This window comes from Leucoraja erinacea, chromosome 14 (assembly GCF_028641065.1).
Source record: "Leucoraja erinacea ecotype New England chromosome 14, Leri_hhj_1, whole genome shotgun sequence".
NCBI lineage: Eukaryota > Metazoa > Chordata > Chondrichthyes > Rajiformes > Rajidae > Leucoraja > Leucoraja erinaceus.
Genome location: NC_073390.1, coordinates 52,787,572 through 52,931,750, shown reverse-complemented (window position 1 = coordinate 52,931,750; position 144,179 = coordinate 52,787,572). Strand labels below are relative to the sequence as shown.

Here is a 144,179-nt window from a genome sequence, read left to right as displayed (position 1 = left end):
CTGTTCGTGTTGGCCTTTGTCCCTATTATTTCCAATGGGGGAAACATAGACATAGAAACATAGAAAATAGGTGCAGGAGTAGGCCATTCAGCCCTCCGAGCCTGCACCGTCATTCAATATGATCATGGCTGATCATCCAACTCAGTATCCTGTACCTGCCTTCTCTCCATACCCCCTGATCCCTTTAGCCACAAGGGCCACATCTAACTTCCTCTTAAATATAGCCAATGAACTGTGGCCTCAACTAGATGGGAGTTAGATGTGGCCCTTGTGGCTAAGGGGATCAGAGGGTATGGAGAGAAGGCAGGTACGGGATACTGAGTTGGATGATCAGCCATGATCATAATGAATGGCGGTGCAGGCTCGAAGGGCCGAATGGCCTCTACTCCTGCACCTATGTTTCTATGTTTCTCTGTTTCTAACAGTAGAGTTACTGCCTTACAGCATCAGAGACCCGGGTTCGATCCTGTCTACGGATGCTGTCTGTTCAAAGTGTATACGTCCTCCCTGTGACCGCGTGGGTTTTCTCCGGGATCGCCCGTTTCCTCCCACACTCCAAAGACATTGTAGGTTTGTAGGTTAGTAGGTTAATTGGCTTGGTAAAAATGGCAAATTGTCCCTGGTGTGTGTAGGATAGCGTTAGTGTGTGGGAATCGCTGGTCGGCGTGGGCCAAATGGCCTGTTATCTCTAAACTAAACTGAACTAATCGCACCAGGGCACACCTTGGCATGAGAGCCACCCAATTTCAAAACAAATGTTGGAGACTTTGTTATTATGTTGTCCCGCGGCAATGTTCTTAGTCCCGATGCCAAGAATTATATGTCTTACAGAAATTAGCTGCCATCTTGTACCTTAGACGCAAATCATACTCAAATGAAAAACATGCTACCGTAGATCATTCTTGTTTGCAAGTACTCCAGTGCCTCGTAAGTAATAAATGCTAGGCAAAGAAAAGCATATCAGCTGGAGCTACCACACCCATTTAATTTGTTTTGCTGTTAATTGTCAAAGTTTTGTTCTGGTCTATTTCATACATACGCATAGTTACTGGAGCATGGGGCCCACCAGGTAGAATAATGGCAACGTGCATCTGGATGCTGAGACCACTGTTCAGGGACTAAAGAGGAGGTAATTGTGACACAGGATCTAACAAGGATTGGAGGTATGACAAATGCTGGCTAAACCTGGAATGATTTTCTGACCAGCTGATGAAGAAATTGGATTAATTAAAGCAAGGCACCATAGATTTGTTGACCAATTATCTTTTACTCAAGATCCCAGCATCTGCAATTACTTGTGTCTCCAAATATTTGCAACCAACTTTAGTTTGGTCTAGATAGACACAAAATACTGGAGTAACTCAGTGGGTCAGGCAGCATCTCTGGAGAAGATGTTTTTATTGTTTATTATTGTCACATGTACTGAGGTACAATGAAAAGCTTGTGTTTGCATGCTATCCACAATACACACAATACACAATACAATTTATTTGTCACTTGAACCTCATAGAGGCTCAAATGAAATGTTGTTTCTGCAGTCATACACACAAGAAAAAGACCCAAGACACAACACAATTTACACAGACATCCATCACAGCGCATCTCCTCCTCGCTGTGATGGAAGGCAAAGACTTATCTCTCCCCTGCACTCCCCATTCCCCTCCCGATGTCGGAGTCAAAGCCCCCGGCGGGCGATGGCAATTGTCCCGCGGCCATTAACGCCGCGCCGGGTGATGCAAGGCCGGGTTCCGGGTCTTGTTGTTGGAGCTCCCGGCGGGCGCTAGCAAAGTCCCGCAGCCGTTGAAGCCGTGCCGGACGATGATGCCAGGCCCCGCTCCAGTTATTCTTCCACCCCGCGACTCGGGCGGGAGAAGTCGTCGTTGCGGAAGCCCCGAAAAGCGGTCTCCCAGCAGGGACGCGCGGGCTCCCGGTGTCACCGTCCACCAGACCTGCGGTTGGAGCCTCCGAATCCCCGGGGTCGGGTCGCAGCAGCTCGCCACCACAGTTCCACCCGCTCCGAACTCGGCCAGCTCTACGATGGTGAGTAAAGTCCACAGCTCCGCGACTGGAGACCCAGGTCGTTCCTGCTGGAGGCCGCTCCACGTTGCAGCCCCAACGACAACGGAGACCCGACAGGGAAAAGGTCGGGGTCTCCGTGCAGGGGAAAGATTTTAAAAGTTTCCCCCCCTCCCCCCCCCCACACACACACACACATACACACGCATCAAAAAAAAAAAAAACGAATTAAAACGGGACAAAAAAAGAACAAAAAGACAGACGGACTGCAGAGGCTGCTGCGACGTGAGTCGCGCCGCCCACTGGTCTATCCAGTCAAATAAAAGTGTATACATTAATACAATCAAGCCGTCCACAGTGCTCAGATAAAGTATAGAGGGTAAAACATTTGTTTTAAACCAGCATCTGCAGTTCCTTCCTACGTAAAACATTAAGTTCCAGATATAACATTGAAGTCCAAAAAAGTCATGAAAAATCTCCTTATTTCCTTTCTTTTCTTAAGGCCCTTTTATTTTTGGGGCTTTTTTTTCTACACTTCTAAGGATGCAGTCTATTTATCTAAATATCAATCATTAACTGTCAATTATTGTGCCCTACACATTACTACTATCCTCTAGCTTCTCGTTTTTCATTCTTTCTTTTCTATATATTAAAAAAAAGTTGTACATGAAATGTATTAAGTTATATACCATGATTATTATGTATGTACATTGCTTCTAATAAAAATTAAAAAAACATTTTTTTTTTAAAGTCCAGAAAAGTCCAGTGAAAAATAGTTTGAATGTCTCCAGTGAGATAGATGGGATTGGTCACGATTGCATTCTAGCTGAGGAGATGACCATTCGGTTGCTCGATAACAGGGAAGAAACTGGAGGTGTACATTATCACACTTCAGTAATGCTTGCCTGATGGGAGAGGGGAGAAGAGGGAGTGACCAGGGTGAGAGTGGTTCTTGATTATATGGTAGCCTTGCCGAGGCAGCGTGAAGTGTAGATGGAAGGGACTGGTTTGTGCAGTGGTCTACGCCCATAACTCTCTGCAAGTTCTTGCAGTCTTGGATGGAACTGCTCCCAAACCAGGCTGTGATGCATCACAATAAGATGCTTTCCATGGTGTACCTGTAGAATTTGGTGAGGGTTGTTGGGGACATGCCAAACGTCCTAAGCCTTCTAAGGATGAAAAACCATTTAAACATAGATAATAGGTGCAGGAGTAGGCCATTCAGCCCCTTGAGCCAACACCACCATTAAATATGATCATGGCTGATCATGCAAGATCAGTACCCAGTTCCTGCTTTCTCCCCATATCCCTTGATTCCATTAGCCGTATGAGCTATATCTAACTCGCTCTTGAATGCATCCAGTGAATTGGCCTCCACTGCCTTCTGTGTCAGAGAATTCCACATATTCACAACTCTCTCTTAAACTGTGACCCCCTGGTTCTGGACTCCACCAACATTGGGAATAATTTTCCTGCACCTGGCCTCTCCAACCCCTTAAGAATTGTATATGTTTCAAACCCTTCTAAATCCCAGTGAATATAAGCCCAGTCGATCAAGGTGTGCTTTCTTGGTCATGGCTTTGACATGCTAAAACTCTATGATTGGGAAACATATAGAGATGATCAGGGTGAAGCAGTCAATATCGTGGACGTAGAGTTCCAGATGGCTTTTGTGTCACATTACAGGTTTATGAGCGATGTTTCAGGGCACACAATAGAGGGGGCATGGATAGCACGGATGTGAAATTGACTAATAACCGAGACTCATTGTGAAATGGTTGTTTTAATCAAACTGAGGGGGAAGGCGAATAGAGGCATTCCTCTGGGTTCAATGTAAGGCCTTAGGCTTTGTTTTTTTTTCATCTATTTTGATGATGTAACTTTGGGGTGCAAGTTGCAATTCTAAAAGTTACGTATATCACAAGATTTGGCAGTATCAAAAATGTAAAGAAAATAGTGATAGATAGAAATGGGATCTATACAAGCTGGTGAAATGGACCAAGGCATTACGGATGAAGTATAATGCAGAAAAATTGTGGTCATGTGTTTCGTTAGAAAGAATGAAACAGGTCTGTATAGAATGAAAAAATATTGTCCAAAAGGAATGGTGGAGCAAAGGACTTGGGCGTTAAACGCACAAATCACTAAAAAGTGCAGATAGACACAAAACGCTGGAGTAACTCAGCGGAACAGGCAGCATCTCTGGAGAGAAGGAATGGGTGGCGTTTCAGCTCGAGACTGAAGAGGGATCTCGACCCGAAACGTCACCCATTCCTTCTCTCCAGAGATGCTGCCTGTCCCGCTGAGTTACTCCAGCTTTTTGTGTCTATTTTCGGTTTAAACCAGCATCTGCAGTTCCTTCTTACACATTAAAAGGTGCAGGACAGGTTAAAAAAAATAAGGCTTACATAATTGAGTATGTAAAGCACTGAGTATAAAAACAAAGAATTTACATTGAACCTTTGTGAAAGCAATGGTTCAACTTAAAATCTATTATGTGTTCATTTCTGGTCACCACATTAGGAGGAGGATGTGATGATATTCGAGAGGGTACAGAAAAGACTTAAGAGAATGGTCCCAGGTATGAGGAACAGCTAGTACAAGGATAGATGAGAGAGGCTGGGACTGTTTTCTTTGCAGAAGGCTGAGGGGGAAATTTGATAAAGTATATAAAACGATGAGGGATTTGAACAGAACATATAGTGGGAGACTGATCCTTTTGGTGGAGAGGTCAGGAAGTAGAGGTCACAAGTAAAACATGAAGACAAGGAGTATTATGAGTGACATGAGGAAAAACGTTGATACGCAGCATGTGGTTAGAATCTGGAATGTATTGCCTGCAGATGTGGTGGAACCAGGTTATGTTGTGGCCTTCAAGAAGGGATCGGATAAATATACAGTGGAGAAACAATTGCAAGGCTACTGTGAAAGGGCTGGTGGATGGAACAAAATGGTACTCTGTTGTTGTTTCATGTGTTTTGTGTTTATATGACCATTGGCAGATCAATTTCCCTCCTGAGATAAATAGTTCAATTGTATTGTATTGTATTGTATCATATCATGAAGATCTAGCATGGACATGACGGGCCAAATGGTCTCCCCTGTGCTGTAACCATTCTGTAAAATTCAACAAGATATTTATCTTTTGCTAAAACTACCAAGCAAATGTAAACATGAAAGCAAATTAAAATGTATTGTTCAATAGTTGTCATCATTGCATTTTCTGTGTACGATGAAGACATTTACAATAGCCTTTTTACAGATTTTTTTTCTTCAGGTTTTTCAAATGACTGTATTTTCAGTTATTTATTGAACCAAAGTTGCAATCGCATATCTATGTGTGTGTGTGTGTGTGTACGCATCATTCAGCTTGATCAAGGATAGCTACATAAGTTAGTTTATTCACTGGATTAATTTAAAATAGAGTTAGATAGAGTTCTTGGGGCCAGCGGAATCAAGCAATATGGGGAGAAGGCAGGCACAAGTTACTGATTGTGGATGATCAGCCATGATGACAATGAATGGCGGTGCTGGCTCGAAGGGCCAAAATGCCTCCTCCTGCACCTATTTTCTATGTTTCCATGTTTCTGTGTTTCTATGATAATTGGTAATGTGACTGAATGAACGTTAACCAAGTTGATTTTAGAAGTAAGAGTTGTTCACTTACAGTGTAGGAAGGAACTGCAGATGCTGGTTTAAACCGAAGATAGATACAAAAAGCTGGAGTAACTCAGCGGGTCAGACAGCATCTCTGGAGAAAAGGAATAGGTGACGTTTCGGGTATGAAGAAAGGTCTCGACCCGAAACGTCAACTATTCCTTTCCTCCAGAGATACTGTCTGACCTGCTGAGTTATTCCAGCATTTTGGATGTTCATATTCAAGCATGTTTTTGGCCCGGCGATAAAGTTGTGCTTTTTTTCCATTATTTTGTGCACAGCATTGCAATAAGCATCATGAGGACTTCAATTTAATTCTTAGTAAAAACAAAATCAATGAAGTCCTAAACAAAAACCACGACAGCATTCATTATTCTGGAAAATATAGATGATTAACAGACAGAGGCACAAGAGACAAACGTGATTAGCAAGTGGATTATGAGATGAGGAATATCTGAACCCTTCAATTTAAAGCATATCAATATCAAGCAAGTTTTATCATCTATTCGTTAAGATGCTTGAATTAATCCAGGTTGAGACCAGAAAATTAGTGGACAACTTTGTTCTATATTAAATGTACAGAGAAGTGAACAAAGTGCTTCTCCCAAGGCTGGCCATTTATCGAAGGCATATATATATATATACTTGCTATTTAGACTGGATTTAATTCCATGGCTTGATAATGCAATTATCCGTACTGGAAGATGTGGCAGTGCAGGGTTATAAAAACACTGAAAATATAAAACATTACTTTGAACTTCAGCTCAGCAAATGAAAGGTTAAAAATAGTATGAAATTTAAGATGACACAAACCTATGACATGAAAGGTTTATGGTAAAGAATGCAAAAGGTATTGCTGCGAGCTGAATTTATTTGAGCCATTGAATTCTAGCCATATTGAGTTGAGAATATCAAGCAACGGGCTGATTTTTAACTTGCCGATGCATTGGGTGAGTAGTTCCGTTACTCAGCAGTGGGTGGGTGATATAATTATTTACGTGTTTCACTTAGAACGCCTTTGGCTCAGCTGCTCCACTTACCTGTCGGTTTTGGGTTTCACATGTTCATAAAGGGCCTGTCCCACGAGCATGCGACCTGCATGCGGCGAGCGCGACCAAACCGGAAGCGGGGGCCGCGCGGAGGTCGAGTGATCTCCGTCCAGGGCCGGTCCCACGAGCATGCGACCTGCATGCGGCGAGCGTGAAATTCGAGTGAGTGGCGTGAAGTTCGAGTGAAGTCTGTGGGAAGTTCGCGCGTGACGTACGGCGTCAAGACGCTGCGTACAGCATCGAGACGCTGCGCACGCCTGTCGAGGCGTCAAGGCGGCTGCGAGCTGGCAGGCCGTGGCGCGCGGAATTTTTGAACACAGTCACTTTTTCGGAGCCCCGCGCGATGTCGGAACCAGCTCCGCACAACTCCATACGGCTCCGGCGATCGAAGTGGGACCGGCCCCGCGAGGCCGTACGGCTTAAGCGACCACGTTAGGTCATGCTTGCCGCATGGAGTCGCATGCTGGTGGGACAGGCCCTTAAGTCATAGGAGTAGTATTAGGCCAATCGGCCCATCCATTCTACTCTGGCATTCAATCATGACTGATATATCTTTCCCTCCCAACCACATTATTCTGCTATCTCCCTATTACCATTGACACCTTTACTAATCAAGAACCAGTCAATATCCGCTTTATCAATGATGGTCTCCACCGCTGTCTGTGGCATTGAATTCTGCAGATTCACCACAAACCGACTATAGAAATTCCTTCTCAACTTCTTTCTAAAGTTACGTTCTTTTATTCTGAGGCTATGGCCTCGGGTCCCAGGCTCTCCCACGAAATGAACCATCCTCTCCGCATCCATTTTAGCCAGGCTTTTCACTGTTCTATCAGTTTCAATTAGGTCAATTTACAGTTTACCGTTTAGTTTATAGTCATGTGTAATGAGGTGCAGTGAAAAGCTTTTGTTGCATGCCATCCAGTCAGCAGAAAGACAATACATGATTACAATCGAGCCGTTTACAATGTACAGATACATGATAAGGGAATAACGTTTAGTGCAGGCTAAAGCCAGCAAAGTCCGATCAAGGATAGTCCGATGCACCAAAGAGGTAGATAGTAGTTCAGCACTGCTCTCTGGTCATTAGTAGGATGATTCAGTTGCCTGATAACAGCTGGGAAGAAAACTGTCGCTGAATCTGGTGGTGTGTGTTTTCACACTTCTATACCTTTCGCCTGATGGGGGAGGGGAGAGGGGTTCCCCCTCATCCTTCTAAACTCTAGTGAGTACAGGATCAGTGCCGTCAAAAAATGGGCGAGAGATCAAACTCATCGCGCCAGTCCTAGACTTCAGTGACAGAGAGAGCTCCATGGGCATGAGGTGGTTCCGAATATTCACTGGCCAGGGTGTGCTTTACCCATCTGAACTATCTACTCAACTCCTCTCCCTTCCGTGTGATCATCCTCCATCAATGATGCCTGAAACACATAAATGGGAACAAAAAAGCAACGATATCTGAATTTGTTCCCAGGCTGACATGCGAAAATAGTCAGATTATTGGTTTCAACTATTGCTTGGGATCCTGAGGTCAACGTTGATTTCTTGGAAACATTTTATGAATTTATTGTATTGTATTGTATTGTATTCAAATTTATTGTCATTGTCTCAATTTGAGACAACGAAAATGAATTTCCCTTACAGGCAGTATCATAAAAAAAAAAACAAAAAAAATAAAATAATAATAAATAAATAATAAAACATATTAAAAATAAAATTGAAATTGAATTTAAAAAAAGCACAAACACAGAAAGTCAAAAATCAAGAATTTAATCAAAAATGTTGAATGGGCACGCAACATTTTTTCTGATTTTGATCAGATGAGGGGAATAATTTTGTGGCTGCTTGCAGTGAAGCATTTAGTCGTAGTTTAGTTTAGAAATACATTGTGATAACAGCCCCTTCGGCCCAACGAGTCTGCGCCGACCAATGTACCAACCGTAAGTTAGTTCTATCCTAGACGCTAAGGACCATTTACAGAAGCAGATTAACCTACAAACTTGCACGTCTTTGGAATGTAGGAGGGAACCGGAACGCCCGCGCAGGAAACCCAAGGGAGAACGTATAATCTCTGTACAGACAGCACCCGTAGTCAGGATTGTACCTGGGTCTCTGGCGCTGTAATAGAATAGTTTCTTTATTAGAATAGTTTCTTTATTGTCATTGTAACATGAACCATGTACAACAAAATTTAAAATGTCAGCCAGTCAGTGCAGCATTTAAACATTTCTAAAAGCTAACGATACATACAAGGTAAAATATTAAAGATAAACAACTAAATAAATATCACGGACAAAGCACGCATACACACCCAACCCTCCATCCTTCTGTCGATTCCACAGTGTACCAGTCCCTTAGTCTGTATCGCCCCTGCGTTCCTTGGCGGCTACATTTAGTGCTTTTATAGCAGTGGGGTAAAAACTGTTTTTTAGTCTATTTGTCCTTGTCCTTGTAGACCTTGTAGAAGGCAGCAGTTGTATCATTGTGCTACCCTGAATGAATGGTAAGATCTCAGATATTAATGATACGGGGAAAACAGCAAATGGAGAAACTTACAGTATAAGAAACTGTTTAAACCGGTAAGTGGAAAATAAAATCATTGGCAAAGTGTTGAGACTTGTAAACTTGATCTTTCTTTGTTCTCCTTTCAAATGTTGATTGATTTGGATATTCCTAGCATTCCTGGCTTGATCCATATTCACACTTCCAATGTAAATTGGTTAATAATATTTTACAATGGATAAATGATTTTGATTGGGGATATGTATAAATACTGCAATGTAGACAAAAATGCTGGAGAAACTCAGTGGGTGCAGCAGCATCTATGGAGTGAAGGAAATAGGCAACGTTCCGTCCCGAAATGTTGCCTATTTCCTTCACTCCATAGATGCTGCTCCACCCATATATAACCATATAACAATTACAGCACGGAAATCCCTCAGATTTTAATTGTCATTGTCAGTGTACAGTACAGAGACAACGAAATGCAACAAAACAGGCCATCTCGACCCTTCTAGTCCGTGCCGAACACGTATTCTCCCCTAGTCCCATATACCTGCATTCAGACCATAACCCTCCATTCCTTTCCCGTCCATATAACTATCCAATTTATTTTTAAATGATAAAAATGAACCTGCCTCCACCACCTTCACTGGAAGCTCATTCCACACCGCCACCACTCTCTGAGTAAAGAAGTTCCCCCTCATGTTACCCCTAAACGTCTGTCCTTTAATTCTCAAGTCATGTCCCCTTGTTTGAATCTTCCCTACTCTCAGAGGGAAAAGCTTATCCACGTCAACTCTGTCTATCCCTCTCATCATTTTAAAGACCTCTATCAAGTCCCCCCTTAACCTTCTGCGCTCCAAAGAATAAAGCCCTAACTTGTTCAACCTTTCTCTGTAACTTAGTTGCTGAAACCCAGGCAACATTCTAGTAAACCCGCTGAGTTTCTCCAGCATTTTTGCCTACCTTCGATTTTCCAGCATCTGCTGTTCCTTCTTAAACAATACTGCAATGTGGTTGCTTCACTGATGATCAATAGTTACATATTCAAGGAGTTAACACAGCTTAAAGCAATTCAGCATTAAAAACACAAGATTCTCTACCAGCAACTGAGAGATCAATTGTGAGTTTTTAGAAGTTATCTGATTTTTTATGGTTGATCTCATTATTGATAAAACAATATTTTTTCGCAATATGAGGAGCAATGATGGATCCTGCAAAAATCGTTGACAATTTTGACAGCACATGTTTGGCCAAAGGAATTGTATTTTTTTCTGTTTGAAGAACATGGCTCCCAAAAATCTCACAAGAGACAAAACTAATTATTTTAGGTCAATTCCAAAATTTTCTGCAGAGATATAAACTATGTTAGACATAATTTGTTTAAGATTTAATTAAATATTAAGTTGGACAAATCATTTCCACATCTTAAAGTTTTCTCTATCTAAATCTCTTTCAGCTGAACCCCAAGTGTTAGGTTCATGTCCATCCCCAAGGAGCACTAAATCTATTACATTCTTTGGCTAGCTTGCAACTTGAATAACAACATTTGATTTGTTTCATTTCCAGCATGTATAATTTTCAGAATAACGTAACTATCACTGACTCTTGAGATGTTTCACAACTGAACTCAGTCTACGGTCTAACATGGTTTCCCTGGTGTACTTGTGTTGTAATGCCCCTGTCCCACTTAGGTAACCTGAACAGAAACCTCTGGAGACTTTGCGCCCCACCCAAGGTTTCCGTGTGGTTCCCGGAGGTTTTTGTCAGTCTCCCTACCTGCTTCCACTACCTACAACCTCCAGCAACCACCTGCAACCTCCGGGAACCTCCGGGAACTGCACGGAAACCTTGGGTGGGGGGCAAAGTCACCAATGGTCATCCGTAGAAAATTAGGTTCCTAAGTAGGACATTCGGGAGCCTGCACCGCCATTCAATGTGTCATGGCTTCAGTGAGCTGTTACCTGCTTCTCTCCACACCCTCTGATCCCCTTAGCCACAAGGGCCACATCTAACTCCCTCTCTTAAATATAGCCAATGAACTGGCCTCGACTACCCTCTGCGGCAGAGAGTTCCAGAGATTCACCACTCTCTGTGTGAAAAAAGTTCTTCTCATCTCGGTTTTAAAGGATTTCCCCCTTATCCTTAAGCTGTGACCCCTTGTCCTGGACTTCCCCACCATCGGGAGCAGAGTTCCTGAGTCTAGCCTGTCGAGAGGTCCTTTCTATAAGATCCCCTCTCAATCTCCTAAATTCTAGAGAGTATAACCATGTCTATCCACCATATAACATAAGACAGTCCTGACAGCCCGGAAACAGGCCACATCTCTGCACTATGGCAATAATGTCCTTCCTCATTTGCCGACCAAAAATTTTTCTCCCTTAGACCCACCAACTGCAGTGCCTGCACCTATACTCAAATCCTTTGCTATGAAAGCCCATACCAATGTCATTTGGTGAGGCTGTCTCATCCACACTGAATACCCAGCAGAGGTAAGCATTGTTGGTAGATCGTGATATCAAGCAGCAGAAGTTCATAAGACATAGAAACAGAATTGGCCTATTTGGCCTATCTAGTTGACTCCACCATCAGTCAGAGTGTTGAGTGTAGAAGTCGAGAGGTCCTGTTGATTCTGGGCACCATGTTCTTGGAAAGATGTTGCCAAGCTGGAAAGGGTGCAGAGAAGATTTACCAGGATGCTGCCAAGACTAGAGGCCCTGAGCTTATAGGGAGAGGTTGAGCTGGCTTGGACTCTATTACTTGTAGTGCAAGGAGGATGAGGGGTGATCTTATAGAGGTGTACAAAATCATGAGAGGAATAGATCGGGTAGATGCACAGTCTCTTGCCCAGAGTAGGGGAATCGAGGACCAGGCAGGGGTTGAAGGTGAGAGTGGCAAGAATAAATAGGAACCTGAGTGGTAACTTTTTGCACACAAAGGGTGGTGGGTGTTTGGACCGAGCTGCCGGAGGAGGTAGTTGAGGCAGCATTCTTGATTTACAATTTTGAATTTTGAGTTACAAATTTCTTAAGGGGTTGGACAGGCTAGATGCAGGAAGATTATTCCCGATGTTGGGGAAGTCCAGAACAAGGTGTCACAGCTTAAGGATAAGGGGGAAGTCTTTTAGGACCGAGATGAGACAATCATTTTTTACACAGAGAGTGGTGAATCTGTGGAATTCTCTGCCACAGAAGGTAGTTGAGGCCACAGTTCATTGGCTATATTTAAGAGGGAGCTAGATGTGGCCCTTGTGGCTAAAGGGATCAGGGGGTATGGAGAGAAGGCAGGTACAGGATACTGAGTTGGATGATCAGCCATGATCATAGTGAATGGCGGTGCGGGCTCGAAGGGCCTAATGGCCTACTCCTGCAACCATTTTCTAAGTTTCTAGGTTTCTATGTACTATTGCAACGTTTAAGAACTATTTGGACAGGTACATGGATAGGACAGGTTAAGAGGGATATGGGCTAAACGCGGGCAGTTGGGACCAGTGTAGATGGGACATGTTGGTTGGTGTGGGAAAGTTGGGCTGAAGTGCCTATTTCCATATTGCACAACTTTAGGACTCTCTGACTCCATGAGCAGAAGTCCCAGTGTTTTGTGTGGTGCATTTTATGATGATTGGAAATGGCAAGCTGGGCTTAACTGCTTGAATAGAACAGGTACCGTATTAACTGGGTAGCTTAGTTGATACATGTAATAGAGACTTACATTGGAGATTGAATTAGATAATGATCTTTTTAATTACATTTATTTTCTTTGTTTTGTTTTCAAATCAGTGTCCTTGAACATCTGTGTTTTTCAATGTTAATGAGATTTTTCTCCATTTTCAATTCTGTTCCTTCCATTTCATTAATTTCCGCTCTCAGTATGTTTTAAAACGTATGAATATATCTGATGTTCCAAATGATAAGATCATCTGTTATAATTCTGTCATAACTTGAGTATGTGTAGAAAGTAATCAGGGCAACTATAGATCCCAGATCAGGTACAACGAAAAACACAGCAGATAATTAGCTTGTGTCAAATATCAACTATATTTTCATCTTCATCACTTGTCCTAAATGCATAATGTTCCTGTTACCTGCTGCTGGCCTCTCAACAGAAATTAAAGTTTCATCATTTCAAAATGATCACTTTATTTATTCCCTTCTGTTATATCCCAAGTATTATATCCCAATTATAAAGAAAGCACATCAGCACCTCTACTTCCTGAGATGATTATGGAGAGTCAGTATGAGGACTCTCTCTAACGTCTACAGGTGCACAGTAGAGAGCATGCTGACCGGTTGCAGCGTGGCTTGGTTCGGCAACTTGAGCGCCCTGGGGAGGAAAAGACTACAAAAAGTAGTAAACACTGCCCAGTCCATCATCGGCTCTGACCTTCCTTCCATCGAGGGGATCTATCGCAGTCGCTGCCTCAAAAAGGCTGGCAGCATCATCAAGGACCCACACCATCCTGGCTACACACTCATCTCCCTGCTACCTTCAGGTAGAAGGTACAGGAGCCTGAAGACTGCAATGACCAGGTTCAGGAATAGCTACTTCCCCACAGCCATCAGGCTATTAAACCTGGCTCGGACAAAAATCTGAACATTAATAGCCCATTATCTGTTATTTGCACTTCATCAGTTTATTTATTCATGTGTGTATATATTTATATCATGCTATATGGACACACTGATCTGTTCTGTAGTCAATGCCTACTATGTTCTGTTGTGCTGAAGCAAAGCAAGAATTTCATTGTCTTATCAGGGACACATGACAATAAACTCTCTTGAATCTTGAATCTTGAATCTTGAAGTGGTAGCTTCTTTATGAGCCAACAATTAAGTTGGACAAGTTTAAAAAATCTTATTACTCAAGGAATGATTAGGCAAGTACGAAGTTCTAATTCCTCTTGTCACCATCTTTGGCCATAGTTAATGGTCAATTTGCTTTGCCGTTCACAGTTCAGTGTCATTTCCATACCATCTCTACTGTCCTTTACAGGTGAAAAAACAAATTCGCAATTCAGTGTAGTTTAGCTTTGTTTATTATTGTTATATTACTGTCCAGTAAAAAGCTTTTGACTGTGTGCTATCCAGTCAAATAAATGACTACGGTCATAAGGTCATAGATAATAGGAGCAGAATTAGGCCATTTGGCCCATCAAGTCGACTCTGCCATTCAATCATGGGTGATCTATCTTTCCCTCCTAACCCCATTCTCCTGCCTTCTCCCCATTAGCCCAGGCATCCAGCACTAATTAAGAAACTATCTCTCTCTGCTTTAACTACACATGAATACAATCAGGCCAGATTAAAAATGCACAGATAGTAAAAGATAAAAGCAACGACATTTAATACAAGTTATAACGTTGTAGTCCAATAAAGTCCGATTAAAGATTGTTTAAAGGTCTCCAATGAGGTAGATGGGAGATCAGGACCGCACATTCGCTGATAAGAAAACCGTTCAGTTGCCTGATAACAGCTGGGAAGAAGCAATTATCCAAATAGCCAGGCAAAAGCATAATAATTCACATATCGCTTTTATCTGAAACAGATTGTTATCCATTCTGCTGTTACCTTTAAAGGGCAAAGGTGAACTGCTACTTCCTGTATTTATTGCGAACCACTCTGTCATTAAAATGTCTTCCTTAACTTCAGCCTCACAACCCACATGGAAACCTTTCAGCACCCTCACACCGTTTCCTGGAATGTTATACATTGTTCACCTTCCCTGTCAAAAACCTCTGGAGGAATTGATAAGATCAATTGAAATTCCACTTGCTTTCAATTAGTGGCATCGTTACAAATATCTTATCGCAGTGTGAAGGTCAATTTTATTTTACAACTTATCGAATATTGTAGGCAAACCAAACATTTTAAAACTACCTAATTAAGAAATTGACCAGAGCATTAAATACTCCACAAATGGATTAAATGGACAAATGCACAGAAATATAACAGAGTTGGATTATAAGGCACACACATAAGAGTTCAACACAAGAATGATCAGTTTAGACCAGTGGTTCCCAACGTGGGGCGTACGCCCCACAGGGGGGCAATTTGATTTTTAAGGGGGGCAATTAAGCGCGACTGAGTAGGTCTGGGTCCAAATTTTCGATTTTTATTTTTTTGGATTTTCCATCAGGTAAACATATGTAGTTTATGTTTCAGATGTTATTTTGAGTAAATAATTTTTTTTGCGTAAAAAAGGTATTTTTTGTGTAATTATTACATAATCACCGCGCCATCGCTCTTCATGCACGTCGCACGAAGCGCGCGGGGTCATGGGAGAACCTTATTTATTGAATTGGATTTAGAAATGCGATTCAAAGAGCTTTTGCTAAGTTACCCTTATAATATCTATTTCCTCCGTTTTCTCTCAAGGGAAAGCAATCCATTTTCTGAGAATTATTTCTTTGTAGCTCGTGTTAAAATGAGTAGTGCAAGCAAGGAGAAAGTTTGTCAGTATTCAGGGGGGGGGGGGGGGGGGGGCATCAGGATTTTAGAGGTGATTGGGTGGGGCATGGCCAAAAAAAGGTTGGGGACCACTGGTTTAGACAGAAAGTGCTGAAATGGTGGATCAGTGGCTCCATCTAACCCCCCCCCCCCCCCCCCCCCCCACCCCCCCCCCCCCCCCCCCCACCCCCACCCCCCCCCCCCCCCCCCCACCTTCACACTCATCTGCACCCACCTATCACTTGCCGTGCCCCCATCTCTCTTCCAGCTTTCCGTCCCCGTATACAATCAGTCTGAAGAAGGGTCCTGACCCAAAACGTCACCTATCAATTATCTCCAAAGATGCTGCCCATTCTGCGGAGTTACCCCAGTACGTTGTGTAGTTTTTGGGGAACACTATATTACTGAATTTTTTTAATAAAGTATAAACTGAAGAAATTCAGTGAAGGAGATGATTTTTTTAAACAAGACACCGCCATATGTTACAAATCACTCAACATTAAGACTGAAATATCAATTTCTGATTCGATACCCAGCATTACTGATATACATAGTACTACTGACTTCATAAAATGAGTCTTAGCTTATGATAATTCCACCCGGCACTCCAATACACCTGGACCATTTCCGACATTTCCCTCCCATTCCTTGACCTCACCATCTCCATCGCAGGGGACAGACTCCTGACCGACATACATTACAAGCCCACTGACTCACATGGCTAACTGCACACCCTTAGCTTATGATATAACTGTTTATGAAATTGAACTGGCTCAGCTTTTCTTTAACTTTCTGTATAAATAAAAATAATCCAAGAATGTACATTTTGTCCTGCAGGTTTATGTTTGTGGAATTCCCTGCCACAGAGGGCAGTGGAGGCTAAATCACTGGATGGATTTAAGAGAGAGTTAGATAGAGCTCTAGGGGCTAGTGGAGTCAAGGAATATGGGGAGAAGGCAGGCATGGGTTATTGATAGGGGACGATCAGCCATGATCACAATGAATGGTGGTGCTGGCACGAAGGGCCGAATGGCCTCCCACTGCACCTATTTTCTATGTTTCTACATTTAGTGGCTTCATTCTTCCATTAAGGTGAAAAGGGACAGAAAATATAGAGTTACCCAGCGGGTCAGGCCAGTGGTGAAAATGACTAAATATCAGACTGAAGAAGGGCCCTCACCCGAAACGTTACCCATCCATTTTTTCCCACAGATGCTGCCTGACCCATTGAGTTACTCCAGTATTTTGTGTCTATCTTTGGTATTAACCAACATACCAGCAGTTACTTTTCATTACAATGTTAAAAGGGACTAATGTTCTTCACCAAACACAATACTGCACAGACCTATTGGTGACCACTCCACTTTCTGCAGCAGCACCACTGCCCACAGCCCCTTAACTATACATGCAACATCCTCCCACAGGTTTAAGACCCGAGCCATCAATAACCCGTGCCTGCCTTCTCCCCATATCCCTTGATTCCACAGGTTTGGGTGAGGGTAATAACAGGATTAACAATATATTTCTGAAAAAAAATTCTAACCTTTTGTGCTTTTTCTGCAGATATTCTGCAGGCCTCAGTTTCACTTTTGATGCCTTTAAGGATAGCATTCTTTACAGTTTTCTTAAGAATATTTGGCAAATGTGACCAGTTGATGTTGGCATGGTCAAATGTTTTTTCACAACATTTGCTTATCAAGACAGGTCTCCGGTATACAATTTCATCCCTGCCTGTATGTTGGATTGTGCCAATTAACACAGAGCTGAGATGCTTCCATTTGTTATGAGTTCAGCCTCCCCCATGTGCTGTTGAATTCACAGTTCTTTCAAAAATAATAAAAACGATGGAATTTGGTACATCATACTCCGCTTGGCAGCTTACAACCCAATGGTATGAATATTGAATTCTCCAAATTTTAGGTAACAACCCAACCCCTTACCCCATCTCCACTTTATCAAGTATCAAATATCCTTTATTCTAATTCAGATTTTTCAGTCTGAACGAAATTTCGTGCCTTGCAGTCATAACATCGAATAAAATAACAAAACACACAATAAACACAAATCTAACATCCACCACAGTGAGTGCACCAGGCACCTCCTCACTGTGATTGGAGGCAAAAGTCTTAAAGTCCTTGTTTCTTTCCTCCTTGTTCTCCCTCTGCGCTGAGGCGATCCGGGCCTCCGATGTTGTGACCCCGCCGGGTGATGGTAAGTCAGTCCCGCGGCTGAATCCGAGCTCCGCGAACGGGCCGGTTCAAACTCCGCGGCCCGGGGCGGTCGAAGCTGCCGCCCTCCAGTCCAGCAGACGAAGCTGTTGTTGCGGGAGCTCCGGAAAAAACAGGTCACCAACCTGGGACCTGCGAGCTCCCGACGATGTCGTCCACTGGGCCCGCGGCCGAGCCTCCGAAGTCAGGTCGCCGCTGCCACAACGTCGCCTCTTCCCTTTATCCCCCTCCACTTCTTTGTGCCCCAGCTAAATGCACTACTATTTCTCCCACCATCCCGTCCCCTATCTCCTCCCCCCCCCCCCCCCTATCCTTATCCAACTAGATCCCTTCCTCTGGCTTCACGTTTCACTCACCTTCTCTCCTTACCTTACAGACTTCTGTCTTCTTTACATCTCCGGACTTTGTCCACCCGTCTGCCAATCAAAGCCATCACTTACCTCCGGTAGGCGGCGCGACTCTGGTCAGCAGCGGCCTCTGCAGCCTGTCCGCGTTTTTATTATTTTTTTGTCTGTGTTTTTATGTAGTTTTTGTTATTTTATGTTGGGGTGTGTGTGGGGGGTGGGGGTGGGGTGGGAGGGACAACTTTTAAATCTCTCCCTGCGCTGGAGACCCGACCTTTTCTCGTCGGGTCTCAGCTGTCGTTGGGGCCGCAACGAGGAAGAAGCCGGCGACTCAGGTGCCGACTCATCTCACCGTCGCGGAGCTGGCCGAGACCGGAGCGGGTGGAGCGGTGGAGGAGCGTTGCCGCTGCCGCTGCTGCTGCTGCTGCTGCTGCCGCCGCTGCTGCTGCTGCTGAGTCGGAGGCTGCTGCTGCGGGTCTGCGGACGGTGGCACCGGGAGCCCGCGGATCCCTGGAGGGAGATCGCTTTTCGGGGCTCCTGCAACGGCGACTTCTCCCGCCCGAGTTGCGGGGTTGAAGAGCTCCTGGAGCGGGGCCTACATCACCGCCCCGCGTGGCTTGGAATGCGGGACTTTGCGAGCGCACGCCGGGGGCTCCAACATCAAGACCCGGTGTGCGACCTCGCACCACCCGGCGTGGCTTTAATGGCCGCGGGACAATCGCCATCGCCAGCCGGGGGCTTTGACTTTGACTCTGACATCGGGGGGGAGAGAGTGCAGTGGAGAGATAAGCTTATTTGGCCTTCCATCACAGCTATGTGATGGATGTTTATGTAAAATGTAATTATGTTGTGTCTGGGGTCTATTTGTGTGTAATGTATGGCTGCAGAAACGGCATTTCATTTGGACCTACACGGGTCCAAATGACAATTAAATATACTCTTGATACTCTTGATACTCTTGAAAAGACAGCCATCTCTTTTCCAGTTTTCTCCCCCCTTACCACAATTAGTCTGAAGAAACGTCCCGACCTGAAACATCAGCTATCCATGTCTTCCAGAGATGCTGAATTACTCCAGCACATTGTGAAATATTTTTGTAAACCAGCATCTGCAGTTCCCTGTGTCCACATTGAACGACAGAGCAGGTTGTCCGATGAATTTGTTGAAAAAGATATAATGGGAGAAAACTCAGAATTTCTTATCTAACTGATTTTGCCCCTTAGAGTGGCTCAGGAGGAGATTAACCTCCTTAAGTTTAAGAAAGAACTGCAGATGCTGGACAAATCAGAAAAATCGGAAAAATCTAAAAAATTGAAAATGTTTTGTCAGCCTCCTTAAGTTCATAAGTTACAGTATAAAATTATCCTTAATTTCATGTTATAAAATGAGGCCATACAGTCCATCAAGTCTACTCCGTCATTCAATCATGGCTGATCCATCCTTTCCACTCCTCCAGTGTTCTGCTTTCTCCCCATAACCCCTGACACCCATCTCGAAGTGTCGCAATGCCAATCTGGCTGGGACCTGTTCAATGTTTGTGCATGATTTAAATTGACTTGATTATTGATGATTTCAACACTGGCCCTTTAGGGAGGAAGGAATTCAGGTTGTTCTGTGAATGACCACAGATCACTAGTTGTTCCTCTTTCATGAGGAGCATGGAGCACAATTCATGTATCGAGGGGCTCAAACCTGAAACAATTAACACATTAAGAATACTTCTTCCAGACAGCCCAATCCCTTGTCTTAGATGTAGCCTTTTACTCTCTGGTATGTCATAGAGCCATACAACATGGAAACAGGCCCTTCGGCCCAACTAGTGTGGTCTGCCAGATCTAGACACAATCGGAAATTGCATCAGGTACGACAGAGACAAGGAGTTAATAATAATAATAATAATAATACATTTATTTTATGGGCGGCTTTCAAGAGTCTCAAGGACACCTTACAAAAATTTAGCAAGTAGAGGAAAAACATGTAAGGGGAATGAAATAAATAGTAGAGACATGACTAGTACACAAAGTAAAGACAGAATTCAATTCAAAACACAATATGAAGCAATTCATGCACAGATGAAAAGGGAGGGGGACGTGGGGCTAAGTTAACAGCAAACACTTGGATTATTTTTAAGGTCAAATATTATCCCCAATTATTATTGTAGAAAACTAAGATTGTGAAAACAAAACAGGACTGGAGAAAGTAACTGTGTGTGGATTGAAGAAGGATATCCAGCGGTATGTGGAAAAGACTGGATAGACTCGGTTTGTACTCGCTAGAATTTAGAAGATTGAGGGGGGATCTTATAGAAACTTACAAAATTCTTAAGGGGTTGGACAGGCTAGATGCAGGAAGATTGTTCCCGATGTTGGGGAAGTCCAGAACAAGGGGTCACAGTTTAAGGATAAGGGGGAAATCTTTTGGGACCGAGATGAGGAAAACCTTTTTCACACAGAGAGTGGTGAATCTCTGGAATTCTCTGCCGCAGGAGGTAGTTGAGGCCAGCTCATTGGCTATATTTAAAAGGGAGTTAGATGTGGCCCTTGTGGCTAAAGGGATCAGGGGGTATGGAGAGAAGGCAGGTACAGGATACTGAGTTGGATGATCAGCCATGATCATATTGAATGGCGGTGCAGGCTCGAAGGGTCGAATGGCCTACTCCTGCACCTATTTTCTATGTTTCTATGTTTGTATGTGGTAGAAAATAGATGAGAAGGCATGCAAAAGCTGTGAGTGCTTAAGGATGAATACATAAAAGGAAAAAACACACTCAAAGAGCATCAGTATATTTGATTGTATTGTTTTAAATAAAATATTGGAGGTTCTACTTAGTCCAGTGTAATTGTGAGATTAAATGGAAGGAATAGAGTGAAAGTTGGATTTCACCATCACTAAAGCATTTATAATCTCAATTAAATATCTTGGTTAATGCTAAATTTTCCATCTCAGAAAGACACATCACATGCCTTTAAAGGTGCATTTAAAAGATTGATATTGTTGCAAACAGAAACATAGAAAAATAGGTGCAGGTCAATAGATAATTTTGTGCAGGGGTAGGCCATACTGTCCTTCAAGCCAGCACTGTCATTCAATGTGATCATGGTTGATCATCCACAATCAGTACCCCGTTCCTGCCTTCTCCCCATATCCCCTGACACCGCTATCTTCAAGAGCTCTATCTAACTCTCTCTTAGAAAGTTTCCAGAGAACCGGCCTCTGAGGCGGAGAATTTCGCAGACTCACAACTCTCTTTGTGGAGTAGGCCATTCAGCCCTTCGAGCCAGCACCACCATTCAATATGATCATGGCTGATCATCCACAATCAGTACCCCGTTCTTGCTTTTTCCCCCATATCCCTTGATTCCTTTAGTCCTTAGAGCTAAATCGAACTGGCTCTTGAAAACATCCAGTGAACTGGCCTCCACTACCTTCTGTGGCAGATAATTCCACAGATTCACAACTCTCTGGGTGAAGAAGTTTCTTCTCATCTCAATCCTAAATGGCCTACCCCATATTCTTAAACTGTGACTCCTGGTTCTGGACTGCCCCAACATTGGGAACATGTTTCCTGCATCTGTTCAATCCTTTAAGAATTATATATATTTCTATAAGATCCTCTCTCATCCTTCTTCTTCTTCTTGCGTATGGCGTGCACAGCCTAAAGTTGTAGGACAACTTGTTCTGTTTGATCTTCTGTTTCTGCACACCAGGTTGATTGCATTAGTTGAAACAGGGTGGACCACGTGAAGATTGCAATCTCCCACCCCTCATTCTTCTAAATTCCAGTGAGTACAAGCCCAGTCGACCCATTCTTTCATCATATGTCAGTCCCACCATCCCGGGAATTAACCTGGTGAACCTCAATAGCAAAAGTGGGCTAACGACCAATATTGGGGAATAAATGAGAGAGATTATATTTGAATGTGATCTGTATGTGTCTAGCAGCGTTTTAGACCACCAAGACCTGACTACTATTCTGTGTCTGAAAAAATTCCACATACAAATGAGCACTAGCAAATTCATCACAAATTTGAATCTTTAAAAGAATTGTCAGCTATGGGTCTTTGTCTGGTCAGCTTCCAGTTCCCTCATAACATGAACTGGGTTAAAAGCGTTATATGGATTTCCTGTTTTAGTTGCAGGACCGCCCTTCAAGCCAGCACCGCCATTCAATGTGATCATGGCTGATCATCCCCAATCAGTACCCCGTTCCTGTCTTCTCCCCATATCCCCTGACTCCGCTATCTTTAAGAGCCCTTTCTAGCTCTCTCTTGAAAGTAACCAGAGAACCGGCCTCCACCGCCCTCTGAGGCAGAGAATTCCACAGACTCACAACTCTCTGTGAGAAAAAGTGTTTCCTCGTCTCTGTTCTAAATGGCTTACTCCTTAGTCTTAAACTGTGGCCCTGTTAGCCAGTCAGTGAAAAGACTATACGCGATTACAATGAAGCCGACCACAGTGTACAGCTACAGAATAAAGAGTTTAATGATTAGTGCAAGTTAAAGTAAGATTAAAGATATTTTGAAGATCTCCAATGAGCTAGATGGGAGGTGAGGACCGCTCACTAACTGGTGAGAGGACGGTTCAGTTGCCTGTTATCGGTTGGGAAGGAACTGTCCCTGAATCTGATGGAATGGGTTTACAAACTTCTGTATCTCTTGCCTGATGAGAGATGGGAGAAGAGACCAGTGTCTGGGTCTTTGATTACGCTGTTGGCCTTGCCAAGTCAGCGTGAAGTGTAGATGGAGTCAAAGGAAGGGAGGCTGAGTTGCGTGATGGTCTAGGCCACAAAATCTAGTTGATGAAAATGAATAATATTGATTGAGATTGCCAGTCAGAAGAAGGGTTTCGACCCGAAACGTTGCCTATCTCCTTCGCTCCATAGATGCTGCTGCACCCGCTGAGTTTCTCGAGCATTTTTGTACACCTCTGATTGTGATTATGTGATTATAGGACCGAGATGAGAAAATAATTTTTTACACAGAGAGTGGTGAATCTGTGGAATTCTCTGCCACAGAAGGTAGTTGAGGCCAGTTCATTGGCTATATTTAAGAGGGAGTTAGATGTGGCCCTTGTGGCTAAAGGGATCAGGGGGTATGGAGAGAAACATAGAAACAGGAAATTAGGTGCAGGATGAGGCCATTCGGCCCTTCGATATGCATCGCCATTCAATATGATGATGGCTGATCACTCCAACCTCAGTACTGTACCCCCCTTCTTCCACCAACATGTATCCTTCCCCCCTGATACTAGAGTAGACAAGACTCCCTCTTACAAAGTATACACCAACACTGGCCTCAACTACCCTCAAAGCAGAGAGTTCCCCCTCCCCCACCTCTGTGTGTCAAAAGTCTCTTCTCATCTCTCATTTTTCCTGCTTATCCTTAAGCTGTGACCCCTTGTCCTGGACTTCCCCTAACCAACTCGAGGACACAATCTCCTGCATCTAGCCTGTTCACACTTCAGCAGTGTTTTGGAAGTTTGACTATAAGATCCCCTCTCAATCCACCCTTGACTCTCTTGAGAGTATAAACCAAGTCTATCCTGTCTTTCTTCATAAGATAGTCCTGACATCCCAGGACCTCAGTCAAACAGGTGACCGTCTCTGCAATCAGAAGCTATGGCAACAATGTCCTTCTCAGAAAGCACGGGACACCGCTTTCAGGTACGCGATGCTCGAGCCTACAGTTCATCCAGGGCTAACCTGTAGAGGGCATCAGGAAGGCCAAGCACTGCCATAAGCTCAGGATTGAGGAGCACTTCAACAACAACTCTGACCCCCGACGCATGTGGCAAGGCATCCAGGCCATCACGGACTACAGACTGCTGCAACTGCATGCCTACCTTCAATGACTGGTGTACCATGACACCCAGGTTCACTGCATCTCCCGCTTTCCCAATCGGCCACCAGACAGCCATAATAGTCTGCTTTACTGTTTTTTGCACCAAAATGGATAACCTCACCCCTTATCCACATTATACGTGGCATCTGCCAGGACTAATGCACCACTCACCCAGCTGGCCCTGTCACCTTGCAGTCTCCTAGCATCCTGCTGCACAGCTAACACTGCCCCCCAGCTTAGTGTCATCCGCAAACCTGGAGATATTGCCTTCAATTCCCTCATCCAGATCATTAATATATATTGTAAATAGCTGGGGTCCCAGTACTGAGCCTTGGGGTACCCCACTAGTCACTGCCTGCCATTGTGCAAAGGACCCGTTTATCACCAAGTGCTTCCTGTTTGCCAGGCTGTTCCTGGCACACCTCAAAACTGCCTACCCCCCACACTGGATCCTTATCAGTTTGTATACCGCAATTTCAGGATGTGGGGACCTTGTCAAAAGGCACTTCTGGAAGTCCAGATACCCACACATCCACTGGTTCTCCCCTACCTCCACGTAAGAATGCTGTTCACGATTACTCGCTCAGCATTCTATAAGATTCCATCAAAACTGATTTACCTTTCGTAAATCCATGGGCTGACCCCTGTCCAACTGATTTACTGGACTTTCCAAATGTGCTGCTACCCCATCTTTAAGGTTGACTCTAGCAGTTTCCCTACTACCGATGTCACCCTAACACCGGTCTGTAATTCGCCATTTTGTCTCTGAGCCCCCTTAAAAACTGGGGTTACCTATGACTACCCGCCAATCTTCATGGAACTACTCCAGAATCATCAAGTAGTTTTGATACAACGGTTATTAATGCATCAGCAACAACGATGAGCTGGCCTACAGGGAGGAGGTCCAGCACTTAGCAGCATGGTGCGCTGGGGAAAACAACCTGGCCCTTAATCCATAGAATTTACCAAGGAGCCATTGTAGACTTCAGGAAGTTCACAGAGGCGGCACGCACACTCCTTTGACCCGCGGGACCCCTGCTATTTCGTGTTTCAGCTTTTATGTTCCTGGGAGTGAAGACAGAACCGAAAGTAGTCTCTTGGACCGCCATACCTTGTTCCCTCTGATCAACTCACAGCGTCTCTGACTGCAAGGGAACTGAATTTGTTTCCAACTAATCTCCTTCTTTCCTGGTGATATCTTAAAAACTTGCACAGTCGAGAGCATATGTTACCCTGCAGTTTTCTTTCATGGCAACTTTTTCTTTCCTAATTAAGCCCTTTGTCATCCTCTGAGGGTCTTTGAATTGCCCAGTCCTCATCACCTGCTTTTTCTGGCTAATTCCATTGCATCTGTCCAAAGCGCTTTGTCTGCGGAGGGCGCTCAGGATCGCCAAGGACTGCTCTCACCCCAACCATGGACTGATTACCCTTTTGCCAATCCGGGAGGCGCACAGGTTTGTAGTTCAACCAGCAGTCTTTAAAGTTCGTTCCATTGGCATATCCAAGATATCAACATCTTGTACCTTGTATGACTGCCAATCACTCAGTATCCCATCCCGTTTGGCAGGGTACTGTATACTGACAATGATGATCAAAATTGATCTGAATCTGATTGAATGGCGGTGCAGGCTCGAAGGGCCGAATGGCCTACTCCTGCACCTATTTTCAATGTTTCTATGTTTACCTTTGGGTGATATTCGTAATGTTGGAAGTTTTATCCGAGGTTGTTCTGAGGCTTTTTGGAAGCAACTTTCCGATAGATATAGATAGTTTATTCTCCTAAGCTTACTGGTTTTAAGGGGCCATTCTGTTAAGCCACCTGTTAAAAAGACATTTAGAGTCCCATCCTGCATGTCTGCTTCTTTTACTTCCTGCACCATTACGCTTGTTGCCTTTGTAAGGTGAGGCTACTCTGTGGTAAGCCACCCCACCCTGTCGCCCTTCTTCCTTCTGCCTAATGTCATTTTTTAAATGAACACACTGCATAAAGTCAAGTTATTGATCAGCCCCAAGTTCTCAATTAGTTGCTTCATGAGGTAATGTTCATTCCCACGGCACAAAATAGTCCTTTTTTTAGTTGAGTTTGGAGATACAGCACGGAAACAGGCCCTTCGGCCCACTGAGTCCGTGCCAACCAGAGATCCCCACACACTAACACTATCCTACACTACTAGGGATAATTTACAATTTTACCTACACATCTGCATGTCCTTGTAGTGTGAGAGGAAACTGGAAATACCCAGAGAAAACCCACACAGGTCATGGGGAGAACGTACAAACTCCGTACAGAGAAGCACCTGTAGTCAGATTCGAACCCGGGTCTCTGGTGCTGTAAGGCTGCAACTCTACCGCTGTGCCACCATGCTGGAGAGACATAACTATGTTGCCAATGGTTCAATGCGGTTTATTTGTCACTTGTGCAACTGCATAGTGAAATTCTTTTTGCATATTTACACATGCAGGCGTTGCCATGTTTTGGCGTCATTTCCAAAGTCCAAAAGTACGAGAAGCAGGAAAACCAGATGCTACTCTGTTTCTGAACAGTTTTCGTTCTGAAGGTCATGTCTCTGAACATCACAAAGCCTCCACATATTATTATAATAACTAGTTGCCAGCTATTTGGTCATTGTTTTCCAAAGAGTTACAAAAAATACAACTTCTGGAAGGGGAAACCCTAGCCATTGATGGATTCCTTGATTGTCAAGTTCAAGACAAGAATGTTCAAGCCTCTGACCTCATGGCAAAGACTCATTGTAAGGATCTGTAAGGCAAATGAAAACATGATAAAGTGCTATGTAAACAGACATCAGCATTTAATTCTGCACTTGTAGCTACTGTATCAGTGGAATTCCCCATTTATCAAAACAAAAGCTTTTGGCATCATTGAATCCTTGAACACAGCAGGCAACCTTAGATTTAAATCATAGTCATCAAAATTGCTGGGTACTATTTTATGAGCACTGAATACATTACTGTCAAAAGCTTTAAGCACAGTGATATCAGAAGTATTTTCTGTTGCGAATTGATTTCATCATTCAAATATAGAGACACTTATGGGTTGGAAACTCTGATTTTAATATAATTGACAATCAAATTATTTTAATGTAATTATATGACTTCCAGGTATATGACATAGAAAAGCATAGAAACCAAAATCCAACAGAGGTTACTTTATTGTGTACAGAATGTTACGTTAACCTAGTTGATCTGCAAGCTATTAATATTTGGGTGCACATGGTGTAGCTAGTATAGCTACCGTCTCACACTGCCAGAGACCTAAGTACGTTACGGACCCCGGGTGCTGTCTATGCAGAGTTTGCAGGATCTCCTTGTGGCGGCATGGGCTTCCTCCAGGTGCTCCAGTTTCCAGGTTTGTATGTAAATTGGCAACTGCAAGTTGCCCCTAGTGTGTAGGGAGTGGTTGTGAATGTGGGATAACTTAGAACAAGTGTGAATGGGTGATCGATGGTCAGCATGAGGGGCTGAAGGGCCTATTTCCATGCAGCATCTTCCAGTAAATACATCAATCAGTCAATCAATCAATATGGCATAGCTTTGTGTTCAAGAAGGAACTGCAGATGCTGGAAAATCGAAGGTACACAAAATTACTGGAGAAACTCAGTGGGTGCAGCAGCATCTATGGAGCGAAGGAAATAGGCGACGTTTCGGGCCGAAACCCTTCTTCAGATACTAAGCTGTTAAGCATACATTAAAATCATAGGCAAGTATATTTGAACATCAATTATAGATATTTTGATGAGCTATAACTAAGTTGCTAATGCTTCAACATTATCTTGGAGCAAAGAGGCACATAAAGAAAATATGTTTTGGCTTAAATGCTGTCACTATGAAACTATCAACGAGGAGTTGTGATGTTGGGAATCTCTTCAATTTACTTTAAGTATTTGTCTGTTCATGTTCTCTCACTTTTCCATTGTTAGCAAGTTTCCAGTTCTGGTGAAAGATTGTCAATCTGCTTTTCTCTCCACAAATGCTGCCTGGCCTGCTGAAATTGTAACCCTGTTCTTAGCATGCTGTGTTTTTATTTCTTATTTGTAGCAGATCCAGGAACTGTTTTTAATTTTGGCAATAATTGCTATATTTGTTTTCCCATTGGAATATATTATGGATGGATTGGTCTTTTTGAACTTTGGATTACAGATGTTGACCAGCTGACTATTCAAGTGGTAAAGAGGCCTGTGCAACACTCAGGCTTCAACTTCAGTTAACTTTGGCAAAGGACATGGGGAATTTCAAACAAGTGCCCTGGCACAGATCTAAATCCTTGGCCTCAACATTGAGTAGATATGGTCCCAAACAAAACTAATTGTGAAGGGAGTTTGGGTGTTGTAATTAATTAGAAGAGCCACGCCAAATTGTTTTTGACCTCATTGGAAGAATTCATTGTTTTTCTTTGGCCAAACATTTTGTCTCCAATGCCAGTTTTGAATCGTCCGTGAACAGATCAATCCTAACTTGGTAATCGGGCTGATATTTATATCATGAAACCGTGAGCTGAAACAGTGGATACTCAGTGGTAGACCCATTCAAAATGAAGCCTGCAGTGATGCCACTGTAAGTTATTGATCAGACAACTGACAAATAAGTGGAGTGATCAGACATTTGGCCAGGCACATCGCTAGGAAAGGTTTAGTGGAACTAGTGTTGATGGGGCATCTTCATCAGCAGAGGAAAGTTGGGCCAAAGGGCCCGTTTCTGTGTGACTCTGTTCAGTTAATTAATTAAATTTTTCTTTCAATTTGGGATAATGACAGAGTTGAACCTGCATTGGTTCTGTACATCATGAATATCACCGTGATAATTAATATGGAAATATAGTAGGAACTAATTTGCTTTTGTAAATGCTGAAACACTGAAATAAAACTGGAAATTTAAACCTAGATCAGGAAGTTCATATCATTCATCATTCACAAGATTATATATATATACACATATTATAATATATGCACATATTATAATACACTATATATATATATATATATATATATATATATATATATATACATCAAATATATAAATATACTATTAAATATATATTATATAATACACTATATATATATTATATAATAACACACTATATATATATATATATACACTATATATATATATATACACTAATATATACATATATATATATATATATATATATATATTAAAAAGATTATATATATATATTAGGTGGACACAAAATGATGGAATAACTCAGCGGGACAGGCAGCATCTCTGGAGGGAATGAATGTATGACGTTTCGGGTCGAGACCCTTCTTCACACTGATCTATATATATGCATGTGTGTGTGTGATATATTAAATATGAGGAACGAGAAATAATGCCAATAAAAATGGGAATATGAATGTTAAAATATCTCAAGTTGAATATGCCAATTTGTTAATGCCAAGACCAAATAATATAAGGAACTGCAGCCAATAGGGAAATGAAATAATGATTTTGGAGGTGGTGTTGGCTTAGCACAGTAGAGATGCAGGCAGATGGGTTTAAAACATCTCTTCTAAATGCTGTTGTTCCTCTGTTGTAGTAGGATGGTGGGTTGTGTTGTTCTGGGGGTTGGTAGATAGGAGGTCATTCACTCAAAAAGTCTTGTGGAAGGAGCACTGATGCATCAGGGACGTGCCTGTATTCCTCCTCATGTCCATTCCGTACACATGCCACAATCGCTGTATCATCTGAGTATTTCTGTACGTGGCATGTGTCAGACTTATATTTAAAGTCTGCAATATACAGGGTGAAGAGGAACGGGGCCAAAACCATTCCCTGTGGGATCCAACATTGCACACCACTGTCCCCCAGCTTAACAAACTGTGGTTGACCCATTGGGTAGTTGTGTATCCAGGAGGTAAAGGTGGAATCCACCCCCATCTTCTCAAGAACAGCTTGTCTTTCAAAGTCAGGGGTTGGATGGTGTTGAACGCACTTGAAAAGTTGAAGAACATAATCGTCACGTAGCCACCTGGTTCGTCCAAAAAGGAGTAAGTCTGGTCCAGCATGTAGAGGACTGTGTCATCCACACCAACGTTCTCCTGGTACGCAGACTGTAGTGTGTCGAGTGCGTGCTGGACTTGTGGTCTCAGGAGATGAATGAGTAGCCACTCCATTGTCTTCATGATATGGGATGTAAGGGCCACTGGTCTGTAGTCGCTGATCTCGGTCGGCCGCCCTGCTTTGGGAACCGGCACGAGACATGATGTTTTCCACAGACCTGGTACCCTCCCTGACTGAAAACTCAGGTTGAAAATGGTCTGGAGAGGCTCCGCCAGCTGAACTGCACAGTCTTTCAGTAGCCTGGGACATACACCATCAGAGCCAGCTGCTTAACCAGGGCACACACCTCCTCAGCACCGCCATTCAATGTGATCAATATACTTGTAATTTATTTACTCCTTTGTAACTCTTCCTCGACATTGAAATGGTGTCACTGAACCTGTACCAGGTGCATTCAATAAGCAATCAATTAAAATCCCAAAATGGATTATCTAAGGATTATCTCACAAAGATAAGAGTTCCAAACTTTCAGATAGATATGTGTTTAAGAAGGAACTGCAGATGCTGGAGAATCGAAGGTACACAAAAAAGCTGGAGAAACTTAGAAACTTTTGTTAGTCCTTGCTGTCTCCTCCCCTTCCTCAGTCCCCCTGCTGTCTCCTCCCATCCCCCAGCCTTCGGGCTCCTCCTCCTTTGTCCTTTCTTGTCCCCGCCCACCCCCGCCCCCGATCAGTCTGAAGAAGGGTTTCGGCCCGAAACGTTGCCTATTTCCTTCGCTCCATAGATGCTGCTGCACCCGCTGAATTTCTCCAGCTTTTTTGTGTACTTTCAGATAGATATGTTAGGGTGATGCTAATTTTGGTTTACAATACATAAAACTGGAAGCTGCAATAGGAATTCACCACCTTGAGATTAGCCTGCCATTTATTTAGATTATACCTGACCTTTTTCTTTAGTCCAACTTTGTATGATTCCCTTAATGAGGATTGTGCTTGCCCACAATGTCTATATTCCACAGAGCTCTACATTCAATAAAGTACCTTATAGTCAATAAGTACCGCCCGAGAACAAAAAGGGTCATCGAGAACAAAGAAGAACCTGGTGGGTGCGGGGCGGGTGGATAGAATGACTCTAATGAGTAATTTTGTAATTTTGTAACGTAACTTTCTGAAACGGAGGGAAAGGAACAAAGGAGGACCCAGCAGGGGGGGAAGGGCATGAGGATGGGGTAGGGAGGGGGAAGAGAACAAAGGTGGGTGGAAGGCGCAGGGGTAAGGGGGGGGGGGGGGGGGGGGGGGGGGGGGGGGGGGGTTGTAACTTTGTAAGCACCCTTTATGGGCAACTATTTGCATACCTTGGCTATGCAAGCAATGAATTTCAAGACAAGACAAGACAAGATAATTTATTGTCATGTGTCACTGACAGGACAATGAAATTCTTGCTTTGCTTCAGCACAACAGAACATAGTAGGCATTGCCTACAAAACAGATCAGCGTGTCCACATACCATTATATACGTAAATACACACATGAATAAATAAACTGATAAAGTGCAAATAACAGATAATGGGCTATTAATGTTCGGAGTTTTGTCCGAGCCAAGTTTAATAGCCTGATGGCTGTGGGGAAGTAGCTATTCCTGAACCTGGTCGTTTCACTGTGACTTATTACGACTTTAAAGTATTCAATTCAATTCAATTCTTAGAAACATGCGGACTCTTTGTGTACTTTGTGCATTGTATGCAGAAACAAATAATTTCACTGTACATGTGAACATAAAGTATCATTGAATCATAGGTGAAATATAGAAACATAGCAGCCAATTTGTGCACAACAAGGACCCACACACAACAATGCGTTTATGATCAGATACATGATTTTAACATGTGGGTCAAGTAATAAATATCAGGTACATTAAACCTTTTTCTCATGAAAATCTGGACTACCACGTTGTTTAAAAAAAAATCCTGACATTGCTACCTTTGCTGTTTGCTCTGCATTTGTAATATTCTATTGACGTGACAAATCAATGCACTATCAAACCATATACATTCTATCCATTGATGGACTGCAAATTCATTTTCAATGGATTCTTGCCCCTGCTATTCAATGTGTGTCAGCCAGTGTTTGTCTACCTGCTGGACTGAGGGGCAGCAATTTGCTACTATGATTGGTTTACATTGGTTTACATTTATGAAGTGTTCTGTGAATCACTTGTTCAAACTGTTTCCCCCGTATTCTCCCAGTAGGCAAAATATCATGTGTAGGAAGGAACTGCAGATTTAAACCAAAGATAGACACAAAAAGCTGGAGTAACTCAGTGGGACAGGCAGCATTTCTGGAGAGAAGGAATGGGTAACGTTCCGGGTCGAGACCGTTCTTCAGACTGTGCTGCAAAGGAAATTTGTAATATCTATTAGCCCTATTTGTTCCAATAGACTATAGACAATAGACAATAGACAATTTGTGCAGGAGTAGAGGCCATTTGGCCCTTCAAGCCAGCACCGCCATTCAATATGATCATGGCTGATCATCCCAAATCAGTACCCCGTTCCTGCCTTCTCCCCATATCTCCTGACTCTGCTATTTTTAAGAGCCCTATCTAGCTCTCTCTTGAAAGCATCCAGAGAACCTGCCTCCACCGCCCTCTGAGGCAGAGAATTCCACAGACTCACCACTCTCTGTGAGAAAAAGTGTTTCCTCGTCTCCGTGCTAAATGGCTTACTCCTTATTCTTAAACTGTGGCCTCTGGTTCTGGACTCCCCCAACATCGGGAACATGTTTCCTGCCTCCAGCATGTCCAAACCCTTAACAATCTTATATGTTTGAATAAGATGCCCTCTCATCCTTCTAAACGCCAGAGTGTACAAGCCCAGCAACTCCATTCTCTCAGCATATGACAGTCCCGCCATCCTGGGAATTAACCTTGTAAACCTACGCTGCACTCCCTCCTGAAGATGACACTATCACAAGAATCATTTCTTTCTGTTTTCTTATTCTAGTCATGGTATTCAGGTGTAGGGTTAAATTAGATCAATTTCACAGACATAGAAACATATAGAAATTAGGTGCAGGAGTAGGCCATTCGGCCCTTTGAGCCTGCACCACGTTTCAATATGATCATGGCTGATCATCCAACTCAGTATCCTGTACCTGCCTTCTCGCCATACCCTCTGATCCCCTTAGCCACAAGGGCCACATCTAACTCCCTCTTAAATATAGCCAATGAACTGGCCTCGACTACCCTCTGTGGCAGAGAGTTCCAGAGATTCACCACTCTCTGTGTGAAAAAAAGTTCTTCTCATTTCGGTTTTAAAGGATTTCCCCCCCTTATCCTTAAGCTGTGACCCCTTGTCCTGGACTTCCCCTAACATCGGGAACAATCTTCCTGCATCTAGCCTGTCCAACCCCTTAAGAATTTTGTAAGTTTCTATAAGATCCCCTCTCAATCTCCTAAATTCTAGAGAGTATAAACCAAGTCTATCCAGTCTTTCTTCATAAGACAGTCCTGACATCCCAGGAATCAGTCTGGTGAACCTTCTCTGCACTCCCTCTATGGCAATAATGTCCTTCCTCAGACATATTGGACTGTTATGTTTGATGAAAGTCATCATGACACACATTGAATCAGACTCTTTGACCCACAGAGCCCGGACCAACCATGAAGTACTCTTCCACATTAACCCATCAACAATCCCATTTGTAATTTTCTCTTCTCAAAAGAAAAATGCCCATGTGTCTTTTACTTTATTCCCCATTCAGCCCCCGGTCCAAACGTTTCCACTGGGAATTTGCTTCCCATTTATCATTTAACACATTAGCATGCTCATTGACCACACCAGGAAGTACAGTTGCATCACCAGATGATGTTGAGGAACAGAGGTACACCCTGTCAATGGACACAAAATGCTGGAGTAACTCAGCGGGTTAGGCATCATCTCTGGAGAAAAGGAATAGGTGACGATTCGGGTCAAGACCCTTCTTCAGTTACCCACTGAGTTACTCCATACATAAGTGTCCATCTTCGGATTCAACTAGCATCTGCAGTTCCTTCCTACACAAGCTGAACAGGATGTAGGAAGGAACTGCAGATGCTGGTTTACACTGAAGATAGACACAAAATGCTGGAGTAACTCAGCGGGCTAGGCAGTATCTGGGGATAGAAGGAATGGGTGATGTTTCAGGTCGAGTCCCTTCTTCAGACTGAGAGTCAGGGGACAGGGAGACTCAGAGACAAGGAAGGGTAAGCTGTGAAAATGAGACATCAAAAGAGATGAGGTTTGAGGAAAATCAAGGAAAGATTACATCTTATTCAAGAAGGAACTGCAGATGCTGGGAAATCGAAGGTATGCAAAAAAGCTGGAGAAACTCAGCGGGTGCAGCAGCATCTATGGAGCGAAGGAAATCGGCAACGTTTCGGGACGAAACCCTTCTTACATCTTATCTCTCTCGTTTTGCTGTGTTGGCACCATCCCCGATCTAACATTGATCTATATTTTCTTGAACTGCATCTCTTTTGATGTCTCGTTTGGAGAGAAGGAATGGGTGACGTTTTAGGTCGAGATCCTTCTCCAGACTGAGAGTCAGGGGAGAGGGAGACGCAGAGATAAGGACGGCTAAGGTGTGAAAACAAAAGCCTGACCCGCTGAGTCACTCCAGCATTTTGTGCCTATCTTCCCTGTAAAGCTTTATATCTATTTTGTGATACAAATGCCAGTTTGGAATCTGATGCAATGTCACCCGGGGCTGTGAAAGGGACATTTTGATCTCCAGTGGTCCTTACAGACATTTGGTTTGGTTGTAAAGATCGATGACATGTCAAATTTCCTTACAATGCAGAGCCAGAGTTAGCACTCAAGAAGCAATTATTTGTACGGCCGTATAACTTTGGTTGCAAAGAGACAGTACCGTCTTTCATTTTGTTTTCCTTGCTGACAAATGTATGGCCATTGATGAAGGGAGCACGTATGACCATATGTATCCAATTTGAGACTCCTTGGACTCTGGGAAATCCTGCCACTCAGTGAAATTGCATTGTCCTGGCACTCTGCCACCAGTGCTCCGTGGGGAAGCCGATGAAAGTTCTAGTTTAAAAGGAATAATGCATCCCCGACTTGTTTGAAACAGCGGTGCACAGCTGTTTGGCTTATTCTACAGGAGTCCCCGGTGGCAGTCTGGAATGACTCTGTGATGTAAGAAATTACGGGCAGTTGTGACCTCAACAGTAGTAGCAAAAATGTCCAAGGGGCAAATGGATTGCAGGTCCACTTGCAATAGATAACACAATCCTATGACTGCATCTTTTGTAAAGTGAAACCTGTCGGTCAGAAGCATCTCTATTGTACTCAAGGATAGGACGCCACATGCTTGACATGCATCTTTAGTTCAGAGATAGAGAGATACAATCATATACTGCAGTATAATGTGGATAAATGTGAGGTTATCCATTTTGGTGGCAAAAACAGGAGAGCAGACTATTATCTAAATGGTGGCCGATTGGGAAAGGGGGAGATGTAGCGTGACCTGGGTGTCATGGTACACCAGTCATTGAAGGTAGGCATGCAGGTGCAGCAGGCAGTAAAGAAAGCGAATGGTATGTTAGCTTTCATTGCAAAAGGATTTGAGTATAGGAGCAGAGAGGTTCTACTGCAGTTGTACAGGGTCTTGGTGAGACCACACCTGGAGTATTGCGTACAGTTTTGGTCTCCAAATCTGAGGAAGGACATTATTGCCATAGAGGGAGTGCAGAGACGGTTCACCAGACTGATTCCTGGGATGTCAGGACTGTCTTATGAAGAAAGACTGGATAGACTTGGTTTATACTCTCTAGAATTTAGAAGATTGAGAGGGGATCTTATAGAAACTTACAAAATTCTTAAGGGTTTGGACAGGCTAGATGCAGGAAGATTGTTCCCAATGTTGGGGAAGTCCAGAACAAGGGGTCACACAGTATAAGGATAAGGGGGAAATCTTTTAGGACCGAGATGAGGAAAACATTTTTCACACAGAGAGTGGCGAATCTCTGGAACTCTCTGCCACAGAGGGTAGTTGAGGCCAGTTCATTGGCTATATTTAAGAGGGAGTTAGATGTGGCCCTTGTGGCTAAGGGGATCAGGGGGTATGGAGAGAAGGCAGGGATAGGATACTGAGTTGGATGATCAGCCATGATCATATTGAATGGCGGTGCAGGCTCGAAGGGCCAAAGGGCCGAATGGCCTACTCCTGCACCTAATTTCTATGTTTCTATGTTTCTATGTTTCTATGTTTCTATACAGTGTGGAAACAGGCCCTTCGGCCCACCGGGTCCGCACCAACCGGCGATCCCCACATATTAACATCAACCTACGCACACAAAAGACAATTTACGCATACACCAAGCCAATGAACCTACAAACCTGTATGTCTATGGAGTGTGGGAGGAAACCGAAGATCTCTGAGAAAATCCGCATGGTCACAGGGAGAACATACAAACTATATACAGACAGCACCCATGGTCGGGATCGAACCCGGGACTCAAGCACTGCAAGCGCTGTAAGGCAGCAACTCTACCACTGTGCCACCGTGCCGATCCTCTCCAGCTCTTCCTCCAAAGGACATTAACCTCCTCTACCACGAATCAGATAATGGAAGTGTACAATTGGCTTGATGGCAGGAGGACAGCGTGAGTGGCTGGAACACATTGTCGGAGTTGGTGGTTGAGGTAGATGCGATCGTGTCATTGAAAAGACTTTTGGATAGACATATGAATATGCAGGTGATGGAGGAATATGGATTATGTGCAGGTAGATATGAGATCATGATCGGTACAGATATAATGGGCCAAAGGACCTGTTCCTGTGGTGTACTGTTCTATGTTCTATAACAGTCACTACCCCTCCACCCATGCACACTGGCCTCTCTAAGGCCACGCAAGGCACTGGCACTAAATGAGAGTAACTGCGAAAATGCATGTATTCCCGCTGCATCATTTTTTAACTCAGATTGTTCCACAGTCAGTCAGAACTGTTTTCATGCTATTGTACAATGATATGCCAAAGCCAACTGGATTGGGCTGTTTTTACACACAGAATGTAGTGTGTACATGGAACGAGTTGCCAGAGGAGGGAGCGGATTAAAAGACAATTGGAAGGTACATAGATGGGAATAATATAGAGGGATATGGACCAAATGTGGGAAAATGGGACTAGCCGAGATGGTGCATCTTGGTTGGCACGGATGAGGGGCTGAATGGCCTGTTTTATCCTTTATGTGACTCTCTGACTAAGGTGCAGATAGCAGCAGTGAAGCATTGCAGCAGCAGCTGATGTTAGGGAGATGACCATTGTAGATATCTGGGAGGTGACAGAGTGGGAAAAGCATCACTATTCTTGGAAACTCCAAACTTAAATGGCTCAGCTGTATCATAATGATCCAAGTCAACATGGTTGTGGCTGGCAGTTTCAGAGGAATCCATCCACCATCAATCAGCTGCCCACAGCTCCAGTCTCTGGGAGAAACTCAGTGACAGATCTCAGCATATCTGCCACACCATTACTGGCCTCCAAACCAAGTCTAGCAGCAGAGTTGGACATGGTTGGGTGTTTGACCCTCCGACCTCCTACTTCAGTTTCACAATCCCTCTTTGTCTGCATATGAATTCCAGATCTGAAAAAAATTAAAAAGAACAAGCTATGTTTGGCTATTTATTTTCTTTATCAACCGAACTTAATTATAAATGTTTATAAACACTTATTTAGTTTAGTTTAGAGATACAGCATGGAAACAGGCCCTTCGGCCCACCAAGTTCACGCCGACCAGTGATCCCCGCAAATTAACATTAGCCTATGCACATGAGGGGCAATTTGCATTTATACCAAGCCAATTAACCTACAAACCTGTACGTCTTTGGAGTGTGGGAAGAAACCGGAGATCTCGGAGAAAACCCACGCGGTCACGGGGAGAACGTACAAACTCCGTAAAGACAGCACCCGTAGTTGAGATCGAACCCGGGTCTCCGGCGCTGCAAGCGCTGTAAGGCAGCAACTCTACCACTACGCTACCGTGCCGCCTGGCATTTTAATAAACTTTGCCTAAAGTAGCGTTCAGATGTTAAGTCGAGTTTAAGATCAGTAACATTGAAACAGCCTTAAATTTGACAGATTTGACCGTGAGTTCTGGTGGGTGGGATGTGCATCTGAAGAAGGGTCCCAACCAAAATGTCACCCATACCTTCTATCCAGAGATGCTGCCTGACCCGCTGAGTTACTCCAGCGTTTTGTGTCTATCTTTTGTGCAGCGCAGTTCTCAGGCTGAGGCCTAGTCACCACTGAAGCCTGTCGCCAATCCTACTGCCAAGAGGTTCTGAAGAAATGGGCCCGTATAAACTGCATGAGATTACTATGAGGAAGATGGGGTGCCAAATAAGTAGGCAAGTTTATGCATGGCAATTAGGAATTCGTAGGGCAAATAAAATAAAGAATGGTGTAAGTGACTGTACGGAAGCATTTAGTGAAAAGTGTGTTATAACAGCATATTCTGCTGGCTTTGTGTATGGGTCTGGAACTGCAAGACAAATATTTTTCATCACCTTCAGGGTGTTGGATTAAATCATAAACAAGTGATGGGGAATTATTTTTGTGCAGTGAGTTGTGACCATGTGGGATACATTGTCTAGAATAATGACGAAAGGAGAAAGTATCTGTCAAAATTAAATACTTGAAAAGGAAATATGTGGCAGGGTATGAGGGAAAAGCAGGGGATTAAACCTCTAGCTCTTTGCTAAAAAACTGTCTGTGTTTTGGATCGGAAGGAACTGCAGCTGTTAGTTTACATCAAAGATAGACACAAAATGCTGGTGTAACTCAACGGGACAGGCAGCATCTCTGGATAGAAGGAATAGGTGACGTTTCAGGTCAAGATAGTTTCTTCTTGTCAGGAGAGAGGGAAACACGGAGATATGGAAGGGTGAGGTGTAAAAATGAGATATCAAAGGGGACGAAGCTCAAGGGAAATGTAGAATATTTCATTGTTAGCTAAAGGAAAAGTGACAACGGAGCACATAAAGGTAAAATGGAACCAGGTGGACAGTCAGACATATATTGTTTTTGCTTATTATTGGCTGTGTGGATTTAAATTGCAGTCTGGGATAGAAATGTTTGTGGCACTCCTCTTGCAAAGAAACTGGATAAAAAGTTTATTGGAATCACTGCAAATTTCGGTCAGCAAATTACTGCAGATAAAAGTCCACAGAGTCTAAAGAAGGGTCCCGACTTGAAACATCACCTGTCCACATTTTCCAGAGATGCTGCCTCACCCACTGAGTTACTCCAGTGGTTTGTATCTTTTGTTGCAGATAAAACGTCGGTGTACTGATGTAAAATTGTGTTAGAAATAATAGTAAGATTAAACGAGAACTTAGCAGTTTGAAGTTTGATCTGTATTTTATGAGGAGTTACGATGAGGGATTACGTGAAGAGCCCGCTCAGCACGCACGCGCGACATACTTCAAAGCAGCGGTGTGGAATCACAGAAAGACACAGTTATTGAAATAAACATAGTAAGAAAAGGAGACCTTAGTTATCAGTTTGACCCATATTATTGAGGGTGGGAGCAGAGGGCACGTAATCCCTCATCGTAACTCCTCATAAAATACAGATCAAACTTCAAACTGGTAAGTTCTCATTTAATCTTACTATTTTACTTCAGAGTCACGTGAGTGACTGCGTGAAGATTTTAAAGCTCTGTGATTTCAAACCGTGTAACAGTTCATACTTCACTCGCTGCCGAAGTCATTCGAGGGAGGAAGTATGTTATCGTAATCAACCATGAATCTGTTTGTAAAACAATAATGGTGTTGTTAACAACAACAAGACCAAATGCTCCCCCGGGCTTAAATTATATATTTTTTGCAGATTCTTTTTCTGCAAACGATACAGGTTCTGTCAGTGGTTTGTTATAAAAGTTTGGAACGTATACTCCCTAGACCACCCCGCTGTAGCCAGGATGTGGTCCATTGGCACGCCCATCCTCTTAGTCACTGATGTGGATGCTGCCCTGGTGGAGTAAGATTTATACACGTTAATATGTACTCCAGCAACTCCCAGTACCTGCTTGAGCCACTTGAGATAGTTGGCTCGTCACCAGACCATAACGTTTCTTGTGGCTGACCCATAAGGCTTTTTCTCTCCCTCGAGGATTACTTATTGTGTCGATGTGGTTCAATAAGTGGGTCATGACACATAACCGTGGTTCAGGTGGGTATGCCCGGAATTCCATGACTAGACCTGATGTTCGTGGTCTGCTCTGTTTGCCCAGTCCCTAATAGTAATGTAACGTGGTGTAGTGGACCATATTGTCCAATCGTAGTGGATGGAGGCACTGGACTCTTTTTGCTGAGACAAGGCCATCAGCATGTCCCTTCAGGGTAGGCTGTTCCAGGTTGAGGGACCTGGCTGGTGACCATCCCCTAAGGTACGTCAGGTCCACACTGAATCCCAGATTTGGGTGTACCTGGGTCTGGGGGATTAACCTCTCCTGAATTTGATCACCAGCGGGAGGTACCCTATGGCCTGTGGTCCTGGTGCCCGAGTTAAGTAGGCTGACAGAGCACTTTTGGCTGAATCCTTTATTGTGGTGAAGTCCTGCCAGTACAGGTTTTTGTTGTAGTTGAATGTGTAGTTCCTGTGTTTGAGCAGTTTCTTCCCACTTCTTGATGTTCGTCAGGTTTGTTCCCTAGTGGACATGCGACGGAATGCTGTCATCATGTTGATAGTGCTGTCTGATCCAGGCCCAGCAGTGGTCTTCCCAATTCTGCAATCCAGGCCCAGCAGTGGTTTTTTAATGGCCATGTCGAGGACCACTGGGAACCATGACTGTGGTTTTAGTCCACTGTATTTTGCGTAGTCCCCGACTGATGATGTACCTATTGATGAGGTAGAAGAAGGGGAGAACATAGAGATTAGATTCCCCCCCTCAATACGTGGGCATGTATCCATAGCCGCTGCCTTGAGTTTGGTTTCATGCGACATACATTGGTACGTGGTGATTTAATTGGAATATAAGCCAAATATATTGGTTTAAATGTTTGTTTATAGTATTTAGCTCACCTGATAGGTAAGTTAATGATGGTCAAACATGTTTGACGACATACGGTTACCAATTGTTAAATAAATGGTCACATAATATCGATTGTATTCCGCCCAAGTGGTTTGGTATATGTCACCACTGTGATGTTGTTAATTTATTAACGGACATGCAAACCGGTGCACTACTGAGCAATATGCTTCATTAATGGTAAGTAATTTTATTATATAGCACGTTTAAAGTCAACTCGCATTGGCACCAAGTGCTAGCAAAGCTCAGTATCTATATCAGGACACACAAAAATGTTACTCAAGAAAAAAAGGTGGAAGCATACAAATACAATCCTTCCTTCTCTGAAGATCTTGAGGCTGCTACACAATTGCATTTACAAACAAATTCCATAATGACACTGGCCACTTAAAACAACTTTAGATGTTTGCATACCATGGAAAAAGGTTAACAACAAGAAAAAATGGACACAACACATGTATAGAGTTTGACACATACGTCCCCCCACAGCAGAATCAATCTCCACTGTGGGGAAAGCATCAGAATGTTAAGTTCTCTTCCTATGAAAAACCCCAAGGTCAGGTCCATTTGTGGCCTTACAGCCAGTCCGATGAATATACTCAATAGAACATATCAAAATTACTAACTAGGTTAATGCCCAGTGTCTAAGTGATGATAACTCCAGATTAGCCCATTTGCCACCATATTCTAGGTATGGAATATAGTTGAACACTAATATCTAGCTCACTGGAAAGGTACAATGTTCAGTAGCTAGAAAAAGCTGCTACTGATCCCAAAACTCTATCACGTGGACGATAGGTGGTTGATGTGCCATAACTGATAGTATTAATGAATTCCAGATAGACATTGTTGTGGATGGGGTCAACGTAGATATCTGGATATATGACAGAGCCCAGGCTAAATAAGTTAGTAGCTAATGCTGCTGATAGTGTGTATGTATGTGTGTGTATGTAGTGTGCTGTATGTGAGATGTCAGAGAGTAATGGTGGATGGATGTTTGTCAGGTTGGAGGTCAGTGACTAGAGGGGTACCTCGGGGATGTGTGTTGGGTCCACAGTTGTTTGTCATGTGAATTAATAATCTGGATGTTGGTGTGGTAAAATAGATTAATAAGTATGTAGATGATACTAAGGTATGTGGTGTTGTGACTAATAAAGTAGATTTTAAAAGTATACAGAGATATTTAGGTAATTTGGAAGAGTGGGTTGAAACATGGCAGATGGGTTTAATGCTGATAAGTGTGAGGTGATACATCTTGGCAGGACAAATCAAAATTGGACGTACATGGTAAATGATTGTGAATTGAGGAATGAAGTTGAACAGAGGGATCTAGGAATATCTGTGCATAGTTCCCTGAAGGTGGAATCTCATGTAGATACGGTGGTAAAGAAAGATTTTGGTGTGTTGGCCTTTATAAATCAGAGCATTGAGTATAGAAGTTGGGTTGTAATGTTAAATTGTACAAGGTATTGGTGAGGTCAATTGTGGAGTATGGGGTATAATTTTGATAGGCAAATTATAGGAAAAATGTCAGCAAAATAGAGTACAGAGGAGATTAACTAGAATGTTGACTGGGTTTCAGCAACTAAGATACAGAGAAAGATTGATCAAGTTAGGTCTTTATTCTTTGGAGAGGAAGAAGGTTAAGGGGGATTGATAGAGGTCTTTAAAATGATGAGAGCGATAGACAGATTTGACGTAGATAAGGTTTTTCCGTTGAGAGTAGGGAAGATTGAAAGAAGAGGACATGACTTCAGAATTAAGGGACAGAAGTTTAGGGGTAATATGAGGGGGAACTTCTTTACGCAGAGAGTGGTGGCGGTGTGGAATGAGCTCCCAGTGGAAGTGGTGGAGGCAGGTTCATTGGTATCATTTAAAAATAAATTGGATAGGCATATGGATGAGAAGGGAATGGAGGGTTATAGTACGAGTGCAGGCAGGTGGGACTAAGGGGAAAAAAATTTGTTCGGCATGGACTTGTAGGGCCGAGATGGCCTGTTTCCGTGCTGTAATTGTTATATGGTTATATGGTTATAGCTACATCCAAGGATAGTCTGTCGTGAATGTATAGATATGCCATGACGTAATGTTCCTTAAAGTGTCAGGGCTGATTTGATTCTGGATAGCTTCAGCTCATATTAGCCAAGTCTAGTCACATACATATGCGAGATCTGCAGTGAATGAAAAATGGCAATGCTTGCCATGGTCACCCCATCCAGGTAAATTGTGGTATATCCAAATCCTTATGAAGGGGTACTGAAAAAGTCGATGTCTACCATAAAGTATCCTGGAATCCATGGTAGCAGTTACAGATTCCATAAGTGGGTACCCCTGGTGAATACTCCTGTGGTTTTAATCAATGATGGTGCGACATTCACCATCTGGGTTTTTTTGGGTACCCAAGGCTCATATGGGATTTCTTATGACCCCTGGTATATTTTTCCCCAGAAGCTAGACCCTCATTGTTTATTAGAGGGAGGGTAGACCCCATGCTGTACTGGTGGCAAGATATTAATTCTATTTTCCCTTGTATATTTTTTTGGAATATAATCACCAAGAGGATAGCTTCCCAACCAGGTGTGATTCCCTCCCCTCTGTTATTACAAACCCTTCACCTTTATGTGATGGTAAGAACCATACTTATCTGTCTTCACTGTTGTTTCTTCGGTTTCTGGTTCCTTGTCTGTAGGGATGATGTTTGTTGGGGTGTGGCGCCTTTTCCATGGGGCCTGCTCTGGGCCCTGGCCTGAAAGGCTTACGGGATTGGCATGCAGGCCCCGAGCTTTCACCAGTACCATGAGGTAGACCCTCCTGGTGGACGCGTTAGAGGTACTGCTGACTGGTTTACGTGTGGTGCTCATTCCAGACCCTGCCCTCTTGCGCCAAATATTTTGGACACTTCGTCCAGTTTTTTAGGCTTGGTTTGGTAACTTAGCCAGACAGCAGGACCTGTGGTTGTGAGGTCGGCGTTCTTACAGTCCTGTAAAAATCTTTGAGTTGAGGGCAGGTTTTATAACTTCCTGAGAAGTTGCAGAGCACTGTGAACAGTAGGGTCAGGTGTTTTGCCATACTACCCTGACCCTCTGGAAATAGCATGCGAAAATGATAGCTGACGTCAGGGATATCAAATTCATTTTAAGATATTTGGATTTTTAAAGGCTATGCTCAATGTACCCCCCAATAACGGTGGGCACTTTGAGTAAATGCAATTTAGGGGAGGCGTGATGAAATCCAACACCTCATGACTACCTGTCTTGGAGAGGTTTTTTGAAAAGAACAGGTAGTAAGCTGGTCCGTCAGTTGAGACTGAAAAGTCATCTCGCTAGTGGTGAAGCCAAATAGCGGACACACCCAGCAGCTCTTCCTGATCCTGTACCTCAAGCATACTCCCGATGTTGTTCAGCCAGTGACCCCTCTTCTTGACCAGCCCAGCTCTGGTTCCCATCAATCCCTCGACAAGGGAGATGGCCAGTGTTGTTAGGCACTGGAGTGGGAGTGTTAGCTCCCTTGGCGGACTTGCCCCTGCTCCTGAGGCAGTCTCGCTGGAGTTTTTAGCTCCATGACCTTCCTCTGGCTTGGAGAAACAGACACTCTTGTTTCTTGTTTGAAGTGCTGATCCCATCTTCCGTGTCTGTCTCCAGCCTGAGGTTGGTCCTGACCTTGCTGTTAGAGGCTGTCTGCCGTTTTCGGGCGGCATTTCAGCGGTTCTCGGGCGGCGAGTCTCCTTGTCGGGAGTCTGCAGGGGTGCCGGCCGGTTTTTAAATTTCCCTCCAGTCCGCTGCTGTTGGTCAGACAGCTGTTTTAGCGGACTGGGCATCAGCGCAGCACCCGTGTCTGTGGACCGCAGCGTGTGCGGTCCCGTTGCCGCCTCTCCCCCCTCCACTGTCGGCTCCTTCCCTGGAGTCGAACGGGGGCCGCTTCCCTCTGCTGCTTTGCTCCCCCTGGAGCAAAAACAAACGCAAAGTCCAAATTAAACTGAAGGTAAGTACTTACCTAACGTTCCTTTCCTTCAGGCTTGTAGCGGGAGCGCCCGACTCCCGCTGCGTCGCTGTTGCCTGCGTGAACGCAATGTCGCGCATGCGTGCTGAGCGGGCTCTTCACGTAGTCACTCACGTGACTCCGAAGTAAAAATTAATGCTATTACTCGGATGGGCACAAAGTGCTGGAGTAATTCAGCGAGTTACTCAGCATCTTTGGAGAAAAAGGATGGATGATGTTTCGGGAAGGAAACCCTTCTTCAGACTTCTTAATATAACTTGTCTAGATTGGTGTTCTAATGTGACAGGTTAAGCCAATAATGTTTTAACTGATAGATAATGAGAGTTTGTGAATCCCCAGATGATGTACTACAGGTTTTTTTTTCTTGTTTCTGTGTTAAATATTTTTCTACATATAGACCAGAACCACATTTCAACTAAACACTCCGGGGACTGGAAAATGGGTAAAAATGTGTCTTTGTTGGCATTAAATACCTGATTCAATACTATTCGCTACCCGCTAGAATTTAGAAGATTGAGGGGGGATCTTATAGAAACTTACAAAATTCTTAAGGGGTTGGACAGGCTAGATGCAGGAAGATTGTTCCCGATGTTGGGGAAGTCCAGAACAAGGAGTCACGGTTTAAGGATAAAGGGGAAATCTTTTAGGACTGAGATGAGGAAAACCTTTTTCACACAGAGTGTGGCGAATCGCTGGAATTCTCTGCAACTGAATGTAGTTGAAGCCAGTTAATTGGCTATATTTAAGAGCGAGTTAGATGTGGCCCTTGTGGCTAAAGCAGTGGTTCCCAACCTTTTTTTGGCCATTCCCCACCTAATCACCTCTAAAATCCTGATGCCCCTTGCTTTCCCCTGAGAGAAAATGGAGGAAATAGATATTATAAGGGTAACTTAGCAAAAGCTCTTTGAATCGCATTTCTAAATCCAATTCAATAAATAAGGTTCTCCGATGACCTCGCGCGCTTCGTGCGACGTGCATGAAGAGCGATGGCGCGGTGATTATGTAATAACTACACAATAAAGACCTTTTTACCCCAAAAAAAAAATATTTACTCAAAATAACATCTGAAACATAAACTACATATGTTTACCTGATGGAAAATCCCAAAAAAAAAAAATCGAAAATTTGGACCCAGACCTCCTCAGTCGCGCTCAATTGCCCCCCTTAAAAATCAAATTGCCCCCCTGTGGGGCGTACGCCTCACGTTGGGAACCACTGGGCTAAAGGGATATGGAGGTATGGAGGGGGTATGGAGAGAAGGCAGGTACAGGATACTGAGTTGGATGATCAGCCATGATCATATTGAATGGCCGTGCAGGCTCGAAGGGCTGAATGGCCTACTCCTGCACCTATTTTCTATGTTTCTATGTTTCTATTCAATGGAACCATATATAAGGAGCAAGGTATCGCAAGTAGTTGATACTGCCGTCCCATTTGGTGCTGGTAATCTGAAGGCAACTTTTATCAAATGGTTTTAACGTAACGTCAGCATTCGCTTCTCACTTTAAACAAAAGCAGCAGATAAGCCCCACTTTTAGCCTTGCGTGCCGAGAGAGAACCAGGCAATTTTGCGTTCGATAATTGATTTGCACTCTGCCTGTTCCTTGGCAGGTAGATGCGTTTAAAATTTGGAATATTTGAATTTCATTGAAATAAATTTTGGGAGTGAAATTTGCTATGAAAATGAGTAATGGAAAACCAGCAGCACATTTTACACAACGACTAATATTTAAAATCAACGAAAATAAACTAGGCAGAGTGTAATCCCAGCTGTCAGTTCATTGTACCCGTTTTCTATGTCAAACTGCACACCGAATTTCCATGGACGAACATATCTGTTTTTCATCAAATCACAGCTTGTCATTTTATTATATTGCCTTACAATGTTTCTCCCAACTTGAAAAATGTTACTGCATTGCTGAACACGTTATTAACCTATTCCTTGCTCAAGTGTATGGAAATAACATGCCACTTTCTTGACAGTAATCTGCAAACACACCACCACAAGATGGCAGTCTTCAGAAAAAGAGAATAGTTTTAACAATGTTTCTGCTGCAGCTTTAAGGTAATGATCATTGTATTACGTAAAGTTCCAAGAGGTCGATGGTCAGGCTTCAAACATTGAGGCCTGTATTTTACTATGAAGAGAAATGCAGAAGGACATTCACAAGCTGACTGTCCACGTTAGACCTAACATTTCATATTGATCAAGTATACCTCCACCCCAGCCAACAATGGGTTACTATGGGCATCTCCATTCCTTGGTCATCTGCTTTGTTCTGGCTTTTTCTTACCTCCAGTTCCCTCCCCTATACCATCAATCTGAAGAAGGGTCCTGACCCGAAACGTCACCCATCCTTTTTCTCTAGAGATGCTGCCTGTCCCGCTGAGTTAGTCCAGCATTTTGTGTCTCTGCCTCGGTAGAGGGCGGTGGAGGCAGGTTCTCTGGATGCTTTCAAGAGAGAGCTAGATAGGGCTCTTAAAAATAGCGGAGTCAGGCGATATGGGGAGAAGGCAGGAACGGGGTACTGATTGGGGATGATCAGCCACGATCACATTGAATGGCAGTGCTGGCTTCGAAGGGCCGAATGGCCTACTCCTGCACCTATTGTCTATTGCCTAGTGTGTCTACCTTTGGTGTATACCAGTATCTGCAGTTCCTTTCTACACATATCATGTAATCTGTTGGCTATGATCCTTGAGTTCATCTGGCACATTATCGTGAAAACAAAGGATTTTGGCCCGAAACGTTGCCTATTTCCTTCGCTCCATAGATGCTGCTGCACCCGCTGAGTTTCTCCAGCATTTTTGTGTACCTTCGATTTTCCAGCATCTGCAGTTCCTTCTTAAACATTTCAGCTATGAGGAATTAGGTTAAAATTAAGTTCCCAATGAGGCACAAATTTACCCGATCTGGAAATATCTTTTCTACCTTCATTCAAACTGCAAAGAGGTTATGTGATTGTAAATACACATACATCACAGATTTAGTTTTTTAAATTGATGCCCATTTAGTGCATCATAGTTATTTATGGCATTGCACTCCATTTATCCGTTACTAGCGTATAGGTGGGATTACTTTCCTCTCACAAATATCTCAAGAAAAAATATATTTTTAATTGTGTGGACTTTACATTTTTTCCAATTGTGGAATATTAAATGAAAGAATGTTTTTAAACATCTAAAGATGTGGGCTGATGATGAACCTTTCCAAAACGTCTTTTTAATTAAAGTAACCTGGTATTACAAATGCCTGAGAAAGGAAATATGTTTTCTGTAACTCTTCCCCCCCCCCCCTCCCTCCCACCCGCATTCATTAAATAATTATTCAACTTTTATTAAAGGTTTTTCATTTGCGCGATGCAAAACAAAAAACACAAATTTTTTTTTTTTTTTTTTAAATTTTATTAGAAGTGAATACAGTACAAAACAGTACAGTGGAACCTAATTTTAGGTGCCAACTATGTCATACCGTATTCCATTCTATGTAAAACCTCTAGTTTTATGTTTTGAGAAGGAAGTAAGCAAGACAAGAAAAATAAAAATAATAGAAAGGGGGAAAAGAGGAAAAATAGATGGTAAAGAATAGAAAAATGTGAAGTGTATATATATATAAAAAAAGAAAAAGTCGAAAGCAGAAATAGGAGAGAAGGCCCCTTAAAAGAGAATTTTTCAAATCTTCACAAAAACACAATTAAAGAGGTTATTTATCCATTATAAATCCTCAGCTATTCCATTTGTAAAGGTAAATATGAAGGTAAATTCAATGACTAGAATGACTGAAGATAATTATTTTTCTTTCAACACTGTTATAATGTTTCCTGCCAAATCCACACAATGAAGTGGACAAAAATCTACAGTATTTTCTCTAATCAACATTCACCTGTCTCTTGTTACAACTGCTGTTGATCTACTTAATCTCACCATTTATTTTCATTTGAGTCCTTACTGGAATTCTATTAAAATGAAATCTCGCTGTAAGCACTAAATGTGGCCAGTGTCTGAAGCACTGTTTGTAATAGTTCATTAGATTATCCAATATTTGACATTCTAAGTTCTACAAAGTGTGTATCCATGTAGCACTTTGGTTGTTTGTTTTCTCTTGCCGCAGGTTCAGTACTGGCAGCGTCAAACCTCCAGTGATGTTTAGTGCAAAATTCTGCCTTGTGTCCGTTGCCACATAATCTGCCTTTTGTGTTAAATTTCGAAAGGAGTTATTACTGGGCTTTTTAATAAACTTTGTTTATATTTCTGCTAATTGACAACACATTTGCTTTCTTGTTTGCTGGGACTTTTCGTTCAACCCCTTTCCTTTCCCATCTTCAGAACTTCTTGGTGGCAGCAGCCTAAAGAGAAACCCTATGGGATTATCCAACAGCGACCTGACCCAGCTATGGCTTTGCTCCAGTATCTTTGTTCATACTAACAATTCTGACCCCTGGTGTCAGTGATAATCCCCAGTATGCAAAACGGCACTGTGAAAAACAAAAATCGGGGTCTTTAATTTATTTTCAAATGAAACAATTCTAATATTGCAGCCCCCTCCTGAATTTCACTGTTCTGCTTTCGGTACATAGGATAATAAATACTCTTGACTCTTGACTCTTAATTCATCCAGAAGCATATTTATCGCATCTGTTAGTCACATCGGTTTTGCAAAGGGAGAAGGAAATGAAAGAAGGTGTACCAGATAATCAACAGATCTCTCCTGTACATTAGCGTTAGCATTTAAAAAAAAACACAAATAAGACCATTTTTAATTTATTATTTACAACTCAACAAATCTATTGCAACTTGTTGCCAGAATGGTCTTAAGTAAATTGAAAATTGTTGATCTTTTGAGTTTAGATGTTAAGTTAAATTGTGATATCCCGGCCAGAATTCCTGGAATCTTTGCCACAGAGTTTAGCACCTTGTTTTCTAACTAAATACAGATGCATGCTTTAGCATGTATTTTTTCAGGAAGATAATCTGTGTGTGGCAAAGGTAAACAGGACACCAGTTGAATCTAGGTACCAAATCTTAATCCCTTCCCAGGAGGAGAACTGGACCACAGGAAGTGTTCTGCTCACAATCCAAGCAAGCACCCCCAGAGATGTCCTATTCTGATTCCTGTTAATAAGATGCCTTCTAGCAACCACACATGAGTAAGAAACAGTCTTGAACGGGGAGAGGTTCCCTACATTGATAACATGCATTTCCGCAGATTATTATGATTAGAATCAATCTCCATTGGACTTTTGTTGATGCAGCGACAATCATCGTAATTAATGCCTCTCATCCTGTTATGTATCTTCTTGTTTTTTAACATTTTATCTGTTCTTTTTTTCACATTTAGCTTTATGTTGAAATCATAGTTGCTCTGCTTAATCTAGTCTATTAAACAATGATACCAAATAATTTTACTGGCTGAGAGAGCTTGAGAAAAAACCCCATTTTATTTGCTAAAGAAAAACTGTAGACTCAGTGCAAGTAATCTAATCCTTCAAGGTCGGCTACAGTAAAAGACCGATGTCAAGGCAAGAAAAGTGAACAGGAATCATTCCCTGTAACACCGTAGATTGTGTCCTGATCCTGGGATTGCAGGGAATCAATTTTGCATTATTTTATCTTACAAATAATGAGAAATGTTTTTGTATTATTATCGAGGCATTATTTTATTCTAAGTGGCGAGTATTTTTTTAATACTGCTTCCTAAAATAGTTAGACAGAAATGCTGCCTAACAGAAGTGCCACAGTGGGAATACCAAGTCAATGCAATGCCTAAAGTTGTGTCTAAGCAGCCTTTTTAGAATTTATGCCCAATGTCAAAAGGCATTGTCAAAAAGGTTATGTGCATTTATTGAGGAAGGAAAGTTTTTACACCATCAAGCTTCTCTTTGTTGCTCAAGTGACCATTTCCTTACTCACTTGATGGTGGAGAAAGTTACAAATGTAGCTTTCTTTCCTTCCCGAATAAATGCACTCATAACTTTTTGAAAAATACATTTGAACTTTCACGCCAGTCAAAGAAGGCTGGAAAAGCAATTGTTATCTTCTTAAGGGTAAAACGAATTTCTTCTGATTTCCCCTTTTTTTTAGCTCCCCAATTACCTTTGTTTTATATTTGCAATAACTAGAAATTGGTATCATATTAAAAGGTCAGAAAGCAGAATCCATAAGTCTTAAGAGAACTTTTCACTCATTGTGCACCACATTGCTCAGAGTCTTCAATTCAGTTGGGAAATGCTTTTCCTTGTACAGCATTAATTAGGTGATGATAATTGGGTCTCTGCAGAAAACAGTAAACCAATGCAAGGCAGCTGGACTGAGTGGTGCAAAGAAATCTAAAACCGTCAACAGCGTTCGAGTTTCATTAAGCCCAGGAAAAAATGTCTTCACACCTAATGGGGAAGGCTGAGCAATGCGATCAGTGCACAATGCGTAAAGAGTTCTCTTAAGACTTGTGCATTCTACTTTCTGATTTAGAATTAGCATTTTAATATGATACTCATTTCTATTTATTGTGAGTATAAAGAAAAGGAAATTGGGCAGCTAAAATAAAAATTAGGAAACCCGAATCAATTATTTTTACCCTTAAGAAAATATCACATGTTTTTCCAGCCTTTGACTGGCATTGAAGTCCAAATGTATTTTTCGCAAAGTAATCCATAAATTTATCCAGGGAGGAAAGAGAGCTCAATTTTTAAACTTTTTACACCATCATGTGAGTCAGAAAATGCACTGAGCAACGAACAATGAACTATAAGCAACATGATTAGCTTTCACGTCATAGGTATACCACTAATGGATGCTGAAGAATGCTCACTTTTCTCCTTTCCCATTTTGAAGAGTGGCATTTGGTGTTGCTGATCACGGCAACTATCTCGCTTCTGTACGAAGGTATTGAAAGAAAGCAAGCTTACGGGGAAAATAGCAACTTTACAAAATATTAACTCGTTATTTGACGAAACAGGTGGCAGAGGAAAGTAACTACTTTTGAATCGTAAATCTCCAGAGGATTGACTTATTTTCAGATTTTAATGTTGAGTTTCTGGCAGTGGTGGAACGGAGGAGCAGTTAACAAAAGGTCAGAAAGATATGTTACACCCAAACACAGGTGCAGAAGTACTGGTTAGTGTTAAACCATAATATCATGTGTACAACGGGAACATGGAAATTACAGCTGAGAAGGCTTAACAACAGTAATAATCTTAAAAACATTACAAAAACGATTGGAGTTTACTGATAAGGGTTAGATATACAGCATTATAATGGCAATCATATTTGAAATTAGCTCATCACAAGATGATAAATTGCCATTCAAAACATACTAAACACCAATCTTTGACTAACTAATTAAGCATGTGTTAGCATAACAAACATTGGCAAAGTAGTTATTTTATTGCAATTTTACTGCAGTATTAGTATATTTTATCAGATCTTAAAACCAAATATTAATACTTTAAATAAAAAAATAAAAAAATTAATGTTACGAGTTAGTGTCTCGGATTTAGAACCAACTGTTCTATAGGTGTGCATATATTATGGTTTGCCCACATTAAATAAATTAGCAGGGTTCCTTTTGTTTTAATTTACTTATTTCTAAAGTCTGACGCTGGAAGAATTTAAACAAAACACTGTTCAAGAAGGATTAATAAGAGAATGTGCATTTAACGAGCTGAATCATTATAACATTCTTGATAAAATGTCTGTTGACCTTTGATTTGTAGTCAATTCAACAAAGTAAAATTTAGCCAAGTTAAAATGTGCCAACTCTGGTGGTCTCCCTCATCTGTGTTCGGGAATTGTGAGTTCCAATGTTTGTCTTAGACCTGATCTAGGCTGGCACAATAGTTTACTTATGAGGAAATGCTAACCTCTTGGATGTGCCATAATTGGGGAGTTAACAGAGAACTGCCTGGTCATGAAGAATGCTACCCATGGTGTTGTTCGAAGTTGAGCAATCGGCTTTTCTGACCAGTGCTCCTCTCTCAATCAACACTACGAGGGCTATATTATTGGTCTCGATAATATTGAACACAGCTATCATATTTACCCACAGAAGCACAGCACCTATATTGCAAAATAACAAACTGAATATGAAGTATGTAGAGATGCAATATGTACTTACAGAAGATATCATTTTCAATCATCTCGAACCCACTTTGCATGCATTCCTGTATTCACAGTCAAATTAAACCAGTTATGCCACTCTATGCATGAAACTCAACATGTGTTCGCATGAACTTCGACAGATCAATAACCATAGGTCAGGCAAAGTTGACTTTCTGATCATCTTGAAATCTAATGAATTCCTTGCATCTGTAGAACTTGCTAAAAGGAACCATTTTTAGAATGGAACACTGCTATTGTATCACAGATACTGAGTGTAATGATGTTAGCCTTCAGACCTGGCCTTTACTGGAAACAAACTAAATGTTTCCGAGCAGAGTAGCAAGGAAAATATTTAATTTTACTTAGACGCAGATTTCGCTGCAGTTGTTACTAAATTTAAAGTATAAAGCAGTCCAGCATGTTGACTGGTTACACCGAAAAAATTATAAATATACTTATTTTGCTTTATATAATTTACAGTCATTCTAGTCAATGAGAGGACTAAAAACATTTGTTCTTACAGTGAATGTTAAACCATTTCACAGCCAAGTAAAACACTCAGTAAAACAAATTCTACCACATGGACATTTAAAACACAGAATCACTATTTCTGTAGTGTACTCTGTATGTAACTATCTGAACAAAGATACATGTTTGACGTGTTCAATATAAAACTGATTAGAAATATGGTAGTATTTAACCACATAAAATTAATGTAATTTTGTGCTTGTCCAGGTTTTCATCAAAACGTACTAACTTGTCCATACGATATCCATCTTGTTAGCTTATTCTGTGCTGTCAACAGACTCATTTGTCTTCTTGGAAGAAACAATTCCTACTCCAAATTAGTCGTTGAAATGTATATTCAAAATGTCTTCACAATTTCCTTATCTGCTAGCTATATTTCTAAATAATTTGATCTACTTGTTCAGTGATAGCATTGCAAACAAGATAGATAGAGGGTCCAATTTAGAACAAAATGCATTATTGCAAAATCAATAACAGTTGTATTAATTTTAATGCTCACCAACAAAATACTGCAGAGATGAAAAGCAATCAGAGTAAATACTTTGACTTTAAAAGATTAAGATTGTTTATTGCTACATGGGAGCTGCATAATCTGTACAATCAAAGTAACTACGTTGATTTCTTCTGTTATTTTATAATTGCTCTCTCTGCCAGCCAAAGGGCCAAAGAAGAAAGCATGCATTCTCAATTTGATCAGTTATGCCCCTGTTCCGCTTAGGAAACCTGAACGGAAACCTGTGGAAACTTTGCGCCCCACCCAAGGTTTCCGTGCAGTTCCCAGAGGTTGCAGGTGGTTGCCGGAGGTGGCAGGTCGTGGAAACAGGTAGGGAGACTGACAAAAACCTCCGGGAACCGCACGGAAACCTTGGGTGGGGCGCAAAGTCTCCAGAGGTTTCCGTTCAGCTTTCCTAAGTGGGACAGGGGCATAATTCTACTCTGTACCGTGAGGTCTGCAAGATTACTGGAAAATAACAATGAATTAATGCCCATCAATGTCTGATCAATAATTGTCCACAGATTTTGCAGTGAGGAAAAACGGTTGACTTCCATAAGAGCTAAAACAACTCCAACCATTCTGCCAAAGATAGACACAAAATGCTGGAGTAACTCAGCGGGACAGGCAGCATCTCTGGAGAGAAGGACGTTTTGGGTCGAGATCCTTCTTCAGACAGATCACCCATTCCACTGGCCACAAAAGCCCAAACAGATTCCAACTTCATCATGAACCTTTCCACTGAAAGTTGTTGTGTCATGCGATATTGGTGCATTGAGGGTTGATACATTAGCACATGTGAATCTGGTCAAATTGAAGAAGGGTTCCAACACAAAACATTTCGAATCGGGACCGTTCCACAGTCTGAAGTCAAAACGTCACCCATCCACGTTCCCAGAAATGTTGACTGGCCCGCTGAGTTACTCCAGCACTTTGTGAAATTTTTTTTTTGTAAACCGTCGCCTGCAGATCCTTGTATCTCTGTACAAACATTGTCTGAAATGGAATGCTCTCAACTTTGGTCCAGAAAGGAGAGAAAAAAATGGGAGTCACACCCCTGAAAGTTTGAATTGCTCTTGAAAATTAATTTATGTTTTTGTTATCTAACTTTCAGCATTTTAGTTACGACGCTCCATATAGTTGCATTGTATTACTATCAGGGTTGAAGGGCAAATGTTCAATGGATTTTGGTCGTTTGACATCCATCAATCTCAGGATCCTGTGAAAGCTGTTCTACTGTTCCTGTTCATGATGATAATGCAGATACTGTACAAGAACAATGGTACATTTTACACATTTACACAGCATGTAAAATCACGAGGACCAGCAAACAAGTAGATTAACATGGCCTCTTAGCCTACTTTTTTTTTTTAACGTTTGTACCTTTCTGCTTTCAATCTTTGCTTTTCTTTTTCTGTGCTTAATTTGTCCTCCTTCCAACTCCCATTTCTGTTCTCCACCCTTTTCCCACATTGTTCAAAAAAATACATTTGCCAGGTTGTTCATTGGACCCCATACACCAACCAGAGAGAGGTCCTAATCTCTCAACTACCTCATTGAAGACCTTCGAACTATCTTTAATCGGACTTTACTGGACTTTAGCTTGTACTAAACATTCTCCCCTTTATCCTGTATCTGTACATTGTGGACGGCTCGATTGTAATCATGGCTTGTCTTTTCACCAACTGGATAACACGTAACAAAAAAGCTTTTTGCTCTACACATAGATATGATAGATAGATATAGATATGCCATTTATTGTCACTATACATGTACAGTGAAACTGAAAGCTGCTCGTACTCAGTGCATACATACAATTTTACACAAAAAAAAAGAAACAGAAAACAAAACAGAAGGGAGATGGGGGGGGAATAGGTGCACAAATTCTACGGCGCTACATACATATATACATATATACAGATGGAAGTCCGTGTTGGGCGGTGTAGTCAGTGAATGTGTGGATTTGAATTCATGGTAGATATAATTCTCGGGAAGCAGCTATTCCTGAGTCTGTTTGTCCTGGATTTGATGCACCTATAGCGCCTTCCAGAGGGCAGCAGGTCGAACAGTCCAAACGCAGGATGGGAGCTGTCTTTGGTGATCTTCTTTGCCCTGCTAAGGCAGCGGGAGGTGTAGATGTCCATCAGGGAGGGGAGAGGGCAACCAATGATCCTCTGCGCTGTCCTGGTTACCCTCTGAAGCCTCTCCCTGTCTGCCATGGTGCAGCTGCCATACCATGCTGTAATGCAGTATGTCAGCAGGCTCTCGATGGACGAGCGGTAGAAGGTCAGCAGCAGGTTAGAGTCTAGGTTGTGCTTCCTGAGGACCCTCAGGAAGTGCAGCCGCTGCTGAGCCTTCTTGATGACCGCTGTCGTGTTGTCCGTCCAGGAGATGTCAGCCGCGATATGGACGCCGAGAAACCGGAAGGTGTTGACCCTCTCCACACACTCGCCGTTGATGTGTAGGGGGGCTAAGTCGGTGCTGTGCCTCCTGAAGTCGACAATGAGCTCTTTTGTTTTCCTGGTGTTCAGAGCCAGATTGTTTTCTGAGCACCAGGTTGTCAACTTCAGGACTTCCTCTCTGTAGGCTGCCTCGTCTCCCTTTGAAATAAGTCCGACCACAGTAGTGTCGTCAGCAAATTTGACGATGCGGTTGTTGTTGTGGGCCGGACCACAGTCGTAGGTGTAGAGACAGTATAAGAGGGGGCTTAGCACACAGCCCTGTGGGGAACCGGTACTCAACCTGCGAGTGGAGGAGAGGTGGGGGCCAAGTCTCACAGTCTGGGGCCGGTTTGTGAGGAAATCCTTAATCCAGGCACATGTGACAGTGGGGAGGCCGAGAGTGACCACGACAACATGACAATTTAACTAAACTCAACTATACAACAAACCTCACACAGTGTCTTTAATTAGGGAATTGTTGAACTTCTGTAACACAGAAAGAGGCCATCGAGCTCACAAAGCCCATCTTTGTAAGATAAGTCCGGTTGGCCGCATTTCCCACCTCAGTACAGTAATGGTGCAAGGACAGGCCCTTCAGCCGACTATAATGCTGAACTAAACTAATTCCATCCGCCTGCACCTGGTCTGTATCCTAATTTTGTTGCCTGTTCATGTGACTGTCTAAATGCCTCTTAAACATTACTCTCATATCTGCTTCTACCACTTCCCCCAGCAGTGCGTTCCAGGCACCTCTCACTATCTGTGTAAAGAAAAACTAGCCTCGTCAATCCCCTTTAAACTTCCCCTCTCAACTTAACCCTGTGCCCTCTACTGTTTGACATTTCTCCCTCTCTCCTAATAGCCTTGCAATTTTTTCAAGTATACACCCATCTTTTTTTAAATAGCTGCGATTGGATATGCTTCCTCAACTGTTTTAGGTAATGCATTCCAGATCAGAAATGCTTGCTACAATTTTCCCATTTCTTCTCTGGTTCTTCTTTCAGTCACCTTAAATATGTGTCATTGGGTTTATTCTTCTGCCATTGGAAAAACGTCATGTTTATTTCCACCACATATAACCCCTCCCCTCAATTTCTCTCTCAAACATCTGATCTCAGGAGAATAACCACTGCGTCTCCAATTACGTCATCAGCATCAAGGGTCTTCAGGTACCCGATGTCCCTTATTTCTAGACTAAAAGAAGCAATTCTTCAGGACAGTCTCTCGAAGCCCTTCGCATCCTGACCAAGGGCAAGTGCTGAATTGGACACACTCCAGCTATTGTCTAACATGTGTTGTCTAAGACTTTCAACAAGAATTCTTTGCTTTACTACACTGTCTCTATGATGCCCAGGCTCTCATGCATTTGAAAATGCTTTCTCGGGCTGTTGGGGCACCTATAGTGATTAATGACCACCTTCTCCATGAAGCCACCCAACCAGGTTCTAAACCATCTTGGTCAATGGTCCAAGAATCTCTGAAACTCACCCAATTCCACACATGTCATCCACACAATCACCCCACTCCCAAGGGGACAGGTTACATGGCTTGTTTTGTGCTCTGTACTCGGTGGAGACCTTTGTACATACAAAGCCTGTTCAACAGCTCACAATGCCTTGGGCATCTTTCACCTCCAAATTTTGCACAGGGTGATTTGAACGAAATGTAACGTGTTACCCCATTAACTGAATTTATGGGTGGTTACTATCCTGATAGTGTCTGAGAACCGATCCCTGCGAGATACCATTGTAACTCTTCGCCATTTTCAAGGAACCACCACCATTCACTTTAACTGGCCCATGCTTTTATCCGTTTCCCCAAATTGTCCATTTTAATGCAAAGGCTTCATTTTCACTGGCAAGCTGATTATGAGGCACTTTATGAAATATTTGTTGGAAATCCACTTATATAACATTGCCATTCTCTCATTAATCTTATTATCTCTTCAAATCAAGATCATAGCAAACCATCTCAATGTTCTTCACACAAATGCTCTGGAATAAAAAGTAATGTCAACATGTCATTGAGAAGATATTAGAGCAGGAGTTCATTGTCTAAAAGCTTGGTCAGGGATTATATATTTGTTTAAGTTGCCCCAAAAGGAAGAAAGGAAGACAGATAGTTATTGTAGACAAAAATGCAGGTGAAACTCAGCGGGTGCAGCAGCAGCTATGAAGGGAAGGAAATAAGCAACGTTTCGGGTCCCGACCCTCCTTCAGACATCAGATTCTTCTTCATACATCAGACTGATGTGTGAAGAAGTGTCTCGACCCGAAACGTCGCCTATTCCTTCTCTCCATAGATGCTGCCTCACCCGCTGAGTTTCTCCAGCATTTTTGTCTACCTTCGATTTTTCCAGCATTTGCAGTTCTTTCCTAAACAATAGATAGGTATTGGGGTATTTTTGGAAGGGAGGCAGTGGGAGAGGGGGGGGGGGGGGGGGGGGGGTGGTAGGAATTCCAGAGCTTGGACCATTGACAACTCGAGGTGATGCAACCAATTGTAGAACAGTTGATGTCAGGGATGAGCAAGAGGTCAGAACCAGAGGATACACGGTAGATTAAATAGCTGAAGCAAAATAGGAAGTGGCAAGACCACATAATAATCAATACATTAGTTGACCTGGAGTCAGCAAGAGAGAGATTCTGGGTGATGGATGAATAGAATTTGATGGAGCTTGGAGCATGGGCAGCAGAGTTCTGGATGGCTTCAACTTTATGGAGAACAGGATGAATGTGGCAGACCTACAGTGCAGTAGGGCAGTCAAATCCAGAGCTTGCAAAGCCATAGATGGAACTTCTAAAGCCGCAATGCGCCATTATCAATTTGCATTTCAAACAAGAGGTGACACAAATGCAAAACGATCTGAAGGGTGAGCTAAAAATGCAGTTCACGTCACTTGCCACCAGATGGGCCATTCCAGCCATTTCTCGCCCAATTGCATTATAGACTGGAATTGCTATAAATGTTAAGCTTAATTCCAGCACATTTCTCTTGATTTGTGCAACATATACACTTGCAGAGCTGTGAATATCCAGTACGTCTAAAGCAGACAAATCCACCATTCAATTGGTGACACTTGATCAAGCTGGAATGTGACTTGGTTTAGTGTAGAGATGTAGCATTACAAAAATGCCCTTCCACCCACCAAATTCTCGGTGACCACCAATCAGCTGTTTGTACGAGGTCTATGTTATCCCACTTTCTCAACCACTCCACACATATTAGGGGAAATTTCAGAGGCCAATTAACCTACAAACCCGGAATGCCTTTGGGATGGGGAAGGAAACCAGTGCACCCGGAGAAAACCCACGCCGTCACAGGGAGAACGTACAAACTCCATGCAGACAGCACCCATAGGCAGGATCGAACCCAGTCTCTGGCACAGTGTAAGGCAACAAATCTACTGCTGCATCACTCACTATGCCACCGTTCTGGGAATTAGCAGCTGAAGGGATTGTCTTCAATCCATTCCCCATCACTCGTTCAGTCTCTCTATCAATTCAATTCAATTCAATTCAACTTTATTGTCATTGCACAGATACAAGTATGGGTACAACGAAATGCAGTTTAGCGTCAGTCTGTAGTAACAGTGCAATATAGAAATAAAAAATACAGAATAAGCAAACAATGTGGACGGAGAGACTGGAGAAATCTATCGGCGGGACTCCGAGTTCAGCAATGTGATAGTGTTGTTGTAGAAGCTGTTCCTCATCCTACTAGTACGTGACCTGAGGCTCCTGTACCGCCTCCCTGATGGGAGGAGGGCAAACAGTCCATGGTTGGGGTGTGATGGGTCTTTAATGATCTTCCCGGCCTGTCTCAGACACCGTTTTCGGTGGAGGGCATCCATGGCAGGGAGCGGGGCACCGATGATGTGCTGAGCGGTTTTCACCACCCGTTGTAGTGCCTTCCTGTCCGCTACGGTGCAACTGCTGTACCATACCGTGAAGCAGGTGGTCAGGATGCTTTCGATGGTACAGCGGTAAAAGTTGGTCAGGATCCGGGGGGACAGGTGGGCTTTCTTGAGCCTCCTCAGGAAGTAAAGGCGCTGCTGCGCCTTTTTGATCAGCGTGGAGGTGTTGAGGGACCAGGACAGATCCTCCGAGATGTGTACCCCGAGGAACATATCTCACCGGACTGTAAAGTTGCATCTAAGATTCAGGTATTTGATACAACCCCAATTTACATTTATTAATGAGAGGCCCAGTTCCAAAACAAGCATTAAAAATATAGATAGGTGAAAATGGAGCAAAAACGGAGCTTTTCAGTTTTAATTGCTCTCCTACACCCATCCTGCCGACAGGGATTGAACTTAAATTATTCCTAATGTGCTGACAAAAAAATTAAACCACCTATGTAAAAAAAATGCTAGGATAATACAATGATAGAAATGTCAATCCCTTTAACACGTTGATTTCACGAAGTGCAATTAATATGAAAATCCTTTCAGTGGTTCCATTGAATTGTACACACTAATTAAATGATGCAGTGTGATTCGTTTTTAGAAAATACAACACTTTATTGCATTTACTAAGTATTGGTAATGAAAAAATGTCAAGGGTGTATATAAAATGTGAAGTCATTTTAACTTTTTTTGTGAAAATGGCCAGTCTCCTGATTGTGTCTTGGACAGTAATTGGAGTTAAAAACTGAAATGCACGATCTCACTAATGAAGGAGTGATCGTATTTCAAGGACAGGTTAAAGTAGGCAATCTATGTTTTAATAGGAAATGATACCGGCTCTTCTGCTGAAATATGTAATCAACTGATATCATAAAGATTGTGATTATATAAGAATTTGTGGAGATAGCAAAATCCAAAGCAAAATTTTGCATTTAACAAAAGTCCCAAAAATGTACACAAAATACTGTTTCTGAATCTGTAATTGTGTTCAATACCCAAGATCATCTCAGGTACCTCCATCAAACAAATAAATATAAGCAGAATCAAGGATGAATTATAAATAGTGTTTAAGAAGGAACTGCAGATGCTGGAGAATCGAAGGTATGCAAAAAAGCTGGAGAAACTCAGCGGGTGCAGCAGCATCTATGGAGCGAAGGAAATAGGCAACGTTTCGGCCCGAAACGTTGCCTATTTCCTTCGCTCCATAGATGCTGCTGCACCCGCTGAGTTTCTCCAGCTTTTTTGTGTACCTATGAATTATAAATATATGTATTAGGTGCAGGAGTAGGCCATTCAGCCCTTCGAGCCATTCACTGTGATCATGCCTGAGCATCCACAATCAGTATCCCGCCTTCTCCCCAACTATATATATATATATATATATATATATATATATATATATATATAGACCTTGACACAAATTGCTGATGTAACTCAGCGGGACAGGCAGCATCTCTGGAGAGAAGGAATGGGTGACGTTTTGGGTCAAGAACTTTCTGCAGTTTGAGATGAGATGCTGCCTGTCCCACTGAGGTATTCCAGCATTTTGTGTCTATCTTTGGTTTAAACCAGCATCTGCAGTTCCCTTCGTATCCCCTCCCCCTTCCCAGTTCGCTTACCAGTCTTACAGTCTCCGGCTACATTTTATCTCTGAACTGCCCACTCCACTGACATCAGTCTGAAGAAGGGCCTCGACCCAAAATATCACCCATTCCTTGCCTCCAGAAATGCTGCCGTCCCGCTAAGTTACACCAGCATTTTGTGTCTAGACAATAGACCATAGACAATAGACAATAGGTGTAGGAGGAGGCCATTCGGTACTTCGAGCCAGCACCGCCATTCACTGTGACCATGGCTGATCATCCACGATTAATACCCCGTTCCTGCCTTCTCCCCATATCCCTTGACCGTTATCTTTAAGAGCTCTATCTAACTCGCTCTTCAAAGCATCCAGAGAATTGGCCTCCACTGCCTTCTGAGGCAGAGAATTCCACATTCACAAGTCTCTGTGTGAAAAAGTTTTTCCTCATCTCTGTTCTAAATGGCCTACCCCTTATTCTTAAACTGTGGCCCCAGGTTCTGGACACCCCCAACATTGGGAACATTTCCTGCCTCTAGCGTGTCCAATCCCTTAATAATCTTATTTGTTTCAATAAGATTCCCTCTCATCCTTCTAAATTCCAGTGTGTACGTGCCCAGTCGACCCATTCTTTCAACATATGACAGTCCCGCCATCCTGGGGATCAACCTCGTGAACCTACGCTGCACTCCCACAATAGCAAGAATGTCATTCCCCAAATTGGGAGAACAAAACTGCACACAATACTCCAGGTGTGGTCTCATCAGGGACCTGTACAACTGCAGAAGGACCTATTTGCTCCTATACTCAACTCCTCTTGTTATGAAGGCCAACATGCCTTTAGCTTACTTCCTCCTTTACCTGCATGCTTACTTTCAGTGACTGATGTACAAGGACACCCAGATCTCGTTGTACTTTCCCTTTTCCTAACTTGAAACCATTCAGATAATAATCTGCCACCCTGTTTTTGCCACCAAAGTGGATAACCCCACATTTATCCTCACTAAACTGCATCTGCCCACTCACCCAACCTGTCCAAGTCACCCTGTATCCTGATAGCATCCTCCTCACAGTTCACACTGCCACCCAACTTTGTGTTATCTGCAAATTTGCTAATGTTACTTTTAATCCCTTCATCTACATAATTCATGTATACTGTAAATAACTGCGGTCCCAGCACTGAGCTTTGCGGTACTCCACTAGACACTGCCTTCCATTATGAAAAGGACCCATTAAATACAATACAATTTATTTGTCACTTGAACCTCATAGAGGCTCAAGTGAAATGTTGTTTCTGCAGTCATACATACAAGAAAAAAAAGTCCCAAGACACAACACAATTTACACAGACATCCATCACAGCGCATCTCCTCCTCATTGTGATGGAAGGCAAAAAAACTTATCTCTCCCCTGCACTTCCCTCTCCTCCCGATGTCAGAGTCAAAGTCAGAGCCCCCGGCGGACGATAACAATTGTCCCGCGGCCATTAACGCCGCGCCGGGTGATGCAAGGCCGCGCTCCGGGTCTTGTTGTTGGAGCCCCGGGCGGGCGCTGGCAAAGTCCCGCAGCCGTTGAAGCCACGCCGGGCGATGATGTAAGGCCCCGCTCCAGGTCATCCTCGACCCCGCTACTCGGGCGGGAGAAGTCGCCGTTGCGGAAGCCCCGAAAAGCGGTCTCCCAGCAGGGACCCGCGGGCTCCCGGTGTCACTGTCCACCAGACCTGCGGTAAGCTTCCGAATCTCCGGGGGTCGGGTCGCAGCAGCGCGCCACCACCGCTCCTCCCGCTCCGGACTCGGCCAGCTCCGTGATGGTGAGTAGGTCCGCAGCTCCGTGACTGGAGCCCCAGGTTGTTCCTGCTGGAGGCCGCTCCACGGTGCAGCCCCAACGACAACGGAGACCCGACAGGGAAAGGTTGGGTTCTCCGTGCAGGGGAAAATTTTTTAAAGTTTCCCCCCCCCCCCCCCCCCACACACCCACACACACACACACACACACACACACACACACCCCATCAAAAAAAAAAAAATAAAAACTACATTAAAACGGGACAAAAAATAACAAAAAGACAGACGGACTGCAGAGGCTGCTGCGACGCGAGTCGCGCCGCCCACTGGATTAATCCCTACTCTTTGTTTTCTGTCTGCCAACCAATTTTCTATCCATGTCAGGACCCTACCCCCAATACCATGTGCTCTATGTGGGACCTTATCAAAGGCTTTCTGAAAGTCCAGGTACACTACATCCACTGGCTCCCCCTTGTCCATTTTCCCAGTTACATCCTCAAAAAATTCCCGAAAATTAGTCAAGCATGATTTACCCTTTGTAAATCCATGCTGACTTGGATCTATCCAGTTACTGCTATCCAAATGTGCCGCAAATGACCCTGGGATGTAGGCCATCGAGCCCTGGGATTTATCAGCCTTCAGTCCCACCTCGTTAAGTACCCTGGGATGTAGGCCATCAAGCCCTGGGATTTATCAGCCTTCAGTCCCATCAGTCTAGCCAATACAATTTCTTGCCTAATGTGAATTTCCTTCCTCCGTCACCCTAGGTCCTCTGGCCTCTAGTACATCTGGGAGATCGTTTGTGAAGACAGATCCAAAGTACCTGTTCAACTTGTCTGCCATTTCCTTGTTCCCTATAATAAATTCACCTGTGTCTGCCTGTCTTCTATTTGTCTTCTAATTGTTTAATCTTCTCATACCTATAGAAGCTTTTACTAAATACCTATAGAAGCTTTTACGAACGTAAATTTCTTAAGGGGTTGGACAGGCTAGATGCAGGAAGATTGTTCCCGATGTTGGGGAAGTCCAGGACAAGGGGTCACAGCTTAAGGATAAGGGGGAAATCCTTTAAAACCGAGATGAGAAGAACTTTTTTCACACAGAGAGTGGTGAATCTCTGGAACTCTCTGCCACAGAGGGTAGTTGAGGCCAGTTCATTGGCTATATTTAAGAGGGAGTTAGATGTGGCCCTTGTGGCTAAGGGATCAGAGGGTATGGAGAGAAGGCAGGTACAGGACACTGAGTTGGATGATCAGCCATGATCATATTAAATGGCGGTGCAGGCTCGAAGGGCCGAATGGCCTACCCCTGCACCTAATTTCTATGTTTCTATGTTTCTAGACAAAAATGCTGGAGAAACTCAGCGGGATAGGCAGCATCTATGGAGCGAAGGAAATAGGTGATGTTTCGGGTTGGGACCCTTCTTCAGAAGAAAAAGGGTCTGAAGAAGGGTCTCCACCCAAAACAGCGCCTATTTCCTTTGCTCCATAGATGCTGCCTATCCCACTGAGTTTCTCCAGCATTTCTGTCTACCTTCGATTTTCCAGCATCTGCAGTTCCTTCTTAAACAGAAGCTTTTATTATCCTCCATTATATTCTTGGCTAGCTTACCTTCGTACCTCATCTTTTCTCCCCGTATTGCCTTTCTAGTTATTTTCTATCGCTCTTTAAAAGTTTCCCAATCCTCTGGCTTCCTGCTCATCTTTGCTATGTTATATTTCTCTTTTATTTTTATACTGTCTTTGACTTCCCTTGTCAACCACGGTCGCCTCTTACTCCCCTTAGAATCTTTCTTCCTCTTTGGAATGAACTGATCCTGCACCTTCTGTATTATTCCCAGAAATACCTGCCATTGTTGTTCCACTGTCATCCCTGCTAGGGTATCTTTCCAGTGAACTTTGGCCAGCTCCTCCCTCATGCCTCCATAGTCCCCTTTGCCCAACTGTAATACTGACACTTCCGATTTTCCCTTCTCCCTCTCAAATTGCAGATTAAAACATCATATTATGGTCACTACCTCCTTATGGCTCCTTTACCTTGAGTTCCTTTATCAAGTCCTGTTCATTACACAAGACTAAATCCAGAATTGCCTTCTCCCTGGTAGGCTCTGGTACCACCGTACCATTGCCTTTGCTACATGCCAATTTTAACTCCTGATTCAACTTGCTCCTTATATCCAGGCTACTGTTTGGAGGGTCATAGATAACTCCCATTAGGGTCTTTTTATCCTTGTAATTGCTCAGTTCTATCCATACTGACTACATCACCTGGTTCTCTGTCACCCCCCGCAAGGGACTGAATTTCATTCCTTACCAACAGGGCTACCCCACCCCCTCTGCCCACCTGTCCGTCTTTTCGATAGGTGGTATACCCCTGAATATTCAGTTCCCAGCCCTGGTCTTCTTGCAGCCATGTCTCTGGAACTCCCACAACATCAAATTTCTAACTGTGCCTCAAGCTCATCCACCTAGTGCAGAGAAGGTTCACCAGACTGATTCCTGGGATGTCAGGACTGTCTTATGAAGAAAGACTGGATAGACTTGGTTTATACTCTCTAGAATTTAGGAGATTGAGAGGGGATCTTATAGAAACTTACAAAATTCTTAACGGATTGGACAGGCTAGATGCAGGAAGATTGCTCCCAATGTTGGGGAAGTCCAGGACAAGGGGTCACAGCTTAAGGATAAGGGGGAAATCCTTTAAAACCGAGATGAGAAGAACTTTTTTCACACAGAGAGTGGTGAATCTCTGGAACTCTCTGCCACAGAGGGTAGTCGAGGCCAGTTCATTGGCTACATTTAAGAGGGAGTTAGATGTGGCCCTTGTGGCTAAGCGGATCAGAGGGTATGGAGAGAAGGCAGGTACGGGATACTGAGTTGGATGATCAGCCATGATCATATTGAATGGCGGTGCAGGCTCGAAGGGCCGAATGGCCTACTCCTGCACCGAATTTCTATGTTTCTATGTTTCTACCTTATTTCTTATACTTCGCTCATTCATATACATAACTTTAACTTTGGCATTCACCTCCCCTCTCATACCGGTCACCATTGGCCCTGACCTTACTCTCTTATCTCTTCTTATCCCTTCTCAAACTTTCCTTCCCATTAATTCGGGAATCTTTTGTAACTTTTCCTGTACTCACTTCCCCTTTAACTCTACCTTTATACTCCCAATTTATCAATCCCTCTCCCCTGCTACCTTCGATTTAAACCAGCATCTACAGTTCTTCCCTATATATATATATATATGTATATGTATATGTATGTTTGTATATGTCTCTGATTCACTCTCTTCACCACCTCTTTAAAAATGTACAATGTGAAGTTGAGGACACATGTGCTCCTACAGTATAATCTAAATATTAAGGAAATGTGCAATACTTGTATGTACCCAAACAAAAGCAACATATTTAAAATCCCGTGCGCTGTTTCTCTCAAGATATAAATGCCCTTGGTGTAAAGTTTTTAAAGTAACGTGCTTGAGTGTTTAGATGGTGCTGGTCAAAAGGTGAGTGCCTCAACAATATGTGCCTTCTTGACAAGATAGAATTTGATCCCAAAATATGGAATAGCTTTGATGTTGGTCTTGGAGATGGATATATGTCTCCCTCTTGGTTTAAAAAGTGTTCACAATTCTGTATTGTTTACTTCAAAGATCTTATTTCTCTCTTAATATGTCACTTATCTTTCTCCCTCTGAAATAAATAACTATGCCATTTATCTCACATTTAGTCTTACATATTTCCCAATATCCCATTTTAATGCTGCACCTCTGTGTCTATGTTAGGACTGTGTGATTTTTAAACTCTGTAAAGTTCTAAACTCTGTATAAAGAAAGGTCAGATGGACCTATTGCAAGTCCAAAGTCAATAGGATATATAAATTAGGATCAAATAAAAAGCAATTTGGCAAAGTGCTGAGAACAATTTCCCCATCTGTGAAATACTGAAACAAGTGTAGAATCAGCTAAACACTGATTTTTGTAAATAACAGCATCCGCACGTCACCAAAAAAAGAATCCATTGCATAAATCTCCTTCAGCCATTATGATGTAGTGGAGCCATGGAGTGATACAGTGTGGAAACAGGCCCTTCGGCCCAACTTGCCCACACTGGCCAACATGTCCCAGCTACACTAGTCCCACCTGCCTGTGTTTGGTCAATATCCCTCTAAACCTGTCCTATCCATGTACCTGTCTAACTGTTTCTTAAACAGTCCCAGTTGCAACTACCTCCTTTGGCAACTTTTTCCACACATCCACCGCCCTTTGTGTGAAGAAGTTACCCCTCAGATTCCTGTTAAATCTTATCCCCTTCACCTTAAATCTATGTCCTCTGGTCCTCAATTCGCCTACTCTGGGCAAGAGACTGTGCATCTATCTACCTGATCTATTCCTCTCATGATTTTGTATACCTCTATGAATTCACCCCTCATCCCCCTGCACTCCAGGGAATAGAGTCCCAGTCTACTCAACCTCTCCCTACAGCCCGGACCCACGAGTTCTGGCAACAGCCTAGCAATTCATGATTGTAATGCAAACATTCATCGTTCTTTTCCAATCATTATATTATCAGGTAAAACTTGGATGGAAATTTTATCAACAAAGGACATTTTAAGTGCATTCCTAAAAGTGTATTTACTATATATTTTGCCATTGTACACACTGTTTCAAACAAGCTATGCATGGATAAGCTGTTTAAGGAACACCAGGATGTGTACTTAATTTCAAGCGTTTATAAGCCAATGTTTGGTATTTATTTCAAGTTGTATATATTTAAAAGTCAAATATTGTGCATAAGAACTTTTGATAATGAAATGTTGTTCATTGATTGATGCCCTTTGCTATTATGAGGATGAAGCCAGCGAACAAGTGTTTCAAAGCTTCATTTCCCCAATTATTTACTTTTAACATGAAGAAATAATCCTTGATCCATAATCACCAAGTGATTATTTTGGCAAAACAAAGAGAGGTATTATAATTTAACAAAAGGATTGCAGAGTAATTATATTGCAAGACTAATTGACATACGAGCTTCAGTTACCAGGGCATTCTGACTGAATGTCTTGGTTGCATATGCCAAAGAAAGGGCTGGGAATTATATTATGGTACAGTTTTAAAGTGGATTCTGCACATTTACAGGTCAAAAACTAACATGACACGTTGAATTCAGATTGAGAACAAATGCCGTTGAATTCTGATGGAAATACTGGAGGTGATTTTGTTGGTCCAGATTTATAAAATGGATTTTATTTGAGTATATGGCACAAATGTTTTAAAGAAATTAAAGGTAGAAATGAGACTCCTCATTTCAGGAACGCAGAACAATTCTTAATGATTTGGTATTCTTTTATCAACTTTTCACAAGCATATGGTGCAACATAACCTTAGAAATTAAACGTTTCAGATTCGGGTGAAGGGTGAATAAAGAGATTGAAGAGGAATTTGTAATTCATTTCTTTCTCTCTATCTCTTTTTTTTCTCTTCTTTTTATCCCCTTCTACCTTTTCTTCGGGCTTCCTTTACCATCTGACGATCTAACACTATCATCACGGCTTATGATACTTCTCTATCTTGGCTTGTCTCATTTTCTGTTCTATTCCGTTAAATTTGAAACAAGAAGTTGTACATGAACTGTAATATCTCATTATGTATTAGGTACTTATGTACTGCATTATTGTACTTTCTTCTAATAAAACATATTTTAAAAATAATTTAAAAAAATAATTTAAGGGTAGAAGTGAATGCTGGAGGAACTCAGCAGGTGAGGCAGCATCTATTGTGAGAAGGAATAGGCAACGTTTCGGGTCGAGAAAGGAATTAAATATTTTTCCAAAGGCATTGTGAAAATGCACAATAGCAAAAAAATAGAACAAGATTAGTAACCCAGAGAAGGGTTTTCGGAAGAAGGGTTTCGACCCGAAACGTTGCCAATTTCCTTCGCTCCATAGATGCTGCCGCACCCGTTGAGTTTCTCCAGCATTTTTGTCTACCTAGTAACCCAGAGGCCAGGATTTAAAACGTGGTGGGAAAAATGTGGTGGCTGTGGAATTTAAATTCATTTTATATTAATAACATTACATTTTTAAAGTATGCAATGTTATAAAAAAAACATTTGGTGCAAAAACATCATTCAGGAAAGAAAATTTGCCACCCTGTGCTTTAAGTACCAGTAACTCTAGATCTGTGAAAACTAGTCACCTTTTAAATGCCCTCTAAAATGGTTTAGAAAAAACATTTAGTTATCTCATAACTACAATGTTAAAGCAGAAAAAGTCCAAATCAAATTGAATACCCTGTATTGACCGAAGCTCTAAATTTGGTCAGGGCAAGATTTGCCTAAAATTCACCTTCCCACTGACATCTGAGATTGCTGTACAAATTAGAGATAATCAAGTATTGGCCTGGTAGCACTCGAAGAATCAGATAACGTCAGACTCATTCATCGCAATCCCTAGGTCTGTTCTGTCCCACCAGCAGAACACACGTACAAGAGGTAGTGGCAACCTATTGGTATGTACGTGGGTGGAGGAGATTAATCAAAGCCCCCGTCCCACTTAGGAAACCTGTACGGAAACCTCTGGAGACTTTGCGCCCCACCCAAGGTTTCCGTGCAGTTCCCGGAGGTTTTTGTTAGTCTCCCTACCTGCTTCCACTACCTGCAACCTCCGGCAACCACCTGCAACCTCCAGGAACCGCACGGAAATCTTGGGTGGGGCGCAAAGTCTCCAGAGGTTTCCGTTCAGGTTTCCTAAGTGGGACAGGGACATAACTCTGGAAGGCCTCAATATTGACTTCAAACCCCATACATACATATTGCAGCATGTTAAACGTGGGGAACAAACCTTTTCCTGAATACCGCCTACTCTTCTCAGCTGATGTCTCAATATTCCTCCATAGCAGTCGGAAGAAGAGCTACAAATTACAAGGCTACAAAGTTGGACCTGTACAAGCTCTGGTTCCATTGGGAATGCAGTCGGGAATACCAGGAGTTGCAAAATATTGAGAACAATGAGCCCAGTAAATAAAACCCTAACAAAACAAAAACATCAAGTTTGGCCACAATTGGGATGTAGGATTTGTGCTAATGGGTAGCTTGTTGGTTGGTGTGGACTTGATGAGTTGAAGGGCCTGTTCCCATGGTCAATCTATATATTGCCTTGTAGCCTAAAATGTGTGTAATGATAGCACACTGGGTTATAGATTTGAGAATCTTAGTTTAAACATCTATCCTGACCTCAATCTATTCATTTTTGGATGTTAACTTTCAAAAACACATGCAGTGTCAAGTTTAGAGCACCTGAGGATCCCTTTTCTTCTTTGTCTAAAATCCACAAATTATTTTTCGAACCAGAAAACAAAAACCAGTGGCAATTTAGTTTCCGCTTGCAATTCGAATGGAAGGAATCATGAGAATTAGTTACATAGCATTTTTCATGGCCTCATTCCGAAGTATTTCACAATATTATAATTGGTTAGTTATAAATGCTTGTGCTTTAACATAGAAACATTCAACAACCAGTATATAGGCAGTAAGGTTTCACGTACATCAGTGATGTATTAATCTGATATGTTGATAGTTGACATTGGCTAGAGGGCCTGTCCCACTTGCGTGATTGCGTGCGTTTGGCGCGACCAACCGGATGCGGAGTTCACGCGAAGTTCGCGCTAATTTCGCGCTAAATTCACGCGTGACGTCATTTACGTCATACTTACAAATCAGCTGGGCAGGTGGCGGGCCGACTGAATTTGGGCGTCGCACAGTGTCGGGCGGTGACGTCATCACGCAACGCCACGCCGGGCGGTGATGTCATCACGCAATGCCACGCGTTAGGCGTACGCCGTCAAGATGCTGTGTACGACGTCAAGACGCTGCGTACGACTACAATGCGCCTGCGTGCATACGCGGGGCGACAGGCCGTTGGCGCGCGAAGATTTCAGTCACTGCAGGAATTTCGGAGCCCCGCACGATGTCGGGACCAGCCTCGCACAACTCTGCGCTTCTAAGTGGGACCGGCCCCGCGTTGCCATACGGTGCCCGTACGCCTCAAGCGACCACGAGGTCGCGTAATTTGCGAGCCAAGGTCGCGTAAGTGGGACAGACCCTTACGTAGTGATTGTCTAATCATTACATGCAATCAACAGAGCAGGTTAAGAACTCTCACACATGATGGCAACTCCCTCATTGTGTTGCCAGCCCAGATTATGTGCACAATTCACGGCCATGGGCTTGAGTTCCCAACTCTCTGACTCCAAAGCTGAATGACCACTGAAGAAGTTGAAACAAAGGATCTGCAAATGCTAATTAATATACTAAAAGGCACAAAGTGCTGGGGTAACTCAGCAGGACAGGCAGCATCTCTGGAGAACATGGATAGGTGATGTTGATGGATAGCTGTTGTTTTGGGTCGAGACCCTTCTTCACACTGTTTGAAGTGGGAGAGAAGAAAGCTGGAAAAGGGGACTTACTGACCAAGGGTTACACACAATATATGTTGCCCCAATCATTGTGAAATTAAACAAGTGGAATGAAAAAGGATTTGAGTATAGGAGCAGGGAGGTTCTACTGCAGTTGTACAGGGTCTTGGTGAGAGCACACCTGGAGTATTGCGTACAGTTTTGGTCTCCAAATCTGAGGAAGGACATTATTGCCATAGAGGGAGTGCAGAGAAGGTTCACCAGACTGATTCCTGGGATGTCAGGACTGTCTTATGAAGAAAGACTGGATAGACTTGGTTTATACTCTCTAGAATTTAGGAGATTGAGAGGGGATCTTATAGAAACTTACAAAATTCTTAAGGGGTTGGACAGGCTAGATGCAGGAAGATTGCTCCCGATGTTGGGGAAGTCCAGGACAGGGGGTCACAGCTTAAGGATAAGGGGGAAATCCTTTAAAACCGAGATGAGAAGAACTTTTTTCACCCAGAGAGTGGTGAATCTCTGGAACTCTCTGCCGCAGAGGGTAGTCAAGGCCAGTTCATTGGCTATATTTAAGAGAGAGTTAGATGTGGCCCTTGTGGCTAAGGGGATCAGAGGGTATGGAGAGAAGGCAGGTACGGGATACTGAGTTGCATGATCAGCCATGATCATATTGAATGGCGGTGCAGGCTCGAAGGGCCGAATGGCCTCTACTCCTGCACCTAATTTCTATGTTTCTATGTTTCTATGAAAACTAATTAGCGGGATCTAGTTGCTTCGCCTGTTTCACGGTCAAGAGATTCAAGAAGCAAAATGCCATTTGAGAAATCATCTGTTTAAACTGAAACGTTTTAATTTACTGCATTTCCTCTTTCAAAAGTTATTGGAGTCGAATTAGGCCATTCGGCCCATCAAGTCAACTCCACCATTCAATCATGGCTGGTCTGTCTTTCCCTCTCAACCCCACTTATCCCCTTTTTGCTTGTAAAATGAATGTAAATGAAAATGAAAATGTAAAATACATTCAATCTGTAATTAATCTCAAACCACATTTACTGAAAAGTGTGGCTCTCATTTTACAGACAAAGCCCTGCAGAACTTAGCTAGATTTTAGGTGTGCGTTGCCAATTGTGTATCATCCCATCTTAACATAAATAGAAAAATCCAAGGCTAAACCTGTATCACAATGTGTTAGTCTCCATGGAAACAACCCCACAACGACAGCAATCAGCATTTATTTTATTGTGTCTGTGGCAGCAAGTACTTAACTAAAAAATATAAAATGACAGCATTCAAAGCAGTTCATTTTAATGGCAGGCTAGAATTTGCCATTCAAATCTAACTTGCTTAAATTTGCAATAAACATATTTTTTCCAAAGTTCCTGAACTTTAAGATTAGACAGAAATAAACTATGGATCTAATGGCTTACAGCTGCTCTGTGGGAGATTTTAATGAAATAGTTACTAATAATTTAAAATCTGATCAACATACTTTAATATGTTGATCCAACAATGTCTAACTGCTGCATAATTCCAAGATTATGATTGCAGGATAGCACACCATTGTCCTAAAACAGATATACATTTTGAAAAGATTTACTAACTTGCATAAGTCTAGGATGGCACAGTGGCACAGCTGGTAGAGCAGCTGCCTCACAGCGCCAGAGACCCGGGTTCGATCCTGACCTCGGCTTGCTGTCTGTGTAGTGTTTGCATGTTCTCCCTATGACCGCGCGGGTTTCCTCCGGGTGCTCCGGCTTCTTCTCGCATCCCAAAGACGTGCGGGTTTGTAGGTTAATTGGGCTCTGTGAAAATGCCTCTGGTGCATTGGAAGTGAATGCGAGATTGTCTAAGGTAGAATAGTTTGAACAGTTGATCAATGGTCAGTGTGGACACGGTGGGCCGAAGGGCCTGTTTCCATGCTGTATCACTAAACTAAATAAACTAATCTAAAACTTTGAAACTTTTAGTTTAAATCTCCAAGGCAGCTCAAGATGTAGTCAAAAGATGGCTGAATGTTTGAGATTAGCTCATTAACTCCTTGGTGAAATTAGTGTTTAAGGGAATTTATTTAAAAAACTCGAAAATTGGTGGGGTTTTTTTAAAGATTATGTAATAATAACACTAAAGATACAGAATGGAATTAAATCTGGCAGGTTGCATAATTTTAAAACATATTTTAGAGATTCAAAAAATGCCGGCACAGTGGCGCAACAGTAGAGTTGCTGCCTTACAGCGCCAGAGGTCCGGGTTCAATCCTGACTATGGGTGTTCTCTGTACGGAGTCTGTGCGTTCTCCCCGTGACCTGTGTGCGCTTTGTCTGGGTGCTCGAGTTTTCTCCCACACTTCAAAGACTTGCAGGTTTGTAGGTTAATTCGCTTGGTAAAAATTGTCCATAGTACGTGTAGGACAGCGTTAGTGTGCGGAGATCGCTGGTCGGCGTGGACTTGGTGGGCAGAAGGGCCTGTTTCCACGCTGTATCTCTAAACTAAAATAAATGTCCAAATACTAAAGTAGACCTAATATCAATTTACTCTAAATTTTCTTGCACTGGTGTCCAAAACATTGTGGAATATGGTAAAACATCACTTGAAACCTATATTGTTTCCCCAATAAAAGAAATCAGATATTAAATCATTGAACAACTGCAGAAATGCAAGACTATATTAATAACAATATTACACAAACAAGCGCTTCCCACTCCACCGTTTTATTTTGTTAACAACCATTCAAAATCCTGTCTAAATGGCTGTACTATCAGTTGTTGGAACTACAACCATTCTTGACCCTGTGTATCTACTCTGCACTAATAGGATAATTATAAAAATCAGGAATCCAATTGATTTTACTCTTTTCTAATCCAATTGTCATCAATGAGTACACTGCCATCTGAGGGGTTGTGTAAACATACATCGACTTAGAATCAGTCATGCATCCATCTATTCCAAACAGCCTGTCTCTGTTGTCTTTACCTATTAGTTTAGTTTAGTTTACAGATACAGTGTGGAAACAGGCCGTTCCACCCACTGGGTCTGTGCCGGCCAGTCTGTCCCTGCACATTGACACTACCCTACACACGCTAGGGAAATTTTTAGATTTAAGCCAATTAACCTGTACGTCTTTGGAGCGTGGGAAGAAACCGTTAGACCTCAGAGAAAACCCGCGCAGGTCAGGGGGACAACGTATTAAATCCGTACAGACAGCGCCTGTAGTCGGGATCTGGCCCATGTCTCTGGAGCTGTAATTATGAGAGGAATTAAATACAATTGAAAATTGTATTCTGAAGCCTCTGCCAGTTATATTATGATTTGAGTTGTTGCTTCTGTCATATTAATAACAAATGATGTAAAGAGTCTTATGGGCCTGTCCCACTTAGGCGACTGCAGGAGACTATGGGGTCGCCACATGGTCACCACATGTTCTCAGGTAGTTGCCGGGGAGTCGCCTTCATGGTCGTGAGGAGTTCCCGCATTCTGGGAACTTGTCGCAACCTCACTATAGTCTAGAACGACTAGAATGAAGCCGCCATGGAGAGTAGCGAGAATTCTCGTGCCGTAGGTGTGTCTCCAGGAGGTCCTAGTGGGTTGCCAGGAGTTTGTAGGTTCTTGTAGGTTGTATCCCGTGCTGACCAGTGAATTCCATTGTCTCATATAACCATATAACAATTACAGCACGGAAACAGGCCATCTCGGCCCTACAAGTCCGTGCCGACACAACTTTTTTTCCCCTTAGTCCCACCTGCCTGCACTCATACCATAACCCTCCATTCCCTTCTCATCCATATGCCTATCCAATTTATTTTTAAATGATACCAATGATCCTGCCTCCACCACTTCCACTGGAAGCTCATTCCACACCGCTACCACTCTCTGAGTAAAGAAGTTCCCCCTCATATTACCCCTAAACTTCTGTCCCTTAATTCTGAAGTCATGTCCTCTTGTTTGAATCTTCCCTATTCTCAAAGGGAAAAGCTTGTCCACATCAACTCTGTCTACCCCTCTCATCATTTTAAAGACCTCTATCAAGTCCCCCCTTAACCTTCTGCGCTCCAGAGAATAAAGACCTAACTTATTCAACCTATCTCTGTAACTTAGTTGTTGAAACCCAGGCAACATGCTAGTAAATCTCCTCTGTACTCTCTCTATTTTGTTGACATCCTTCCTTTAATTGGGCGACCAAAATTGTACACCATACTCCAGATTTGGTCTCACCAATGCCTTGTACAATTTTAACTTTACATCCCAGCTTCTATACTCAACGGGTCATGGGGGAAAAAAAACCGTAAGCAGTGGTTTTCAGAACCAAGGATAACCGACCGGTAATGTTAATGTCCGCCGTGTATCTCTGGCTTCTTAAAAGTTGTCCCCACTCCTTATCTCTCCTTCTTCCCATTTCTACCTCTTGTCACCCTCTCTCCACCCTCTTTTAAAGGACTTACCGTACACTGTGCTTTGCCGTCTTAATTACAGCGCCAACCTTCCTTTTCACCCCAGTAACACCCTGGCTTTGCACTGTGTGAATTTCACTCAGGCAGCGCTCCCCCCGCTTGCCTTGTCCCCCGCCTGCATAACTGGCTGGTGAAGGAAGCGATGTGTGTGTGTGTGTTCCAATCTGACAGTCGCCATTCCAGGCCCACTAGGCTTGTGCTGCATGGAAGCAGGTCCTTCGGTTCAGCTCGTCCATGCTGACCAAGTTGCCTTCCTGAGCTGGTCCATCACCACTTGCCTATGTTTGGCCTGTATCTCTCCAAACCTTGACAAATGTAGTGCTGGATAACTCAGCGGGTCAGGCAGCATCTCTTGAGAACATGGATAGATGATGTTTCAGGTCAGGACTCTTCTTCAGACTGAAGAAGGGTCCTGCCCTGAAATGTTACCAATCCATTTTCTTCAGAGATACAGCCCATTGAGTTACTCCAGCACTGTGTGTCCTTTTGTGTAAATCAGCATCTGCAGTTGTTTGTTTCTACATTCCTCTCTCTAGATCTTTCTATTTCTGGTCTCTGTCTAAATGACTTTTAGTTGTAATTGCACTTGCCTCAGCCACTTCCACCAACAGCTCGTTCCATTTACCTACCACCTTCTGTGTGAGGAAATCCTCTTTACATTTTTCCCCTCTCCCCTACCCTGGGAGAAACACTGTGACCCTTCACAATATCAATGTCCCTCGTGAATTTATAAACTCTATAAGCTCATCTGTCTGCCTCCCACACTCCAGGGAATATAGACATAGAAACATAGAAACATAGAAAATAGGTGCAGGAGGAGGACATTCGGCCCTTCGAGCCAGTACCGCCATTCATTATGATCATGGCTGATCGTCCCCTATCAATAACCCGTGCCTGCCTTCTCCCCATATCCCTTGACTCCACTAGCCCCTAGAGCTCTATCTAACTCTCTCTTAAATCCATCCAGTGACTTGGCCTCCACTGCCCTCGGTGGCAGGGAATTCCATAAATTCACAACTCTCTGGGTGAAAAAGTTTCTCATCTCAGTCTTAATTGGCATGCCTTTTATTCTAAGACTGTGGCCCCTGGTTCTGGACTCGCCCAACATTGGGAACATTTTTCTTGCATCTAGCTTGTCCAGTCCTTTTATAATTTTATATGTTTCTATAAGATCACCCCCTCACCCTTCTAAACTCCAGTGAATACAAGCCTAGTCTTATCAAGACTAGATGCAGCCTATCCAGATAGACACAGCCTATCCAGCCACTTCTGATAGCTCAAGCCCTCCAGTCCTGGCAACATTCTTGTAAATCTTTCTTGTGCACTTTCCAGTCTGTAGCTGGCTGATCACAACTGCATACATGATCTCAGTATGATCCCACTGACGTCTTGTACCGTTGTAAAATGTGATCCCGACTCTTGTACTCAGTGTTTTGACCAAGACCCCACTTTCAGCGAATTATTTTCTTGTACCCCAGGATCTCTTTGTTCTACAACATTCTCCAGAGACTTGCCATTTACTGTGTAAATCCTGCCCTGGTTTAACTTATCAAAATGGAAGCACTTTGCACTTTGTCAGAGATAAATTCCATTTGCCATTCAATGGTCCTATTGCAATTGTTCTAGAACCTGTTGTAACCTTAGACGGCTTTCTTCACTCCATACTCTGCCACCAATGTTGGTGTCATCCACAAGCTTGCTAACCATGCCAAGTACATTCTCACTCACATTATTAATATACATGATAAACAATAGTCTGTGGAATTCTCTGCCTCAGAGAGTGGTGGAAGCAGGTTCTCTGGATGCTTTCAAGAGAGAGCTAGATAGGGCTCTTGAAAATCGTGGAGTCAGGGGATATGGGGAGAAGGCAGGAACGGGGTACTGATTGGGGATGATCAGCCATGATCACATTGAATGGCGGTGCTGGCTCGAAGGGCCAAATGGCCTCCTCCTGCACCTATTGTCTATTGTCTGTTGTCTGTAATGGACCCGGCACCAATATTTACATAAATTAATATTAGATGGTGTCAAAGTTTCAAGAAAATCCTTCAAACAGTTGCCTAAACCTTGTTGCTACGTTGTAATATTACCTGCCTTACATCTCAGTTAAATAATCACACAAATTATTTATTGTGTTCTAATGCAATGTAAAGTTGTTTGATTGAGCTGTTAACTAGTTGACCTTTCAGACCCACAATAAATCCTGGGAAATAAATGCTTGATTGCCTCTATAAAATGTCACCCACAATCAATTTTAAAGAAATACATTATGTTATAAAGTTAGCAGAAGCAATGACAGAATGTCAGATCAGGCATTTTTCATTATACTGAGGTACATGGGTGGTCATGGATTTAGTTGACACTTTATTTTCATTCCAGGGCAAGATGTGTAACACAACAGCAAATCACAGTTTGAATTGATTGAAATATACAGCATAGAAACCGAGCCTTTGGCCCACTCTTGAAATTTTTTTTTAAATTCTATTTTATTTTTTTAATATGTTTTAATATTTATTATTTATTTATTTGTATGATACTGACTGTAAAGGGAAATTAATTTTGTTGTCTCTAATTGAGACAACGACAATAAATTTGAATACAATACAATACAATACAATACAACTCTGATCATCGATCACTCATAAGACCATAAGATATAGGAGCAGAATTAGGCCATTTGGCCCATCGAGTCTGCTCCGCCCTTCGATCGTGGCTGATGCATTCTCTCCTGACAACCCCATTCGCCTGCCTTCTCTCCATAACCTTTGATGCCCTTCAAGAACCTATCAATCTCCTTTTTTTAAATACCCAATGAATTGGCCTCCACCGCCACCTGTGGCAATGAATTCCACAAATTCACCACCCTCTAGAACCTGTAGTTCTGTGTTATTCCACTTTTTGCATTTGCTCCCTACACACTCGGGACAGTTAACAGAAGCCAATCAATCTACAACCCTGCGTATCTTTGGGATGTGGGAGGAAACCGGAGCACCCGGAGGAAACCCACGTGGTCACAGGGAGAATGTGGAAACCGCACACAGACAGAGCACGAGGTCAGGCTCTCTGAGGCAGCAGCTCGACCAGCTGTGCCACTGTGTTGCCCAACAGGGAGACCTGACTCTGAATCCCAGATTCTAAAGCCACTCAAGTTTCTATTAAAAGAAAAGATGATCAACCTGAGGCAACTTCATCTGAAGAATGTGAGAGAACAAACTACTTTCAATGGAAAAAGCCTCGTGAGGTCTGGCACAAAGCTTACAGTTGCTCATGGATATAGGTGTTCTATTGTTACTGCTTTGCATATACAATAGTTATGTCTTAACCCAGATAGTTATTCTTTCTACCTTGTTTGTTATCCTAATTTTATAAATAGTTGTGCTGGAAAACCTACGATAAAGATTCAAAATGTGAATAACATAAAAACAATAAAATTGGCCCACAAAGTCTGCTCCATCATTCAATAAGATTGTAATTCATCCAATCTTTGGTTCAACATCATGACATCTAACCCTTGATTCCCTTGTAGGTAAATGTTTGCCAGCACATCTCATGCTTCGATACTCCCAAGATTATGGATCCAAGTTGCTCAACTTCCCATTATTCATCAACCTCTTCATCTCAGTAATCTACCATTGAACCTCATCTGCATTGCATTCAAGGCAAGTACACATAGCCCTGCTATATAATGCACAGTATATCCATACCACAAATTGGCTATATAATGCAATTGATGAATTAGGCAACATTTTCATTTTGTGGGCCAAATGATAGAGGTCTTTAAAATGATGAGAGGGATAGACAGAGTTGATGTGGACAAGCTTTTCCCTTTGAGAATAGGGAAGATTCAAACAAGAGGACATGACTTCAGAATTAAGGGACAGAAGTTTAGGGATATATGAGGGGGGAACTTCTTTACTCAGACAATGAGCTTCCATTGGAAGTGGTGGAGGCAGGTTCATTGGTATCATTTAAAAATAAATTGGATAGGCAATTGATGAGAAAGGAATGGAGGGTTATGGTATGAGTGCAGGCAGGCGGGACTAAGGGGAAAAAAAAAAAATAGTTCGGCACGGACTTGTAGGGCCGAGATGGCCTGTTTCCGTGCTGTAATTGTTATATGGTTATATGGTTATATGGTTAACCTGATTTTGATCAGGATTAAAGTACCTGTATTACTTAAAAGTTACTTTGGAAATTGACATACAGAAGAAAAAAAAGCTGTCTTGCGAAAAACAAACTGTCTAAGGAGAAAGAAAATGTTTCCATACAGTAATCAGATAACATTGTCTTCTTAAGAAGAGGTTGTCAGTTTCACCGCAGACAGCCATTGAAATTGGAAAGCAATTACTTATTGACATGTGCAGTGATACTCTATTAAACAATGTAATATCCTGCATTTAGTATTTTTAGCTTACTATGACAAATATAAACAAAATTAGTAAATATACCCTTATTTTTGAAAATTCTACAGGGAAAAAAACTTTTTATTGCGAGTCCAAAATTCACCTTGCCACCTTTTCTCCATCTATATAACTAAAAGTCTCATCTTGACCACTTCCTTTCTGCGCTGTATATTGATTTTAGAAAAAGCACTACCCTATATCACTATGATTTTTGGCCATCTTACTCACAGCCCTCCTCCGCTGAGGCAGCCCCGATAATTTTTTCGATCGATGAAAAATAAAAAAGTTATGAGTGTTTAAAAAAGCTTGAGATCAGCTGATTAGTCCTCTTGCCTGTCAATCACCATGATGAAGATAGCGCCGCCTACAGGGGGGGCAGGACTATAAAACCCCAGATGCCTGGACGTGTGTCAGTCACTCTGGAAGATTGCGAGGGAGAGACCACAACTGTGATTCTAAGCTGTGAATCAACTGAACTGTGAGTCTGCAATACACTTGCAATAAATGATTTGTTAGCCCTTAATGAAAATTCATTGAGTTGTTTGGCCTGCCCTGTGCTTGAAACTACAATGGAAATGGAAATGAAATGAAACTGCAATGTGCTGTTTAGCCTGCCCTGTACTTGAAACTGCAATGGAAATAGAAATGAAATTAAAATGCAATGAGCTGTTTGGCCTGCCTTGTGCTTGAAATTGAAATGGAAATGGCAATGGCAATGAGAATGCAATGCGTTTTTTGGCCAGACTGTGCTTAAAAGTGAAATGGAAATGGAAATGAGAATGCAATTAGTTATTTGGCCTGCCCTGTGCTTGAAATTGAAATGGAAATGAAAATGGATTTGGCCTGCCCTGTGCTTGAATGGAAATGAAATGAAATTAGTTGTTTGGCCTGCCCTGTGCTTGAAATGGATATGGAAATGAAATGAAATTAGTTGTTTGGCCTGTCTGAAACCACTAATTTCAGCACGCAAGGCCCCTATTAACCGAGAAACCTATCCTTTGGCCTGCCTGAAACCACTAATTTCGGCACGCAAGGCCAGGAAAATCCAGAAAAAGTGCCTTTTACTGAGTATACACTTAGCTTTATTTTTAAAGAGCCCCTTCGGCCCATCAGGCCTGTACTAGCCCAGGTGGAGTCCCTTTGGCCCATCAGTAAGCATTTCCCCTGCAAGTATTAAACCTCACCCCAGTATTTTTCTTCCTCCCTTCATTGGCTCCATGTGAGATGCAGGCCAGGATAGACTTTCCTCCTTTATTGCTGTGATTTGCAGAAAAAGATGACAAATGTCTAAAATTGATTCTCCACCCTCTCTCCCTTCTCTCTCACAGTCTCTCACGTGTTTTGGGCAGAATATCTGGCAGTTTCTGAGCTGCCAGCCCACCAGGCCTGAGTGACTGAGCTGCCAGCCCACCAGGCCTGAGTGACTGAGCTGCCAGCCCACCAGGCCCGAGTGACTGAACTGCCAACCATGAAGTTGCATCAAAACTGAATGTGTTTTTGTGTGGCATAGTGGCGCAGCGATAGAGTTGCTGCCTTACAGCGCCAGAGATCCGGGCCTGACCTGAGCATGGTTGCTTCTATACAGAGTGTGTAGGTTCTCTTTGTGATTGTGTGGGTGCTCTGATTCCCTCCCACATTCCAAAGACGTGCAGGTTTGTAGGTTAAATGTGTAGGAAGGAACTGCAGATGCTGGTTTAAACGAAAGAGAGACCCAAATAGCTGGAGTAACTCAGCGGGACAGGCAGCATCTCTGATGAGAAGGAACCAGTGGGAAGTAGGGTCTCGACCCGAAACATCACCCATTCCTTCTCTCCAGAGATGCTGCCTGTCCCGATGAGTTACACCAGCTTTTTGTGTCTATCCAGATTTGCAGGTTAATTGGCTTCTGTGAATTAACCTTAGTGTGTAGGATGCAAAGGTGGAATAATACAGAACTAGTGTACAGGTGATCATTGGTCAGCGGGGATGTGGTGGGCCAAAAGTCCCGCTTCCAATCTGTACCCCATCCACTATAATAAAGGCCAACTTTTAATTAGGCTTCCTAATTATTGTTGAGTTTCAAAAAGAATCTCCAGATCTCCTTGCACAGTAACATTTTCAAGTCTCACTCTGCTTAATTAGCAATGCCTTAATTTAACTCAAAGAAAATGTAAATGAGAAACTCTACAATCCTTGGGCCACAAAACCGTGACAATTTTTTATCATCTTATCTTAAAGGTTTAATTTCTTTGAATGTACATTGTCTGAAGCTATAATATCTATAAGTGTTGAATAAGTTCCTTGGAGCACAGTCATTCCCCAACAACCTACGATGGTCTTGCTGAAGTGTGTTTGGGCTTTGAAATCTCAACTAAAATTCATCAACATTTTCCCATCTTTTTCGAGATAACAAGTGCTTGATTATCAGGACACATTTGCACCAAAGTGACTAAGGATTAAAACATTTTTTTGTAATTCTCATTATATATTTCAATTTGATATGTTTGGTCTTTTGGATAATAATGTGTAATTGATGCATCCACAAGCTCATGTTCACTTTCCATTCAGCCCATCGAGTCTACTCAGCCATCCAATCATGGCTGATCTCAGCCTCCTAATCCCATTTTCCTGCCTTAATTCCATAACCCTTGACACCCGTTCTAATCAAGAGTTTGTCTCTCTGCCTTAAAAATATCCACTGACTTGGCCTCCACAGCCCTCTGTGGCAATGAGGGCCTTAACTGCCCTCTGACTAAAGAAGTTCCTCCTCACCTCCTTTCTAAAAGAGCCTACTTTACTTCTGAGGCTATGACATGTCGTCCTAGATTCTCCCAGTAGTGGAATCATCCTTTCCACATCCATGCCTTACATTATTCTATAAGTTTCAATGAGGTCTCCCCACAACCTTCTAAACTCCAGCGAGTATAGGCCCATTGCTGTCAAATGCCCATCATATGCTAACCCACTCATTCCTGGAATCATTCTTGTAAATCTCCTCTGGACCCTCACCAGAACCAGCACATCCTTCATAGAAACATAGAAAATAGGTGCAGGAGGAGGCCATTCGACCCTTTGAGCCAGCACCGCCATTCATTGTGATCATGGCTGATCGTCCCCTATCAATAACCCATGCCTGCCTTCTCCCCATATCGCTTGACTCCACTAGCCCCTAGAGCTCTATCTAACTCTCTCTTAAATCCATCCAGTGAATAGGCCTCCACTGCCCTCTGTGGCAGGGAATTCCATAAATTCACAACTCTCTGGGTGAAAATTTTTTTCTCATCTCAGTCTTAAATGACCTCCCCTTCATTCTAAGACTGTGGCCCCTGGTTCTGGACTCGCCCAACATTGGGGACATTTTTCCTGCATCTAGCTTGTCCAGTCCTTTTATAATTTTATATGGGGCCCAAATTTGCTCACAGTACCCCAGCCATCCAGATTTCGAAGATAGAACATAGAAGAGTACAGCACAGAAGCAGGCACTTCAGCCCACAATGTCCATGCCAAACGTGATTCCAAGTTAAATTAATCTCCTTTGCTTGCAAGTGATCCATGTTCTTCCATTCTCAGCATATACATTTGCCTATCAAAATGCCACTATCATATCTGCCTCCACCAACACTTGGCCTGACAGCACATCCTCGGCACCCTTCCAGACATTCTAGGCTCTCTTGTAAAAAATAAAAGTTACCCCGCATTTCTGAGAAGAACACAAAGAGATCACGGTGAATAGAGCAAGGAAATCTCAGTTAGACTCAGTTGGCATTTGCTGAAAGATATTTTACAGCCGTTTAAAAGGGTTATGCCTGAATTTGCTATAAAGGAAACAAGTCTAATTTGAAATATCAGAATAAGATGCGTTGCCTTGTGGAAAGTCAAAATCACATGTTTTGTTTTCCAAGCATCATTGCCAGATGAATAACAGTTTCCATTCCTCTCCCTTTTACTAGCACAAATGAACTATGCATGAACAGTTAAACGATTTTATAAGGAAGCATCAGATATTTCCTTCGGTTCTGAACATCTACACATTATGAGGTCAAGGACAAGGTTGCTGAGTGATGCTCTTCCAAATGTCTGGAAACATTTATTGAAATGTTTTTGCATTTACTTCGGTTTCCTTAAGAAAGGTCAATATCTGGTGATATGGTGAACAGTGACTATGTTGTGGTTTCCAAAATTCTTCATAGCTCTATTTGAAGTTGTAACAATCTTCCCAGTATTGTCCAGTCTTTAGCGTCTTAAAACCGGCTATATGCAGGGTCCACTCTCATTTTATTTTACTCATTGGATTTATTTGATGTTTTTGTTGGCGGAGATTATGTTTTCTTGTAAAAATGGTTGTTTAATAATACCAATATATCCCGCAATAATATTTCAATAAAGAAGTATTAGGTATATGTGAAAAACAGAGGGGGGAAAGTAACATTTTCGGTGCTAAACAGGCAACTTTGTCGCTAACAATAGATTCGAACCATGCTCCTAATTTTGCTCACTTGTATAAAACCCCAACATTCACGCCACAGTCTCTGGGCAACAGCTGAAGTGGATTAGTTTGTGCAACTTTTTTGTTTATTCAGCACAGAGACCCTCTTCAAAATAAAAACACTTCCGGTAGAGAGACCAAACTGCACTGTGTCAAATGCAAACACTGGAAATTTGCAGTCAAATCAAAGAGACGAACATGCAACTTTCAGTCAATGAGCTTTCATCAACAGCTACACTGATTATTGATATAAAAAACAAGAATGTGTTGCGCTGAATTTAGTAACAACTGTACTTTGAAGACTCAGTTAAGATAAAAAAGAAAGCGATATGCAATGTTTCTTGAAAATCCCCAGCCCAACACCACTCAGAGTGGAGAAGGAGCAATTGAAATGGTATTGAGATCTTCGAGTGAATGCATCAGGAGCATACGGAAACCTGGTGTAAATAGATAATGGGTAGACCATGTCACAAACTGCCCATCCACCCATCCCATCATGTACAATGCAACCACTAACCCAACTAGTGTTTAGTCCAGAACTGTCTTGGTTGCACTTAGTATTGTCATAATATTGGGGATTTTTAATTTATTGAGGTTTTTTTTGTTTCTTGTGTTATCTATGAGTACTGTGTTGATAGTCCTGTAATGATGCTGCAAGTAAGAATGTCATTGTTCCGTTATCAGCAATATGACAATTAAACACTCTTGGCCCTTGACTTTGGTCCCAAATTGTGGAAAGTGTCCTCTGTTGCCCCATTTGTGGGTGGCACAGTGGAGCAACGGTAGAGCTGCTGCCTGACAGCGCCAGAGATCCGGGTTCCATCCTGACTACAGGCGCTGTTTGTACGGAGTTTGTACGTTCTCCCTGTGACCTCGTGGGTTTTCCCTGGATGCCCCGGTTTCCTCCCACACTCCAAAGACGTACAGGTTTGTAGGTTAATTGGCTAAAAAATTAACTTGTCCCTAATGTGTAGGATGGTGTTAATGTACGGGTGATTGCTGGCCAATTGCTGACTCGGTGGGCTGTTTCCACACTGTATCTCTAAGGCCTAAATTCTCAAGTCCTAAGTCACCCCAAAAGCCAAGAAAACCAGGGCAGAGTCAAATCATCCTCGATCGCAAGTAACTGTCAAATGACAGAGATTGACATAGAGTCGATCATCGTGTGAGGAAAAGGTTATGACACAGAAATAAGCCATTTGACCAACCATGGCCAACCATGACCATAAGTCTGCAAATGGACCCATGCCACTTCTCCTCTTTTTTTTTTTAATTTATTTCAAAATAGACTTTATTCAATTGATAAATATATACAATTCCTGAACCATTCAAACAAACAAAATTCATCCGACATTTTCGGAGACTATACAAATTTTTCCATGCCACTTCTCCTCTAATTTAGAGCCCCGCAGCTTACAGCTCTTCACGAAAAGCCATATGTTTAAATATGATGAGGATTTCTGCCTCTACAACCCTTTCAGCTAGTGTTACCTACTACCCTCTGCATAAAAACTATTTCCCTTATCTCCCCTCTAATCGTTTAACCAATTACTTTCAATGGATGCTTATTGGTTTCTGACACATGTAAATTAAATATGTCCTTCCGTTTTACTTTGTTAATTTAATATACATTAATTAACTCTTTCCTCAGCCTCCCCCTATCCAAGAAAACGACACTAGCACATATCATCTTTCTCATAGCTACAATGTTTTAGTCTGTAGAAGGGTCTTGACCTGAAACATCACCTATTCCTTTTCTTCAGACATGCTGCCTGATCCGCTGAGTTACTCCAGCTTTTTGCGTCTATCTTCAGTGTAAACCAGCATCTGCAGTTCCTTCCTACACAATTTTTCAGTCCTGGTAATATCCACATGGAAAGGCCATAGTGTGGAAACAGGTCCTTCGTCCCAACTTGCCCACACCGACCAACATGTCCCAGCTACACTGGTCCAAATCCCTCCAAACCTGTCCTATCCATGTACCTGTCTAACTGGGGTCCAGGAAAGAGTGTTCAGGTCTCCACCAATCTTTCCACCGCCGCGCACAAGAAGCGACAAGGCAGACACCATTGTGCAGATGCCGAGAAGTGCTTTCAGCTCTGGCTGAACAACTTCTAATCTTGTGTGTGGACTCGACAAGAAGAAGGCCTGTCCAACTGTTTCTTAAATGTTGAGGTCGTCCCTGCCTCAACTACCTCCTCTGGCAGCTTGTTCCATACACCCATCACCCTTTAGTGTGAAAAAGTTACCACTCAGATTCCTATTAAATCTTTTCCCCTTCACCTTAAACCTTACGTCCTCTGGTCCTCGATTCTGGGGAAGAGACTCTGCGCGTCTACCCGATACTATTCCTCCAATCCTCCAGATTCTCCGCTGCAGCCCCATCAATGCAATCGGATGTGGTGTACAATGCCCAGGTCTGACAATCGCTGTGAACAATCCCAGCATGTCCTCCCTGCTCAATGATGAACTGCCTTCCTGAACCATCCCAGTCCTTCAGAGAATGGAACTTTTATTGTACCGTTGGGGAGGGAATTCTAGGATTTCAGATCAGCGACTTTGAAGGAACAGTGATATATTTTCATATCAGGATGGTGTGTGATTTGGCTGGGAACCTGGAGATGGTGGTGACTCCATGCTCCTGCCACCCTTGTCCTTCTAGCTAGTATAGTCCTGAGACTTTGGAGGTGATATCCGAGAAGCCTGGATATGTAACTGCAGTGCATTTTGCGAATGGTAAACAATGCAATCACAGGACACTGATCTCGAAGGGAATGAATCTCGATAATCTTGGTTGAGATACCAAAAATAAGGTTTATTTTTTCCTAAATGTTGCGAAACGTCTTGAATACTATTGGAGTAGAACTCAAGTGGAAATATTCCACTGCATTAACAATTTCTGATTTGTTGTTGGTGGAAATGCTTTAGGATGTCAGGAGGTGAGCCATTTACAATAGCCACGATTTGCCAAATCTAGCCACGATTTGCATGTCATTGCTCTATCTTAAATCCTGCTGTTATGCCCCATGCCACTCCCACCCATAAGAATGGCCTTGGAACGTCAAGTAGAAGTGGTTGGACCTTCCCATTTTGGAGATGACCTTTCCCTGATATCACTGTGGCATGATTTTAAACTGTTATCCATCTGCTCCTGCATCAATGTTCTCCAACCCAGTTGAGGAGTACTGGAAACTATGAACTATGAAGAATTCCCGCAGTAATATCTCAATTATGCCAATTTACGATATCAACCATCTTCCTTTGTGTCAGTGTTTATCCCTTGAAGTCCATTGATTTCAATCTTACCCGCACTTCTTTTATAACCATATAACCATATAACAATTACAGCACGGAAACAGGCCATCTTGGCCCTACAATTCCTTTGTGTCAGTGTGTATCCCTTGAAGTCCATTGATTTCAATCTTACCAGCACTTCTTTTTTTATCTAGTTTTGCAAATACCAGATCTTCAATACCCTACAAATGCCTACAATTGTCCAATGATCCCTGCCTCCACCACTTCCACTGGAAGCTCATTCCACACCGCTACCACTCTCTGAGTAAAGAAGTTCCCCCTCATATGTTCTGTCATAATTCATTTCTTACAATGCATTTTTGAATCTTCCCTATTCTCAAAGGGAAAAGCTTGTCCACATCAACTCTGTCTAGTGACCATTCTATCAAGTCCCCCCTACATCAAAGAATCAAAGCATGAAATACTACAAACGGGACATTCCAGTCCATTGCTCTGTCCATCCATCTCCACAATGCATTTTGAAACCATTTTAGTGACCATTCACCTACATCAAAGAATCGATGAACATATATTTTGCTCTGTCCTCTCCACAACACCCTCCCGCTTGTGTATATCTTGCCTTGTTGCACTTCCTCAAATGCATTCCCTTAAACTTTAGACGTAGATTAAATTCTATTTGTCTCTATTCAGCCCAGCCATAAATCTCAGCAGTGCCCAGCTTTCAACCACAAACCCAATGTTTGTGTTCACAGCAGGCTTCATTATCACACCCTCAGCTCTAAGTACAAATTAATTAGTCACAAGGATAAATCATTAATGTACTGCAACAGCAAGCATATTAAGTGACTCAGCAAAACTACTTCATTAAAGCCACGGAGTCACAATTATACGGCATGGAGCAGGCCCTTCAGCCCAACTTGTCCATGCTGACCAAGTGGCCTGACTGAGTTAATCCCGCCTGCCTGCGCTTGGCCTGCATCCCTCGAAACCTTTCCGAGTCAGATCCTCTTTCCCAGGGTGGAAACGTCAAAGACTAGAGGGCATAGTTGTGTTGTGAGGTGAGGGGGCAAAGTTTAAAGGCCAAGTCAAGTCAAGTTTATTTGTCACATACACATACGAGATGTGCAGGAAATGAAAGTGGCAATGGAAAGGACAAACAACAAAAAACAACCAAACAAATTAGGGCAATCATAACACACATATTCTTTTGCATAATAAATAATAGAAGGAAAAACGTTCTGTAGAGTTAGTCCCTGGTGAGAGAGTGCAGGGTACAGGGTGCATGTGCAGGGTACGTTTTGGGCGGAGAATGGTCGGTGCCTAGAATGCACTGCCAGGGTTGTGAAGGAGGCAGATACGATAATGGCATCTAAGAGGCTTTCGATAGGCATGTAAATATGCAGAGGGATATGGATCACATGCAGGCAGGGATTTGTTTAACTTGGTCCCATATTCAGCCTGGAGATTGTGGGCCAAAGGATCTTTTCCTGTGTGCTGCACAATTCCTTGATCTATGTACTCTCCTAATGTTTATTAAATGTTGTAAACATACCACTTGTTCTATAAAGTAAATTGAATTGTTTAACTACTATTGACAGGTGGTGGACACATTTTATACAGATTTGAAATTGCTATCTATAAAATGTAATGAACATCAACTGCACTGGGAACCTTATTCAGGCTGTCATAAAGAAACATGAGGGAAGGAACTGCAGATGCTGGTTTACACCGAAGATAGACACAAAATGGTGGAGTAACTCAGCAGGTCAGGCAGCATCTCTGGAGAACAGGAATAGGTGATGTTTCGGGTCGAGAACCTTCTTCAGACAGATTCAATGCAGTGTCCCAGGGCTCGAGCTAAACATTGGTTTTACTGTCTCCGAACACCTGAATAACTCTAACATGTTTGAATGAACCCTGAAGTTGTACGGCGTTTGCTGAGCCTTCCACAGAGAAAGATTTATCAACCTGTGTTGAATTAGCAAATCCCAGTCAGATCCGCAGTTGCGGTACTTCTGCCCCTGGAATGCATTGAAGCTTGAAATGCAATATAATCCCCACAACATGGTCTCACATTTGCAGACATCACAATGGATGTTGCATGTGCAGCTAAACTCTGGGACCTGGAGGGAGGCTGTGATCAAAACACACCACGCTGTGGCACTGCGGCAGGTAGTGCTGCTGCCCCACTGCTCTGATGAACCCGGGTTCAATCCTGGCTTCAGGCGCTGCATGTGTAGAGTTTGCACGTTCTACCTGTGGCTGCACGGGTTTGCTTCGGGTGCTCCAGTTTCCTCCCACATCCCAAAGGCGTATGGGTTTCAATTGGGTCAAATTACCCCTAGTGTGTAGGGAGTGGATGCAAATGTGAGATACCATAAAACTAATGAAAACAGGTGATTGGTGGATGGTGTGGACTAGCTGAGCTGAAGAGCCTGTTTCCATACTGTATCTTTTATTTACTAAAAGACCAAAGGAACTTGAGAAGCCTGCAGCTAAACACAAGACAGAGATGTAGCTCACTAGAGTGCTTTCCCTCAGTACAGGGTCTGGAAGATGGTGGTGGAAGCAGGTACGATAGTGGCATTTAAGAGGCTTTTAGATTGGCACATGGATATGTGGGAAATGGAGTGATAGTGTATTCACTGGAGTTTAGAAGAATGAGGGGAGGGATCTTATAGAAACATCTAAAATTATAAAAGGACTGGACAAGCTAGATGCAGGAAAAATGTTCCCAATGTTGGGCGAATCCAGAACCAGGGGCCACAGTCTTAGAATAAAGGGGAGGTCATTTAAGACTGAGTTGAGAAAAAAAACGTTTTCACCCAGAGAGTTGGAAATTTATGGAATTCCCTGTCACAGAGGGCAGTGGAGGCCAAACCACTGGATGGATTTAAGAGAGGGTTAGATAGAGCTCTAGGGGCTAGTGGAGTCAAGGGATATGGGGAGAAGGCAGGCACGGGTTATTGATAGGGGACGATCAGCCGTGATCACAATGAATGGCGGTGCTGGCTCGAAGGGCCGAATGGCCTCCTCCTGCACCCATTTTCTATGTTTCTATGTTTCTATATATATCGCAGAAGGAATTACTTTAATTTGGCATCATGCTTAGCACAGACATTGAGGGCCAAATGGCCTGCACTTGTGCTGTACAGTTCTATGTTCTGCAGAAATCTTTTCACCAGCGTGAAGAAATTGGATGAGATGTCTTACATTGCCTCGTACATGCTTTACTGCTGCTCCCCCGTTAACAATCGTCCATCCACTCCCTCGCCCCCATCCGCACGATAAGGTCTCGCCCATGTTGCAGCTGTTGATCAGTTAATGGCGGGTGAACCATCTCTACTTCTCTCTCTCTCTCTCCAGTAGGTTGCTTCCCTTGAAAAAAAAAAACCAGGGAAAGAGGAGTTCATTAAGTGAAGTTATTGCAATGTGTCGCACAGATGAACATTTGTTAATTTAGGAAGTGAATGAGGGTACTAACATGTAGCGAGACGAGACGGAATGTCGATGGTGGTTGGACAGATGGTGAAAATAAATTCCATTTTCATGGGAGAGGTGCATTTGCAGAGTTAGAGCTGTTATTTCTTTTTTTTTTTTGGGGGGGGGGGGGAGTGTGGGACATAGACAGCAAGACTAGTGTTTAATGTCCACCCCTAATTGACTTTGAAAGTGTGGTGACCAGCCACTTTCTTGATGCTGCCATTCTGTCCTTACACTGAAGATACCAACAATGCTGATTGGTAGGGAATTTCAGGATTTAGAACTAGTAATGATGAGGAATTGGTAAATTACATTTAAATTAAGATGGTGTGTGAACACAGCCTTTTTTGGTGGTGGAAACTATAGGTTTGGGAGTGCCCAATGTATAACAGCTATGCGTTGTCTAGATGGAGGTGAGGATAGATATTTCAATGTTATTCATGTAAGCACTTTTCCCTTGATTGGGGTACTTCATGAGTGTTATTTATTGGATGTGCATTCATCTGGACAAGTGAAGAATATTCATTCATATTCCTAATGAGTACCTTTATAGATGGTGGAGAGGTTTCTTGTGGTGTCAGTAGCTAAGTTACTTTGCACAGTGCATCGACTATCTGGTTTCATCTTACAGATGCAGAATTTATTCAACAGGTCCAGTGTGATGTTTTGGTCAGTAGTTGGTCAGTGATTGAACTGCTATTAATTTTCAAGAGTGGGCCATTGGATTTTTTCTACTGTAACTCAGTGGGTCAGGCAGCATCTCCAGAGAAGATGGATTGGCGGCCTTTTGTGTCGAGACCCCTCTTCAGACTGACTCATTAAACATCAGCACTTTGTGGGTTTTTTTTTGTAAACCAGCATCTGCAGTTCCTTGTGTCTAGATTTTTTTTCTTATTGGAAATGGCCATTGCCTTTTTTTGGGGGGGGGGGGGGGGGGGGGGGGGGGGGGGGGGGGGGGGAGGGCCATTTATTTACCATTTATGTCTGAATGTTGTATAGGTCTTGCTGAATATGATTAGACCTGGGGCTGGAATGTTTGACCTCTATCAACCACAGCCATCTCCCTACACAAATATGCTGGAGAAACTCAGCGGGTGCAGCAGCATCTATGGAGTGAAGGAGATAGGCAACGTTTCGGGCCGAGTCCCTTCTTCAGACAGGAAACCCGAAGGGTTTTTTGGCCCGAAACGTTGCCTATCTCCTTCGCTCCATAGATGCTGCTGCACCCGCTGAGTCTCTCCAGCATTTTTGTGTACGTTCAATTTTCCAGCATCTGCAGTTCCTTCTTTGTGCAAGATGTGATTCCAACCATTGGAGTATTTTCCCCTTTGATGGCCATGGCCTTCAGTTTTTTCAAAGCTCGATGGCGCAGCACTAGAGTTGCTGTCAGCGCTTACAGTTTATACATTCTTCCCGTGACAGCGTGGGGTTTCACCGGGTCCCACTCCAACAGACGTACAGGTTTATAGGTTTGTAGGAAAGAACTGCAGATGCTGGTTTAAATCGAAGGTTGACACAAAATGCTGGAGTAACTCAGCGGGACAGGCAGCATCTCTGGAGAGAAGGAATGGGTGACATTTCGGGTTGAGACCCTTATAGGTTTTATTGATTTCTCCAGCAAAGTGCCTGACAAATGACTAGGGGGTAGCTTTTGGTCATTAAAACCCTCTCTTAAAACTGGTTTGGTTATTTATGTTTTGGTGCTATACGCTTTCAATCTGCCTTTAGTTGCATGGAGTGGAATAGTGTTGTGTGCACTGCCATTGCATCCACTCAGAATTGGTTCGGAAGCCAGGAAAGAAACTATTAATATGGCTGCGTTAATTTGCTCAAAAAAAACCTATGCTACAAAAATATTAGCATCTGCCCCCTGCTGGTAATCACCTCCACAACGGCAAGATGCAAACATTTTGCTCAATATTTCTACAATAACAGATTTATTGTATAGTATTTTGATATGTGCAATTAATTTCTGTTTGCATATTTATTTAGCTTAAATTATTTAACATCTAAGATTTTTTCTTTAGCTTTACTATTGCAATTGTATAGAGGCACATTCAGTGAGGCAATGCATGTTATTTTGAAATTACTTAAATATTAAAATTATTGAATTGGATTTGATGAGCCCCTTCTACTTAACTCTAAATCTGCACTACATAATTTAGAATGAAAATGTGTAAACCAGGCCGATGTTCCGGTCCAAACTGTACGCTTATCTTAAACTCACAGTCGGAGCTATATTGAGATGTCACCTTGATCTCTGAACTACAGGATGCATAAGTAATTTTACCGATTCTTACTGATTCTTAGTCACATTCCTGTGATTCCTCTTGGATAATAGAAATAAGATGCAATCATGCCAACTCAAATTTGATAGCCGGTAGAACAAGATTGCTGGGTTCGTGAACTGTGAGAAAGGCTGTCAAAATATACAGCTGGATATAGATCAGCTGCAGAAATGGGCAGAGAAATGGCAGATGGAATTTAATCCAAGCAAGTGTGTGGTAAAGAAGGCATGTGGTATTCTTGCCTTCATAGGCTGGGGCATTGAGTATAAGAGTCAGGATGTCAAGATGCACCTTTATAGGAGAAGGGTCTCAACCCAAAATGTCACCCGTTCTCTCCAGAGATGCTGCCTGTCCCGCTGAGTTGTTCCAGCATTTTGTGTCTATCTTTGGTGAGCACCTTTATAGGGCTTTAGATAGGCCACATTTTGAGTATGGAGTGCAGTTTTGCTCACTCCAGTACAGAAATGATGTGGAGGCTTTGGAAAGTGTGCAGAGGAGGGTTTACTAGAATGATCCCTGGATTAGGGGCCAGAAGCTACAGGGAGAGGTTGGACAAACTTGGATTATTTTCTCCGGAATGCTGGAGTTTGCTAGGAGACCCGATAGGAGTATATAAAATTACGAGAGGCTTAGAGAGGGTAGACAGTCAGAATCTTTTTCCCAGGATGGAAAAATCTAATACTAGAAGGCATAGTTTTAAGGTGAGAGGGGCCAACGTTAAAGGAGATGTGGGGGGTACGTTTTTTTCAGAGAGTGGTGAGTGCCTGGAACACGCTGCTGGGATTGGTGGTTGAAGCTGATATGTTAGCAGCATTTAAAATAATTTTCGATAGGTATATGGTTATGCAGGGAATTGGTGGTTATGGGTTATTGCAAGATTGCTGGAGTCGTGGGCTGTGGGAAAGCTATCAAAGTATACAGTTGCTGAAATGGGCGGAGGAATGGAAGATAGAATTTAAGTCAAGCATGCACCTGGCAACATTAGATAGATGGTAAATAGACACAAAATGCTGAAGTAACTCAGTGGGCCAGGCAGCATCTCTGGAGAGAAGGTATGGGCGAGATTTCGGGTCGAAACCCTTCTTCGTCTGAAGAAGTGATGATCTTGGCATCATGTTCGGCACAGGCATTGTGTGCTGAAGGGTCTGTTCTTATGCTGCAGTGTTCTTTGTTCTCTGTTATATGTTGAAATGACTACTTGCTTACTATTAAACCTCCATTCAAATAATGGCTACTGATAAGGTTTTCTGAGGACCTCTACTGTGGTACGACAAATGGGAATAAAGAAGGAAAAAGATAAACCATTTCAGGAATGTCAGGACATTAAAAATGTTTATACTTTTTTTTTTAACAAAATACAATAATTTTGAAATTTTTAATATATTTTCTTGTTGATTTTTCCTTGGTTATTTGTCCCGTAAGCTAATGAATCATAGTCTGGTTTCCACATCCAAAATTGTTGATTAATAATAAATTTAATTTGCTTTCATAAAATATAGCTTCAACAGAACCCATTAGAGGAGTAAATGATCTTTACCTATTCCGCATGCTATTTTAAGACAGGTCACTTCAGTTTGAAATATGAGCTGAACATCAAGCAATGGACAGATAATTGGTTGCTAGATCCGACTCTTGACAATGTATTGTTTAGTTTCGTCAATAATGATTTATATAAAACACATGCCTATAAAGAACGTAAAGGTTACAAACAAAAGTGACTAAAGTGTATAAAGTGCTGGTAAATATTATTTTAATCCATGCTGGAGGCCATTCTATAGCCTGTGAAAAATTGGCTTCTGTTCAAAAACCTCAAAGACTTGGATTTTTGGCACACTGCAGCAATTATTCACCTTACCAATAGACATTTGGAGGCATATCATATTTTCTTTTCTCGAGAACAATTACTCCTTTTAATCTTTGTACTTCATTGTCTTCAGAAGTTCAAGAAAGGAAGCCCCACTTATTTTAGAAGGAGGTATTGTCGACTAATTAGCTTAAGAGTCTGATCCATTTTGTGTAATGTAGCACAATTATGTGACAGGGGACAGGCTGAGGGAATGGTCTACAGCTTCCCATAGGTTTCCGCTGGCGATAAGAAAGATAAACATGTTGTCTGCTCCACAGAAACGCTGTGCAGTTTCCTGGCGGCCATTTTAATGGAAGGGAATTTTGCCTGAGTCTTCAGTTTTCAGACAATGATCTGTGTGATGTGGGAAGCTGTGTGTACAAAGTGAGGAAGCCCCCCACGCTGAGGTGTGTATCCCCTCTGTTTCCTGAAGCATTCCAACTGCTCCAAAAAGTTGGTGGAGTTTGTAGATGCTTTTATTCCTCATTCCAGAACAGGGGGGGGGGGGGGGGGGGGGGGGGGGGGGGGGTTGTTTTTGCCAGACGTTCAGTTATCTGAGAGGATTGGGCTTGTTTTCCTTTTTTAGTTAATAAATGTCCTTGATTTTTAAAAAAAATCACTGAATGTGTGAAAAAGTGTGACTGGATTTGCTTGTGTGCAGGTTTTAGAAAATTGGCACAATATTAGATCTCAGCAGTTACTAACAGAAATGCAGGCAGAAAAATGTTTAGAATATTATTTCCCTGATTTTAATGGTGATGTTGATACAATTAAAAAACAAAATAGATAAACCTTTTTCACCTCAACATCAAGTGCAAGAAAAAGCAACGTGTTGCAACTATATTGAATTTGACCCATCATATCTCCTGATGAACATTTCTAGGCTTTTTTACTTTTTTTTTGGTCTAACTAGATCAACAGTTGTCATTCAGAAGGGGAATGATATTTGGCCTTGGAAATGAATTAGCTCAGGGAGGGTCATTCAGGAGTAGAACTATGCAAGATGGTACATCGGGATAAGAAGGATTCAAAAACAAAACCATACGAAGGTGGAGGGTTCGAGAGAGCCAGGAATTTTTTTTTTAATTCTGTCTGTCTTTTTATTCTTCCTTTTCCTTCCTACAGAAATAGCAAATGTTTTATAAAAATCATCTGTTTGATTCTTCCTGAATTATTATTGGCCATGATATGCTGTAGGAATTAAACTCACGGTGCCTGTGATGGATTAGAGCTGTCCGTTCTTATTTAATTCCCAATATTTTTGCATGGCAGATTGCTGGAAGTGTGGCTGGAAAAATTCACAGTGAGGTGAGCAGGGGAGTGAATGAACAGGTCAAATAACTGTCTGCCTCCGTGATCACATTGAAAGGTTTTCAAATGCACCGTGCAAGTATTGGGAAGGGCATGTCAATTGGAGTTGGGGTCTAGTTAGGTCGATTGTGAAAAACAAATTTAAACAAAAAGATTGGTTGAATGAAAATATAGACGGAGAAAATAGAGGTAGTAAAAATAATATTGAAAGGTATTTAATTTTAGATTTAATAAAAATCCGACGATATTCTATAGTTACGAAAATAGGCGCTATCTTTGTAATGGTTAATTTTTAATGGCAGGGAAGTTTTTGACAGTAACTAACAATTAAATCATCATTAAAATAATCTCTGGCAGCTACTGACAGGTTTTAGTTAAATAAGCACAAACTTTAAAACGACTCTTGTGCCACTTGAGACCAACTCTAACTTTCTGCAGAGAGCTTGGTTTATATCCATAACACAAGTTAGAGGAAAGTTGTTTCCTGCATTGGAATGGTGAGCAAAACACTGACAGGTCCTCCTGTGAGACCAGTGGCAGTGTGGCACAATTCTGCGGGCATCTTTTGAATTTCCATCACTAATGGCACATCCAACCTTGCTTAAGTTCCAGTGGCATTTTCACACAAATAACAAGTATGTGTAGCCTCAGAATTATTTTTACAGAAAGTTAAGGATCATAATTCTGCTGCTCATCACAGTGTGGAATCAGGCCTTTCGGCCCAACTTGCCCATGCCGACCAAGATGTCCCTTCTACATTAGTCCCACCTGCCCGCACTTGGTCCCATATCCCTCTAAACGTTTCCTATCCATGGCTAACTGTGGATAGTTTAGTTCAGCGATGCAGCATGGAAACCGGGCCTTCAGCCCATCGGGGCCACGCCAACCATCGATACCCGTATACTAGTTCAAAGTTATCCCACGCTCACATCCTACACACCAGGGGCGATTTACAGAAGCTAATTAACCTACAAATTTGAACGTCCTTGGAATGTGGGAGGAATCCAGAGAAGGCCCACTTGGTAACAGGGAGAACATACAAACTCTGATCATACAGCACCTGAGGTCAGGATCGAACCCCAGGTCTCTGGCACCGTAATGCAGCAACTCTACCGCTGCGCCACTGTGCTGACCTTCATCTAACAAAATAATTCTTAGCTGTATAACATTTACGAATTATTCATTTTTACCTCTGGGTAATGCTTGATCTCAACAATTCCGCCCGTCATTTCCATATAATTATTTCTCAGACCTCAATGACTAAGGGCGGATATTCTGCTCCGACCGCTGTGCTTTGGTTGTGAGGTCAGACACGGCTGCAGCCTTAAACCTGCAATGGCATCTGCCATTGGGTCAGCTAAGCTGCTAGCTGAATCTGTGCTACAATTTGGTCCCTGCTTTGAATTCAACCGTTCTACGAAAACCTCTGCAGTTACGGCAAGCCCGTGCACTGAGAAGTAGACCTCTCAAGTTAGTTGGTTTATATCCATTTAATTGTTTCAAAATGTTAAACTTTTAATGTTATATTTAATGTTTTCCAGGTGTTTTTCAATATTAAAGACATTCACGAACATTGAAAATCAGTGACAGCTTTGACAATGATGTTACTGGACCTCCATGGCTCTCCATGCTCTTCTCTGAATTTTCTAATGTCAGATTCCCCACATTCCTTGTTTTTATCCTTCCCCACACATTCACCTCCTCACCTAACTTTTTTCTCCCTTTGTTTACCTCCCCCCATCATCCCATCCAGCCCCGAATCGCCACTCCATCCAACTCTTGCCTCCATCCTGTAACGCACCCCTCCCTCATACTCCTACATACTGGCCATTTCTGCTCCTTCCTCGTTGTCCTGATGAAGTGCCCTGGCCCGAAACATGTTGGGCCAGTCCAGAACCAGGGGCCACAGTCTTAGAATAAAGGGGAGGCCATTTCAGACTGAGGTGAGAAAAAACTTTTCCACCCAGAGAGTTGTGAATTTGTGGAAATTCCCTGCCACAGAGGGCAGTGGAGGCCAAGTCACTGGATGGATTTAAGAGAGAGTCAGATAGAGCTCTAGGAGCTAGTGGAATCAAGGGATATGGGGAGAAGGCAGGCACGGGTTATTGATTGGGGACGATCAGCCATGATCACAATGAATGGCGGTGCTGGCTTGAAGGGCCGAATGGCCTCCTCCTGCAGCTATTTTCTATGTTTCTATGTTTCTATCAACTTACATCTTTTGCCTCCGCAGATATTGCTTCACCTACTACGTTCGTCCGGTGTAGAGTTTAGTTTAGTTTAGAGATACAGTGCGGAAACAGGCCCTTCAGCCGACCGAGTCTGCGCTAACCATCGATCCCTGTACACTAGCACTATCCTACACATTTGGGACAATTCACAATTATTGCCAAAGCCAATTAACCTACAAACCTGTACGTCTTTGGAATGTGGGAGCTCGTGGAGAAAACCCACATGGCCACAGGGAGAACGTATAAACTCGGTACAAACAGCGCACGTGGTGTGGATTGAAACGGGGTCCCTGGTGCTGTAAGGCAGCAACTCTACCACTGCACCACTGTGCCATTTTGTTCTGTTTTGGGTGAGTGTGGCTAGCCACCGATGGAGGCCCTGAGTTGCATCAGGCAGCACTTGGCCATGCCCATACATTAGGAGCTGGCATCCCAGGGGAAGGCAGCATCAAGACTACTTTGAAGACGCAAAAATATGCCCTGAATTATAATCAATAACCAAAGCATGAACCTTATTTACAGTTCACAATAGAACTAATACAGACTCCATCACCACTTTAAACAAAATATAATTCTTTATCTTCCAGTACAATCACAGGCATGTCATAGAATTAGTTTTCTGCAACATACTTTTACAGTGTTCTGCTCTTACATAGAAACATAGAAACATAGAAAATATGTGCAGGAGCAGGCCATTCGGCCCTTCGAGCCTGCACCGCCATTCAATATGATCATGGCTAATCATCCAACTCAGTATCCTGTACCTGCCTTCTCTCCATACCCCCTGATCTCTTTAGCCACAAGGGCCACATCTAACTCCCTCTTAAATATAGCCAATGAACTGGCCTCAACTACCTTCTGTGGCAGAGAGTTCCAGAGATTCACCACTCTCTGTGTGAAAAATGTTTTCCTCATCTCGGTCCTAAAAGATTTCCCCCTTATCCTTAAACTGTGACCCCTTGTTCTGGACTTCCCCAACGTCGGGAACAATCTTCCTGCATCTAGCCTGTCCAACCCCTTAAGAATTTTGTAAGTTTCTATAAGATCCCTCCTCAATCTTCTAAATTCTAGAGAGTACAAACCGAGACTATCCAGTCTTTCTTCATATGAAAGTCCTGACATCCCAGGAATCAGTCTTCATCAAATATGCTATATGCAGCCTCTAGTCTTTGCTTACATTTGTACTGCAAATGCCATGGAGAAGATATATATGAGCACACCCAATGTGTCAGAGAAGGTCGAAGGAAAAATACATTTGGGAGAACTGAGATTAAAAAATATATATAGAAACATAGAAACACAGAAAATAGGTGCAGGAGGAGGCCATTCGGCCATTCGAGCCAGCACCCCCATTCATTGTGATCATGGCTGATCGTCCCCAGTCAATAAACCATGCCTGCCTTCTCCCCATATCCCTTGACTCCACTAGCCCCTAGAGCTCTATCTAACTCTCTCTTAAATCCATCCAGTGAATTGGCCTCCACTGCCCTCTGTGGCAGGGAATTCCACAAATTCACAACTCTTTGGGTGAAAAAGTTTTTTCTCACCTCAGTCATAAATGGCCTCCCCTTTATTCTAAGACTGTGGCACCTGGTTCTGGACTCGCCCAATATTGGGAACATATTTCCTGCATCTAGCTTGTCCAGTGCTTTTATAATTTTATATGTTTCTATAAAATATCCCCTCATCCTTCTAAACTCCAGTGAATATAGCTGTGATGTTTTTTTTTAATTAGATTTGAAAATGGATTCAACAAAGTTTTTCCCATTAGCACCAAAATTATCTGTGTGGAGCATTTGTTACATAATAATAGTAATAGTAATAATAATTTAAAGTTGCCATTCATAATACTAATGGTTTGGTCTAATTGCTAATTAATACATGTTGTATCCAGTGTGTTAACGTGGCTGAAGAGAACATAGTTGATACATTGCGAACTAATGACTGCAATTGATATTGGCCGAACCTAAAACAGAATCAAATTTCACAAGGAATATCTGAGTAAGTAAGATTACAGCAAATATTGTCTAGATGCAAAGACAATAACACCACTTGCAAACAATGGCTAAAATCGCAACACTACTATCATCAGCAAAAATAATAGGCATTATTTATCAAATAATTATAAAGGAATTGCAGGGAGAATTACAAGTAGGGATGTGAACTAAAATCTTGCAGGGACAACCTTAAATGAGGGAACTGAATTTATATCAAAAAGTCAACCAGATACATTAGATAATGAATGGTTTGATTGAGCTTGTGTTGAAATAGGGAAATAATGTGGCACAGACAAAATAACATACCAAAATGATTAAATCAAGGAAGCAGTCTATAGTGCAAAGGCTACTTGTAACATCTGGAGAGGAGTGGAAGATTGGGGATGGAGTAATTGCTCTTCTGATTAGGAGAGAAATCTGATGAATTATTATGGAATAACTTCCAATGAAAACATGAATTTTCAATAAAGATTTGTAATTAAATCTCTCCTTCAAATTATAACATAATGTATTATTATTAATCAAATTAAATGGTCAATTATAATATGCTCTTCAATGAATTATTTAAAAATTAAAATACGCTGTGACAAATAAATAATCTTTGGCAATGTGGCTGAATATGTTTTATGTACTGGGATGTTTATTCTGGAGAGAGAACTTGGAATGTTTATTGTTGATTGGGGTTTTGTATGTAATGTTATTCTTGGGGTTGGAATGCTAAATAATGGGAATGAATGGGAAGTATATTTGGTAAATTGGGATTATGTGCTTGCGACACTTTAGCCTTTTATGAGTCGATTGTAATCGGAGGAGTTGCTCTTAGTTAGCCCCAGGCAAACGAGCAGTTATCTGAGCAAAAGTGCACATGCCAAAGTGAAAACCCTGGTGTATTAAATAATCCAAATGGAAAGAAAACAATACGTCCTGAAAAGTTGAGATTGAAGCAATAAAGTTGATGTTTAACGTGGATATATAATGATTAAGAATGGAAGGATTAAATGCAAATTTAATAAAGATTGTTCAGAATTAACAAACTGCTTTAAAATAATATTTAAATCCTGTTTTCACTTTTTTTTAAATTTTTTGCCCTCAGGCATTGTCGTAATCTCACTGGAGTTAAAATAAAGGAAAAGTAGGTCGTTCAGCACCTCAGTCCTGTTTAACTAATTAATAGAGTTTGTTATGTTCTTTACATGAGAGATTCTGTTCTGTATCCAGCTTCATCTGCCCACCTGTACTCCACCTTGCTTGTTTTGTATATTATATCCAGCAAAATCTACTTAAATCAGATTTTAAATAAGAAATCAAACGAGCATTCAAAAATGTAGTTGGAGAGAATTCTACATTTCCAGCACCATTTAGAAACATAGAAACATAGAAAATAGGTGCAGGAGGAGGCCATTTGGCCCTTCGAGCCTGCACCGCCATTCAATACGATCATGGCTGATCATCCAACTCAGTATCCTGTACCTGCCTTCTCTCCATACCCCCTGATCCCCTTAGCCACAAGGGCCACATCTAACTCCCTCTTAAATATAGCCAATGAAACGGCCTCAACTACCCTCTGTGGCAGAGAGTTCCAGAGATTCACCACTGTGTGTGAAAAAAGTTCTTCTCATCTCGGTTTTAAAGGATTTCCCCTTTATCCTTAAGAAAAAATTTTGAAAAATTATTTTCTAATATTTCCGATAAATGGCCATGCTCTATTCAGCATGGGTTTTAGTTTAGCGTGGTTTAGGCAAACTGTGTGGAAACAGGCCCTTTGGCCCACCGAGTCTGTGCCAACCAGTGTTCACCCCATACACTAACATTATCTTATACACCAAGGGCAATTTACAAATTTTACTGAAACCAATTATCCTACAAACCTGTAAGTCTTTGGAGTGTGTGGGGAAACTGGATCACCCAGAGAAAGTCCACGCATCCACAGGAGGATGTATAAACTCTGTACAGACAGCACGTAGTCAGGATTGATACTGAGTCTCTGGTGCGGTAAGGCAGCAACTCTACCGCTGCGCCACTGTGCTGCACGTTTTGCGTGCGAGAGATTGTCTCATGAATTTGAGTGAGTTTTTTGAAGAAGTAACCAAGAAGGTTGATAAGAGCACAGCGGGAGGTTTAGTCTCAATGGACTCCAGCAAAGCCTTTGATAGGATTCGGCTCATTAGAATGTTAGATTGCATGGGACCAACGGGGATTTCACTAACTAGATACAGAATTGGCTCCATGATAGAAAGCAGAGGGTGGTGGAGGAAGATTGTTGTTTTGGACTGGAGGCATGTGACTAGTAGTGTGCCTTAGTGATCAATGTTGGGCCCATTGTTGTTTGTCATCTGTATTAACAATGCGCTTGTGAATATACAAGGCATGATGTTATTTTGCAGATGACCCTAAGATAACTGATATCATAAACACAAAAATGGTTATCACAGTGAGATATTGATCAACCGGTCAAGTATGTTGGATAATTGAGTTTAATTCAGATAATTGTGAGGTGTTGGCGTTTGGGAAGTCATACCAGGCAAGACCTTCACAATGAACAGTAGGGCCCTGAGGAGTATTATAGAGCAGAGGGATCTAGGAGTACAAGTACATAACTCTCAGAAAGCGGAGTTGCAGGTGGATAGGGTGGTGAAGAAGGCTTTTGATATTCGGGCCTTTATCAATCATGGAATTGAGTCTGGAAAGTGGGACATTAAGTTACAGTTTTACAAGATTTTGGTGAAGCTGCACTTGGAGTATTCTGTGTTTAAGAAGGAACTGCAGATGCTGGAAGATCGAAGGTACACAAAATTGCTGGAGAAACTCAGCGGGTGCAGCAGCATCTATGGAGCGAAGGAAATAGGCGACGTTTCGGGCCGAAACCCTTCGGTTTCGGCCCGAAACGTCGCCTATTTCCTTCACTCCATAGATGCTGCTGCACCCGCTGAGTTTCTCCAGCAATTTTGTGTATCTTGGAGTATTCTGTCCCGTTTTGGTCACCCTGCTGTAGGGAAAATGCCATTATGCTGGAGCAAGTACATAGAAGATTAACAGGGATATTGCCAGTACTTGGGGGCTTGAGCTACAGGGAGAGGTTGGGTAGGCTCTGACTTTATTCCTTGCAGCGCAGGAAGCTGAGGGGCGATCTTATAGAGGGTTATAAAATCGTGAGGGGAATCGATAGGGTGAATACACAATAACTTTTTCCCAGGGTGGAGAAATCAAGATGAGAGGGGAATGATGTAATCAGAACCAGAGAGGTCACTTTGTCACACAGAGGGTGGCAGGTATATGGAATGAGCTGCTAAATGAAATACTTGAGGTTGGTACAATTTCAAGATTTCAAAGACAGTTCAAAGACCACATTTTGAAATGGTACATGGAAAGGAAAGGTTTAGAGGGATATTAGAGAGATTTAGAGAGTTAGATAGAGCTCTAGGGGCTAGTGGAGTCAAGGGATATGGGGAGAAGGCAGGCACGGGTTATTGATTGGGGACGATCAGCCATGATCACAATGAATGGCAGTGCTGGCTCAAAGCACCTCCTGCACCTATTTTCTATGTTTCTATGTTTCTATCTGGAGCAGACTCAAGCAATCGGGACAAGCAGGGATGGAGCTTTTGTTCAGCATGGCCAAGGTGGGTCAAAGAGCCTGTTTCCATGATGTATGACTTTTCAACTTTGATTTTAGGCCACTGCTCTACTGGCCCAAATCTACGAGGTAAAAAACATATATTTATCAATTCCATCCTGAATCCAAAAAATTCAATCAAATCACGTGAGACTTTCTATTTTCCAGGGAATTCTGTACAAGCGCAGTTAATGGAATTACTCTTCATACAATAATTACTTCTTATACATCCTTGGCCTCTGGAACTTGCTGCTGATTCAATGCTGTAAATGTTCCAAGAACAATATAACTTTTAATGAAAGGAAAACAAGAGCCAAAGGTTTAAGGGAAGTAAGAAGTTAGAGGGGTTTTCAGGAAGATTTTTTTTTTTTTAACCAGAGTGTGATTGGAATCAGGAATGCACTGAATGCTGGAAATAACTTGAGTCGTAGAGACAAGCAGCGTGGAAACAGGCCCTTCGGCCCAACTTCCCCATGCCAACCAACATGCCCTTTCTATACTAGTTCTACCTGCCTATGCCTGGCCCTTAGCATTCTAAACTAATCCTAGCCATGTACCTGTCCAAATGTCTCTTAAATGTCATGATAGTACCAGACTCAAACTACCTCCTCTGGCAGCTCGTTCCGTACATCCACCACCTTTTGTGTAAAATAGTTCCCCCAGGTTCCTATTACATTTTTCCACACCCCCCCCACCTTAAACCCATGTTCTCTGGTACTCAAACTACTTACATTTAAGAAGCATCTAGATGAGTGCTTGAACTGCCAAGGCATGGAAGGTCATAGACCAAGTGCTGGTAAGTCGGGTTCATACAGACAGATGCCTCATGTTTGGTGTGAACATAATGGGTGTGCATGTAAAGGGCCTCCAGGCAGGTGTAAAGCACCAGGAGAGCATGTGATTCAAGACCTTGGATGCCAGATGCCAATGCCACAAAATGGCCGACGGCAACAGCACACACTCCATCCACAATCCAACAGCCAGAGACAACTTCACCTGTGGAAGCTGTGGGAAGGACTGCCCATCAACGATAGGCCTAATCAGCCACAGCAGGAAAGGCAAACCCAGAGGAACCATTCTCCCCTCCACACAGGACAATGTCAAAACCACACCATTATCTCTCGCAGATGTGGACCATGCCAACAATAACAATGGGTGAAGTTTTTCTGTGCTTCATAACTATTCTACGGTCTAATGTCCGGGTGGACGGACATAGGATTTTCAGATGGGGTCAAGTCGGATTGACTTACGGAAAACTTCTCTTCTTATTATTCCAGCCCTGTAAATATATTGAAAACTCTGGTAGTTTGACTCAAAAAACTCTGGTAATTTATGAAAATCCCAAAGCTCTGGGGACTTTAAGGCAGATGTCAGGTCACTGCAGGTCAGGTGATAAGGTTTGACTTCTACCAGCACTTCGAGACTGGATGTTTTGGCTACAAATGCACCTCGTTGGATTCTTCAGTGTGCAGGGCCTCAAGGTTATGGCAAATGCTAAAGGTTCCTAGATAAGAATATGGGCAAACATTCCATTAGCCTTATTTCACTCAATTTGAACATTGAATATAGAAATATGGATAGGGATTCATTCGTATGAGATTTTGAGCTGTACTACCCTGTATAAACTATCTTCCCTCTGTAACATATAAATGTACTATTGATTAAACCAATGGGTCCTTCCATCCCGATCCACTCGGGAAAAATATATATTTTTCAATTCCATTCAGAATCCCCCCAAAAATCAATCAAATCACTAGTTAGCTTTCTTAAATTCCAGGGAATACAAGATTAGTTAATGTAATTACACCTCTTGATAATTACAGCTGCAGGCAATATATTCAGCTGCTTTTAAACAAAACATGATATATTGTGAGTACTACAGTAGATCAAAGGAGATTTAAATAATAAGAGTGGCAATGGTGCTGCAGCAAGATGTCAAAGCCAGATTAATTCTTAAATAAAGGCCTTGACATAATAAAACATCAATTTCAGCAGACCTCGCATTGCGTAAAGGGACCATCAGGTAACATTGTGTAGGAAGGAACTGCAGATGCAGGTTTAATCCAAAGACAGACACAACAAGCTGGAGTAGCTCAGTGGGACAGGCAGCATCTCTGGAGAAAAGGAATGGGTGAGGAGGGTCTCAACCTGAAACATCACCCATTCCATCTCTCCAGTGATGCTGCCTGTGACGCTGAGTTACTCCAGCTTTTTGTGTTTATCAGGTAATATTGTCCTGAAAAATAGTTTGTTGCTCTTACAGAATGCAAGCCTGTGGAATGAATTTCTACATGTTGACACAGTTTTCTCTCAAGATAGCATGGTGCTAAAAATAGACTATTATTTAAAAAAAAGGCATGGAATACATTAGTTTAAATCATCCTTAAAATATGATGTGGAAAGCAAAACAGGGACGTCTGCAGTGTTTAGTAACTACTTAATGACAAGAACCCCATTAATAACTGACATGGAGTCTTTACCAGACTAAAATGGTTCAAGAATTTTACAGAATTGTCAAACAGTATTTGACATTGAGAGGCATAAACTTAATTTAAAAATGATCAAATGTTTAGTCACATATGTAGGTTTTAAGAAATGCCTTAAATAGAAGAGAGTCAAGACCGTTTTCTTGTCATTTGTCCCAGATAGAACAATGAAACTCTTACTTGCAGCAGCGTAACAGATAATATAAATATAGTGTTTAAGAAAGAACTGCAGATGCTGGAAATTCGAAGGTACACAAAAATGCTGGAGAAACTCAGCGGGTGCAGCAGCATCTATGGAGCAAAGGAAATAGGCAACATTTCGGGCCGAAACCCTTCTTCAGACTGATCGGGGGTGGGGGGGCGGGGACGAGAAAGGAAAAAGGAGGAGGAGCCCGAAGGCTGGGGGATGGGAGGAGACAGCAGGGGGACTGAAGAAGGGGAGGAGACAGCAAGGACTAACAAAATTGGGAGAATTTGATGTTCATGCCCCCAGGATGCAGACTCCCCAAGCAGAATATGAGGTGCTGTTCCTCCAATTTCCGGTGCTGCTCACTGTGGCCATGGAGGAGACCCAGGACAGAGAGGTCGGAGATGGAGAGGGAGGGGGAGTCGAAGTGCTGAGCCACCGGGAGGTCAGCTTGGTTATTGCGGACCGAGCGGTGGTGTTCGGCGAAATGATTGCCCAACCTCCGCTTGGTCTCACCGATATAGATCAGCTGACATCTAGAGCAGCGGATGCAATAGATGAGGTTGGAAGAGATGCAGGTAAACCTCTGTCACACCTAGAACGATTGCTTGGGTCCTTGAACGGAGTCGAGGGGGGAGGTAAAGGGACAAGTGTTGCATCTCTTGCGGTTGCACGGGAAAGTGCCCGGGGAGGGGGTGGACCGAGAGGGAAGGGAAGAATTGACAAGGGAGTTATGGAGGGAGCGGTCTTTGCGGAAGGCAGATATGGGGGGAGATGGGAAGATGTGGCGAGTGGTGGGGTCACGTTGGAGGTGGTGAAACTGACGGAGGATTACTTTTTGTATGTGACGGCTAGTGGGATGAAAGGTGAGGACTAGGTAGACTCTGCCCTTGTTGCGATTGGGGGGATGAGGAGAGAGAGCAGTGTTGTGGGGTATGGAAGAGACTCTGGTGCGAGCCTCATCTATGGTGGAGGAGGGGAACCCCCGTTCCCTGAATAATGAGGACATTTCAGATGTCCTGGTGTGGAATGCCTCATCCGTGGAGCAGATGCGGCGTAGACGGAGGAATTGGGAGTAGGGGATGGAGTCCTTACAGGAAGCGGGGTGGGAAGAAGTGTAGTCCAGCTAGCCATGGGAGTCAGTGGGTTTATAGTGGATGTCGGTCAGAAGTCTATCACCTGCAATGGAGATAGTGAGGTCAAGGAATGGTAGGGAAGTGTCGGAAATGGTCCAGGTGTATTTGAGTTAAAAATATAAAACTATATAAATATAGTACTCTGCAAACAATATAATAAACGAGAAAAAAAAGTTCTGTGAGAGGCAGAAGCGGTTAGGAAGGGATTTTAATGTTTAGATTCCAGAGAGCTGTAGACACAGTGAATGTATTAGTATCAATTGGGGAAACACAAGAAATTGGTGGATTAATGGTCAAATTTTGCAAAATAAATTGTTAAATGAAATGTTTGGATCTTTGGATCTGTAACTAAACCCATTGAAAAAAGAACAGCGTAAAAACTATGAACACCGTCAGATGCCCAATCAATATGATCGTAGAAACCAACAATAGACTGTTCAAAAGGGCGCAGCAGATTAGTAATATTGAACGCTGTAGGATAGAGGAGGTTGAAGAAACATAGAAACATAGAAAATAGGTGCAGGAGTAGGCCATTCGGCCCTTCGAGCCTGCAACGCCATTCAATATGATCATGGCTGATCATCCAACTCAGTATCCCATCCCTGCCTTCTCTCCATACCCCCTGATCCCTTTAGCCACAAGGGCCACATCTAACTCCCTCTTAAATATAGCCAATGCACTGGCCTCAACTACCTTCTGCGGCAGAGAGTTCCAGAGATTCACCACTCTCTGTGTGAAAAACGTTTTCCTCATCTCGGTCCTAAAAGATTTCCCCCTTATCCTTAAGCTGTGACCCCTTGTTCTGAATGCTGGTTTACACCAAAATCAGACACAAAATGCTGGAGTAATTCAACAGGGCAGGCAGCATCTCTGGATAGAAGGACGTTTTTCGGGTCGAGACCCTACTTCAGACTGAGAGTCAGGGGAGACGGAGAAACAGAGATAAGGAAGGGTGAGGTGTGAAAAAGAGACATCAAAAGAGATACAGGAGAAGGAAAATATAGAATAGATCATTGTTAACTAGGAGAAGATGGCAACAATGCAAACTGACATAAAACATGTGCTGGATAGTTGGGACAGGATGAATTGCAGGCCATACCTATGATGGAAAATCAATAAGAATAAAGTTGACCATAGCAAGCCAAGAGATGAAAGGAGCATGGTTCCAGTCTGCAGCAGCATTGAGGCTGGAGCAGGAGAGGAGATACACAACATTGTGGGGGGGGAGGGGGCAGAAATAAGCACTGCTAGCAATGGACAGAATGTGTTTTATTTTAATTAATCTCTGTAATAAATGGAACCACCAACAACCATCAGGCTGTTGAACTCCACAAACATACATTGGTATAAGTATATCCTATTCTTATACCAAGGTAAAGCACTTTGGCCAACGAGAGTTGTTTTGTTAAATGTGCAATAGAAATAAAAATGTTAAAGAGGGAACTGCAGATGCTGGAGAATCGAAGGTTACACAGAAAAGCTGGAGAAACTCAGCGGGTGCAGCAGCATCTATGGAGCGAAGGAAATAGGCAACGTTTCGGGCCGAAACCCTTCTTCAGACTGATCAGGGGTGGGGGTGGGTGGGGACAAGAAAGGGAAAAGGAGGAGTAGCCGGAAGGCTGGAGGGTGGGAGGAGACAGCAGGGGAGCTGAGGAAGGGGAGGAGACAGCAAGGACTAACAGAATTGGGAGAAGTCGATGTTCATGCCCCCGGGGTGCAGACTCCCCAAACGGAATATGAGGTGCTGTTCCTCCAATTTCCGGTGCTGCTCGCTGTGGCCATGGAGGAGACCCAGGACAGAGAGGTCGGAGACGGAGTGGGAGGGGGAGTTGAAGTGCTGAGCCACCGGGAGGTCAGCTAGGTTATTGCGGACCGAGCGGAGGTGTTCGGCGAAACGATCGCCCAACCTCCGCTTGGTCTCACCGATATAGATCTGCTGACATCTAGAGCAGCGGACGCAATAGATGAGGTTGGAAGAGATGCAGGTAAACCTCTGTCGCACCTGGAACGATTGCTTGGGTCCCTGAAAGGAGTTGAGGGGGGAGGTAAAGGGACAAGTGTTGCATCTGCTGCGGCCGCAAGGGAAAGTGCCCGGGGAGGGGGTGGACCGAGAGGGAAGGGAAGAATTGACAAGGGAGTTATGGAGGGAGCGGTCTTTGCGGAAGGCAGATATGGGGGGAGATGGGAAGATGTGGCGAGTGGTGGGATCACGTTGGAGGTGGTGAAACTGACGGAGGATTACTTTTTGTATGTGATGGCTGGTGGGGTGAAAGGTGAGGACTAGGGGGACTCGGCCCTTGTTGCGAGTGCGGGGATGGGGAGAGAGAGCAGTGTTGCGGGGTATGGAAGAGACCCTGGTGCGAGCCTCATTTATGGTGGAGGAGGGGAACCCCCGTTCCCTGAATAGTGAGGACATTTCAGATGTCCTGGTGTGGAACGCCTCATCCGTGGAGCAGATACGGCGTAGACGGAGGAATTGGGAGTAGGGGATGGAGTCCTTACAGGAAGCAGGGTGGGAAGAAGTGTAGTCCAGATAGCCATGGGAGTCAGTGGGTTTATAGTGTATGTCGGTTAGAAGTCTATCACCTGCAATGGAGATAGTGAGGTCAAGGAATGGTAGGGAAGTGTCGGAGATGGTCCAGGTGTATTTCAGTGCCGGGTGGAAATTAGTGGTGAAGTGGATGAAGTCAGTCAGTTGTGTGTGGGTGCAGGAGGTGGCACCAAAGCAGTCGTCGATGTAGCGGAGGTAGAGGTTGGGGATGGGGCCCTGGTATGTATGGAACAAGGATTGTTCGACGTAACCTACAAATAGGCAGGCATAGCTGGGGCCCATGCGTGTGCCCATAGCTACGCCTATCAAGAAATAAAAATGACTTGACTTGACTTGACTTGAAACACCAACTAAACTACGAATTACAAACCGCCTTGCTTTCACTGGGAACTTCGGATTTTGTTTTGGAAATTGAGATGTGGGGAAGTAATATTGCGATTTTTTTTTTAATTGTATGGAACTTTCTTTTGTTTATTGTGTTAGCTTTGAGTTCTGTGTTTACGGAGCTGTTGTACTGCTGCGAGTAAGAATTTCATTGTTCCGTTTTAGATCCATTTGACAATTAAACACTCTTAACAGTGTCATGCCATCTATTTCAGCATGTTGAGGTGGCTGGTGGAGGAATAGAGTCAATACCCTGGGCGTCGATCTTATCGTGAGGTAGGTACTAAACATGAATTCAGCTCAAAAAAACAAAATGATCACTCCTCTGCAGCTTAACGTGTGACACGAATTCCAACAGCAAAGCTGGTCCGCACCGCACTTCTGCGGCAGCAGCTGAGAATTCGGACTTTTTGATCAGTTGAAGGGAGGAAGATAAGGGATCAAGAGAGCAAACACTGCATTGGAACAAGATTCTACAGAAAGGAAAAGTGAATCGGCTTTGGATCTGTGCTGGAATCGGAAAGGGCGAATAGACCTTGGATTGTATGGCAACAGATAACAGAGGGTGTGTTAAAAAAGAAGCAGGAACCTCCTGGGGGGAGAGACACTGTGAATGGCAAAAAGATCTAAAGTCAGATTCTCCCCACCTTAGACGGTTCCGACAGCCAACAATATCATCAGTGGACTGCTGTGTGAGTGCAGTTTTCAAAAAAGGCCTGGATCTAACGCGAGGATCAAAGTCACGGGATCACTAATCTAATTAAGCACCGTTCATCTGATATTCAATATCATTCTGAAGAAGGGTCCCGGCCCGAAACGTCATCTGTGCCATGTCCAGAAATTGCATGCGGCGGAAGGAACTGCGGATGCTGGTTTACACCGAAGATCTGAAGAAGGGTCTCGACACGAAATGTCGCCCATTTCTTCTCTCCAGAGATGCTCCCTGTCCCGCTGAGTTACTCCAGCATTTTGTGTCTACCTCCACAGACGCTGCCTGATCCGCTGTTATTCCAGAATGTTGGGTATAAACCAGCATCTACAGTTCCTTGCTATTAAGTACCAGCCGGGCATATTTTACTGTTTGTTTTGTTCTAAAAGCCTTCATTTCTCTCTTGGCGAAACTGCCACATTGTCCACTTTGGGGAAACTGTTCAACATATTTATGAGCAACCCGAGAAATGGCCGTTCTGCGACTAAGAAACACCAGGAATTCTGCCCTGTTGTCTGATCCGTCGTCGTCGTAAATAGGAAGCAGCTGCAAATATCATTTTTGAATATATTTAAATGCGTTGAAAACCAAATGGCCGACTCTGAATTTAAAGTGGAACTGTGTGTATAACAGGGAGGATGGCGGGCCTGGATCAGATTCGTGTTACCTGAGGGTTTATGTTCAGTATTTAGTTATTGTTAGCAGGCATGCTTGTTTCCATATCTCCTGCCTAGGGGTAGCTGATGTGTTTCATAGTTGTGTAATGAGCCAGTACCCAGATGACATATTGTTTGCATAAATGACATTCTGTTCGTGGTTTGTATTCAAAGTGCTGGATTTTGTCCTGCAGATGAACTTTTGTTCACTTTACTGACTCCATCCCATCTATTTCAGACAGTTGCTTTCTTTTGTTTCAATTGAGGAACGGTTTCTGCTAATTAAAAGCTGGTGTGAAATAGTTTTAACTCTTTGCAACCTCCTGCACATATTGCAGCGACCAGTGTCAGTTGTTATATTGTCAGTTGATCCAACACACATACCTGATTTTTTATTTATTTTTTACCTGTCTTTCGGGCTTTTATTTTTCCTTCTGCACCTCAGTATGTTTCAGGAAGGACGAGAAATTAAGTCATTGGCTTTTCAAAGCGGAGTTGCATTTGGTAGAATTTAAAGTCTTTATGGGAATATGATAAGGTGTGTGGGGTAGAGGTCTATTTGCACCTTCCAGACTGAAACATATGGCTGGAATTTGTAAGCAGTCTCTAGTGGAAATGTTATTATGGGATCGTGTATTGAACTTTTATGCGTTTAAAATAAGGCGGAAATGTTGAACGTGTGATCAAATAGAAAGCTGTTGCGAAGCATGTGGAAATCAAACGCCGTGGGCAGAAGTGTTGCCACTTCTGACCCGTATGGAATGTGGACTTATGAGGCAGATTTAAAATATATATATATATGCCAAGGGTTGAAATCAAAATCTCATTTGAGGTTTTATTTAGGTCCACTCTGATTCATCCGTTTTAAATCTGGGTGCTGAAAAATGTTGCTCAAAACATATTGAACAACATGTGAGAACCGGGTGCGTGTGAGTGGGATATTAGAGGAGGGCTGTTTGCTTTGGTCTCTTGATTCCCCGGCGTGTGTGACTTTGAGAGCCGGATTCTCCGCTCATCAAAAGGAGACTCGTCGCCCCAAATCCCCCAGATTACGTGCCTATCCAATTCCTCAATGAACGCCAGTCGCAATTCATACGCGTGCAATCATTAAACGTATAAGTTTACAACATTCACAGAATAAAACCGCGTCAAATTAGCTTATTATTAATAAACAATTAACAATAATAACTTGCTTAGTGGACACAACAAAACTGCAGATGCTGCAATCCTGAGCAAAAAGCACAAAGTGCTGGAGTGATTCAGAAGTTCCGACAGCATCTGTGGATGGGATGCTTCGGAAACACTAGAAACTGCAGGTGCTGCAATCTTGAGCAAAAAGCAGAGTGCTGGAGTAACTCAGCCGGTCATGCAGCATCTCTGGAGAACAAGGATAGGCAACTTGTCAGGTTGTTACAAAATTCTTAAGGGGTTGGACAGGCTAGATGCAGGAAGATTGTTCCCGATGTTGGGGAAGTCCAGGACAAGGGGTCACAGTTTAAGGATAAAGGGGAAATCCTTTAAAACCGAGATGAGAAGAACTTTTTTCACGCAGAGAGTGGTGAATCTCTGGAACTCTCTGCCACAGAGGGTAGTTGATGCCAGTTCATTGGCTATATTTAAGAGGGGAGTTAGATGTGGCCCTTGTGGCTAAGGGGATCAGGGGGTATGGAGAGAAGGCAGGTACGGGATACTGAGTTGGATGATCAGCCATGATCATATTGAATGGCGGTGCAGGCTCGAAGGGCCGAATGGCCTACTCCTGCACCTAATTTCTATGTTTCTATGTTTCTATGTTGCCAAGAGCCCTTCTTCGAACCATTTTTTAAAAATCTTTTATATGTTTTTACGTTTTAATGTTTTGTTGAACCACACAAATAACTGATTTGGTTTTCCACCTCTTCATTTATTTGTCGGTTTCACACACACACAGTTACTTGAGACAAACACGAGGCGCCCATTTCTGTACCACAGTATTATTCATTTTGTTTTAAACCACATGGTGCAAGAGAAACTCAACGGGTCAGGCAGCATCTATGGAGTTAATATACTGGGGACTTTTCCAGTCGGGACCCTTCGTTATTCCATTCCCATTTGTTTCCACCCCATCGTCTCCCTGCATGCGGCGTATGCAATGGGCTTTGCATAAACTGACAGAATCTTTGTTCCTCCTTCCCTCAATTTAATCACAAGGACATATCGTGCACGATGTTCCAATGTGCCGATTTGTAGAGCGATTTAAAATAAAATGTCAACGTCGCTAACGAAGTAAATTACTTCAACAAGTTCTGTACAGAATTCTGCAAATGAACCAACCTTCGTTTAAAGGAGAAATTGGAACATGTAACCTACATGGTTGAAAACAATCTTGCTAAAGATTAACATTTGTTTAAAATAATAATATCGTGGAAGTTTAAGAAACGACTTATTTAAGTGTAGAGTTGATGCAAACTAAAATATACAATTATTTAAATTATATTTTAAAACACCAACCGTCACACTGTGACTGTGTGTGACCATTCCTCTGGTCAGTGTTGTTGACGTGGCCCTGGGTTATTTTGCGTAGAGCAGTAATTTATAATCCAGGGGGGAAATGCTAAAGTTCCGCCATGGGAACTGGAGAAATTAATTTCAGTAAATTAATTAATTATAGACAAACGAGTTATGATACACACATGCGTGTTTGGAAAGAGCTTCTGGTCTTCAGTGCTGTGAGATATGTTGCTAAAGGAAGGGCAGCTGACCCTTGACTACTGAACGGTAATTAGATAACTTGTCCAACTGAAGGGCAATTAGATACAATAGGTGGATTTACTTGCAATTCTCGCATTTGGTAGAAGAATCAAACATTGCATATTAATCTGAGATAATAATAAGGAAGCACTTTCTAACGATATATTTACAACGATGCCGACTGTGAGTCTTAACTGTTTCTCCATTCATGTGGCTGCAATTTGCGAAGAGATGTCTTGCGTGTTGACAAGTACTTAATGTAGATATCTCCCTCGATAATTAAACCCTCTGCAATTTTTCCTTTTTTTTAAAGTCACCGCCAATTTTAACAAGAACAGGTGAGAGGGAACACTGGTCCACAGCGAGGCAATGGGAAGGGTGTCGACCCGAAACGTCACCTGGTCCTTTTCTTCAGAGATGTTGCCTGACCTGCCGAGTTACTCCAGCATGTTGTGTCTATAGCCGCACTCAAAGTTTTGTTAAAACTACAATGACCTACAGCGCGATTTATTTAAAGGTAAAATGTTGCATAAGAATCCGCCTGTCCCTTACTGAGGTTATGTGTGTTTTTTAGGCCAAATGCAGGTTATTAACATGTAAACATTGGGAGTTAAATTAATCCACTGCATTTGGCACTGTGGGATCATGGATTTTGAAGTAACACAAAACATCTACTTGTAAATTCTCTCGTGATTTGATTTGTATGTTGAATGAAACGAAGCAATATTGAGACCGAATTTCCAACGGCATATCATATTTGGACAAAGATCAGAATCTGTTCTTTACAGCATTCACCTTTCACACAGAAGTTGAGTTGTGGATGAGGTGATGGCTTGAAGTGATCATCTTGTTCTAATACTGATGTCCGTGATGCAGCGGTACCGTAAAGATTGCTGATTTCAGTTCATGCTAATCTACATCTCCGAATAAAGATTTGAAAAATTCTCTTTTAAGGGGCCTTCTCTTCTATTTCTACTTCCCACTTGTTCTTTTTTTTATATATATATATATATATATATACACACTTCACGTTTTTCAATTCTCTACCATCTATTTTTCCACTTTTCCCCCTTTCTATTGTTTTCTTTTTCTTGTCTTGCTTACTTCCTTCTCAAAACATAAAACTAGAGGTTGTACATAGAATGGATTACGGTATGACATAGTTGGCACCTAAAATTAGATTCCACTGTACTGTTTTGTACTGTATTAACTTCTAATAAAATAAACAACAACAACAAAAAATAAAAAATAAAAATATTTGGACAAAGATCAGAATCTGTTCTTTACAGCATTCACCTTTCACACAGAATTTGAGTTGTGGATGAGGTGATGGCTTGAAGTCCCGATGGTGGGGAAGTCCAGGACAAGGGGGTCACAGCTTAAGGATAAGGGGGAAATCCTTTAAAACCGAGATGAGAAGAACTTTATTCACACAGAGAGTGGTGAATCTCTGGAACTCTCTGCCACAGAAGGTAGTTGAGGCCAGTTCATTGGCTATATTTAAGAGGGAGTTAGATGTGGCCCTTGTGGCTAAGGGGATTAGGGGGTATGGAGAGAAGGCAGGTACGGGATACTGAGTTGGATGATCAGCCATGATCATATCGAATGGCGGTGCAGGCTCGAAGGGCCGAATGGCCTACTCCTGCACCTAATTTCTATGTTTCTATGTTTCTATGTCTATCATCTTGTTCTAATACTGATGTCCGTGACCAAAGTAATGTTGTAACGTGTTAAATATTTCTCGTTTGTAGGAATCACCTTCGGCGAAAATGAATGTACAAAGGAATGTGAAATGTGTCAATATGCTGAACCATTTGTTAAGATGTAGTCATCCCCAAAGTACTTCACAAAATACATTCCAGGAACTGAAAAATAATACTCACGAATCATTGTGGAAATAATCAGCCCATGGGTTGGCAATGTGTTGGATCTCATTATGTAGGATTGGAGTTTGGGATAACATTTGTGTTCTCCATTCTCTGCATCCTGATATTTACCATGTTTCTTACATTATGTAACTTCCATGCTTGTAAAATAAATGGTCGAATTGAAAATATTATTGGCACCTTCTTAAAACCCTAGATTTTGATGTAAAGGCACCATTTCCCAAACGAGGGTAGAGTTACCCTCTATATAATCCCCCAACTGATTCCTAGAAGAAATGTGAGATTACAGAGCAATTTTTGGTCACGGGTACTATGCATTGTAACGGAAAAGACTACATTAAATCATACGAGCATGGCGTCAGACGGTGTTTTGGATCGAGACCTTTCTTCAGACAGTCTGAGGAAGGATTCCCCCCGAATGGTCTTGTGTTCATTCCCTCCACAGATGCTGCCTGACCCCGGTGAGTTCCGCCAGCGTTTTGTGTTTACAGGAATTCGCAAATCTCGTCAATCTATCTACCATGCAAGTCTATAAGTTTGACGAAGGGTCTCGACCCGAAACGTCACCCATTCCTTCTCTCCAGAGATGCTGCCTGTCCCGCTGAGTTACTCCAGCTTGTTGTGTCTATATTCGGTTTAAACCAGCATATGCAGTTCCTTCCTACACGTTTTGTCCACCACGTAAACTCAATATAAATGTAGAAAGGACAAACAAGGAGCTGCAGATGTTGGTCTACAAAACGAAAGACACAAGGTGCTGGAGTAACTCAGCGGGTCAGGCAGCATCTCTAGAAAACATGGATAGATGGACTTCCGGGTCGAGACCCTTCAATGTGTGATCAGAACATCAGTGTGTGACCTTTATCCAAGTAGAACAACTAATTGAAATTGTATGTCAGATAAATCATTTCGGTCCAATAGCATCTCGGCAAGATTCAGCAAACAGATTCAGATTCAGATTCAATTTTAATTGTCATTGTCAGTGTACAGTGACAATTAAAATTGAATCTGAATCTGAAACATCGATATCATTAAGACTTTTCAAGACCCCTGATATAACGTACTGTTTCAATACATGGAAAATGTTAGATATTTCTGATGTCTTTAAGGCTTGCTTTGTGAATACATTGTGAATACAGCGTTATGATCAGCAAATGTTATGTTATGTTATGTTATGATCAGCAAATATTCAGATAGGCAGAAGGAATTGCAGATGCTGGTTTACAAAAGAAAACACTAAGTGCTGAAGGGTCAGGTAGCATCTCTGGAAGACATGGATAGGTGACGTTTCGGGTGGGGACCCTTCATTAGGTGATTAATTTCAACGACTGTCCAGTTACGGCCATCCAGCACAACATAAAAACATGTGTTGGAAGGAACTGCAGATGTAAACCAAAGATAGACACGAAAAGCTGGAGTAACTCAGCGAGGCAGGCAGCATCTCTGGAGAGAAGGCAATAGATGTCATTTCAAGAAGGGCCTCGATCCAAAACGTCACCTATTCCTTTCCTCCAGCGATGCTAGCTGCCCCGCTGAGTTACTCCAGCTTTTTCTGTCCAACTTCAAAAAGAAACAATTTGACTTGCAATGCATAGTATTTTTTTAATCAATACTGGGCTTGCGGGAGCCAAAAGTGCCTACAATATAACGATTCACACAGGGAAGAATTATTAATGAATAGAACGTTTCAAATGTAGCTCGTTACTTAAAATATTTGCACATTTCGATTAATAAATACACCAATTTGCAACGCCTAACTTATGGATGATGTTGGTAATATCATATCATCATCGACGGTCACTCGAAACGAGTATGAATGTCCTCTCATGGAGGACGCCTGTGCGTGACTTTGTTTAACGTGGGGAGACTGGTGCACAGACAGATACCACACCATCGGTCCTTGACAGATCTGGGTCAGAATAAAGTAGCATTGAATCTAAACATTCGGGTAACATAGGGTGTAGAGTACTAGAGTACTAGCCTCATCTACGATAAAGAGTTGTCACAATTATTGCCTTCATTTGGAGGGTCATGTTTCTGAAGTAGACGGATGCCTCCAAGAAGGGCCTCGACTTAAAACGTCCCCATTTCCTTTTCTCCAGAGATGCTGCCTGTCCCGCTGAGCTACTCCCGCGTGTTGTGCCTATCTACAGCTTTGTATATCCGTGCACTTTCCTCGGTTTATTATTTGATCTTAATCTGCTTATGATTTTGATCGGGAGAAACAAAAAATAAAGCGTTTTTCACGCCACGGAATCAACGTGGAATATCTCCGTTAGATTATTCCCTATAATAAATGGGCTACTGTGTTCAGTTGAACTTTTTTTAATTTTTCTATATAAGGTGTGTAAAAAGAGGGAACCTTTTAAAGCAGATCTTCATTTCTTATTTCTCTCCCGCCATACAATGATGGCACGGATATAGTTATTTATGTGTTAGTACATTTTACAAGAATGCATATATGAATGTTGAATCGAAAACATCCTGGTCAGGAAGTGAACGGGGACTTACATTGCGGGGAGGTGTTAACATGTTTACGAGATAAACCGGGGCAATAATGTAAATCTTTCTTGATAATCCTTTCACAGTGTTATTTGGTTCGCGCCATCGCTCAATAGATACACTGGGTTCGATTTCATTGGCACTGATTCGGATTAAAACTCATCCCTCTCTGCCACGTCCGCCATTTAGCTAAAGCGCAATTGAACCCAATTATAATTACTTGTTAATTTTCTTACCTGATAATTGCAAATGTTTTTGGCTAATACGGTCGCGGTGCTTACTGCTCACTAATTATAACACTTGAAAATCAACAGTTTACGATGCAGTACAAAGATAATTTGTTGCACTTGGATGAACATGCGTCATATTTTTTTTTTAAACATTAGCGGAGTGTACGTTAATTTGCATTGGTCGCGTTTTCCATCCTTTATAATTCCTGCAGCGTACATTAAAAGAGTAAAGACACCGAAAAATCATGTTAAAGTACAGGAATATGGACACAGATGCTGCAGCAACTCAGCGGGACTGGCAGCATCTCCGGAGAGAAGGAATGGGTGACGTTTCGGGTCGAGACCCTGTCGAGCTGAGGTGCTCCAGCATTTTGTGTCTATCTTCGGTATAAACAAGCATCTGCTGTTTCTTCATAAACAGACCACAATGGGGTGTTGTTTTTTCTTTGTGTTATAAGCGTTGAATGTATACGAATGGCGACATCAGTTGCCCTGATAATAATGGTACATCTCGACGCAGTTCACCTATGGTTGTGTATTTCATCCCTTTACAGGAAGGGAATCAGCATTAATCTCAAGATATAACCGACAGCAGACCAGCAACATGCTATGCACAAGGGGAAATTGAATGGGAACTCAGGGCACAGAATGGAATGCAACTAGAATATTTCAGTGGTGCTCGTTTTTGGTACAGTACCTCTACTCCAACTCCAACAATATCTGTATATTTATTATTTAGCTTTAGTATTTGCTATTTATTCTGGATTTTAAATAGTTACTGTTAGGATCTGTTTAGGTCAACATCAAACACTCCACAAACCATTATAGACAGGAGGCCCAACACAAATATTTAGCGGAACAATTTAATTTCCCGCAGTTAGTTCAACTGAGCTAGTTAGTGATCGACAGTGCATGATGTAATTTAAGAAATATATAATTTGCATCCACGAAAGAAATTGATAACATTTCATTATCCTCCACAAAAAAAACACTAACATCTCAGTTATTGAAAACATCGTGTATTCCCCCCTCTCCCTCGACCTCGCCTTCTCTCTCCACCTCCCTCTCTCTTCCCTACAACCCGGCTCTGCCCTCTTTTTTGTTCTGCACCCCTCGCCCTCTTATTGTCCCTGTCAACCTGAAGTAAGAAATATGAGCGTACACTGTTCTTTCCTGAAAACCCAGTAGAATAACTAATCAAACATTTCATTCAGATGCAAAACAACAGCTAGTTCAAACATCAACGAGAACTGATTTAAACGCTGAGCTTATACTTATCTGACCCAGTTATAGGCCAGAGCAAACTAACATAACATGTGACTTGCATAGATAACTTTCTACAGTAAACCCTGTCTTTTCAATGTTAGCTCCAATTGATGGACTACGCGCACATCATGAAACTATAATTCGTCGTTTAACTAAAAAAAAAATATGACAGTATATACTTACTGATAGCATCCCAAAGCAATATCTAACACTCCCCCTCTCTGGCTGGGATATTAGTGAAAGTAATACATGCGTTCAAAAGTAAAAGCATTCCATTTGTTTAAAAAATAATCTCCACACCCATCCAGTTAGTTTCCTCATTCAGATCTATTTATCATCATGATCACATTCAGAAGAGAGAGATTTAATCTGCATCACGGAGCCAACTTTCATGTGCAAAAGAAATGCAGGTGTGCCCTTGATCGCATTTAAAGGTGGACATGCTAAGATAATAATTGTTTAAGAAGGATCTGCAGATGCTGGAAAATCGAAGGTACACAAAAAAATGCTGGAGAAACTCAGCGGGTGCAGCAGCATCTATGGAGCGAAGGAAATAGGCAACGTTTCGTCCCGAAACGTTGCCTATTTCCTTCGCTCCATAGATGCTGCTGCACCCGCTGAGTTTCTCCAGCATTTTTGTGTACCTAAAATAGTAACGCAGATTGAGGTTCCAAAGCAGAAGTAATGTTAAATTGCGGTGACTCATCGCGTTGTGTTGCTGAGACAGACCAGCGACATAATCGCAATGCGAATGACCTGATGTATTAATTGGCTCCTCCAGTATTAAACAGTGTCACTATTCCCAGTGGATTACTCATTCGCATTCTAGAGAGCTAGGCTATTTATCTTCTGTTCTTCTACATCATTCTGATTGACTTGCTTTCCCCGGGAAAAGAACATGCACTCAAAAATAATATCTATGTTTGCGTCTTTTATTTCGGGTATTGGCTTTTAGCCATAGTTACATTTGAGATAATTTAGAAAAAAAAATGAATAGGTGGCTTAGGGCATTTGAAAAGACTAGGCTTGTATTCACTGTTAGAGTTTAGAAGGATGAGGGGGAAATCTTATAGAAACATATAAAATGATTTAAAAAAAAAGGACTGGACCATCTAGATGCAGGAAAATTGTTCCCAATGTTGGGCGAGTCCAGAGCCAAGAGCCACAGTCTTAGAATAAAGGGGAGGTCATTTAACACTGAGGTGAGAAAAAACTTTTTCACCCGGAGAGTTGTGAATTTATGGAATTCCCTGCCACAGAGGGTAGTGGAGGCCAAGTTACTGGATGGATTTAAGAGAGAGTTAGATAGAGCTCTAGGGGCTAGTGGAGTCAATTGATATAGAGAGAAGGCAGGCACGGGTTATTGATAGGGGACGATCAGCCATGATCACAATGAATGGCGGTGCTGGCTCGAAGGGCCGAATGGCCTCCTCCTGCACCTATTTTCTATGTTTCTTTTTTTTTTCATTTACATTTTTATTGATTTTTAAGAGATATTTTCAAAACAGTGCAACACCATCACCATAAATAAAACAAAGTAAGAAAAACAGCAATCAAAATAAAAAAATAAGTAGATCGGAAAAAAAAAGTAAATAAATAAATAAAAAAATTGGACTAAGACCGTGTGGTTCACTTGCCAAATTAAAAAAAGAAAAAACATTACATTGATTAGTTATCTGGAGATAATTCAACATTCATACAAACATACCATCTAGTTCTATATAACGCAATCTTCCCATATCTAGCTCGGCATTTATCTAATTGGTGTCATGGCTCAAATAAACAGTCCATTTTTCCCAGATCTTCTCAAATGAATTCCCCTTGACTCTCAAGGAATATGTCAATTTCTCCATATTAAAGATGTCTCTAATTTCTAACCACTGTTCCTGTTTTGGACTTTTTTCATTAAGCCACTGCCTGGTAATGGCCTTCTTACTTGCTGCAAGCAAAACTTTAATCAAATATGTATCTTCTATTTTTACACTATCTTTAATACGCCCCAGATACATCACAGGGCAGGTATTTGGGATTTTATAACCCAAGATATTATTTACAGCTGCATTAACATTTTCCCAGTATGGCCTTATCTTTACACAGTTCCAGAAAATATGTGAGTGATCTGCCTCCGTACTCCCACACAGCCTCCAACAGTGTTGTTGGACAGCAAGTTGTCTGCTTTTTATTTTGGGTGTTATAAAAAAGCGAGATAGATTCTTCCAGCAAAATTCTCTCCATACTAGTGAGCTTGTGGATGAACATTGTGTTTCACACATTTGTTACCATTCTTCTTCTGTTATTTGAATCTTTAATTCTGCTTCCCATTTTGTTTTTATGTAGAGCGTTGATTCTCCCCCGCTTTCCACCAGAGCTGGGAGAAAGCAGAGATGACCCGAGACCCCTTCTGTTTATATGCATCCACAATCACCTTGATCACATTATTTGAAGTTGCATCTAGTTCTGGCCTTATCTCTTTTATAAAGTAGTCTCTTAATTGCAAGTATCTAAACAAATCTTTGTTTTCGAGACCATACTTTGACTTTAAATCTTGGAAGCGCGTAAACTCGCCATTTTCTGAAACTGTATACATTGCCGTTATGCCTTTTTGTGCCCATTCTTTGAATTTTGAATCAAACACCCCTGGCTTAAACTTTGAGTCATATGTGAACCACTTCAATGCGTTAACCCCTCTTTTTAATTTGTATTTTTCCACTATAACATTCCATATTTCTAATGTAAATGCTACTATTGGATCCATAGCATGTCTCAAAGCCCCTCTCAGATATTTGTCTCCCACCAAAATCTGGGTCTGGTAACCCTGTATCTCCCTTTCCATTTCTTTCCATCGAGATTCATAATCAGGTCCACACCAACAAGCCAGAGGTCTAAGTTGAGCTGCATAAAAGTATTTCCTCAGATTTGGTAAAGCCATTCCACCCTTGCTTTTCAGCAGTTGAAGTGTTGTTAGTTTTATTCTTGGTTTTTTGCTATTCCAAATTAATCTAGAGGTCATTTTATCCCAGGCTATGAATTTATGCCTGGGAACATTAATTGGGAGAGTTTGGAATAAATATAGTAATTTAGGTAGGATATTCATTTTTACCGTGTGTATTCTGGCAACTGAAGGGTCGACCACCTCTCAACATCCTTTTTGATGTTTTCTTCAATTTTGTTATAATTAGTTTCAAACAAGTTGGAAAGTGTTTTGGTTATAGTTACACCAAGATACTGCATTGTTTTAGAGTTCCATTTCAGATTATATGCATCTCTGATTTGTTGGGATGGAGAATAATTGCATTTGTGTTTTTGTTATATTCAATTTATACCCTGAGTAGCATCCATATGTTTCAAATAGGTTCATTAGATTTGGGAGATATATCTGGTCGTTCAAGAAAAATAATGATATCATCAGCGAAAAGACCAATTATATGTTTCCCCCCCCCCCCCCCCCCCCCCTTTGACCCCTTGCTGGTCTTCTCTCTGCCTTATTGCTTGTGCTAAGGTATTTTCTATGTTTCTATGTTTCTACTCAACCCATGTATCAAGGACTCACCATCATACATAATGATACACAGTTCATGTTGTAAATGTTCCTTTATTCCCATTATAATATGGACATAAAATGCTGGAGTAACTCAGCGGGACAGGCAGCATCTCCGGATAGAAGGGATGAGTGACGTTTCAGGTCGAGACCCTTCTTCAGGTTGAGACTTCTGTCCCGCTGAGTTACTCCAGCATTTTGCGTCTATCTTCGGTCTTAATGAGCATCTGCAGTTCCTTCCTACACACTGTAAACCACTTAATATTCAAGTCGAATATTAAAGGAAATAGTAATGCATTGAACGTGAAAACTGTTGCCTTCATATCAGGAAATAAAATAAGTTATCGTTTATACAAAATTACCACGATATTGTGGTATTTCAATTAGCGTTTCACCATTTGGTTGGATAAGCAATCTGATAGAATTCTACAAACTTGACCCCTTCCTTAGACATTGATCTTAATAAACAATTGCACGTCCTCGTCTGAAAATAGACACAAAAAGCTGGAGTAACTCAGCGGGACAGGCAGCATCTCTGGAGAGAAGGAATGGGCGACATTTCTGATCGAGACCCTTCTGCATCTGAAATTTTGACGGTACGTTGGAAGTCATTCCAAGGCTCGGGGAGATGGTGGTCTTCGTGATTTTTTTGGGGGGGGGGGTATGAATATAACAGTAAATATAACAGTAAAGAGACTAATTCCATGTTTTCATTTCCTTGGGCTACCATTCAACATTGTCTAAAATGAATTATTGGTTGAAGCCTAACCCCCCCTGTCGCCAAACAAAGGCTCATTCTTGTTCAGTCAAAATACAGAAGTGTTTTAAGCTATTTACTGAAAACAATATCCTGCCATTATTCCTTGTTGCCATTTTTTAAATTCCAATTATATGTAATAAATTTAGTCGTTTGAAAGCACAGTATTCTTCTGAAACCTGAACCAGTATCCACATCCATGGAGGAACAACGAACTGCAGATGCTGGTTTACAATAGGTCGAAAGAGAGGGGTCCCGACCCTAAACGCCACTGAAAAAGAGTCTCGACGTGAAACGCCACCCATTCCTCTCTCCATAGATGCTGCCTGTTCCACTGAGGTACTCCAGATCTTTGTGCCTATCTTCGGTATAAGCCAGCATCTACAATTCCTTCCTACATCTATCCATGTTCTCCAGAGATGCTGTCTGATCAGCTGAATTACTTCAGCACGTATTGCCCCTTTCCCCACATTAATGGAAGCTGTATTTAAGGACGTTGCCCTGCCTACAGGTTATTTCCTTACGAAACAATGCATTGGTCCAAATAAACTTAAACTCTCGAGACCCTTCTTCAGTCTCGACACGAAGATTCACATATTCTCCTTCGCCAGAGTTGCTGCCTGACCCGTCGAGTTACTCCAGCATGTCTGTGTCTATCTGCTGTTATAAATCAACATCAGCAGTTCCGACCGACACTTCTAGATTATTATAATCGATGATCCATATAAAATATGTAGGAAGGTACTGCACCGTAGATAGATGTAAAATGTTTGAGTAAATCAGTGGGACAGGCAGCAGATTGTGAAGAAGGGTCTCGACCCATTCCTTCTCTCCAGAGATGCTGCATGACCCGCTGAGTTACTCCAGCATTTTCTCTCTCTCCCCCCCCCCCCCCCCCCCCCACATAAACTGCACTGATATCTTCGTGCTCCATCCATTTGTTGGAACGATTGGTTTGCCAAGTGTCTACCTTGTACAAACTGGTCAGTTTGTTCAATGCATTAGTATTTCTGCGCGTGTTTCTTTTTTAACATGATAAAATGTTTGTGTTTTTATGCCAAGCGTGGTCGTGCTTGCATTATTCGCATAGTTCGCGTGAAGGAATTTAGTGCGAGCAGGACTCTACCAAAAACATGTAGGTTGCATTATCCCAGCTAAACAACTGGTAGGAGAGCTACTTCGGAACATTTAGCCTGGCATAGAGAACAGACTGGGAATGCTATATCCTGTCTGAAGAAGGGTTTCGGGATGAAACGTTGCCTATTTCCTTCGCTCCATAGATGCTGCCGCACCCGCTGAGTTTCTCCAGCACTATTCTCTACCTTGCTAAATCCATAACTGATCCCTGGTGAGAAAGGATATTTTCACAGGTGTTAATTAATGGTCAAGCTCAGATCCTTGTCCTGGTCAGTTTGGAACTAACCCCATTCTCTTAATTTAATATAGACACAAAATACTGGAGAAACTTAGCGGTTGAGGCAGCTTCGCTGGAGAAAAAGGAATAGGTGAGAAAACACTTTTTCTCACAGAGAGTGGTGAGTCTGCGGAATTCTTTGCCTCAGGGGGCGGTGGAGGCAGGTTCTCTGGATGCTTTCAAGGGAGAGCTAGATAAGGCTCTAAACGATAGTGGAGTCAGGGGATATGGGGAGAAGGCAGGAACGGGGTACTGATTGTGAATGATCAGCCATGTTCACATTGAATGGCGGTGCTGGCTCGAAGGGCCAAATGGCCTACTCCTGCACCTATTGTCTATTGTCTATTGTGAGGTTTCGGGTCGAGACCCTTCTTCAGACTTCTGACACGCACAAATCCAGAGATGCTGCCTGACCCGCTGAGTTTCTACAGTATTTCGTGTCTATCTTCGGTGCAAACCAGCATCTACTGTTCCTTCCGGCATTTACTAGATGTACTTAATCGGATCCTTAGTGAGTTGCTAAAAATGTTGGAAACCCTCATCTCATCACTGGGACCTCTGCGGCCCGACTAACTATGTCTTGCTCTTCGAAGATTGATGGAAATGCATATATTAATAGATGTACTACCCCAAGTTGCGTTGTATTTTAAATATATATTCAATTTTGGATCAGACAGATTTCTGAAATCGTGTTGAATGTGTTGGGGGAATTTAAAGGCACAGAAAGAACATCCTTTTTGTAAACCAACATCTGCAGTTCCTTTCCTAGCATTCAATGCAACCCCGCCGTCTATTTACAAAGGCATGTATAAAGATTACTGACGGAAGGATTGTGTCTACTCGCGCTTTCTTTGTCATTTTGTTAGTGGAGGTGGCGTAAAATTAATCCGAAGATAGACACGAAAAGCTGGAGTAACTCAGCGAGTCAGACAGCATCTCTGGAGAAAAGGAATAGGTGACGTCGAGGCCCTTCTTCAGACTGAAAGTCGGGGGGAAATGGAAACGAGAGATACAAATGGTGATGTAGAGAGACATGGAGCTGATGAATGAAAGATTTGCAAAAAAAAAAGTAACGATGATAAAGGGAACGGGCCATTGTTAGCTGTGTGTTCAGTGAAACTGTAACCTTCTATGTTTCTAGGATGCGGGCAGTTTGAACACTTCAACCTTAGGACTGGGGCATGCGAGAAAATATTTCTCTCAGCGTGACCCCGTGGGATTCACGTGGCTGCCGTGGTAATTTGAGCTGAACTGGAATTCAGCGGGCGAATTATCTTCTCCAACTGAAGAACGGTGATCTTTCACCAAAAGAGTCACTTCAGCGAATGCAAGTCCTGCAGCCCCCCACCCCCCAATTCAATCCTACTGAAAATTATATAGAGGGGTTCATCGTCACATAGCTGGATCCATTAATCTCGTGGTATTCATTTATAACCATATAACCATATAACAATTACAGCACGGAAACAGGCCATCTCAGCCCAACAAGTCTGTGCCGACACAACTTTTTTCCCTTAGCCCCACATGCCTGCACTCATACCATAACCCCCCATTCCCTTCTCATCCATAAGCCTATCCAATTTATTTTTAAATGATACCAACGAACTTGCCGCCACCACTTCCACTGGAAGCTCATTCCACACCGCTACCACTCTCTGAGTAAAGAAGTTCCCCCTCATATTACCCCTAAACTTCTGTCCCTTAATTCTGAAGTCATGTCCTCTTGTCTGAATCTGCCCTATTCTCAAAGGGAAAAGCTTGGCCACATCAACTCTGTCTATCCCTCTCATCATTTTAAAGACCTCTATCGAGTCCCCCCCTTAACCTTCTGCGCTCCAGAGAATAAAGACCTAACTTATTCAACCTTATTCAACTTGTTCATTTATTTATGGGGGAGAAGGCAGGAGAATTGGGGGGAGAGGGACAGACAGATCACCCATGACGGAGTAGACTTGGCGAGTCGAACCGTTTTATTCTCCTTCTAGAACGTCTCAATTCATGTAATTTTCTTCATTGAAATTGAGTACCCATATTTTAATTACATTTCAACAACACACGCGAAGGACATTAATTCATGCATAGTATTAAGAATGATTTATTTCTTGCAACATATGAAGGTGGAAATGCCCCGGGATAATGGAAGGGTGGCCAAATTAACAATGAGGCGGATAAAAGCATCTATCCCCTTTAAACCTTCCAATAAGTCCGTTGTTGAACAAGACCCCCAAAAAAACTCAGTATTGGTGTCAGATCGATACTTGCTGGTGGCGAATATTTCACTCGTTTTCCATCCAGCATTCGGGGTGAACTTGCCAACCCCTTTTAAGTCTCGTCTTAAAGAAGTCGAGACTTAAAACTCATCTCTACTCCCAAGCCTTTTTGACGTCCTCTGCGCGAGGGCTATATGTATGTAGTGATGTATGTACTTAATCTATGAACCACCGTTGTATAACGTTAGTACCTCCACCAATGTAAAGCACTTTGGCCAACGAGAGTTGTTTTTTAACTGTGCTATAGAAATAAAAGTGACTTGACTTGACTTGACTTAACGTCTTTCTTTGCAACTTGCACCCGTCTCCAATACTTGAACTGTGAGATGCATTTGTATCACTGTTCTGTACCTGTCCAACGCCTTGCCTGCAAATATATCTAATTTCGCTCAGGGATTACTTATTACTGCAAGAGGCTGCGAGTCTTGCCATTTACAACTCGGTCAATTCTTGCGGTGTTAAACGAGTGATCGCCGCTGTCTTTAAGCAGCGAGAAGGCTCATTAGGCACAATTCACATTTCTACCGAGGCAGCCCACCACTCTCCCAAACCCCACTGTTAACGCTTGTCCACCCCGCTACCGGCAGAGCTGTAGGGTCGGGCGCACAGACTATGCCCGGCGCTGTTTTTCACAAGTAAAATCCTTGCAAAGGCTCATCTTCTCGCCGGGGAACACGCCGCGAACCCAGGCGAGTGTGTAAACAAAAGTGAAATACCTCGGATAGCAGAATTTCCCCCATTCCAGGATCGCTTCCTTTAAAAGAGGTGAGAGGCTGGAGAGGCTGGGGAGGGCGGGGGGGGGGGGGGGGGGGGGGGGGGGGGGGGGGGGGGTTGGAAAAGGGGGGGGGGGATTGGGAAGGGGGGAGAAAAATGCCACCATTTCGGAGCGAAATCTGCGGAATCTTCTCTAGGGAATGTGACCGAGGTGATGACACACACAACAATGCTGGTACACCTGCAGCCTGTGGAGGCGCGGAAATACCTCATGCACAGGCCGATATGGGTGGTCGACAGCGCCAACTCTCAACCCCCACCCACTAACCCCCAGTAAAAAATAATCCCTGCACTCCGACAAGGGAGGGGAGGCGATGGAAGGGGAGTAAACGCCTGAGGGCGATGCAGACACTCACAAACAATTATCCATTTAAATCTGCTGTTTGACCCAGGAGTGAGTGGATGAAGTCAATCCTTAGCAGTTACCGTGCTGAGGCTTATAGGAGGACCCGGGTCATGTTCAGAGCGTCGGCTGAACTGTTTTACATCAATACAAACCGGCTTTGCAGGTTTTGGTCATGGATCGCTGCTCACTAATTGGCAGAGCAGACACCGAAAAAATAGGCAAACGAAATTTACAACTGAACCTTGGAGTTTCACAGCTTTTGGTTTAATTTGCCATAACTACGGTGCAGCTCCATATACAATGTAGAACAATAACAATTCAAAGGAGAGGGCTGTTTGAAGCTGGCCCGCATGTGAAGCACGGCTTGTTATATAACTATGCACATTTTCCTACATCATAATTTCCCTGATATCTAATGGTATTCGGGGACAGGAAAGGACATGATGATTTCTCATTGGGAGAGCTGAAACGCACACAGACGTGAATATGTGTCCCCACCCCATTTCACATGGAACGGTGGCGGTAGTTCTGAGAAGCAAATAAACATTGCAGAAGGTTACACAAAAAAGCTGGAGAAACTCAGCGGGTGCAGCAGCATCTACGGAGCGAAGGAAATAGGCAACGTTTCGGGCCGAAACCTAAGGGTTTCGGCCCGAAACGTTGCCTATTTCCTTCGCTCCATAGATGCTGCTGCACCCGCTGAGTTTCTCCAGCTTTTTTGTGTAACCTTCGATTCTCCAGCATCTGCAGTTCCCTCTTAAAAACATTGCAGAAGGTTGCTTTTCTAAAGTGTTTCAATATTCTAACATGTTGGACGTTCAAAAGCGCCTTTGCCTTGGTATTGAGCGAGTTCCCAGAGCCAGCGAACTCTTGATGGGGGAGATGATGACGCAAGCGGAAATGTGATCAGTTTCACTAATGAGAGGAGTGCATAGGCTGAGGGATTCGCGAATAGGACGCCACATTTTTCTCCGGGCAAGGGGACGAAAAGGGCATGGCTTAAAGCGATAGAAGCCCCACACACTGGGTTGTGCATTCACAGCAACGTATCCGTATTTATTACGTTTGCGATGCGAAAAAGAAACCGGCAGCGAACTTGAACAAGGCTTTGGAAGGAGGGCAGAGCGGTGGACTCCAACCCGAGTGGAATTTGCGCTGCGATTCCAAACGCCGGTGTTGCATTCAGTTGAGGAACCTGCAGCCGAGGTCGCGGAAAGCAGTGGGGGGAAAAGGGGGCGACTTTGATATCATGATGGCAGCCTACCAGCACGCTGAAGAAGACACCATGGTTCTATTGACTGACAACACCTCCACGGCAAGCTCCAAAGACCGAGTCAAGATCGAATCGTCCCCGGACAAGGCGGCGGATAAGCCCGATCCGACTCAGAAACCGCCTTACTCTTACGTGGCCCTCATTGCCATGGCTATTCGAGAGAGCCCCGAGAAACGGCTGACTCTGTCTGGCATCTACCAGTACATCATCACCAAGTTCCCGTTCTACGAGAAGAACAAGAAGGGCTGGCAAAACAGCATCCGCCACAACCTGAGCCTCAACGAGTGTTTCATCAAAGTGCCCAGGGAAGGCGGCGGCGAGCGGAAGGGCAATTACTGGACTCTAGACCCGGCTTGTGAAGATATGTTTGAAAAGGGCAACTATAGAAGAAGGAGGAGGATGAAGCGACCATTCCGACCTCCTCCCACCCATTTCCAACATAGCAAGTCGGCGTTATTCGCCAGTGACAGCTACGGCTACATCGGCCCTCCCAAATACTTGCAAACGACTTTCATGAACAACTCATGGCCGCTTGGGCAACCCACTGCGCCAATGTCCTATGCCTCCTGCCAAATGGCCAGTGGCAACGTCGGCTCCGTCAACGTGAAGGGACTATCGGGGCACACGGCCTATAACCCTTATTCCCGAGTGCAGAGCATGGGCTTGCCCAGTATGGTGAACTCCTATAACGGCATGACCCACCACCACCACCACCCGCATCCCCAACAACTCAGCCCGGCCCCTCCACCTTCTTCCAGCAATCCAGCCGGTCTACAATTCCCCTGCGCAAGGCAGCCGGCCGACCTCTCCATGATGCATTGCTCGTATTGGGACCACGACAGCAAACACAACTCATTACACCCACGGATAGACATTTAAGAGATGAAAAAAAATAACCCGGCAAGATATTGTTACCTAATTGAATTGCCCCCAAATCCATCCACCTCTCTTTAAATTGTGCCAAATATTTTCAGAGATGACCCCGGCCAGGTAGTGTAAGAGTTTTGAACTTTTATCTTTCAAACACAAGAAAAAAAATGGGATACCCAAACTGGGTAATGACCTGTCTTGTGTCTACTTTAATTATTTGTTACTTTAAGAACATTTGTAGATTTGTTAACTTTTAAAATATGCCGGACCAAAAAGTTATCCAATACTAATGTTACGTTTCCTGGTGAAGGTCTTTAATTTTCTTGTCACCAGGGATATTTTGAAAATGTGATACTCATTGAAATCATTGAATTTTAAACTTGCCGTCCGTGTTCCATTTAGAACTGTTGCCACAATTTTAAGCAAGTTTATAAGACTGTGTTTAAAAAAAAAAAGAATGTTAAAGCTCTTGTAACTGATCTACGTGTTAGAGGCTCCAATCGCTCTACAGTTTGGGACCAATTCAAATGTATAGCACTTTTCCTACGTGTAATCTCTCGATTTGTAACCTCTAATAAACTCCCCTGTTTTCCACGATCGCTGTTTAAATGTGGTGATTTTTCCGAGATATTTTCCACCTTATTTCACGCCTTCCCACACTGTGGTTTGCGATTGTAAAGTGGTTTCCCTTTCATCGTATATAACTCGCCCCTCAACCCTTCCCCTCGCTATTTGCTACTTGCCAGAGAGACGAGCTAAACCTGCAAAAACTCAGTTAAAATGTGAAAGCTCTTGCCTAATTTGATTTAAATAAACATCGTGAAATCGGTTTGATCATGATTGGACTCGAATGTTATACTTCTGTTTCCCTGTACACTCAAAAACAAAACTAACGTTGGCTGCATTTTGTTTACACCCAAACTCATTTGAACTGTGTTGCTATAATCTCAGAATGAATGCATTGAACGCCAAACCGGCATACATTAAAATACCCAAACAAAGATGTCATCTAAATTGCATTTATATCTCCCCAATTCAAGAATTGAAGGAGGATTTTACGACGGCGAGTAAGACCGGGGTTTTATTTTGAAAGGGCCAGGAATAGTTACAGTGGGCACCCCGGTTGTTTTTACTACTTTTTAACGTATTTTCTTACAGGAGTGAGTGTTGGGGGGTGACCATCCTCAACGGTTATTTAGTATCCTTTTTTTTTAAAATGAAGATAAGGTTGTATGTGTATTTTTTATTTTACTGGTTAGTTAATGCACTCGCTCGGTGGTGTCTAACGTTAAATTGATCATGTACTGTATTTTTGTTTCAAGTATAATTTGGTGTTGTTGAGGGTATAATCCTTTGGCATTATTGACCAAAACAATTGGGGTCCCGCTGTGGCAAATATATGCAGTTAGCAACCTCTTAGTTTCAAGCATTTATTTAGCACGAGTTGTGTTGTAAATTGCTTTTGGAGGTTGGTGCACAAACATGTTTGAAGGGCTTTCCCATTTTTGATCTCGGCTGTTTCGTGGATGTCTACACCTCCAAGGATCAGCCATCCGCCAGCCGCCTTGTTCTCTCTCCTTCGTTATATGCTGCTGGTGCAGACAGATACCTTCCTCAGATGCACAGGATGTCCCCAAGTTCACAATCAATTGCTCCTCGGAATTAATCCTTTCGCACGCCATGGGTCTTCCTGCTTTCGTCTTGTTGACTAACTTTTCATGACAATATGGCACGATACAGGTTTATATAGCGTGATATTGGACAGATTGCTAAATTAATCTCTGAAGTGTCCCAAAATAAAGCCGAAGAATTTGGCAATGTCTACAGGCCTCGCTATTGTATTCCCTGTCAGTGAATGTATACTCACTCTGTGTTTGATAGTTTGATCACAATTTTATAGCTATTTATGATAGAAACATTCCCTGCGTCTAAAGTTCATATGTATGTATACAAATTAATATTTGCAACCAGCAATGCAATTAAACATTAACTAAAACGGCGCAACAAACTATACTATTGTCGACATCTTTAAATGTCAACTGGTTTTTAAAGTTTTCTACAAATGCTTAGCAAGACAGTTGGTGTGCAGCTGACCGCAGTATTTGTGTAGAGATAGAGAGGAAAAGTATTTCGTATGGAGAAGGAAAATCCGTATTAATCCTCGGTGGTTAGACAGAAACGCATTTCCAATTACTATAGGTGCTGTTATGGAGAAAGGGCGTTTGATATTATAACTTTGTGTTGTGTAATATTTTATAACATTCGCCATATTTATTTTTAAAACGATATTTCCATTTTAATGATTCCTCAGTCCATTGTGTTGCTTCCCAGTAAATGTATTGAAGGAATGCAAACATCAAACTACAGCGTGTTAGTATAAAGAAAGGCGTGATCGCAAATAATCGCCTTCGTTACTCAAATGAATTTTACAAAGAGCAACAGACATGTGGTTTTTTTTTTAATGCCGGAGATTAATATAGGACTTCAGTTTACTCAGAGTGCAAAAACAAATGGGAAATTGGAGTTAAGAGTTTGAAGAGATGGCAGGACAATGTGTAAAAATCTTAAAGCTTCTTCGTAATGAAGGAGTCATACAGAGATTCGGGGAAATTCGCGTGTTTAGTGCGCTGTTCGTGAATCTTCTACGCTACCCCATACAATATGCGAATATTAAGATAGCTGCTTTTTTTTCTCATTTTGTGGTAACTAGTCGGGTTGTGGTTCCTTGCTGTAACAGGCATTAGTTTGGTTTGTGAATAATCACTTAAAACCGCCAAGAATAAGTGAATTGATTATTAAATTCAATGTTCCATTTATATTTACCATGGACTGGTGCAACAACAGGAAAGAACACAGTTACTAGCCCGCATGTTAGTCTATTACCAAAACAAAATTCAAGCTTGACAGCATTATTTTGCTTAATTAGATCAAACCCAAACCAACGTTGTCACATTATTCCAAATATTTTAATGATTCATCGAGAAATTTCCTCAATAGACCGAAAATTATGGTAGCATTTGACTTAATTTTGTGCAGAGATTATTGTGAGATTAATTTCACGTTATTACATTCTGAGCTTTGATTTTTGTGGGGTATTTTTGTTAATGAAATGTTAAGGGCCGAATCGATCCTTTATTGACATTGTGAACCAACATCCATATTTCCAAATCAAATAGAACGCATCTCCTGCAAGTTTGAAGAAGGGTCTCGACTCGTAAAGTCACCCATTCCTTCTCCCCAGAGATGCTGTCTGTCCCGCTGAGTTACTCCAGCTTTCTGGGTCTATCTCTCCCTCAGCTAACAATCCTACTTCATTAAACCTGTCACCACAGTTTATGTAAATGTATTATGCGGTAAATACATGGCCTGTTTTTGCAATTGGCTGCAATTATTTTGTTGTTCCCATTTAAAACTTCTGTCAGTTTTCTTGATCGGTTCCAATAGGAATCAGGTTAACATTTGTCAGAACCTTGTCTGAATATTGAATGCGTCTCGTACACATGAAGAGGGAAGTAAGCTATTACACTGAATCGATGCCCATGCTGTGTGATATATCAGCAACTAATTAATGGCAATCAAATTCACCTATTACTGTAAATTAATGGGTTTAGTCCCTTGGAAAATCAGCGTTTAGGCTGGATGGTTGGGGCTAATACCAAAACAGCATATATATATATCTATATTTCTATCTCTCTCTCTTTGTGTGTGTGTATATATATATATATATATATATATATATATATATATATATATATATATATATATATATATATACACACACACACACACAAATGTGTGTATAAGGGAGTACGAATTAAATATGTATATATATATATATATATTAGGGAGCAAATATATATATATATATATATGTGTTTAAGAAAGAACTTCAGACGCTGGTAAAATCGAAGGCAGACACAAAATGCTGGGTAAACTCAGGGGGTTGAGGCAGCATCTATGGAGAGAAGGAATTGGCGACATTTCGGGTCTAGACGCTTCTTAAGACTATCCCCCCCTCTCTCTCTCGCTCTCTCTCTCTCTCTCTCGTAGTTTAATTCAAAGTTGATGGCTGTTGAACTGTCAACAATATCAATATTCAATATCAACAATATATATTCTAGTGGTGATGAACAATGGTCAACTTTGAATGAAACCTATAAACACTGGAACTGGTCCGCTATCAGCATTCGGAACAGTGGGCTGCGTTCCTTCCAACTAACTCTAGAACGCTTTATATATAATTGCTTAACAATTTGGGTTAGATAACAACTATCGAGTGACCCATAGCCCATTTCTTGAAGAAAAAAAAGGGTTTTCATTTACACGCAGTGGAAGTTTGAGGTGGGATCATCTCGGCGCTGAGCCGTATGTTTAATTTCAAAGACAACTACGGCTGAGGTGCAGAGAAAGACATTCGCCCGTCTAGGGAACCGTGCTAATGAGCTGGAAAAAAAGGTGGGAAGATCATGTCGAGTGCGCAAAGTGTCTGATCTAGTGCATATGAAGACGCATCAAGTGTAATCGTTTCCGATGGCAGTGAAGAATGCCCAGCTCCCTGTCCTGAGAGACCGGGGGAAGGCGTGATGGAAACAGCAGCTTTTTTTTTTCCTGACGGATGCACTCATCTGTCAGCTCGGCCATTGTTCGAAACTGGGTTAAAAATATCCCGCGCAAAGCAGCCAGTGTAGTGCTTCTCTCGTCCCCCTCTCCCCGGACTCTCAGTCTGAAACGTCGCCCATTCCTTCTCTCCAGAGATGCTGCCTGTCCCGCTGAGTTACTCCAGCATTTTGTGTATATCTTAAGTGTAGTGCTTCACCCAGGGCCAAACGCGAAACCCGCAATCTAAGATGGGTCTCGACCCGAAACGTCACCCATTCCTTCTCTCCAGTGATGCTGCCTCTAAGTTACTCCAGCATTTTGTGTCTAAACCGGCTTCTGCACTTCCTTCCTACACACCCCGCAATCTTTAACACCTGTACAGAGAGAAGACTTTTAAATCCAGCCCCATTATCAAATTGTTGAAGACCGTATATGTCCTGATTTAATTACGGCTCGCTGTTACATTGGGGATCTTTTGTATGTTAAGAAGCCGATATGCCTGTTGCCAGCTGGTTTGTATTTGTCTCCGTGCCAGCATGACGTTCTGCTTTCAGGTGGCGAGAGTTTGCACATTCACCTAAACAAACGGGTGGAATCAGCCCAAATTACAGCCGCTAATTGGTCCAACGTATCCAATCCTCTTAGACCAGCGGTTTGTTTTTATTAGTTAATTAGTTAAAGGCTCGAGCCTTTATTGAAACGGAGAAATAGCGATCAGCGAGACAGACTTTTGTTTAAATGTAAAAATAAATGTGGCTTGTGCCGCTGTTCAACCGATCTCCAGCATTTTAGTTGGTTCCATGTATCTTTGTACTTTCATCTGTATCTTCCTTCCTCGCTGCCTCCCATCCCTGAGAAACTGAAACGAGTCAATCCCACAGTCGCAGGCAGCACAAAGTCTTGATTTGTGTTTGTGTTAACTCTGCAGTTAGAAGTACTGTGTATTGCAGTTAGAAGTACTAAATTGGCTGTGACGCCTACACACCGCCAAACATACCTTCATTATTTCAGAATTATCACACTAGAATGATCACACTAGAATTATCACAATTCTCTCGGCCCAGGCGAGAGTGACTGAATGTAAAAATGGTCGCTTGCAAGCGTTATAATTTATTTGTGTATTTATTTATTTATTTATTTATTTGATTCTTTAATTCGAACAGAATAAAAAGCAAGTGTGAAACAGCATACACAAAAACAAAACAAGAATATTTATAAAGTGTCATAAACAATATCTATAAATAAATGTATGTGTCAGAAAAGGAGCAGAAGAAGCCAAAGCTTATTAATTCCCACCCCTTATTCAATTGTTTGTAATTATCTTATACAAATTTAGCAGCTATATGTACACCGTATGTACACCAGCCACTATATGTACACGATATGTACACCAGTCACTATATGTACACCAAATTATTTACATTTATACACTAATCAAATATTTACAAAGCCATACAAAACAGAGAGAACAAAGACTCATATACTATACAGTATCTTAGTCATATATACAACCCATCACCCTATAATCACCCTTCCCAATACAATTAGTATAACAAATTGTTTCAACGTTCCCTCAAATTGGTCCAGAAATATGTGAGCATTCCTCCTTAACAGCGATCTAATTATTTCGGGTGCTCCGGTTAATTGGGACATACGGGCGGCAATCAGTCATAACATTTGTAACTAAAACAGAGAACTAAGACAAATTAATGTGACCTGGAAAACACTGAACGTGGTCACAACGCGCCGGGCGCTGTACTGAATTCAAACGAAAACCATCGCACAATATTTGATATCTGCGAGACGGGCGTTCTTAAATTAGTTACTGACACATTTTAAATACATAATTTCGCCTGCTCGTGCATTTACCCCCACTTCATTAGAGCGTCGGGGGTAGCAGCGTCGAGTGAAACTGATATAACGTTGTGCTCATTCGCAGGGATATTTGATGTAAATGTGTAACAAGTAAATCCGTCCCAAATGTTTAGATTTCGCTCGACTGCAGATAGATTGGATAAAATAATTATGTTGCCCTCGCGGTTTTTGTTTACATAACATTACGATTAATTACACCCCGTTTAATAGTAATGTGTGTGTGTGTGTGTGTGTGTGTGTGTGTGTGTGAGAGAGAGAGAGAGAGAGAGTGTGTGTGTGTGTGTGAGAGAGAGAGAGAGAGAGAGAGAGAGAGAGAGAGAGAGAGAGAGAGTGAGAGAGAGAGAGAGAGAGAGAGAGTGTGGGAGGTGTGTGAGGGAGAGGGTGTCTTGTTTTACATTAAATGTGAATGTTGGATTTCAACTGTGTGGACGGCCATTGACTGTGGGTCGAGCAAGGCCGCACAACACACACTTCGTCCATCTACCCACATGGACGCGGGTAAAACAAGGGAGGGAAAAGGGAAGAGGGGTGGGAGGGATTAGGGGGGGGGGGGTGTGTGGTGTGGGGAGTGGAGAGGAGACGGGGAGGAGAGAGGGGAGAAGGGGGGTGGAGTGTGGGTGGGGGTGTGGATGTGTACATATTTTTTTCATTGACTCATTGACTGTTGTGTTTGGTTCTGGTCAACCGGTATCTGTTCATCATTGGTTGTGTATAAATAAGCGAATTTGCATTTTTTTAATGTGCTATTAATGTTGCCGGGGGTAAAACGGGGCGAAAAGGGTTGGGAACCCCTGGGGTAAGGGGTGGGGGCGAGGACAAAGGATGGGGAGAGAAGGGAGGGAGAGAGAGAAAAGGGTGGAGGGGGAGGAGAAGGGTGGGAGGAGAGGGGAGAAAGGGGAGAGAGGAGAGGAAAAGGGGTGGGGGGGGGGGGGGGAGAAGCGGGAGAGGAGAGGAGATGGGGTGGAATGAGGAGATGGGTGGAGGGGAGGAGAAGGGGGAGAGGAAAGGAGAAGGGGCGATAGAAGAAAGGGGGAGGAGAGAGACTCTAACTCACGATGGTATTTTGGAAGCGGGGGCCCATTTTCTTCTGCAGGCAAATATAAAGTTGAAGCATCACATTTTATTAAAGTCAAACAAGATCTTTACTATTTCATTTCGGCAATATGAGTAAATAGAATTTAAAGTGATATATTAGTACTGAGATGAGGAAACACTTTTTCTCACAGAGAGTTGCGAGTCTGTGGAATTCTCTGCCTCAGAGGGCGGTGGAGGCCGGTTCTCTGGATACTTTCAAGAGAGAGTTAGATAGGGCTCTTAAAGATAGTGGATATGGGGAGAAGGCAGGAACGGGGTACTGATTGTGGATGATCAGGGATGATCAGATTGAATGGCGGTGCTGGTTCGAAGGGCCGAATGTCCTTCTCCTGCACCTATTGTCCAGTGTCTCCAATTTGTGTAAAGTCATTTGAAATGACATTCCCGTCGCTAACAAGCAGTTCGATCCGTGTTTACAGGGCGAATTGTGAATGCTTTGACACATGGCAAACCTTTAAGAACCTTTACTTGAGTCGGTCATTTGCAGGAATGCGTTGTTGTTCCCCCGCCCCCGAAGAACCGTCTCCCTGAAGACTTTGGTCTAATCAGCAAATTACTGCAATAATTAATAACCCGCCGCGGGTAAACTTTAGAAAGCTTTTGGAGAGCGCAACGCCGTAAAAAATAATAGCGTTGGTGAAAGACAGTTCACCTTTAATTATTCCCCCATGGTATCAAGACTTGGCAGGGATCGTTGCAACTGTCGTTTGTTACTTCGTATTCGTTTTATCGGCACAAAGAAAATGTATGATTTGCCTACGATACTTAAAATAAAATAACATAATTTTTCTATATTTTAAACCGGGTGATATGAAAATATATCAGTCCAACCAACAGTTGATAGATGGATTTAAGGGACGCAGCTGAGAAAATGGTTAGTAAATTAAACACTACTAAGTAACTGGCAGCATCTCTGGAGAGAAGGAATGGGTGACGGTGTCTCCTTTTCACACCTCACCCTTCCTTATCTCTGTTTCTCCGTCTCCCCTGACTATTAGTCTGAAGAAGGGTCTCGACCCCATTCCTACTCTCCAGAGATGCTGCCTGTCCCGCAAAGTTACTCCAGCTTTTTGTGTCTCTCTTCGTCTTAAACCAGCATCTGCAGTTCCCTCTTACACACTACTAGGCAGCGTTCAGTTTAGTTTCGTTTATTGTCACGTGTACCGAGGTACAGTGAAAAGCTTCTGTTGTGTGCTAACCAGTCAGCAGAAAGACAAGACACAATTACAATCGAGCCATTTATAGTGTATAGATGCATATTAAGGGAATAACATTTAGTGATCATAGTTAGAGTAAGAAATGTCGTTGTAGGAACAGAGATTTAAGAGTGTGGAGCGATTGTAACACAAGTTTGTTGATCAGCTGGTGTTAGCTAGCTGTTCTGTGCTGGGCGCCATAATCCATTGATTCCAATGTTGCCATAACCTTTTTTTTTTATAACTTTCAAAAATGGGAACTGATCTCCACTGTACCCGCTTTCCAGATAATGACGGTCTTGAAATCGAGTAGTCTTTTGCCACGAGTCTTCTGCTCGCTGATAAATTTATACACCGAAGGCTCACTCGCATCCTCCGCCTCTGATCCCAGCCACCTCTTGTTATCATGTGTAAATCCACGTTAGAGAGATAGAAATCGGAGTCTTTTGCCAGATATTTTCAGACCAACGACACGGGGTGTGTTTTTTCCTCTATAGAGTAAATATGTACAGTGTTTCTCCTCGGTCTCGCGTTGCTTATTTTACAAATAATCTCGAACAATGATAAGCGCTTTTCCCATTTCTAGCACAATGTTAGTTTACGTTTGTCAGGAGGCCTTCATGCCGAAAAGTGTTGGTGTTTAGCACATGAGTGGTTAGAATATAAATAAGTGCACTATTTGTTGCATTTTAACGTAATTCCCATAAAGCTCTCCAGATTAAAATGATGATATTAATACCCGAGGTGCATAATTACATAACAATATTCTATTTTATCTGACCAACCATTTTCTTGGTGGATTGTATTGTGTTTTTAGCTAAATAGATTGGATGAAGCACAAACGTGTGTTCAATTATATGTTGGATGTGTTTGTATTTGACACGCTACTCAAATGAACAAGTGCCACATTTTTGATAATACCCGTTTTAAAGTGTTTATGTATATTTTGAAACAGCAGTTCAATGCCAACCATTAAAAACAAAGGCCGGGTGATCATTTATGTGGTGTTTTGATTAATGATCCGACGAGGAAGGTTGGTCAGTCTAATTAGCACCAGGAGTGCAAAATGGCCTCCATTTCTGGGTTGTGCGATTTTTAAAAATACCTACCGGTCACACATAGTCCATGTCTAAAATTAACTTGTTACAATAATGCGTGTATAATAAACCCAATCGCTTTATGTTTGCAGCCTGTGTATATGTCAGCAAAGGATCTTTAAATAAGCATTATTATTTCGCACACTAATTTTAGAACATTTCCTTTAACTTTTAGACTATTTAACTTCAGGAAAGGTCATTGCGACGGATTTTTTTTTTAAAGCAGGAAGCCAATCTTTTGCTGTGTGCTTATTTATTCAGCACAACAGTTGAATCTAGGTACCATCTTAAGGAGCTCATTTGAGGCATTAAAAATAAAATCAGTAGCCATTTTTGCAACTTTTGCTAAGCCACAGGTATAGGATTAAAATATCAAGATCACTCGTTTCCACGACGGGGCAACTGGTAACGGGGGCGCCTTCTAAGACTTCAGTGATCCAGGATGTTTACGGTGCAGGCATTGAACAGAACTGGATATATATATATATATTTTGAATGCACACAACACCTTCATTTCAACGTGTTTAAGAAGGAACTGCAGATGCTGGAAAATGCTGGAGAAACTCAGACAAA

The 144,179-nt window shown here is 42.5% G+C and overlaps 1 protein-coding gene and 1 long non-coding RNA gene across 2 annotated transcripts; one reads left to right on the top strand and one right to left on the bottom strand.

Moving 5' to 3' along the window:
* Window positions 1–71,491: 71,491 nt before the first annotated feature.
* LOC129703734 (uncharacterized) lies at window positions 71,492–123,034 on the bottom strand. Its single transcript, XR_008724610.1, has 3 exons — window positions 122,686–123,034; window positions 92,224–92,388; window positions 71,492–74,288 (listed from the first exon to the last, which is right to left on the bottom strand). It is a non-coding gene; the product is annotated as an uncharacterized LOC129703734 (long non-coding RNA).
* An 8,689-nt stretch (window positions 123,035–131,723) lies between these two features.
* On the top strand, window positions 131,724–134,341 carry foxl2a (forkhead box L2a). Its single transcript, XM_055646423.1, has 2 exons — window positions 131,724–132,156; window positions 132,377–134,341. The coding sequence occupies exon 2, from the start codon at window positions 132,851–132,853 to the stop codon at window positions 133,751–133,753; it is 903 nt and encodes a 300-aa protein (XP_055502398.1). The 5' UTR covers window positions 131,724–132,156; window positions 132,377–132,850; the 3' UTR covers window positions 133,754–134,341.
* The last annotated feature ends 9,838 nt before the right edge of the window (window positions 134,342–144,179 follow it).

Coding starts and splice junctions, on each gene's coding strand:
- foxl2a (XM_055646423.1), top strand. CDS start 132,851: ATGATGGCAGCCTACCAGCACGCTGAAGAAGACACCATGGTTCTATTG.